We start from the raw sequence: 144,179 nt of genomic DNA, 5'->3' as shown, positions 1-144,179 counted from the left end.
GGGGAATGATAGTGAACCCCAATTTTCCCCAGCATGCTAGTCAGGTCCCAACAATGTAAGAGTAGGAATAGCTTGCTCCAAGCCTAGAAGTTAGGTGACAGCATGGGTGTGTGTGCCAGGCATACTGTAAGTGGATTGGAGCCCTGTGGCTCGGGTTTGCTCCTAGCTTAGCTCAGCTAAGCTAGGGGGTGTGTCTAAATCTGTCTAGCACTCTTTACAAAGTCTAAGCGGGTGTGCATGCAGGAAGAAAAAAGAAGTTAAACCAAGAAATAGCAGCACTGTGCACATTTGAGCACTTTGCGTGGTGCACACACGGGCTTAAACAGGAAGGCAATGGGAAGGGAAAACAGCAGTAGGAATGTAAGCAAGGAGAACTAGCTTAGCTGGCAGGTGAAATGTATCAGAATCAGCCAATTACACAGGCAGCAGACCAGCCCAGCTCAGAACACTACTATAAACTAAGCAAACACCTTCCCCTCTGTTTTTTCACACATTCTACACCACCAGTGTAAACAAGCGGGGAACTTTTAACACTCACAACTGCAAAATGTTAGGGGCTGCAATAGCTATCATACAACTTATGGAAGAGGCTGAGGGTGGTGAGGATGTGAATGCTGTCGAGCAACCCACAGTGAGGAGATGGTGAAGAGTGTACAGACCCAGGGTAGCCTACCAGGGGCTACATGAACTGGAGATAGTGGAGCGCTATAGGGTGGACAGGGACCTCCTACAGTAAATTGTTGAGCTGTGCTGGCCACGCCTGACACACAGAACTAACAGAGAGGAACCCATCTCAGTGGATACCAAGGTATGTGTAGGCCTATGAATACTAGCTACAGGTACCTTCCAAAGGCCAACTGGGGATATGATGGGGATTTCACAGGTATCAGCTTCCAGGGTACTCCACCAGTTCCTGGATGCCATGTCAGCAGATGTCAGTGAGCACGTATATTTCTCCAACACCCATGAGGCGTAGGTCAGCAATATGCAACTGTTCCACCAAATAGCAGAATACCCTGAGGTAGTGGGTGCTATAGACTGCACGCACATATGCATCAAAGCACCACCCGGTGAGTGGGGTAGGGTCTGCATCAACCGCAAGGGCTTAAACTCCATCAACTGCCAGGTCATGTGTGATGCCCAGGGCATAATAATGAATGTGTGTGCTAGCTGCTGTGGAAGCTATCACAATTCCCACATCTGGCATCTGATGCAGCTGTACCACAGATTTGCCAATGAGGAGATCCCTCATGATCACCTAGTGGGGGATGCTGGATACGCACTGGAGCCATGGCTGATGACACCCATCAGAAATGCACACACACCTGAACAAGAACTCCATAATGAGGCACACTCACAGACCAGAATTATAGTAGACCATGTGTTTGGGATGCTCAAGTCTCGGTTCTGGTGCCTGGACACATCCGGTGGAACCTTGCAGTACTCACCAGCTTCATGTACCCAAATTGTCCTTGTATGTGTCATGCTAAACAATATGATCCTGCAGAAACAGCTGCAGCAGGAGCAGCACGGGGCAGGGCCACACAGCCCCCCCATCATTGCCAAGGCCAGGAGGCATGCCCAGTATGCCCTGGCCTTGGCAAAGAGGCAATGCATAGCACATACACTGACACAAGAGGGACCCAGGGAATAACACCTCTCTCTGACTCTCACATACAGTAAAAGGGATGCCAAACATTACACTACCTGTGCCTAACCATGTGTAGGGAGTGTACTAATGCATCCAATATAGGTAGCCCTGCAGCACCACCCTCAATACGGGGACACCCACAAGGTAAGTGACTCGCACATTCCAGTCAGGGAGGGGGGGCACATACCCAACAACAGTCAAAGCCAGCAGGACAGGTGTAGACAAACACAAAGGCTGTGCTATGGCCTCTGAATGAGGCCTATGGGTAACCCCCCCAGGCCTACACAGACAGACTACAGCAGGTCAGGCAGTGGGATTTCAGCTTGGAAGGGTAGGAAGTCAGAAACTAATATGTAGGTAATTAAAAGCTAAGATCTGTAGTACACTGATACACCTCTAGCCAGCACGATAGGTAAGACTACAGACTGAAATGGAGTACCCAACATACCAGTAAAGTCCTAACAAATGTGTACAAGTGTCAGGTGTGCCCCCCCCATCCGACGTAGAAATGTAGTCACAGTCAGGTGTGCCCCGCACCCAATCCTGTGTAGAAACATAGAAATAGTCAGATGTGCCCCCATCCTATGTAGAAATGTAGTAACAGTCAGGTGTGCCCCCCCAATCCTGTGAAGAAATGTAGAAATAGTCAGGTGTGTCCCCCCATCCTATGTAGGAATATAGTAACAGTCAGGTGTGCCCCCCTCACAATCCTTTGTAGAAATGTAGAAATAGGGAGGTGCTCCCCCTCTTCCTACGTAGAAATATAGTAAAAGTCAGGTGTGCCTTCCCCAATCCTGTGTAGAAATGTAGAAATAGTCAGGTGTGCCCCCCCATCCTACGTAGAAATATAGTAACAGTCAGGTGTGCCCCCCCACAATCCTGTGTAGAAATGTAGAAATATCAGGTGTGCCCCCCATCCTATGTAGAAGCATTGTAACAGTCAGGTGTGCCCCCCACAACCCTGTGTAGAAATGTAGAAATAGTGGGGTGTGCACCCCCATCCTATGCAGAAATGTAGTAACAGTCCAGGCCAAATGATCGACGGATGCCCTGCAGAGACAGCATGCTACCTGTAGGTGTATAACACAAAGGTCAGCATTTTAGTACAAACTACCTAAACTCGATCCACACATTCAGTACAGACAGCCATACTGGGCATGCCCATACACAGAGTAATGAAAGCAATGTCAATCAACAACATACTGAAAGGTCATACTGGGCATGCTCACACACTTAAACCCATGAAGGCCATGCCTGCAAACACCAGTGGACCAGACATATCTGGCAGCCGCAGATGTTAGTGCAGACACTCCTCAGTATGCACCACACATGCTTTGCACACACAGTGGATAGGAATACAGGCATATATGTAAGAACAGCACACTATAATACGCCAAAGGTAGACATACATAGATGTGTGGAAGAGGGTGACTGTGACAAGGAGCCATCCAGGGCTCTCCCACCCAGCACACAGCCAAAGGGCCACAACCACATGAGGGTCTGATGTCACACACTGCAGATACAAGCCACTGGTATCTATCAGCATTACAGAGTATGTGGTGCATGTGCCAGCTGTGCATCGTGACTGTTCAAGGAAGTAGTCATCTAGCAGCTGTATATAAGTACCTGTGGAATATGACCCAGGTTGTGGCCGCTTGTGGCATGTCAGCCACTAGATGAATGGGTTATGGCCCATGCACACACACTGCCCTCCCCATAGCCCCACTATGACAACCCTGCTGAGGTCATCTACTGTGAAATACAACTTTGGGAGAGTTGCATCCCAGTAATCTCTGTGGTACGTCCCATAACTGTGTGTTACTATATGTGAGAAGCAAGTTAGGTAGGAGTTCTAACCCCAGCTGTGGCAACTGTGCATGTGTATGCGTGTATGTCTGTCTGTCTGTGGAGAGAGTAATGCTTTTTAGGGTTGTCACACTCCCTACAATTGAAATGCCCTACTGTGGTAAGGCTGCTGATATCATTCTCCTAGAAATACATCCCTGGAAAGGTTGCATCCCAGTAATATCCTATCCACGTCCCATAACTGAGTAGTGTAATAAAATAGTTGGGTAGGAGTTCAATTTTCAGACATGGCAACTGTGTGTGTTTGTGTGGGTGTCTGTGTAGTGAGCAATTCTTTTTAGGGTAGTCACACTCCCTACAATTCAAATGCTGATCTTTGGCAAGGCTGCTGATGTCATCCACCTAGAAATACACCTCTGGGAAGCTGCAGCTCAATAACCTCCATAGTGCATTCTGTAACTGCATACTGCTGTAGTGTGATAAATTAGGGAGATAGCTGTTCTACTCCCAGACATGGCAAGTGTGTGTGCCTGTCTGACCCTCTCTGTGTAGAGAGCAATGCCTTTTAGGGTAGTCACACTCCATACAATTTGTATGCTCTACTTTGGCAAGGCTGCTGATGTCATCCACCTAGAAATACACCTCTGGGAAGGGTCTAGTCCAGTAATCTCCATAGCACGTGTCATAGCTGTGCACTGCTATAGTGTGATGTAGACCTCTGTTAGGGTTCCATAACCCACACATGTCATTTGTGGAAGTTTTGTGTGTGTTTCAATGTCTGTGTAGGGAGCAATGCATTTTAGGCTAGTCACACACAGTACATTTTTGCCTACTTTGGCAGTCCTGCTGATGTCATCCAATGTAAAATACACGTTTTGGGAATAAGATCTCCATTAATCTCTGTGGTGTGTCCTATAACAGCTCTATGCTGTAGTGTGATATAGACCTCTGTTAGGGGTTCTATGCCCACACATATCGTTTGTAGATATTTTGTGTGTGTTTCAATGTCTGTGTAGAGAGCAATGCATTTTAGGCTAGTCACACTCAGTACATGTCCAATGGCCTACTTTGGTAGTCCTACTGATGTCATCCAATGTGAAGTACACCTTTGGGGAAGGAGTACTCCAGTAATTTCCATGGCATGTACTATAACTGTGTAGTGCTGTAGTGTAATAATCTAGTGTGTGTGTGTGTGTGTGTGTGTGTGTGTGTGTGTGTGTGTGTGTGTGTGTGTGAGACCCTATATCACAATGTCCACTATACAGGGATAACAGATGTGAAATAGCCGAGAGGCTGGGGTGCAAATCCATACCCATACATGTGACATCATGGTGAGGCAATCACAGTTAGCAACCCCAGTATTACCCAGAGCACACTTTCAACCCATGTCACGTACACACACACACACACACACACACACACACACACACACACACACACACACACACACACACATGCCAAGGCAACAGCCAATATGTGTATAGTACACTGCATATTGGCGACTGATAGTAACTATGGAGTGATTGCAGTGGCCAACGTCACCCTGTCCATCTGTCCAATAGGTGCAGACAATGCACCTTCCCCATGTTCCCCACTGGAAACCTGCAACACCTGTTGTGCCATCACATGTAACCCACAAAGGACATACCATGCCTGAACACATGCCCTGTATGGACAGATGCCGGGGAATGCTGTTAGCATGCTATCGATGAAGGTGCAGAGTTAACCTGCTGTCCATTACCAGTTCCTCACACAGGTGGCCAAGACTGGCACATCTGATGATAATCTGTGTACACAACATGGGCCCGACACCCCAAGTACAGTTCCACATGTCACTGTACATGCATGTGGGAGGTGTGCACGTCACTGTACATGCATGTCATGGACTAGGGAACACATACATGACAAGTGATGCACAGCATTGGCCACACACAATAGCCACCCAGGTGACTGGATAGTGGATACAATACCCACCTGTGTGGGCAAATGCAGAAACCACAGGCCTGAACCACAAATTGTCATGTAGCCTGATGCCATGGTATACCCATAACCTAGCATTGTATAGCCATCTGGCACAGTTGAGCCCCACATACCCGTGCAGAAATGCACCCATGCATGTCAGTACTGGCACCCTGTGTGTTTGTGTGTGTGTTGTATGATGTGTATGATCACATCCACACTCACTACAATCCCCAGTGGCATACTGAAGCATGGTCTCTGATGTCAGACACCTCCCCATACCCTTTGCCCATATAACCTCCGTATGACCCTTGTGGTGCAATAATTTGTTGTGGCAATCTCACTTTTGATGAGCTGTATCCCTGACCCTGCCAAGTTTGTCAATGTGTGTATGTCCCTGTGAGAGTGTGGCTGTGTTGACGCTGGCACCTATTCATGTGGACAGGCATGTGTGCATCACCTACCATATAACTACCATATCCCTGTTGCAGATGTCACTCACCATCAAATATATGTTCTGCGGACTCAACAATAGGTAGCCTATGTGGTGCATCCAACAACTGCATAGGACTGTGATAGCACTACATAGTCATCAGGGGTTTGATACCCTGTGCTGGTAGGTGTGTGATGCAAACATACTTAGGTTTTACTCTCCCACCACTCCCTGACTTGTCGATGCCTCTATCTGCCTCTCTCACTCCCTCACTGGTGGATGTGGAGACCTATACCTGCTTTACTTAGGCAGCAGCATGTGTATTTTAGGTAATGCTCATGATCAACTGATGGCCTCTGCATGAATTGCAGCCCTTCTCAGCTGATTGCATGTGGAACAGCTGTGGTAACATTCCCATAGCCAATTACATGGAAACACACGCCAATATCTAGGAACATTATGTTTGTGTTGGTCCTTTTCATTCACTGTGAGCAAAAACTTATTCTGTTGTTTGGCAAACAGCATCTCAGATGGAGTGAGGATTTACCTCTGACAACATACACTGTGGAAACAGGCCAACACACAGGAGGTGGATGTGCCTGACCTGACTACAGACTGTAAGTGCTGCTAAACTGCATTCGGAGTAATGTTTTTTTAACAGGGTGTGTGCAGATATGGCTGTCCTACATGTATTAATCCCTGCTATGTCAGTTGTATGTTTATGATGACTCCCCATCTGTAAAGTCATCTGCAGACTGGGCAGTGTGTGATGCCTTTGGTGTCATGTCTTACCCACAGAACATGTATCTGTGAACTGCAGAAGGTAGTGTGAGGATTGCAGTCTGTAGATGGTGAAAGCTATGACAGTTACTGACTTCCACTTCCACTTCCAGCTCCATCATAGACCGGATCCTTACCAATTCCCCCCACCAATACCACAATCCCACCACCTTACCTGACTCCCTCAGTGATCATCTCCCTACCACCATCTTAAGACACTACTCCCATATTCCTAAACCCCACCTTATCAAAGACTGTCGAAAACTATCGACTTTCAATTCATCCCAATTTAACTCCATTCTCCACAACATAGATTGGTCCATTCTAAAACACCTCCCCCTAAACTATGCTGTAAGCACTTTCAATAGCATCTTCATGAATACTCTAAACTCCTTAGCTCCCTCTAGGAAGATCAGAGTAAAATCAAACCATGCTCCCTGGCTCTCCAAAGAGACTAGGTCCATTATGAAACAAAGAGATCATGCTTGGATAACTTGGACTAAAACTAAACAACCACCTTTTCTTCAAAAATACAGGCAACTGAGGAACCTTGCAAAAAACCATACAACTAATGACAAAAAGTTACACTATAGCTCTGCTCAGCTTAACAACAAATCCAATCCTCGAAAATTTTGGTCAACTCTCAACAACATCCTCTATCCTGGAAAGCCCTCTAATCCCTCCCCATACCCTAACTCTTCCTCTCAGGAAACAGCTACCCTCCAGAATAAAGACTTTATCTCTTCCATCCAAAACCTGGTAACCTCTAAGCCAAATTCTACTTTGACACCCACCTCTCCAAGTCCCACTAACACAACTTTGTTTTCTTTTGAGCCAGTTCCCATTACTTACATCAAATCTCTACTACTCAAGCTAAAACCTTGCTCTCCTTCCACTGACAATCTATCTCCTACATTCCTCAAACTTGCTGCTGACTCAATTGCCTATCCTGTATCTATACTAATTAATCAATATATTCTGGAATCAACTGTCCCCACCCTTTGGAAATCTTTCTTCACTATCCCTCTTCATAAAGGTGGAAACTCCACTGACCCCTCAAACTACCGACCCATTGCCATTCTGTCCCCCCTCTCCAAGATATTAGAAAAATGTATTCACTCACAGCTTCACAATCACCTCCTCACACACCACTTACTTACCCCTACCCAACATGGATTTCGTCCTCACCACAGCACCACCACTGCCCTCCTCTCCTTCACTCATATCATTGCAGAGGCCCTAGACAACAATAAACTCATTTCCTGTCTCTTCCTAGATCTCTCCAAAGCCTTCGATACTGTCTCTCATCCTCTACTACTATCTAAACTCACAAATCTCCACCTATCCTCCTCCGCACTTGCCTGGTTTAATAGTTACCTATCTGGCAGGGAACAATCTGTCAAATGGCTCTCATCCTCCTCACCTTTCCTTCCCATCTCCACTGGTGTTCCCCAAGGCTCCATCTTGGGACCCCTTTGGTTTAACATCTTCACCAATGATCTTTACACCTCATGCAAAGAATCCTCCCTTATTCAGTATGCCGACAACTCCATACTTATATCCATCTCAAATAACATTCCTGAACTACAGTCCCTGACCCAACAGGCCCTACTATCCACTGAACAATGGCTCTCTCACAACCTATTGATCCTAAATCCTAAAAAGACCAAACTCCTACTTTTCCTTCCCCGTTCTCTTTCTCATCACAAAACCTCCTTTTTTATTACATCTTCTAACAATACAAATATCCAACCTGACACCCACACAAAACTCCTAGGGGTCATTATTGATGACGAGCTCAAGTTCAACATACACATACTCCAATGTTTAAAAAAAAAAAACAGAAACTAGGTCTGCTATATCGGAACAAAAAATTCCTAACCCCTGAATCTAGACTTACCCTGGGTCAGGCACTCCTCCTCCACTCCCTCTTATACGCCGCCCCAGTTCTTACCAGTATCCAGGCCTCCACTCTAAACAAACTGCAACAGACTTACCATAAAATTGCCAGATTCATTACTAGCTCCCCATACAACTCACACCACTGCATTTCTTTAAACTCTCTTCAATGGCTTGAACTTCCCCAGTTTCTGCTATCTTATCAATTTCATATGCTACACTCTATTCTTTATAAACCCTCCTTCTGTCCATCTCTATCTTCCTTAGTCTCCAGCTACATCCCATCCTGGACCCTCCATACTTTTAACCAACAATTACTTGATATCTACCACCCAAAAAGGTCAGTAGGCAAACTACTCTACAAACACTCCCTTGCCCATGCTTGGAACAAACTTCTCCTTGACTTACGTTCAATCTCTAACACCTCACACTTTAAAAATGAACTAAAAGTTTATTTTCTCAATTCCAGAACCTGCCCTTGCCATGACCCTACCTAGTCTTCCTTCCCTTTATGTACCCTCAAAAGGACCATACTTAGTACCTCATTACACCTCTCTCTCCAATTTGTCTACTATTCATTTGCACAATTTTATACAAACAAAAAATGTTCATTGTTGTCCTATTGAACTATATCAATGTAAAATTGTTACTTAGCTTCTTTTTAATGCAACTTTAACTTTATGCATGTATCCCAACATATGTGAATTGTTTTGCTATAACTGCTATTATATCAATATTGTTTAAAATTGTACTTGTTTTAAAATGTATTGCTGGAGCTTTTCTTCTCGGGTTTCCACTGAAAATGGGTCACAAGCCCAGTTGGACAAACCCGGTTAACAAATGTCAATAAATAAATAAATAAATAAATATCCCTCATAGGACATATGTTGCAACAAACCCTGTTACAACAGTAAATGTATGATGTTATCACAGCAACGTGTCAATATTGGCCCTGTGTATGTGCTTCCAGCCACAACTCTGTCAACCTTTGTACATATGTCATTAAAAGGTGCATATGTGCTGTACACCATAATTAGTATCATCATATATGATAACAAGCCAGTGATATATCAGACTGCTACACATGTTATGTACAGTAGGGGTTATATTTGATGACATAACCTGGACATCCTGTAGTTATTTGTACAGTACTGAGGTCTGTGTACTTATGGTGAATGTCGACAGTGTGTGTATTGTTAATATTTACCTTGACCTGTGTACAGACTATGGTAGTTGTCATCATCCTTGGCCCTGTCCTATCTGATGTTACATGCTGCTCCACTGTATTTTACCATATTGGCTTACATGTTTTTAGGGCCATAAACACGCATGTCCCATACCACAGTCAGCCATCAGACCAAACTGTGTAGTGGTCCAGTATGTGTAGGGTTAGTGTGTGAGTGGCACATATGAGGATGGTGTTGAACAGATAGTCCATATACTGTAATATTATGCTAGCTTGCCATATGTGACTGTGGCTGTGTTCTCATTGGTTGTGGTTATGCACTTTTATACAGGCGTATCTTACCCTGTGCTGTGACATGCCTGTACAGCCTGCTAGATATGCAGGTACATGTGCATTCCCCCATAGGAGATGTAGGCCAGTATTGCGCCAGTCTGTCTGTAGCCTGCACAGTGCATTGTCACATGCCTAGCAGCTTAGTGTACTTACCGAGTGAGATATCATGTGCAGATACATGCCAAATGTACTGCTGCAGGGCTTCCCTTAACAGTCATGTATGTCAGACAGAACAGTGGGATGCTATACAGATGTATGTCTATATCTAGTGGGTAGTATGTGGCCATGGCACCCTGTACCAGCAGTTATTACGTGTCAGGCCAGACAGGGGTGTGTGAATGCATAACCTATGGTGGCATATGTATACCAGTCGTTATGTGTTATACCCATCTACATGGCTGTTAACATCCATATTGTCAGGCATGATACACATGTTTTGCACTTAGGGGTTCTGTGTATCCCTCTGGACTGTACAGAGTGTGTCAGAATGTCCACACATATTGGCCAATATCTCTGCTGCAGTCAACAGGGGCAGTACGTGCTAGCAGCGGTACTTTACTATGATGTCCTTAGGATGTCTGTCAGTAGCCAATGGCACACGTGGAAAGCAGATGTGACCTCCTACATACACCATGTCTGTGATGACAATCCCAATTACAGTAGCAATAGTATATAGAACTGTAATAGTATGCAATTAAAGGTTTTCCATTCCTGCAAACCTGTGTGTGGTGTTTTTTCCTATGACCTCTCTGTGGGAATATGTTGCAGGCAATGATTTTCATTTGTATGGGTGGCCCATACAGTGTCCATTTGTTCAGGTGTGAACTGTAGGCATAGTGGTTGTTCCATACTTTGTGCACCATCTACATATGTATCTTACTGTACATATCTCTGTGTGTGTATGTGTAGTCACATGTATATCTATATATGTATGCAACTATATGTAACTCTATATATATATATATATATATATATATATATATATATATATATATATATATATATATATATATATATATATATATTTATATATATATATATATATATGTGTGTGTGTGTGTGTGTGTGTGTATATATCTGTATCTGCATATATGTGTCTGTGTATATGTACCCTGGGGATGTTGATAGCTTCCACATTTTACATTTTCTATGGGAGCCAGACTGTACTGCATGATATATTACCAATACCAGCCTGACATCATACAGGTGGGATGTAGTACTGTAACATCTTGTGCCCATGTCATGTCAGGTCCTGGTTATGGGATCTGCAACACTTGGTAGTGTATTGCAGGGCGGATGTGTTTGGCTGTGGGGGGGTCTGCCTATTTGTACAAGACGTATATTGTTTGGGGCCTCTCAATCCCCTTAATGGTGTATGTGGACATATTTGTTTTTTTTTAATCCACCATTGCCATCTACAGATGTATGGCCACATATACCAATATATATATATATATATATATATATATATATATCTGCTTACATATATATGACTATGTCTGTATATACCTACATAGATATATATCTGTGTACATATATGTACCTTGCTTTGTATATGTAGACATATAGGTGTAGACATATATATGTGTCGATGTAGGCATTTGCATGTATATATGTTCATATATATTTATATATATATGTATATATTTCTAAAAATATATATATATATATATATATATATATATATATATCTACATATATAGAAATGTTGTATCTGTTTAGATATTAATATATTTACACACCCACATACATCTAGATGTTGGTATATATTCTCTGTACTGTTGCATCACTGGGCTGGATAATATGTTTCTGAAAACATCAGACTTATGTATATCTGTTATGGCTTAGTGGCAAATTACTTTGTCTATGGTGTGTGGGATCCTAGGTTTGAGCCCTGCAGAGGCTATTTGTTTTGCTGCTGGGCAGAACACAGGCCACTGGATACAGAGTGATTAAAGCACTTTAAACCAGTTGTGCACAGAGGTAAGCACTACTAATGTTTGGTTACCATTTCTTATACTCAATTAGCTTCTACATTGCTTAATCTGTGTAGGCAGGGCTTACCCCCACACAAACACACTTAAACACACTTACTAGTGCTTACATATGTTTACTACTGCTTATTTGTGCTTAAACCTGCTTACTAGTGCCTTATTCATTATGACATTGACACTTCACATGTGCATTTCCTGCAGTACTCCAGTTCATAAATATATGTTATTTAGTGGGTTTTGCAACAAAAATATTAGTTATAACATGCTTTGCCATGTAAAATCGATTGTGCTGCCGTGGGACTCAAACTGGGAATGCCTGCTTATTAGGTGAATACTTTGCCCACCACTACACTATTGCTGTGCTGTTTCACTTACATATATCTTCATTGTTATCCTCTTCAGCCTTTTAAGCTGCTATAACTGTAGCTAAGCAATGGGCACACCCGTGCACCTACGGTTAGCTGTACTTGGATTTTTAAAAAATATAAAAGGGTTTCTTCATTTAATTTATATGTACTGTTGCTGTTGTACACCTAGGGTACTGTTGGTGGGGATATGCGGACATCTATTCTGTTCTGCATTGCAGGGGTGTTTAGCTCTCAGACATGCCCCCTGCACTCGTACATGGTCCATGTAAGCCTAGGAGCTCGGGCAGTACGCCTTATTAATATGCATGGTGCGCTGCCATCCTGCTCCTAAACGGGTGCTTCCATGCAGGACTAAGCTAGTCCTGCATGGAAGTTTAGTAAATCTGGGGGTCTGTGTACTCTAACTATAAATATTAAATATGAACAGCTTTGAACTGTCTGATTTGCCAGAAGCCCTGGCTAAGGAACTGGCAAATACCTAGCTTAAGACATTTTGGAAATGACATCCTCAACTGTCTTTGCTAAGACTGCTTTATTAAATTCTTGTAGATTTGTGCATATTCTAATTTCATCTGATTTGACAGCTATCATACTACTAACCTATAAATTTGACTCAGCTTGCTTTGCATTTATACCTATTTTCTCCATTGGTTGCAATCCTACAAGAACTGTTCTTTGTGTATAACTAGTTGGTAAAACTTCTGGATCTATTATACTTACCCAAAATATAGCCAGGCTCTGTGAATACTTCAGCATATTGCCCAAAAATATCAGATGAAACATCAGACTTTGTGTATGCTTGCATTTACATTTTTTGAATTTATGGCACACATAATTTTGCTTCTTTGGCTTAGTGCACTGCCCTACTTGAATATGATGCACTGGTACAGTGTTGGCATTTACTTCCTCCACCAGGCATCCTGGGTTAAGGTCTGATTGGTGGCTATTAAGTTTTTTCCCCATTGTACTAGTAATGGACAGATTTGACTCCTTAATAATTTATCTTGACCCATGGATCCTTTTCAAATATCTATTTTTTGATCTAGTAATTATCACTTGGGTAATATATAAATATAGAAAATCAATACTCAGAGGTGAACCAAGCGGTTTTTTTTTGGAGTAGCTTACATGTGAAATGATTTTGGTGGTTGTGGTGAAAAATTGTGTACATTATTTCTCTTTACTACCTTCTCACATCTTCTGTTAATTTTTATTATTAATTGCTGCTCCCTCAGAAGGCGTTTGCTCCTTAACTTCTTTTACCTTCCTTACAATATATAAATATAGATCTTGGAAAAGCTTAGGTGAAGTTAAATTATAATGGGATAGGTTAATTTTAAGTACCAAGTGGGACAATTGCTTAGGCTTAAAATGGCCCACAAGGGCAGTTAGTCTAATACTAGCCTATGGATTTATGAACCTAGGAGACTCATATATTTCATGATCTTTGAAATATTACCTTCATAAATGATTTCATGCATGAGTGTTTGAATTAAGTGCATCACAAATACATGAGAAGCTATCTATGGAATTTTTCAGATACTTTACTGCTTGAGTGTACAAGTACTTGTCTTAGTTGTGTTTATCCTGACCCCTACTGCACTGTAACACTGCGTATTCATTTAGTCATGCCCAGCTGTTCTCAAGCCATTCTATCCAAAATATTTGGTTGTTGCATTGGTATAATTTAAAACAAATTACTGTAGGGTGTGCTTTTATAAACAGAAAGTCTCTTTTGGCCCACTGGTGATAGTTTATAGATAAAAATAATAAAAATAGTCAGTAGCATACAATGGACTGCTTTATTTTGTCTTTTAAGTTCAAGTCTTTTGAATGCATATTGTGTTTGGGTGATACGTTCTGATACGGTATTCTCATATTTTTAATCCTAGCCATGCATCCCAAATATATCTGACAAGATTAGGAAATGTTAAAATTATTCTGAGAGATATACATAAGCTAGGGACTGGGTAGTCATGCATTTATATGCTGCTTCTGTCCATTAGGGATGCAGGAGCCTGACCAGGGCTGAGTTTCCATTTTCCCATCCACTGGTCCAATTTACACTTGAATTACTTTAGGAAGTAACTCTGCTTCTCATGGATGGAAAGCCTGTTCCAAAGAAGGGGTAGTCTCTGAGACATATATGTCCCTACAACATGTCTTATTTATATCACAAACAAGCCTTAAGTCATATCCTTGTGATACAGCTGGTGTGTATTCATTGCAAATAACTCACACTGAATTGTGTGATGTTTCGGTGTGGCAATTTTAAATGCATGTATTGTGGTGTTGTAATTGGCATGTAAAGTCAATGGTATTGTTTTCTGCAGTGACATATGCTATATGTATTATCTGATAAACATGTTGCTCTGTATTGCCATACAGAAGATTGCAATGGCACAAGAATGTGGTGTTTATGAGGTATAATACACATAATGAGTATCCTGTTCTGCGCTTTGTCACATATATGTCATATTATGCAGATATTGTACAATTTGTGGAAATCTCACAGCACTATATTTTACTGAGAATTAAAAACATGGTATGAGAGTGGGAGCGAAATTAAGCACAATGCAGTGATACATGCTTTTGCATGCACACCATTGTACTAAAACGCCCATATTAGATGTGGAAATGAGATACTTACCATGCATTCACATAGACAGGTATGTATGAATGAGACACATCACTTTCACATTATCATTTGCAAGTATAAAGTTGAAACTACAATATTTGTTCATAGATTATTTGTTCATAGATTAGTACTAAGCTAACTGCCCTTGCGAGCCATTTTAAGCCTAGCCAATTACCCTTGTGAGACTCAAACCCTGCACCTTGTGTTGTAAGGCAAACACCTTAACCATTAGGCCACCCTCCCAACCACAATATGTGTAGGACATTGACTGTTTAAAACGATAGTGCAATATTTTCTGTACTATACATTTATTTGGTGTGTAATATTATATATCTAATAATATCTTCATAATGTTTATGTGTCATGGTGATAAGTATCTTTCTTGAAAACTCAGAGCAAATTCCTGTGTGATACTTGCACAATGTTGCTTACTTTTGCAGTGTTCAGTACACATTAGTCTAGGTTTGCAGGTGGTTATAACTCATGCAGTCCTGATGATACTATGGAATGTAGGATCAACTTGCAACAGAGGAGTAAATGACTTGTTCATGATCACATGGTAGGAATATGAATTCAGATAGCTTCAAACTGTGTAACTTTGACACAAGCAGTACCCCATGCACATGCTGGATTTTTTTTCCTGAATGCTGACTGCAGTACAAACCTATACATGTTGTGATTGTGTCAGCTCTCCATATAACATGAGATTGTTATGGTCATATAATTAGTACACATACCCATATCAGTACAATTTTAATGTACATATGACACACTACCAATTAGGTGATTGGATGTATGAGTGACATTCTGTTGTATAACTGATAAAAGCCAGCTGTCATTCTGATGTAAAGTTGGCCTAGATGGTGTCATGCCTCTTGGGCTTATTGCTTTAACACATTACATATAAATATATAATGATCTTAAACATGTTGTACTCTACTGCTGTATGTGGGTGTTGACATATCACTGTAGGGGATGGCAAAAATTGTTGCATATTCTTTCATAGTACTGTTTTGCTAGACATACATTAATCATGTAGCATTTGTGCAATTGGCAGAAATGTATAACACAATTCAAGCATATAAGGTCAATTATCCATACTGCTGTGATAGGGAGGCTGTAGATGTGTGTCTTTTGTTGTTTAATTTACTGCTGCTACTGGTGTGTTGCTCATGTATTGTGTTTCTCTGTGTACTCAACAGTTCAGGATACTGTGCAATGAGGGGGATTTACATATTTGTATAATGACTGTATCACACCTAAAAATGGGAAATAGCTCAAAATAAGTGAACATTTGTCTTTTCCTTCACAACAGAATTAGCTGTCATGTTTGATGGCAAAGTGATAACATGTTGCAACATTATAGAACATTTGTCTTTTCCTTCACAATAGAATTAGCTGTCATGTTTGATGGCAAAGTGATAACATGTTGCAACATTATAGAACATTTGTCTTTTCCTTCACAATAGAATTAGCTGTCATGTTTGATGGCAAAGTGATAACATGTTGCAACATTATAGACCATATTTTTCATGCCATGATGCAGAGTCTAGAACTTGTGCCAGCCCACACATCAGCAGATGGAGAAGATGCCGTGCATACCTGCTACCAGTGGATTTGGATTCTGAGAATGGGAGAGAAGAGTGCAATGAGGACGATGATGATGACATGTATGGACCATCGGGAGTGGTTCTCCCAGCAGATCAACAATGGCGATATCCACTACCTTCACAGATGACCTAAGAGATCAGATTCTGGATGTCATCACCAATGTTTTCGGGACATAAAAGCAGGTGAAGACTGTGAACTTTTTTTCAGGCCATGGTGCAGGTCATGAATGACTCCTTTCAGGACATCACCTATGAGATCATTCATGACATTCGACCTGACTAAGGTGATGTCATATTGTCAGCATGGGTTTGTCATGCTTTGGGGTTGTTTCATTGTCCACGCACAGATTTGTGAACATTAATCCATACAGTGGTCATAGTTTCCCTATATTTTCTGTGAGGGACATTTGACAGTGTAGCTCCTATGTAGTCACAGCAGTTATCTGCTGAATGATACATTATCCTTCCCATTCATAACATATGACTTGTCCTTTCAAAGGCTCCAACACTGCTTTCATCATCACTGGGAGTGTTATACACATTCAGACCCTTTTCCATTGACACCTGCAGGAGGTTTGTATTATTGGCTTAGTATGATTCCATTTGTTCACATGTATGTGGTTACATGGTCATATCTGCAACTGTAGGTACAGTATCCATTAAATTCTTCCTCTGTCTACAATGCTGTCAGTTAGACAAGTGACAACATGGACTGCTGATGGAATGTGGTATGAGTGAGCTTTTCTTCACAGTGCTTGTTATTCCTCATGCATACATGCTCCTTTTATGCAGTCCTGCAGTAATGGTATATGCACCTGAGGTGCACGCATGACTCTGTTGTATAATTATATATTTTCACACTGCCATTGAGTCTCATTGTCGGCTATTATGCTAAATTTGGTGTTACACTAACGTTGTTGTATAGTGTATACCTCAGAGGCATATATTGTCTGTATAAGTTAATATTGTTCAGTATGCCTCTGTGTCCTATATGTTTAATATCACATGTGTGTGTGTGTGTGTGTGTGTGTGTGTGTGTGTGTGTGTGTGTGTGTGTGTGTGTGTGTGTGTGATACACACACCCTTAACCTTGCCTGCCTGTAGGGGCATTCAGTCACATTGACATGTCCCATTGTACAGGTGCATTTCTAATTCATCTATTTAGCTACCAGACTCTACAAAAGACTACAGTGCAGTGTCTTCCTAGATTACACCCTCTGCTTTGGCAGTATCGGTAAGATTATACCCCATATTTTACAAATGTACCTGTTAAAAACATAGTACAGTACTTTACTCCATCCATAATGGCATACTTTCTCTAACTCACTGCCATACACATTCTCGTCAACTGATGTTCTTTACGTAAATAGGACTACATCATGGTACAGCCTCTATTTTCTGATCACTGCTCAAATGCTATTTTCAAACTATTTAATTCTCTTTGCAAACTATCATGTTACTGTACATGCTTCTGACCTATGTCCAAATGCCATTATTCAGACAATATAAAAATGTTGCCTTAAAACACCTGAATGTTTTTGAACATGTTTTTTGAAAATATTACTCATTCTGCATAAAAATTGTTATATGTATGAACTGAATGTTTCCACATTCGTTATAAAAATAGTTTTATTAAGTACTACATGTATGTGTTGAATGTTTTCTTTAATGTAATCATTTTCTGCAACTTTTCTCCATAGGTCTTTTCTGAAAAGGGGTACCATATTCAACTGGGCTTTCCCAGTAAACTCAAACAAACAAATATGTTTTAGACTCACCAAATATTTTACTAATACTGTAGAAAGTTACTGCCCACTTAACAATAGCTCATGAAGTTGCCATTGAACTAAACAGTACAGACATATTGCACTCTTAGATTGGTAAAAAATAAAGTAAAACAGAACTAAATGTTCACTGCTGTTAAACTTGAAACAAGAGAAGTACAATAAATGTCAGTAAGCTTATGCTGCAGCAGTGAATCCATCGTGAAGAAGGAGACACAGGGTTTACAACTGTAGCTTTAAGTACAATATTGCTAGTAAAGCTCTCCTTTCATGAATGTAGTAAACAGAGGAAATCATTCAGAAGCAAGGGAAGCATGTTACATGCAGTTGTTATCAGGAATGCTTTATTTATATAGCTATCTGTCTATCTATCTATCTGTCTATCTATCTATCTATCTATCTATCTATCTATCTATCTATCTATCTATCTATCTATCTATCTGTCTGTCTATCTATCTATCTATCTATCTATCTATCTATCTATCTATCTATCTATCTATCTATCTATCTATCTAATCTGTCTATCTATCTATCTATCTATCTATCTATCTATCTATCTATCTATCTATCTATCTATCTATCTATCTATCTATCTATCTATCTGTCTATCTATCTATCTATCTATCTGTCTATCTATCTATCTATCTATCTATCTATCTATCTATCTATCTATCTATCTATCTATCTATCTATCTATCTATCTATCTATCTATATGTGGACTTTAGTAAACAGACCCATGACAATTGCAACCTCACCAAAAGTACTTTTTCTGTGAAATATTTCTTCAAGAGCTTCTTCCCCTGAAACATCTTTCCAACGCACTCACCAGTATCCATCACTTCTTCCTCTGAGGCTTCTACCTTATAGCTGTTTTTGACCAATGCCAGGAATATCAGTCTGATATTTCCAAGGAAGAGAAGTAGGATGTCTGATATCTGAATTTTGATATGGACGGCCATTTCAAGGAAAATGTCATTTGTCACCGGTGCAGACTTCCATATTAGGTGAACCTCTTGGATCTCTCCACAATTGCACTTTGTCTGCCTTCCATTCCTTGTAGTACTGCATTTGTCCTACCTCATTAACGTTAGCCATTATTTTACCCTGCAGAAACATTAATGCTGTTTGCAGTGTGCTAAAATATTGAGAAATATTCTGCCATTTCCCTGAGTTGCTGGAAACTTTAACAGAGCATGTTTTTTTCTATAACATGGTTGCCTGTTATTAACAAAAATTTTACTTCTGACTACTAATTTTGTTAAATAGTAAGGCCAACGGAATAACTGGTCTCACAGCAAAGCAGAAGATTTCCTTTCCATTGCTATTCACAATAGTTTTCTTTATTTATATAGTTCAGTACCTCTGAAATTATTTTCTTTAGTCAAGCAGGGCCTTTAGAAAGGGACTTTATAGTTATATGTGTTCTCTGCTTAATCAGTAGCTGAATAAAGTTGTCTTGGAGCATCTTTGGTAAGATCTTCTTTAGAAATGTGTTAATGTTTTGTCCATCCTGTACCTCAACCACTCAGCCAGTTGACGATTACTATTTTTTTGATGATTTTTGAGGTACATTACACTTTTCTGTAATTGCCATATTACAGTCTGTTGCTCCCACATTATGGCCTATGACTCCTTTTACTACATTACATGCATGGATAGAGCTGCTTTGCTTCAATCAGTATCGGATGCTCATTTTTATTTCCTCTTAATTTCAGGAGACTAGTGACATAAACTGCAAAGTACTTGTTAGCTCTGTAGCCAACAGAATTAGTAGTTTATACAGCTTCTTACTCACTGAACATCCTGATTTATCAGCAAGTTGTCTTTGAGCCCATGTTACTGTACACATATCTCTATCATACTCTCAGGCAAATGATGGCATCGTACTTCCAAGAAGCTATTTATTAATTGGTTAAGCTGGTCATGGTATGCATAACACATCACATACTTAGTTACACTGTACCTTATGTCATGATGCAAACATCTATAGTGTAGATATATCATTACACACAGACAGCTTTAGAAAATACATCCTGCCATAGTGCTTGCTTGGTCTGCTTGACACTAAATTATTTTTTGGTTTAGATGTCACATGGGGTTGAACTGTGCAGTATTTCTTTTGAAGTGAGAACTCCAAACCTGAGCACAGTTCAGCAAATCTAACGTCACTAAGTCCAATATAACAGATTTTTTCTTTATTCTTGTGCTATCACATCTTTTCTAATATGTACTTACATGTTGCATCTGCAATACCTAATGTACTAAACTGACTTGTGTGTTGAAAACTTATAATAATAATAATAATAATAATAATAATAATAATAATAATAATAATAATGGTGTCCTCATTGGAAGAAGTGGTAATAAGTGCAAAATAATAACAGTCAAACTAAAACTGAAGAAATGGATTCTCACACAAAAATAGTGCAAGTTAAAGTAACTCATAAATCTGAATGTCTCATACTACGAAAACAGACTTCTGAATTGTTAAATGCGCCAGCAACTTGTTTTTGCATGGAGTCATCACAGATGAAAATAAAACATGCAGATGTATTTAAAACAATTGAAATCTTTTCAGTAGCCTTGGAGCAAGACAAGACTTTGATAGATGTAGTAGTAGTAACAGAAGGAGGTCTTAATTCTAAGAAGATTGCAAAACATTTAATAAAAAAAAAAAACTGGCAATTGCAGATGATATTTGTCATGTAATAGCAGTATCTTGGTGAAGTATTATTCTGTAATACCCACTTCCTTTTTATGTTATTTATAGTAATTTTCATTTACACTGAACTTTAGTCACCACAAGTCATTGTGGTCTGCATCTAAAGGATAAAGCGACAGCAGTACACACATATGCAAAACTGTAAATAACAGGCATATGAATACGATTTCTAAAACCTCTAGTGTTTTGTTCTTAATGTAGCATTGCCAAAACTATTGAATCAAAACCAGATGTTTTAGTACCACAGTTACAAGTGATAAATAACACATCAGTACTTGGCAGAGGCATACTGTTTCTGTCATACTGCAAACTAAATCATAAAAGTTATCTTGAAGATATGAACATTACCTGGGACCATTGCACAGGAGTATGTGTACAGAGTCTACATGGTCGATTCATTTAAAACTCAGACTCTTTGCAGCTGTTATGGCCATAAATCATTGCTAATTTGAAATCACATTTCAAATGAGTAGTGCCTGGGTATTACACTTTTAAATAGCAAGGCATGTTGAGGAAAAATGCTGAGTTCTGCTATCAGTACAAGTGTCAGTTACAGTAGTAGCAGAATCATGCAACAAACATTTGTAGCAGACTTTTGCCTAGACTAGCAAAGGACAGAAAAGCAATAAACAATGACCATTGTACAATGACCTCTAAATTATGGCTAAAGGTGGACAGTAGTGTCAAAGCTCTTTATTTCTGATTTTCACCCACTAAAGTTGATGTTTTTTTTCTTTTTAACATAGTATAATACAGATTTTTGCTCTACCATAGATCTGTATACAGTTTGGTGCATCTTAAGATCAGCATTCTCTTATACCAGTTTTATAAAGATTGTATCATGCTTTGTCAGTGCTACATAACAGCAACTACTGAAGCATCCTGGTCATTGCAATCACTAAAAGAGCCTTCAGACCAGCTCACTTGTAAACAGCTTGATATAGAGTTTTCTTTGCATCTAGTGTGCAGCAAACTTTTTGTTAATACTTTACATATACATTTTGATTCAGCTGAAAAGCTTTCACATTACTCAGCCAGAGGTGAAAGAACAAAAGTATATCATAATCTTAGTTAAAGCCATTAAAGCCTTGTCTCATGTTCCTTGACCTATGGGATGAAACCTATTTTGCAATTATAGCTTTTCCACTTTCATCAGTCTTCACTACTCTAGTTCCTATATTTCATAAGACTAGCTAATGAAATGAAACTTCAGTCTCACAGGGAGTTAAGTAACAAGACCATTATTCTGTTTAGAAATACCATTGCATACTAATGTTTTTATTCTGAATTATATTTAAAATGTTTTCAGAACAATAACAAAGGTGAATAATGCAACCCTGTTAATCATGAACTGAGAACAGAAAATGATGAAGAGACATGAATTGCAAATGATTGCAGAATTAAAATAACGAGGTTTGTTGTAATAAAAAAGATGTAAACGTCAGTTTTTATACTTCTTGATGGCTATTTGAGTAAAAATTACAAAAATATAAATTATTGATTTGGACAAGAGCAAGATTCATAAAAAATGTAAAATGGTATAGCACAGCCCATGCTATGTAACTTAAATTCACTTTAGCCTTCATGGGTTCATAGGATCATAGGTGTATACTAGGCTATGGACTATTGAGGCCTTTATAAGCCTAGGCAAGCATCATAATTGTATCCCACAAGTTTATGTGCTTTAAAGTTCATTTTAAGGGGTATATGTAAGCTAGGGCAAGATTTACAGGCTGCTTCTGTCCATTAGAGGCATAGGTGCTAGACCCGGGCTGTATTTCTGATTTCCCATCCACTTGTCTAGGTTTCTATTCAATAGGGTTAGGGATGAGCTCTGCTTCACATAGATGGGATGCCTTTTCCAGAGAAGGGAATTTCTCTGAGACACATTCCTGTCTTTTCAACATGTCCTATTTATGTAGCAAGTAAAGTTTAAATACCTAGATTGAGTAAATCTGATTATTTATTGGATTATTTCCAGCTACAAGGTGCCTGGATTCCTGTTTTGGATTATTTGTTTGTGGTTTATCCTTCTGAGTTTGTTCTGGTGTGTTTAACATGGAACAGGAAGGAAATGGCAGTTTGCAGTCTCTATTTACCCCACCTGGAGGTACTGAATTGGAAAACAGCGCAATTGGAAAGTTAACAGCGCTGGTAGAACAACTTCTCAACAGGGTGAACGATCTTGCCCGAAGAATAAACACTGATGTTGACAGCAATGTAAACCCACGATCTGAACCGTCCCTTTTGGGCCCTGGTAGGTCCTTGCTTTCAAATTTACCTAATTTGTCATATTCAAATGTAACTACGGCTTCTACTTTAGTTGCTTTGCCTGGATTTGGTGAGAGCAACCGCCGTAGCAGCAATGGCAGCAATAACAATGTACATGGCGAATGAACCGAGTAAAATTGATGTAGGAGCTGTGAATACTATGCCTAATTTACAAGAATGGCTCAATGCTCCAGCGTTTTTTAACGGGTATAACACTCAGCCGAGTGGAACACTTCAAAATAGTGAGAATAACATTGTGAATAAGCTTAAAGAGTTTGATTATAGCCTTTTAAAATACAGAATTGGAAGTCGCCTTTTTCCAGGAATGTTTGCAAAGGAGGCACATGCCTAAGGGTTTAAGACAGTGGTGTTATCCTACGGGATTGCTGAAAGATTCTGTTGTCCATCGTGAATTACTGGGACTGTTTGATAAGCAGGGCCTGGAGTTTTTGGAAATTCTTATAAAGCCCTATTCATTACAAATGGAGCAGTTGAAAAATGACCTTAACATAATGGAGATGGACATTAAGTCAGACATTCATTTTAGCCACTACAAGTATGAGTTTAGTCGTATATTTTGCAGTATAGACACTGTTATTCAGAAATTGAGGGAATCTAAGCTCAAAAAACTTGAACGGGACCGAAAAGAATATTTCAATGGAACAGTATATCCACCCCCCTCCCCCTTCACAAGCCTGGTATAACATCGAACCTACAGGGGCTATTAGGGATAATAGCCCTATGGATGGGAACCATGAAGTTACACATGAACAAGGCAATACAACTGAAGTGGGGGAAGAAGGTTTGGCCAATTGGAATGGCAGACTGAGGGGTCGAGAAGCCTTATCTAACCCAAATCAACCATCCCAGGGTCAGGGTTTTCCCAATGGCCCAAGGTTGGCAAAAAACACAACAACCATTGAGTAAGAACCAACGATTGAGGAAACAAACTCGGATGAGGAGATAATATTCACAGAAGATATGACCAACAGCATGGATGGAAGTGGAGAGTTTACTATTTACACCAACAAAGAAGGTGACTTTAAAATTTACAATTTTACTATAAATATTGTGAAACCTGAATTAATAGAGGTGTTAGCCCACGGACTTTCTTTTGTACCGACAAAAAGAGCTGATATTTCCAGGACTCTTATTGACTTGAAAGTATATTTACGTAAATTGAATTTGCACCTTTGGTTGGGTAATCATTTTTTGACAAGAAGTGAACGCAGAATTTCTAGTTTGTTCAACCCCCCCATTGCATGTTACTTTAGGGATTTTTGAGAAATTATGTGAAATGGACTTTAGGGATGTTTTGACTAGAACAAGTTATAAACAACATGATTTCAACTTGCAACCCTCCCAAATACAAGATCTTGCTGAAATGAAACTGTTTAATATATGTGTGATGCGACCCGACAAGGGTGATGGTTTAATTTTTATGGAGGAATGTGATTACACCTTGAGGATGCTAACTATGTTAGATAGTGAAGCATATGAAAAAGTTATGGTAAACGAAGTAAATAGGGCCTTCTTAAAAATTAGGAACTCCATTAATGACATGTTTTTGAAGGCAAGATTAGCCTTGATATTAGTAACTATTTGACAATGACTGCCCCTTTGACACCTGTAATATTCGGAATCCTGAAAATCCATAAAAATGTAGAAGATCCCCCACTAAGACCCCTAGTGGATGGTAGAAACAGTATCACATATGCCTGCGCCAAACTGGTGGACGGAATGTTAAAGAAATACCTTGCCACCGAATCCCAAATTTGTAAGGATTCTTGTTTTTTTTATAGGCATTGAATGAAGTAGAATACAATTCAGAATTTGATTTCCAGACAATAGATGTCAAGGATCTATATACTGCAATACCACAAGCCCTGGGCATCAGTTGGGTGAGGGAATTCCTGATGGAGAAAGGTGCCGATGGGGATGAATTGAACCTAATAGATGACCTACTAGAACTAATCTTGGAAAACAATTTCTTTCTATTTAACAAGAACTATTATTTGAAGAAAAGCAGGGTTGCTATGGGTTCACCCTGTGGGGGCAGCTTTGCAAATAGCATTATGGCCTTCTGGGAAAAGAAATTTTTGTTTCCTAATGACACATTCAGGAATAATGTGAGATGATATACACGATTCTTGGATGATATGTTTCTATTGATAAAAGGGAATTTAGAAACAGTTAACCAATTGCTAGATGAGATGTCAAATATGACATCTTTTTACAATTTACATCCAATTTTGACAAACATGAGATGGCCTACTTAGATGTGAAATTGAACAAGGACAATGTCAGTAATAGGTATGTAGCCCACATATACAGAAAACCTACATATTCTAATGACTTTCTCCACTTCACCAGCAATCATCCTATATACCAAAAGTGGGCTGTGGTGAAAGGGCAGCTCATGAGAGCTGCCAGGATGAATTCTCTCAACCAGGATTTTGACAAAGAATGTCAAAACTTGAGAAATATGTTCCTTAAGCGGGACTATCCATCTAAATTCCTGGATGACATTATGGTTGAAGTGGAGAGGGAGTAGATGATAGGCTATTTTAAACCCATTTTGAACAGGAACATAGTTGAAGTTAATGGGGAGATGGAGAATACCATACTAGACACGAGTCCCAGGATAGAAAACAAATTTAAGGTTGGTTTTATAACAACTTTTTCCAGGGATGCAAGTGCCTTCAGGAACATCTTGATTAAAAATTGGGCTCTTATAAATGAAGATGCTAATCTTAGGTCCAAACTAATGGAAAAAAACTAAAATTATATGTAGAAGGGGGCCCAATAGTAAATCTATCCTGGAAAGGAATGTGAAACTCTATATACCTAATAAAGGCATGAAGAAATGTGACAGATACCCCTATTGTAAATGTATACAGACAGCATAATTTTTCACTGTCTTGGGTGAACAATACGAGTTGCAGGGTAGATCTGACTGCAACACAAAAGGGTTAGTCTACCTTGGACAGTGTTAGTCAGGGTCTATATTACAACGACGAATACTTAAATGTTCGAATCTGTAAAGGTCGACCTTAACAGATCAAACAGTTAAACATTTGAAGTTGTAAAAAAATAAATTAAAAAACAAAAAAAATAAAATGAAAGTGTTGTAGCAGGGAGGCAAGGCCCCCTGCATCCCCACACCCCCGCTACTTAAATATACCAACTCTGAGATCGCACTTCAGTGAACTACAGTGCAGAAATGGGAAATTTCCCATTCCCTACACTGTAGTGCAATCTTGGAGTTGGTATATTTAAGTAGTGGGGGTTGGGGGTGCAGGGAGGCTTGCCCCCCTGCTTAAACCCTTTAGGTTTTTTTTCTCTTCTAATTTTTTTTTTTAAATTTTTTAAGAAATTCGAACGCTTAACTGTTCAATCTCTAAAGGTCGACCTTTAGAGATTCGAACATTTAAGCGTTCGTGGATCTAATATAGACCTGTCAGTCATGTGTCTGTTTTTATGTGGGGAAAACTGAGAGACATTTTAAACAAAGAATTTACGAACACCAGTATAGCATAAACAAGCAAAACACTACGAATGCTTTAGCCAGGCATATAATGAATGAACCGAATCATCAGTTCAAATATTTGGTAATTGAGCAAGTAGTACCCAATTACAGGGGAGTCCGTGGACTTTGAGGCTAGAGGAACATGAGCTTTTGTGGTAATTAAGGCTCAATGCACACTCATATCCCGGACTAAATGATTACTGCTCTTTGAAATGTATTTTAAAATTAAAGTAACTTCTAAGATAAATAGGAAAAAGAACACAAAAACTTTAAAGTGTTTATTCCTGTTTATTCCTATTTATATGTTTATACATTAACATATTACACACACATATATGTATTTATTTTATGTCAAACATGAATAATAATGTGTTTATGAATGAACTATGGGAAATTTATAATCACATGACTTCCTAGGGTGGGTTTGTGATGTCATGAATCAGGAAATGTATTTAAGTGCTCATCTGAATGCCTTTTATTTGTCTGAAGTTCATTTTATTTATGTGAACGAACGCGCTCACATTAAAAGGTTTTTTACATTATAACTTGGATTATTGGATTATTTGGATTATTATTGGATTACTGGCCTCAAACAGTTGCCCTATGCAGCACGATTGAAAAAGCTAAGACTGTTCTCTGTTGCATACCGCTTTCTCAGAGGCGATCTCTGTCTAACGTACAGAGCCATGTCCAACCCAGAATTGTTGAACATGCTCCATCTTAGCAAAACCAAATCTACTTGAGCTACACACTCTAGGGATATAAACCTCAACACAACAATGAATAGAACATGCTGGAGGGATAGATTCCCTTTGCAGAGACTTCCCTTACTATGGAACAGGGTCCCGATCTACATAAGACAGAGCCCCTCACTATCACTCTTCAAGAGGAACCTTGATGAGTGGATGGGTAACAGAAAGTTCACACCGGGGATCACACCAACAGCACTACTAGATAGGGGCCAAGGGTACTAGCTGCTAGTACAAGGGTCTAGGGAACTACTAAAGGGGAGGTGAATACCGCACAACATGGCTGGGCTAATATATGCCTTCAGGCAGATAGCCCAGTACCAACCTATGAACCTATTTCCAGCTACGAGGTGCCTGGATTCCTGTTTTGGATTATTTGTTTATAAATCCGATGATTTAATAAACCGAACAGGAGGTCTGTGCCATTATGGCAGAGGATTATGATCAGGTCTCTGATCATAATCAGGATGCTATGTGTTAAAGACATGGGTTTTAAGAAATTCATCTCAGTAAATCTTGGCATACATGTTTATCTTGGGTTGTGATCAGTGGGACCAGATCAAAATTCTTTGTATTGCATGGAGCTTTAACTACTCCCATGTGCTACTAGTGGCAGCAGTCCTATCGCTTAGAAATCCGCAGCATGCTAACCACTGCCACCCAGAGAGAAAAAGTCTTCTTTAATGGTTTCCCACTGTTCTTCTTCTGTATCTGCTGAGCACTGTTAATGCTCTAGCATGTGACTAGTGCTTAACACTGTGGAGAGGGACAATTAAAAAAAAAAGCTTGCCAAGCACCTTTCTTAATAAGCATGTCTTTCACTGATTTCAGAGTTTAATAATGGAGCTCCAGGGGCGGCTCGTGCTATAGGACTGCAGGGCTGCAGCCCCCCCACCTGTAAAAGGAATAAAATAAATTCCCCCACTGTAGAAAATAAAAAATAAACAAAAAAAATGTTATGAATAGTCCCAGAACTTCACGCATGTGGGCTTAGTTCCTGACTGCTGTATTAGGCAGTGCAGAACTCCACACATGCATGCATGCATGCTTCATTCCTGCACTTAGGTCATCCAGATAGGGAAGGCAGGGAACTTCACCCTGCCAGCCCAGAGGTCTATGTGGTGACAACCACACAGACTGGAATAACACCAGACTGCATCACCAGCCTACTCATGTCTTGCAAGGAGACCCAGAAAGCCTGCACAGGCTGTTATGGAGGACAGGGGATCATTGGGCTGCTGCAGAGGACCACTACAGTACTTAGCTGCCATGGAGGCATCTACAGGACGTGTGTGTGTGTGTGTGTGTGTGTGTGTGTGTGTGTGTGTGTGTGTGTGTGTGTGTGTGTGTGTAATGCCCCAGTTGCTACATGGTGGTGGGTAGAGAATAAGGCTTGAACCCTGTACCTTGGGCCCAAGTGACAAGAGCCTGAATTCCATACCCACCACCATTTGTAAAACATTTGCAGATTTTTGCCTCATATTTGTTCTGTTCTGTTCCTCATAAAATCTATGGTCTCTATATTTTTGTTACTTAACACAGCCAGTAGTGCAGTGGTAGCATTCTTGCCTGACAGCTACAAGTTGTCTGATTTGATTCTTGGCTGGGTTGCCTTCTGTGTGGAGTCTGCATGTTCTCCTTATTTTTTGTGTGGGTTTGCTCTGGTGTCCTCAAAGGATATTTGTCCCTATTTTGTGGACTGTATTCCCACATTATTGGCTTTGTCCAGGTTTTTTGTGCCAAGTTTGAGAGCTATGGTGATAACTGAACTCACTGAATATGTTTGGGGGTTGTATTTCCCCATTATTGGCTTTGTTCAGGTGTTTTGTGCTAAGATATTGACAGCTATGGTGAGAACTGAATTCACTAAATGGTAGCCATTTAAGTTTCAGTCTTCCTTTCTTTCTTTCATTAAACAGATGATTTTTGCATAGTGGTATGTTGCTCTGACTGTTTTGCACAGGGTCCTCAGATCAATACTTGGCAGTGAAATGCCTGGTGGTAACACAGCATTTTATTCTAACAACTTTCCAACATTATACAAGCAATGTTTAAAATGTGCCCCTGTGTTTTGGTCTTTTGCCCCCCTCCCTAAATTTTGGATTTTTCCAGATTTCTTGAGCTTCAAAGTTCAGAGATGCAGCTGAGTGTCAAGCAGATTTTACAAGAAGCTGAGAGCTACAGGGGAACAAATGTTTAGTGCTGCTTATGTGGACTGTAGAAGTTTGAGTAGCCTTTTATGATAGAAATGTTCTGAATTAGGCAGTTTTGTCGTTATTGGTACATGCATTTTGTTTCATTGCTTACTGGAAAAATGTTCTGAACTGGGCAATTTTGTCATTATTGGTGCATGCATTTCATTTCATTGTTTACTGGAAAAATGTTCAAAACAAATTTAAAATGCCCTCTAACAACTGTACTATATTGTACAAGGAATATAATTTAATACAATCAGGAAGGTGCATCAAGGACCACGTGTATGTTTCATGTGCAAGGGGCTTATGATTTGAAAACAGCCCAAAGTTAATCTTTATCTGCCACTGGCAAAATGTATTTTCTTTGAATGTGGGTTTCAATGCTGTTTCAATGAATGTGAGTTTCAAGGGCAGAGAAGTTTTAATGCTAAGTCTGTTTTCATTGTGAGACTGCATTGCTTTGTTTAGCAGATGTCTTAGTGTTTGTGCTGTAAAATGCAAAATAAAACTTTCAAATGAAGTTCAAATCATTGTAGAAGTAAAGCAGTATGCACATTAGTGTTTATGGTAAATGGGATGAAATAGCCAAGTAATGGTTCATTGGAATGACTGCAGGTGGGAGGCTCCATTCGACCATTATTTATTGAGGGGGAAGGGTGGCAAACCCAAAGACAGCCCCAGCTGAACTATACTTCTCAACTGTCCAGATTTTCACAGAATGAATAGATTTTGGCTTCTTATTTTTGGTTTGTTCCTCATAAAATGTGTGGTTTTCTGACAAATAATTTAGGAATTAAGTCACTAAATAATGACAGACACTGAGTTTCAGACTTCATAACCTTCAGAAAAATGCATGCTAAAGCAAGACCTGTTATTTTATCAATTGTCTCAGTTTATACAACAATGTATAGTACTGTTTATATGTTCCCCCAGTATATTTGGTTGTGTCCAGATTTCCTGCATTAGCAGGTTGAAAAGTACGTGCAAATAAATTGCTTTATAGAATTAGGCATATCCAAACCTCTCAACTCTCCCCGATTTTGGCTCAAAATGTTGCTCTTCCCCTAATAATCCTGCCGCAAAATGGCAATTTTGGAAGAAAACGTGGAGGGCTTACAATTAAGAAATAACTGTAATAATCAGAGTTATAGATTACTTTTTTTCAGAAATGCATGTAGATTCTTTCATTTTGTCAGCTGCTCAAGTTAACAGTACTAATATTAAAAAACTGTCCCTTCTTTGACAGGTTCCAAGCTGTATTGCGTGGCTATTGTATATTTTTGCATCACATTTTTGGTCCATTTTTCATAAAATTGTGTTTTTTTGGCAAATTAGTGGCAAATCATTAAAGACTGAAGTTAGAAAATAATGACAGACATTTGTGTTTCAGATTTCGTACCTTTCAGAAAATTCATACTAATGCAAGACCTATTATCTTTATAAGTTTATAAGAGCAATATTTAAAAATTGTCCTTATTTTGGGCCTTTGTCCCACTTCTATGTATGGCTCTGTCCATATTTCTTGTTCTGAGGTTGAGAGGTATGACAAATGTGTCAGGCCATTACAGTCAACCAGAGACATTTCAAATTGTGACATACTTGTTGCACCCCACTCCCCCATGTAGTGACTCTGGATGTGTCCAAGCAAGGCAAGGAGCAGTTATGCAGTGTAAATGTGCAGACTATCCCCCCATCCAAGGTAGACACAAGTTCTACTTTTGTACTGTCCTTGATTTTGCAGAATGTTCTGGTTTCTGTCATATTTTTATACTGTTGATTGATGCTTATTATTACTCAGAAAGTGCCTGTTGCTCTGTGTTTAAGTAGCAATGCTTTAATGACCATCAGGTAAGCTTGTCTGAGATTGTAAGATGCAAGTAAGCTTTAATAAGTATATTGTTAAAGAACTGCCAACATTGAAAGCCTTTCTGTTGTTGCCATGCAGAGAATACTTACATAACTAGATAATGTATAAGCCTTGGATATTGAAATGCATATGACAGTATTTGTAATAAAGGACAGGATTACATTATTTTAAGAAGCTCATTACATTTGTTGGAGACTTGCAGTCATCTTTGCAGGCTTTACCTGTAAACCAAACAGAATGCCAATCTATCATGTGTGGTCCATTACCTGTACAGTAATCCTGTAAGCAATGTATCTTGAGCGTGTTTCTTGTTTGCTTTTCATTTTTTACTTTGATCATGTTTTCCCCATGAAACAAGTAGACAGTTGTCAGGCAGCAGGTCTTTTTTGGATAAGAAACATTTTACAAGTGGGGGTATCACAGAGATTACTACTTTCAGCATGTTACTTGTTACTTTAATAAAGCTGAATATAAATTATAATTAGAACTGCAGTGCAAGGAGAAGTGGTTTGAGTTGAGTGCTGCTTGTTTTTCTTATACTTGATTTTGACTGGCATTTAGGTAATGTATTTAAAAAGAATTTATTTTTTCATACCTCACAACCTTTTTGTTTCCATCTTGATATTAAGTAAGCTGTCATGCAGCCAATGCATTGAAATATTTTTTTCTTCTACACTTCATTTTGTCTTCCTTGGACTCTCTTAATGATGGTTTGGTACCCAGGGCAGTGTATTTAATTAAAGCTACAGTTTTTGTGGTTTTGAGCATAGCCCCTCCCCTTTCTAGTTGGCCACACCCCTTCCCATTGACCCCACCCATTCACCTGTCTCCTGCAGCCCCGCTTTGATTTGAAGTCACCAGCCACCACTGCGGAGCTCCATATACTACAAATCATTTTCACGACTGCTTTCATAGCAGTAGCAGCTGCTCTGTACTCAGCTGGCAGGAATAACATTACCTTGTGTAATGTACAGCAATGTTCTTGTCTGGGGTCCCTCTAGACTTCCTGCCATGTGGTGTGTGTGAATTTCCAAGTTTAGCAACACATATAGCTTTCTGGAAGTATGGTGAGTAGAAGGAGAAATTGCAAGCTAAAATGTAATCAGAAGCATACAAGTCAGATTTTCAGCATATCCTCCATTTGACTTGATTACAGTTTTGTTGTGATGATGTGAAATATGATTGCTGCTCAATATTGAATTTCTTACATTGATAGCATAATGTCATTAACCATTACTGTGTATTCACAGTAAAACCTGATGGCAAGAAAGTAATCTATGGGATGCTCTTTACTAGAATGTTTGTATTTTACAAAAGAGGAGCTCCCATGAGGCAACATTAGCAACTATGTGTGTATCAATGCAACAAAAATGCAAGGATATAACTGAACAAATGCATGCAGACAAAATACATGTTGTATTCCAAGCAATCCACTCTAGAAGTTATTTTGCTGTTTCCCTTTTATCTGCATTTTTCACAATATCATAGAAAAGTTGCAATAAAACAGTATCCTTAAATTATGTTGCTTAAGGAAATCTTACATATATTTGAAGTATAGCATTGTGAACACTTTTTATTTCTTTCTGAGCCTCACATCTTATCATCAAGCCTTCTCTATAGATGCCTAAGAGATGCAGTCATTTCCTTTAGAGTGAGAGATGAGTATTGGGAGTGATGCTGTCATCTGTGGTGGGTCAGGGATTGATTCTCAAGCTTTATTTCTCAGCCAAGCTCATAGATGGCATAGGATTCTTAATCAATTCCATAAGTGAAATAAGCTTGCAGACATTACTTACTCCCCTTGAAACAAATGTCACTGTAGGTTCTCTTGTTTCTACAATGGATCTCATGAATTATACACATTTCTGGATATGTGCACTGCACCCACTTTCATCTAGGACAGGTGAATAGGCACAGCCCCTTGGCACAGATCCTATATCATTCATCAACCCCATTTTTCCCATTTTATACTTGAGCTCAGGATGTTGTGTTAAATGTCACCATCTCTCTGGATTCAATATCACACTTCTGCCTTCTTTGACACTTGTGCCTGACTGTCACAGATCTTCTCTCACACGGTCCATCTACCTCTTTGCTGGATGTCCTTGTTTCCTCTTACCTTCTTCCTGTCTGTCCCAAATCTTCTTCCCCGGATTGTCTTCTGCTTTTCTGCACATATGCCTGAACACTGTAATCTGTTCTCTTTGATCTTTTCTACAATTGGAGCTACTTTGAATTCTGCTCTTATGTCCTCATTTCTTCATCTGTCTGATAGTGTGCATCCTACCATCCTTCTCAGGCACTTCATTTTCATCACCTCTAGATTTTTCATCGTCTCTGCCTTTTTTGCCCAGGTTTCTATACCATATAGTAGTACTGGTTGCACCACTTTTTTGTACACCTTACTTTTCAGCTTCTTTGGTATTCTTCTGTCATATACTACACCTGACATGCTAAGCAAGTTGGCTGCACCTCCTCTGATTCTAGCTTTGACCTTTTCATTCAGACTTCCCTTTTCCTCAACCACCCCTCCCAGATACTTGAAGCTATTAAGCTGTTCCACTATCTTCCCTTCTATCTCAATTCTCAGATTCTTCTGATTTCTCCAGTTTGCTGCCATTACTACTGTCTTACCTGCAGTCAGTTTCATTCCATGTGTCTTCAGTTTTACATTCCATTCCCTTATCCTTTGCAGTGTTTGCAAGTTCTTCATCAGATTCTGCCTGTAATCCCACATTGTCTGCATAAAGCAACTTCATTGATCTGTCCACTCTATTCCATTTGCTAATGTGGTCCATCACCAGTAGGAAGAGCACATGGGATGGATTAGAGCTGAATGCTGGCACACATCCACTCCCCCTGGGACTCCTTCTGTGAAACTGAACACTGTTCTTAGTTGAGTCATTGGATCCTTGTACAAAACCTGCACTAATTCTACCAGTGTTTCTGGGATTTTAAAACACCACAGTACTGCCCAAATCAGCTTTCTTGGGATCTTGTTATATACTTTCCCCCGTCTATAAATGCCCAGTTGGACTCTTTCCTTATCTCTAACTTCTTCAAAACTACTGTCCTTATCCATTTATTATTAACCATCTCTAGAACTTTCTTGCAATGGCACAGGAGTTTGATACCTCTGTACTACCCACAGTTGAGGATGTCAATTTGTTCTTGTACACTGGAATGAGTATGCTTATTCCCTAGTCATCTGGGATATGCCTTTCTCTCCACACTGCTATAAGCACCCTCAGAAGCCATTTCTCCTATATCTCACCCAGCATCTTTATTATATCTGCTGTGACCTCATCTGATCCTGCTGCTTTCCCTGACTTAATTTTCCTTAGAGGTATTCTTACTTCTTCTAGGGTGGCTCCTCTTCTTCTCTCATCGTAGATTGTGTCTGGGGCAGTACAGCTTCTGTGGGGTTTTCTTCATTTAGAAGCTGCTGGATGTAGGTTCAGAGGTTCATAGGTTGGTACTAGGCTATCGGCCCTAGGGCCTATACAAGCCTAGCCATAACAATTCCCTGGCTATTTCTTCCTACAATATTTACTTCCCTGGACCCCTGTCTAGCAGGGCAACTGATGTGATCCCCAGGGTGAATTTCCTTCCTACTTCCATATGCCTTTGTTATCCTGTGGACCGGTGAGCAGGTTGTTGCTGGCATCCCTTATGAATGGTGTCTGACCATCTTCTTTATCTTTTTGTCTTTGTCTTGCAACCTGATATAATTTATTTGCTCCATCTACTGAATCACTTTACAGAAGCTGGTAGAGTGCCTCCAATGCCTTGTTCTTTGCTATTGCAACTCCTTTCTTAGCTTCTTCATTAGCCAACCAGTATTCCTTCCTAGCCTGGTCCTTCTTTTCTATCTCCCACTTTTTCCTGCACTCCTTCTTTCTTTTGATGACTTCCTGGATTTTCTGCATTCCAGCACCAGATTCCTTCATGGACCATATTTTCATATCTGGCTCAGCCACATATCTGTTCTGTAGTCCTCACATATGCTGTTATGAGGAGCTGCCATTCTTCTTCAACTCCACCTATTTCCTCTTCTTCCTGGGGTGCACTTTCTCTCCAGTCAACTTCCAGGTCTTCAGCCTGGTATCTGTTGACCTTAGAGCCTTCTCTGACCATTGCTTACAGCTGATTGTGGCAACCAGTGGTTTATGCTGTGGGCTGTCTATTTCACTAGGGATAACTTTGCAATCACTGATTTTATACCAGTGTCCTTTCCTTACTAGAAGAAAGTCAACCTGAGTTGCATGTTGGCCACTCTTTTATGTGATCCTTTGACTGTCTCTTTTTCTGAACCATGTGTTGGCTACTATTGAACCATTTACTATACAGAAGCCTAGAATGGCCTCTCCTTCTTTATTCCTGTTGCCCCACTCATGTAGACCTAGGCAGTCCTCATATCCTGTTCTGTCTGTCCCGATATGTGCATTCAAGTCACCCATTGTCAACACCATTTCATGTTGCCTTGCTTTGTCTAGTAGGTCCTTTTCCACACTATCACAACCCTGCTGCAGAGCATAGGCTGAGATTATGAATAATGCCCTATCATTACACACTGGAATCTGATTACCATGATTCTATCACTAATTCTGGTGACATTCTTCACTGCCTTCTGAAGGCTGTCTCTCACCACAATTCCCACATCATTTCTAACCTGTCCTCCTCCTGAGTAGTAAATTGGAACCCAAGCCAAGTTACTTTGTTGCACTGCCCTTCTATATTGTCTCTTGAATACATTGGATGTCCAGCTTCCTCCGTACTGTCTTGTCATCCACTTCCAATCTTCATCCCATCAGTGAACGTACACCGAGTGTAGTGATTCTTAACTCATGTTTGGCAGGTTGATTGGTTTTACATCCAAGTTTCGATCAACAGACCTCTCACAGGTAACACAGTCTGGGCAACTGGACAACAGCTGGCCAATATCTTATTGACCCAGGGTTGCTGGGTTTTATAGGGGCAGATGCTGGCCAGTAGAGACATGGGTATCCTTTAGAATGGGCATCTAGCATAGGTCAGGTTCTCAACCAACTTATCCCCGGCAAATACCTATGTCCATTATGTCCATTTGGTGATATTATTCAACATGACCAAATCACCTAGACCCATATTTTACACTGTTGAGTGACTAGCCATGCCATAGTGTACAGTCTGTGATCTGTGTTCACCTACATTTACAATATTCTGCACCACAGTAGATGCCCAAAGCTATTGGTCAATACATCTCTATCCCCTGTAGGGCATCATGTACAGTCTGTGCTGCTGGCAACGGTTGCAATTCATTTGTGGGCTTGAGATGGAAACACTCAGCATATTTTTCAGAGGTGGAAATAACCCCACAGAGAACAGGGAGAAAATGTAAACACTAAACAGAGACTGACCAGAGGTCAGGATTGAAACTTGCACCTTGTGCATGGGGGGGGGGAAGAAATATGAATGCTCAGTCATAATCTACAAAATTCCTTAAACAATCCAAACCAATGTGGTATGCAAAACAGACTTTATTAAGCAGTAAATTCCACTTAAAATATATAGAAATTAAACACTTTCGTCTATAGTATAAAAGATTTCATCAGACAATTTTAAAAACAGTCATATGACCCATATAACTCTCTGGCTATCACATGATTCAAAGCTGCAAGTTTGAAAATTAAAAAAAAAAACAATGTATCCTGGTACAAAAATGCATGAAATACAGTTTAAAATCAAGTTTGTACCACAAGGTCTATATTAAATCATCGAACGCTTAGAAAAGCGAACAATGATTTATCGACCCCATGTAAGCGAAAACTTACAAAGTCGAATGCTTAGAAGAGTGATTTTTTTCTAAGGGAAAAAAAAAATCGCTGTTCCAAAAAAGCAAAAAACACTTAAAACATAACATAAAGTGGAGGGCTTCCCCCCCCCTACTTAAATATACTAACTCCGAGATCGCATTACAGTGATGAAAACAGCAAAGTAACAGACGCGGCCAAGCGATATGTTTCCAGGGAAAGAATTCGCTTATATGCTGCTTCGTCATTTTGCCTTTTCATCTTTTCAAGTTCGACCAAGATACATTCGAAAGAATACATCTTCGGTCATCTAATAGGAACCCGTACTACATTATCTATATGATAAAAAATTAGTTTTTATATCTACTAAAAAACTTTTGTCATCTCAGCTTATTGGACATATAATGTATTACTAAAAAGAATCTCTCTCTCTCTCTCTCTATATATATATATATATATATATATATATATATATATATATATATATATATATATGGGTCTACTTCAGATGATCAAAGTTTCAAAACTTCGAACATCATATGGCCAAGGTAAAAAAAAAAATTTTCTTTTAAATTTTTGCAGGGGTGCAAGCTGCACTGCACACCCCAGCAACTCTGAGATTGCACTACAGTGAAGAGAACAGTAAAATTCCCATTTTGCTCTCTACAGTGATCTCCAATCAAACCATCTGAAGTTTTAAAAGTTCCATTATATATATATATATATATATATATATATATATATATATATATATATATATATATATATATATATATATATATATATATATATATATATATATATATATATATATATATATATATATATATATATATATATGTATATATATATATATATATATATATATATATATACACACACACACACACACATATATAAATATACACACACACACACACACACACACACACACACACACACACACACACACACACACACATATATATATATATATATATATATATATATATATATATATACACACACACACACACACACACACACACACACACACACACACACACACACACACACATGTACACACATACAGGACACACACACACCCTCCAACATGTGTCTGCCATGTTGGCATCAAACAGTCACAAAAGAAGCACATAGAGAAAAAAGGTGACCTTCTGTGTGCATTTCTCATAACTAGGATTTGCGGTGCTGAAGATAGATGGTCTGAGCATGATTTTGGCAACTGTTGTCTCTCATGGGTATGGGATATTGGAATCTATCATCTAGAGATGTATGGTAGTATTGAACTGCAATGGTGTTTGTGGTTTATTAAGTGGTGGGTTCCAGTGGTCTTATTCAAATATCATAATCATTTATTTATTTGTTTGTTTGTTTGTTTACCAAGGAGGTGGACTGCTCCATAGACCCTTTTCAGCAATGACCATGTTGTAAGGCACAACATCTGTAATTTAAATTTGTAGTTCACAGATTGGAAGAATGTACAATATTTATTAAAGAATCTTCAGAAATTGTGGGTTACATATGATAAGCAATAACAATAATATAATCATAATTTAATAGAATACAGCCATCTAGACAGATAGAGAGACAGACATGAAAAAGATATATTGATATGTACACAAGGCTGGTGTAGTATTTAACATGATGATGGTCCTACTTCATTAGAGTGATTGTATTATCAGGGAGTAAGGTTAGCAGAATAAGTAACTGAAGCCATCTATTGTTGATGAGGCACGCACATTTTGTATCTCTCCTTAGGTGCAAAATAAGTGCTTTGTAGAATATTTTGTATTGAATAATATCTATGATTTTGTGGTGATATGTTTACAGATGGAGGTAAATATCTTATAGAAACTTTTTTAATAGGTAGATATACTAAATTTGGGCCTTTGGAGAGTAAGAATGTTATTTCCATGGATACAGAGAAAATATAGTGAGGTTTTAATTGTGAACTTATTTTTGAAACATGGAGACAATTGTTGATGTAGGATTTGGAATGCGGGTATAGATAGCAGAAGTATAATACTTGTGGTGATGGATTGGCAGCTAGTCAGTTGCAGGGTAAAGCAAAGGTGTCTTCAGTGTGGAGACAGATAGATGAAGCTATATATTCCCTTAAATGTGGTTTGTTAGTGCTGGGTATGAGCTGTGGAGTACAACAACAGAATTGGAAAGTCATATTTAATTCTGGATATTTATTTATTTATTTGCCATTTGTTAATGGACAAAGTACACTAGTCCAAGGACACTTTTCAGCCATGATCTGGACCATATGGCAAAGCAAATGTAACACAAATGACTAAAATTCAGAAATGAGTTGAATACAATGATGTACATCATCTGTTAAATATAGCAGAAGCAATACATGAATAAGAATGAAGAGAACACAAACTTGGAATGGTTATACTTACAGGTATAGTCAACTAAAAATAATTTAAACTAAACATTGTAAAATTGCTATTTATCAGCAAATACATTGTTAAATCGCTATGTATCAGTGCATTTACTTCTTGACTTTTCTAGCTTGTGATATGAGGTGGTTAGAGATTACATAGGCAGTTTTAGCAGAATGCTAACTTGTTATATCTTCTGTGTAACTTTTGAATATAAGAATAGATCAAGAAGGAGTTCTAGGTATTTGTACTCTAGGCAAGCTGTATAGGATGATTGTTTGGTGTGTGGGTGTATGACAATGTTGTGCTGACTCACGCCTCACAATATGGTTAGTGTTTTTATCCAAAGGACACCATTGTAACAATGTTTGCACTAATCTACTAGTGTAAGTGAAGGTTGCATGACTTTACCACTGATAACACAGGTTCTGAAGCACTGTCTAGTGTGCCAGTTTGTTTGTTACTATAATGGTTTCTCCATCATGAGAAGAAGGCGGCTGGATTTCCAGTTCAAGAATGTATCCTGTTGGGGGTCAACAGTGTGTTGCAAACAGAGGACATAGTAGTAAGGGATGCATATGGAATGAGGACACACAGACTATGTATATATATATATATATATATATATATATATATATATATATATATATATATGTGTGTGAAAGATCGCCCAGAACACCTGTGACTGGCCCAATTTGTACCATATGACTAGGGTGATGGTATCACTAGAGGCTTTTAACTGATACATGATAGGTTGTGCCATGATTCCCAGATCACAGTCCAAAATGTGGAGGTCATAGGGATCTAGATATCATACTGTGTGAATCTGAGGATCTTACAGGTGAAACTAACACATGGACTACATCAAGTGGCAGTAGATAAAGAGGTCATCAGAAATTCTGCAAACAGGGTGGCAGTGGGTAGATACGTACAGTAATATTTGACACTCTGTGTCAGGTTAACAAGCATTAGTAACCATTTCATTATTTTATTACACTGCACTCAACATTTGTGAGGTTTGAATATCCACAGAACATGAACTAACTGTGCCTTGCAGTGCTTTTTGAGATTATGAATATCTTATAAATATATGTATTTTTTAAAAAGTAGTGTATAATCAGAAATGTCATTCCAGATTAATATTGCTTGCTGGCATTTACAGTCATTATAGCTTTTCATACATGGATTGAATTTGTTTCACAGCTGAATGCTATAAGCCATGACCTGACGTGCAAAGGTGAGGGTTACTTAAATGAACAAAATTTGAACTAGCCAGCTTACCTGGTTTGTTTTTATGAAGTGCAATGAACATTCTACTGCATTTCAATCTCATCCTACCCCCCTGCCTTTCCCAACCTTTTTGCTCCATCCAAAACCTATTTTCTGGTTGTCGCTTCCATGTAGGACATAACCAGAATTTTTGGAATTGTATGCCAGCTCCCAGAATGTGGCCTCTCACATACACATGCATACACAGATGCGGTCTCTATCTCAACACCAGACAATGCATCTTTCTAGACAATACACCTTTTGATACTAAAAAATCCTGAAGTAGCATACTGAAGTACAAAATCTATTTAGCCGACCAGTTATTTAAAGAAAAAAAAAAAAAACAGTTTAGCAACCATATAACCATAAACCAGGAAAAAGTATGCCAGTTTTTTTCTTAAATTCTAGGACATATCCTCGAATAAAACAAATAAATTATTTTTTAAAATGTGTACTCTGTAGAATTCCACACCAGCTGTTTTAACCTGCCATGGCCCAAGAGCTTAATCACCTCCCAAGTCATCTTTATGCTGGAGTTTGGGATTTCCCAGTACGCTCCATGCAGACTCGAACTTCCCATAAGTATAACTTTCCTTCTTCTACCTCACTCCTTTATTCTTTTCACCATTCTTTCCTCCTCTTCCAGTGATGGGTCTGATGGGATAAATGAAGTATGTCTATCCATAAGCACCCCTTCTCTTCCTCACTATCCCTCACTGTTTTCAGGGTGTGGTGTTCTTCGTCTTTTCTGACCTCATATTTGAAACTCCCCCTTACACAGATTACCACTTCTTATTTACCTCTTCACTCTCTATCATTCCTAAACAAACAATATTCTGGAAACTCCATGTCCCATTCAGTTTTGTCACTGACCATTTTTTGTGATACCAGCACATCCTGCCTGCATCGTTGCTTGCAATTCCCATCTCCCTTCCCAAACTCATTGTACTTCACAGAACTACTATGCTGCCATTCTTCAGGTCATGTTTGTTTTAACCTTGATGTGTATCTTCAGGTACAACCTTCATTATATTAGTGATTAAATACCTGCATTTGCACTTGGGATTATTTAGGTAGGCCCTGTCTAAATAATTCAAATTGTAAATGGAGGTGTTTTGTTCTTAATATAATGAAGATAAAATATTAATCATATTATTCTGCAAATTCAGTCTTACAGCTGTAAGCTCAGTCAAAATATTCTGTCCCTTTGCAAAAACAATGAAACCTGACATTTTGTATTTACCCAGTTTGACCTACAAATGTTCATTACTACACTATCATCTATTAATTGGAATTTCTTAAAAATCCTCCCCTTAGACGATGCTGTAATTGAATTCAATACAACTTTTATAAAAATCCTAAAAAGCCTTACACCTTCTAGAAGAAAGAGACTAAACCACATAATGTAATTTGGCTATCCAAAAGCAGAAGAGTGATAATGTAGGATAGAGAAAAAGCATGGAAAAAATGGGAAAAATATAAAACACCTCAATATCTTGAAAACATTAGAATGTTTTGCAATCATACTAAAAGGCCAATAAATGAAGACAAAATCTATACTGTAACATCTTGCAGAATAATATTAAACACAACCATATCTCTCAACCTCTTAGAGCAAAAGTTTATTCTATTTATTTTATTTATTTAGTTTACATTTGTTAACCAGGTTAGTCTGACTGAGCTTTTGGTTCATTTTAAGCAGAGACCTGGGAAGAAAAGCTCCTCAGGAAAAAAACAATTTATTAAATTTAAATAACATAGTATTAACAATCAGCTTTAGGATCTTTCCAGCAGAGACCTGGAGAGAAAAAGCTCCTCAGACAATACAATTATACAGAGAATAAACAATCAGCAGACAAATATAAGAGTTGTTACAAACAAGGTTTTAACAATCAGCAGATGAATATGAGACTAGTTACAATATCATTTAAGCTGCTTAGAGCAAAATAAGTTAATAGTTAGGAAAGGATTATGAAACCAGTTACATATTTTAAATGGGTAGGACCTAGTTGTTTAGGAGTTTGGAACAAGAAAGGGAAGTAGGAATAGCTAGTAGGAGATGTAGGGGAAATAGAGTATAGGAGACAGACTAGGTCAAGTAGGTTATTTTGAGACTGAAAGAATCAAGATTGGTTAGAGATGGAGGAAGAGAAGTGGTAGAAGAGGCAAGGGAATAGGGTTCGAGATACATTAAGAGTGAGGTGGTGAAATAGGTGGAAGGATGGTGTTTTCAGGGTGGTTGGCTACAGTGGCAAGACCACTTTGTTTTTAAGTATTTTCTTGTGACTAATTTGAAACTCTTGCTATGCTGCAGGGACTTTATTTCTAAAGGGAGTTCGTTCCAGAATGTAACTGGGTTATAGTTATAGAGAAGGCAGCCTATTTTGGTTTTGGGTTTGTAGATGTCTAATAATTCTTGATCTGAGCTGTGTAGAGTCCTAGCAGGGGAATATTTGGATATGATAGTGGAGAGGCTGGGACAGAAGGAGGGTAGATAGAGGATAGAGTGGGTAATTTGTAGTTGGTATAGTTGGAGCAGATGAGGGAATTCTAGCCAGTCTAGTTGCTGCAGTGCTAAGCAGTAGTGTGACTTGTAGATTTGGTTAGCTGAAAATCTGGCGATTTGTTTGTAGGTAGTTTCAAGCTTGGAAATAAGTGTAGAATTTAGGTTTGTGAATATGTGACAGCTGTACAAGAGTGTTGGAAGTAGTAAAGCATGGGAGAGAGTTATTCGGGCAGTGTTAGTTAAGTATTTCTTGTTACGGAAAAGGTGTCCAAGTTTCTGATGAGTTCTTTTTACTGAGTTAGTAATACATAGATCAAACTTAAGCTGACCATCTATTGTTACACCTAGCAATTTAGTATTAGATTCAGCTGAGATGGTAGTGTTGTTGCCGGATAAAAAAATTTGGACAAAGCCTAAAAAGATGGGGGGACAAATAGGGACAGATTGTAAGTATTGCTCTTGCAAACTTAGAAAGTTGATAGAATAATAGGTTTTGCAATAGCATGAATTTTCCGAAGGCTGTGGAGTCTTAAACTCAAATGTATGTCATCATGTAATGACTGCACTCGTCAGTTATTTGCCAGAAAGGAAGACATTTTAGGAGGAATGCACCAAAAGTATGAGGCAGAAATCTGGACATTCTGTGAAAATCTGTACAGCTGAGAGGTATGAACACAACCCTAAAAAGTTTTGGGCAGCCATTAAAGAAATCTTACATCCCGGCCAAAACTTCAGCCGAAACCTCTCTCCCAATAACTCATCACTTGAAACTGCAATATAATTCAGCTCTTATTTTGTAAATAGCATAGAATCTCTAACCAAGGATTCCTCAGCATCGAATCCCAACCCTGCCCAACAGCCAGATGTCACCACATCCACTTTCACCTTCAAACCTGTGCTGTCATCCTATATAAAACTAGTCTTAAATAAATTTAAACCTTGCTCTCCTTCAGCTGATGACCTTCCAAGTGAGTACCTAAAAATAGCAGCCAATAGCATTGTCTATCCTTTCTCAATCCTTATAAATAGGTCAGTCCTGGAATTCCATGTACCTTCTCTCTGGAAAAAAAAACACACATTATCCTTCTGCACAAAGGAGGAAACTCAACAGACATTAATAACTTTAGACCTATAGCAAGCTTATCTCCCCTCACCAAAATACTTAACAAATCTATTCAAAAACAATTGCTAGTCTATCTCCTGCAGGAAGAACTCTTATCACCTACACAACATGACTTCTATTCTTCCGACAGTACTAGCACTGCCCTTCTAACCTATATAGATACTGTCAATAAAGCTAGGGATAATGGCAAATTAGTCTCTTCTTTATTTCTAGACTTGTCTAAATCTTTCAAAACAGATCATCACAGCAAACTTCTACTTCAAATGTCCTCAGTAGGTTTTTCTCAGCCCACCCTTATGTGGTTCAGAAACTACCTGTCCAATAGGTATCAGTCAGTAAAATGGCTCTTTGCACTCTCTCTTTACCTCCCAGTCACGACTGGTGTACCACAAGGCTTTGTTCTTAGTCCCCTTCTCTTCAACGTTTTCACCAAAACTCTCTATACTTCCACTCAACAGGCTACCCTAATACAGTACGGAGATGATTCCACTCTCATTTGCACATCTAACAACATGGTACACCTCCAAAAAATTTCTCGTAAAGCTTTAATAGCCACTGAAACATGGCTTCATAACTCACAACTCATGCTCAAACCATAAAAGGCCAAACTACTGCTTTTTTCCCCAAATCCCTTCCCCCTCTTGATAATGCAACCATTGAAGTAATTTCTCATAGCAAACTATTAGTGGTGATATTAGGGGTGACCTAAATATACAAATTGCTTAAGAAAAACTCATAAAAAAACTGTGAATGCTTTACAAAGCCAAAAGCTTTCTCACCGAAGAAGCTAAAACTACACTTGCCATTACTTATCTCCTCTCCATGCTTCTTTATGGTAGTCCCATCCTTACTAACCTCTAGGCTTCATAAAAATTAAAACTTGAACAATGCTATAACAAAGTTGCTAAATTTGCAGCACATACCACTTTGAGAACCCACCACTGTATAGCACTGAAAAGCCTGAATTGGTTAGAGCTGTCACATCAACTAACATATACACAATGTCTTACCACCTATAAAATTATCCAGCATCCATCTGCCTCTCCAGCAGTAAAAAACATTCTACACAGCTATGTTCCCAGTTGGTCACTGTGATCCAGTGACCAAAAACTCCTGTTTGTCTACAAACTTAGAAAATCTACTGGGCATTACTGGTACTCATACAAGGTTGCTAAGGCCTGGAATGCCTTATTTGTATTCATCAGGTCTATGCCCTCCTTGTCATCTTTCAAAAGACTTTCCAGCTAAAATCTGGCTTTGTTCTTACTCAAAACCAGGATAAACTATACCTAAATGTAATCAAGTACCTCTTCATCTAAAATTTCTCTAAATATTAAATGATTGTCATATACCTTGTATTGGCTCTTAATCAATGTTTTTATATTATGTCTAATTTGTTCTAATGATTTAAAGTGTTTTTTTGTTTAATTTTTGAAGATTGTAAAATTATTGTCCTGAAAATGTTTTGTAATAATTTGGAGGTTTTCTCCCTGGGCCTCCCCTGAAACCGGGTTTCTACCCAATTGGACTTTCCTGATAATCAAATGTCAATAAATAATAAAAACATATATGAGTTAAGATTTATCAAAGCACACTACCTTTTATTAACCTCTAAATATAGTTGTACTACTAGATTTCCCCTTTAGTTTTGAGAATAATACTTACCAAAAAGATTCACTCTAAGGACAATTATTCTAAACAGATAACTTGCAAGTTTTCAGTTAACTCATTTATTACTTGTCTGATGACTATCATAGACAGACACAGAGAGAGACAGGGAAGATTTTAGAATTCCCACTGCATCATCCACATATTGTAGCATTAATGCTGTTTTATTGAAAATTGCCTTACTGACAGTAATGATAGCTGTCACCTTGCCTTTCTGTTTTCATACTTTACATTATATTGTCATTATTGCATTAGGTAATTGACTGACAGTAATTACAAGCAGTGTTCAGCACAATAATAATAAATGCAAAAAGCAGTCCTGAAACTGGATGAGGGAACTGCTACAACTTTGCTGTGTCCTTTCAGCTGGTTAGGCTTTTGTTTCTTAGTGACAAAATTAGACACAGTTAAAAAGACACATTTTACTGATAAATGACAGAACACAGTAATAACTGTGACTGGAAAATGGTAGCGTTGCTTACCTTCATGAGATTTTGGAATGATATTAGCAAAACGGTTATGTAACATATTGTAGAAAAACTTCATTCTTACAGAACAGCTAGCATCATAATTGTACCTTTTATCATTGTTATATTGCATTGCTGTTTTTGGATTTTATAAGTTGTTATTGAAATTCTAAACATGCAAAAATAGTAGACTTTTCAAAGATTGTCTGATCCTTTAACCCTGCAATATATTGGCTAAATTGTAGAGTATATTTCATTATTAAATATATGGATAGACACCAAGCTAAAATACTAAATTGCTTTCTACTAATTTAATGTGTGGGGAAGAAAATAAAAAAAAAAAATAACACTGTAAAAACACACCAGTAAACACACTGAAATAATTTTCAATATCTAAGAGGCAGAATGTTACAAGACATACTGTCTGAGACACTGTCCCTTCATTATACTGTCCTCATAACTCCAAATGCACTAATATACCCGTCTGTCCTCAGTACACAACTAAACAGAATGAAAAGCTACAGACAACAACACAAGAAAACTATAGTCCAGACTGCGGGGATAAAATATCTTCCCCTACAAAGTAAGATATGAAGAAGACTTGTCAGAGATTTTTGGAGTGGGAGAGGTGACAAAATGGCAGTTGACACGGGATAAGGATATTGCTTCATTTTGTGTATTTATAAGAACACTACTGATGATATTTTACTTCTCATTAGGGATGGTTCCAGTGACATGATGGCTGACTTGGTACTCTAAATGACCTGCTTGTACTGCATTTGCCAATAAGACCATGGTCACGACCAAAAAGAAAATGTAAGGACCTATGGACTTACACAGATGAAAAAAAAAGATCACATCAATCATATAAAAATGTCAGAGTATTCAGATATTAAGATTTAAGTGTGCTGTACTATCACAAAGTAACTCTATTCTTGCAAGGCTGGAACAATACATAATGCACAGTACTGCTTCAGACAACTCACTCTGTTCCATGTTTTATTTATAACTTGCTATTTCATTACTGTTCCCTGTAGTCATATCTTTCTGATTTTGCAGAAGTAGGATGTTCTTCTTTGGGTGACGACTTTCAGTGTCTGGATATTTTATGATGAGGAACAAAGTGTGCAGACTGCTAGATGTTATGTGTGTGAGTGCACGCGCGCGCGTGTGTGTGTGTGTGTGTGTGTGTGTGTGTGTGTGTGTGTGTGTGTGTGTATGCGTGTAGGTGGGCTTGTATTAGACTAGGACTGGTTTTCACCACTATAAACACTCATTTAAAACTAAAAAGTATTTTCTAAAGATCATTTCAGTAATAAAGTACCACTATTCTATGTCAAACTTTTAATTCAGACTCATTTTTGATTGTGCTCATAAGAACAGTTCCATCATATTCAGTTTAAGCAAATGTTTAGTTTTGCAGGTTATTTTTCAGTATCCAAGAAGAATTACCATGATAATTTATTTTATTACATTCAGATCTATGACATATACATAAAATGGAAACATTCTATAGAGGAATACATAGTGGAATAAATAGGGCTTTCGACAGTTAAGTTCCCTTGCTGCTTTTGTTAACCAATTTGGTCCATTTAATATTCTTTCCAGAATCAAAGCCCTGTATCTCACATCTGTGACAGACACACACTGGTTGATGAAAAATTATTGCTGTCAGTGCCACACTGAACATTTCACTGAATGAGTCCCTCTGTAATGGATTAAATGCATCCCGTGCATTGGTAGCTTTTAAATTTGCTGGAATGCTTCTTGAAATTTTCTGCACGTTCTCTGTAACATTCGCTGAGGCCAGTGAGTACGGAGAAAAGGATAAGGAGAGCTACAGGATAAGGAAAAAACAGGAATAAAAAGACATTTTATACAGACAGTAGGAACAGCTGGTAATACTGACAACTATTTTCCTCCAGGATTACTTGAAACAAAGGCAATGAATGAGAGATGATATGGGCTAGATTCTTCAACACTTACACTGTATTCAAGAATAACCCTACCACATTCTTTGTGCTTTCTAGTCACTCAGAAATATTACACTCAGTATACATGTAATCTGCAGTTTGAGGTAACCTTTATGAATCCCCCTCGATATTTAAGGTTGCAAGAAACTCAGTAGGAAAACTAAAATTAGTAGAAAGAAGGTGTGACTTATGCTTGTGCTGTCTGTTCACTCAGAATGGTGTACCCTTAATGTACACTTAGTGTAGAAGTTAATGAATCCCAGGGTCTGTTTCTACAGTAGAGCTCATAGCTTATCTTGAAATCTAAGCATCAAAAAAACCCTGTAGTATCAGTAATGCTTGAGAAAAATTGAATAAAATTCAAAAACAATCCCCAAGCAAAAAATTGTTAAGGAGCAAACATAAAGTGGAACACAGGCTGGTGACCTTACATGACAGGGGGTTGTACAGTAAACATTAGAATACTTTAGTGTGATTGGCTGCACCTGCTTACTTTCCATTCATTAATAAACATTAGCAGCTGACCTCTCATAGGTGATTCTTATGTTATTGTGTTATGTTTTCAAACTGTAATTAATTGACACATATTGATTTAATTGATCCATTTGAATGTATTTACAATAGCTTCTTTTGGCATCCCTATACATCTTCAATTGCTCACTGGAGAAGAACTCAGCCCATTGATTTCAGCTTCCTGATGTTGAACTGCCCAGTTGCTGTATTCCATAGAAAATCTCTGAGAGCCCAGTTCCTCAGTATGTAGTACGCACCAGCAGAGATTCCTTTCTTTCAAGGATTTACCTTTTCTTCATCTTTGTGCAGATGTGGATTTGGTATATATAAGTCCAAGATGTGGGGGGATCTCCCCATGGGGGAGGAAACGGGTCTTGTGCTCTTACAAAAATAACATTTTTGTTGTTTTTAACTATTTTTGTTTCTAACAAGTTATGTTCAAAGAGCTGAGTAATCGTCTGGTCACTCTGGCTGGAGCTCAATGAATAATAGTAAAAACCTTTCCTTTATAATGGTAAATAATGAACAATTTAATGTTATGTCAGTGGGCTTTGTACAGCAAATGGCATGATGAAGCCAGTCCTAGAAGTCAAGAATACATCTAATCCACGTATTTACAGTAAAGACAGTAGTTTTGCTATATACTCATTTCTGTGCTTATTGTTATTTATTTGTTTATTTACTATTTGTTCAGCAGGTCAGTGGTCTACTAACTATTTTCTGCTATGACCTCAGCTTAAAAAGCAGAAAATACATCACTTTCTTTCTAGTCTAAAAAATAATATATAGAGAATGAGTAGCAACATTTCAGAAACTATGGGTAAGATTAAGCGCAGATATGGTAAGATTAAAAAAATCCAATCTGAGTGCATTGAGAAAAATGGAAGAAGCATACATATATATACAAAGTGCAAGCTAAGAAATGTATAAAATAAAGTGTAATCATACATAAAACACAATCATACATAAAACACATAAACACATATACACATGTGAAATATATGTAGTAAGATGCCACATAAAGGGGCTATGGAAATATTCTTAAATGTATTCCTACTCATGATAAGGGTTTTTAAGTTACCTAACCAGTCATGGTAGCAGTTATAGGAAGATTCAGTAAAGAGCTGTTCTTTAAGTTCATCTTTGAAGCTATTAATAGTTTCTAGATTTTTCCAGGTGACTGCAGGTTGCAGGTGTCAGTCTAGAGAAGGGTATTTTACCTACAGCAGTTTCAAATGGAGGGAGCACTAGAACAAAATTGTTGTCATGTGTACTTCTGATTACATAAGGGTTGTCTTGTACAGGCAGTTTCACTCTTAAAGGGAATCAGAGGCTGTGTTTTAGAACTGTGTAAATTAAAGTACTAAAAAGAAAAGTGTCCCCATGAGGCACCAAAAGCCAATTGGAATTTTTATAAAACTGCAGTGGTGCATCTGGGGGTCCAATAATGGAATGAATATACAGATTCTATTCTCAGAAGTCTGTGTGCCATGAGTATTGTGGGCTGATTGCATAAGGAGAAAAAGAAGACCATATTTCAGTTTGGGAAAATATTTTAAGCAATAGTTTTGTGAGTAGTGGGCGAAAGTAGGTGACTAGTATTAGATATTAGGCTTATGTACCTCTGTTCATTGACATTAATCCTTATGGCCTGATTAAGATCAGTGAAAAGGACTTTCTTGGTTGAGGCAAAGGCTGTGACATTGGTTTTCCTATGGTTAATTAGTAGTTATTTAGAAGGGGACCAATTATATAACTGGATCTTGAATGTCTTTGGAGTTAACAAGCTCATGTGTAACTGGATCCTCGAGCTCTTGACAAACAGGCCACAGAAAACATGTACTGGCAACAACACCTCAGGATTCATAATACTCAACACTGGTGTCCTCAGGGTTCTGTTTTAAGCCCTCTGTTGTTCACCATCCTCACACATGACTGTTCTGCAAAATACAACACCAATCACATCATTAAGTTTGCAGATGATACTGGGGTTGTGGGCCTCATCAAAGGGGAGGATGAAATAGCCTACAGAGATGAAGTCTACTCATTGATTGAATGTTATGCTAAGAACAACCTTGACCTGAATGTTAGTAAAACAAAAGAGATCATTATAGACTTCAAGAAAAGGTCAACAACACACTCACCACTCATGATAAATGGTGAAGAGGTGGAAAGGGACAAATCTGCAAAGTTTTTGGGGGTGCATATTTTGGAGGATCTCTTTTGGACTGTGAAAACTGAAAAATTGGTCAAAAAAAGCACACCAACATCTCCACTTTCTCAGAAGGCTTAAAAAAGCAAAACTCTCTCCTACTGTTCTCACCACATTCTACACATGAGCAGTAAAGAGCATTCTCACTAGTAGCTTCACAATTTGGTTTGAGGAACAGTACAATAGCAGAAAGAAAGAAGCTACAGAGAGTGGTGTGGGTTGCCAAAAAAAAATCATGGGCACAAACTTACCATCAATCCAGGATCTCTTTGCAGCAAGAAGCACTAATTGTACATCCAAAATAATTCATGACCCTTCTCACCCTGCACATGTCTGGTTTACACAACTGTCTTCAGGCAATAGATATTGGAGTATCCACTGCAGGACCACCAGATACTTAAACAGCTTCTACCCAACGGTATTGAGACTTATAAACTCTAATACCAGCCACCGACTATTAAGTCAGTAGTCATTCACAATACGTTGCTCAGCTGAAAAGTGTGCAATATCTTTTTTTTTATTCTTTGATGTAGCATTATATTTTCTTATTCATGTACAATTGCCTGCTGTTTGTCTGATGCAGATGAACAAAGGAGGACAATCTTAACATGTGCAATCCTACACTGTCATGCTGCTATTTACAGTATTCTTCTTATGACTGTCTGGGAGGGGCTTGTGGGTTTTTGATGTTATTATTGACTTATTTATCCTTCTGTGGGTCTTGTATTGAATATCTTTTTTGAATTGAAATGTTACACTGTTGTTCTTGTTATTCTTGCTTCCTTTGTATTCTCTGGTGAGCTGATGCTTGGAATTTAATTTAGGCTGTACTCGTGTAGTCCTAAATGACAATAAAGTTTACTTTCACTTTGACTTTTGGATAAAATTGTCCTGTAACTTGGTTTGCAGGTCAGTGTGACTAGTAATGGACTGTAAGAGCAGCATATCATCTGCCTACATTATTAATTTAACATTTGGTAATTCTAGGGGGAGATCATTAACAAAAAAACAGAAGAGAAGAGAAGAGAAGAGGAGAGGGCCTATCATAGACCCTTGTGTTATACCTGTATTGAGTTTACCAGAAGTAGAGGATGAGACATTGTTACGGACTTGGAAGGTTTAGTCTTTTAGATAGCTGCAATGCCAGTGAATAGTATTATCTCCAAAGTTTAGTCTTGTGAGTTATTTGAGAAAAAGGTTATGGTTGACAGTTTCAAAAGCCCTTACCATGTCAACAATGTCATTCAGGTTGCAATAAGTGGCCATTACCACAGCAGTAAAGGTACTGAAGGCATTGTGAAGGCCATTCTGTGCATCACATAGAAGGCCATAGCTGTTAATGTGCTTAAGTAGTTGCTTGTATAAAACTTTTTCAAAACTTTTTCTAATATGACACAGGGGATAAATAGATCTATAATTCTTCAGATCACTGGGAGAAATGACTTTTGGTTGATGGATTATAACTGCATGCTTGAATGCTGGTGGAACAGTGCTTGAAGTGACAGAGATGTCAAAGATATAAATAAGGGGTTTAGATATTTTTTCAGCAGCAAGGCTTAGGAAAGTAGAATTAAGTTTGCTGGATTTTGATCCTGAATTAAGTTTGAGAAGTAGTATGTTAGACTCTTTTTTTGAAATTTCAGCAACATAAAAGGTTGTTGCATAAGAGGCTAGATGGTATAGTTTCTGGATGAAAGTTTTTGTTCTTAATCAGTAGGGGGAGTACATTGTTGGAAAGATTTTAGTTATGTTGGTTATAAAGGACTGCAAAAAGTTAGCATAATCATTAGCAAAGGTGGAGTCATTCTATGTCATTGGTGCATTTTTACTTGCTGAATACTTATTTAATGCCCCTTTTAAACATTTTAGTTCTTTCCAAAACAGATTGAGACTAGATCAAGTTTGCTTCCTGTTTCTATCTATTGTGCAAAGCTTTTGCAGAATTTGTTGCAATTATAATTTCTTTCCATAAGCTCAGAAACAAAAATTGGTGCAGCTCTACATTTTCCAGGTTCCTTGTCCAATTCTTCCAGGCTCAATCTCTGGTTTTAATATTGTTTTTAATATCTACTGAAAACCATGGGTAACTCTGTGATTTTCCTTATGCAAGGGGCCACAGTGTATACTGAACTGGAATCAATTTTTGTTGAAAAATTCTAGGGTTAGAGGTAGGTTCAGATACTGCATATAATGGAGACCAATCTGTAGCACTGAGTAGGGTGTTGAGATTTGGTAGCTTATTATCAGGGAAATATCTTCAATCAAAAAATTTTTAGGAGTTTTTTTTTTAAATGTTTTGAATGACCAAATGGATTTGATGGGTGAGTGGTCACTCAGAGCATTCGGGAGTATTTCAATGTGATGCCACCTATTTTGTATGTTGGTTATTATTATGGCAAGCATGGAGCTAGAACCAGTTTATTGTAGTACCAGTTATTATATTGGTTTGAACAGAAACCTGTATTATTTGGGGCAACTAAATCGCTGCAATATTTTGTTCAGAGGCTGTGATTCTTTCCCAGTAGCATTGATATTGAAATCACCAAGAATAACTGAATTGTTATGTATGCCTTTAGGAACATATGTTGCAGAGTGTTATGCAAAAGACAGAGGGAGGTGAGGGGATGTAATCTGCAGCAATCCATGTGTGAGTATGCCCAACTAATGTGATGTGAAAGATCATTTGGGGATCTTGACATCTGTAGTATGTGAATTAGTGCAATCCACAGTGATAACTGAGGAATTCCTTTGGATTAGAATTAAAGCACTGTTTCCAAATGTAGGACTTCATCTCTTATCACTGTATCTCTCTAGATAGATGGATAAATAGATAAATAGATAGATAGATAGATAGATAGATAGATAGATAGATAGATAGATAGATAGATAGATAGATAGATAGATTAGTTGTCTTGGATAAAAGTAGAAGGGCAGCAATCATCCTTCAACCAGTTTCAGATATAGCAAGAATGTGATGATTTTCTGTTAACAGACATTATTCAAGATTGAGACATTTATTATTGGAACTGCATGCCTTACGTAATTTTAAAGTCTTTATTTCTGATATAATAGGTGGTTAGGTTCTGTAACTGAGGTGGTCCTGGGTTTGAGTGAATATTTCCAGAACATTTAAGTTTGAGTAAGATGGTGGAGTACTGAGAGAGGATACTTACTTTTTGGGATGCAGATTAGTGACTTCTGGAAGTATACGGATTGCTATAAAACTGGATCCTGGTAATAGAAGTGAGTTTCTTGCAGGTGTCAGTTAGTAGATTGTGCAGTCTTATTTGCCTGTAGTGAGCCTAAGTAGGGTTTCTGACATGGATGAGAAAGAGGCAACGTATCTGTAATGAATATACTGAAGGCTGAAGTGTCAGACAAAATAGTAGTTTTCAAACTAGTTTAACTGAAAAGAAAACAAAACAGAAAGTCTATTTCAATCACTGTATGTCTAAGGATAATAATTACACTATTTTTGACTAACATTCATAAGTGTTCCACTTCAAGTAATTCACTAAAGTTGTACACTAGTATGCATCCCAACTCTTAAAATGAATATTGTTGTGTCAAAATGTCAGAACATCAAACTTAAGCGGTAACAATGTTTAATATAATAAATTCTAATATTGGATGTTGTTCTCTGCTCTAATCCTTCTAAAATATTTGAAATTAAGATAATTCTAACTCTTGCCAATGGTGATCACAATAGTATTTTGTTCAAAGTAATACTCAGTTTACCCATAGGTTCCTACAGACCATTTACAAGAAGACAATACTATGCTGGAAACTAATAATAAACTATAATTTTGGAACTGGCAGTATAATATGTACAATTTAGACTTTAAAATGGGAGGATTTCTACTTGAAACTGAAAGAGTTATAAAACATGTATATTCCATTCCAAAATAAGGTTGCACCACAATTTAGGAGACAAATTCTTTAGTTGAACAGAAATTTAGTAAAATTATCAAAGAAAAAGAAACAACATAAAAATAATAGATGTTCCATTACTCCACAGCAGAAATATGTAGAACAACTTTGTAAAAAATAATTAGAAAACTATTACAAGTGCTAATCTGACGTATAAATTTAAACAAACAAAATTTACTGTGTATAGAAAAAAAAGACATTTTTCAAAAGTTTATTTTTAAATCAAATGCATGTATAGTTCTTCAAAACAAAGCTAGATGTGTAATTAGCCAATATTCCCTGTGAACATAGTGAAAAACAGTGTTCTGAGATAATTTATAACTATAGACTTCAAGCATTAAATAAATTTAAGAAAGATGCTGCCAGGCCCTGATGGTATCAATGGTTATTTCCTATGGAATATAAAAGATCACATTAAACCAAAACGTATTCCTATTTCATGATACTCTCATGAAAGGTTGTATTCCTGAGACAAGGAAAATAAGCTTTTTTATCCCTATATTTAAAGGTGGCTGTAGAAATTCATTTGAAAACTATAGGCTGATCAGTATTACATGTCTCTTAGAGTAAACCATTGAAACACTGCCACTACAGTTAGTTAAAGAAAAATGTCTAATCTTTTTTATGCTATACACCAACATGGACTTATGAAAGGTAGATCCTGTCTGGTGAACTTGATTTATAATTTATTTATTTATTTATTTATTTTTTAACATTTGTTTACTGGAGTAGTCCAATGGGGTCAGCAAAAGCCAGCCTCTTTTCATTGAAGGCACCGGGAGAAGAGCTCTATACATAAATATGAAAAAGATGAAGTACACAAAAGTGAAGAAAGTTACAGTAACTTTTCTAGTAGGATGAGATAGTAATGAATAAGCTTATTAACTAATAGTGGCAAAGGCTGTAGATTATCCTACATATTTTCAATTGATTTGATTATTTTCACAATGAAGTGTATAAAGTACATTCATGGTACATTTTTTTAAAAAATACAGTTGTATAACAATATCAGAATGCACCAGGGACAATAGTTGCAATGTAGTACCAAGCATAAGTAGGAGAAGAAAGGAATTCTCATTTAATAGCCATATAGTTTGTGTAAAGTGTAGGAAAGGCAAGAAGGGTCTGGGTCTAAAGGAGTTACCATAAGAGGATTTGGGAAAAAGAAAGGAGGAAAATTAGAGTGGGAAAGAACAGACAGCAAAATAGCAGAGATGAAAGGAGAAAAAAGGAACAGTAGAATAAAGTAGGGAGAAAGCATCGATAAGAGTCAAAAATGGAAAGAAAAAACAGAATTTAGGAAAAACTGCCATAAGTTTGTTTTATAAAATATCATACGAGGAGAGAAAAGCAAGGGAAATCAGTCCAGGAAGATAAAGATAATAGGGGTTTACATGGATGTTACTTTGGGTCTAAGTAATGGAATGTCAGTTGATGTAATTTACATTGACATATCTACAGCCATTGAATCAGTATCTCATTATTCTATTGTTTCTCCACTAAATATACTGCACTTCAAATACTACTTATTACTTGTGTTAAAGACTAACTGATTTGTATAAAATCCAAGGAAAAGATAAAAAATGTTGTCTCAAATGAAGATGACATATTGAATGATGTCCCCAAGTGTCACTTTGGACCCATATTTCACCTCCTCTAACTCCACAACCTCACTCCCACTATGTCTCATTACCCACAGTCTCATCTCCACTATATCTTCTTGGGATTAACCTCCCTGTTCATCTGTCTCTCCATAGCCACCAACACCTCTTATCTCCTCACAATCACTCACTGTATCCACCACAAATACACCACCCTAACCAACAACATTAATATCACCCACACTCATGCAAGCATATACCCTACCATATACACCCAACCCCCCATATACCATGCCTCTCCCATGTACCACTTCTATCCATCTAAAAAGAAACCAAGTCTACAATTTCACTTCCTAATCATCCAATACCTAAAAATTATCACCTGTATAAATACCCCACTACTACTAGGAGGAGACATTCACCCCAACCCTAGGCCGGCAACCCCTGCTAATAAGCCATGCACCCATCACTATCCAGCTAATCACAAACCCACTGACTTACTGATACTAAACATGAATACCCACAGTATCATGAATAAAATAGAAGACCTTCACGCTGCCATCTCCTTGTATAACCCTGATATTATTCTAATCACAGAGACATGGCTTAAACCACATATTAAAGATAATTCCATCACTCCACCTAGCTATAACATTCTCAGGGCAGACCGGCTACATAAAAGAGGCAGAGGCTTAGCCCTAATTCACAGAACCAACCTACAACTCCAACTCTTCCACAAGGATTCCCCCAACATCAGCAATGCAGAGACTCTATTTGTAAACTCTCCTTTAACCAACATAAGCACCTAAACCTACTGGGTATCTATATACCCTGGAGGGGCAACCTAACTACCCTAGAATCCAAACTTCACTATGCCTCGTATTCCCTCCCTCAAGAAACTATCGTGCTAGGTGATATAAACATTAACTGGAACTCCATCCATCTCCCACCCCCACCCCCAGCCACCACATTAACCTATATAACTTCACCCAACTTATAAATACTCCCACAAGCATTGATAAGGCCACAGAAAGAGAATCTATACTTGATTGGATCCTCACAAATCAACCAAATAATGCCCATCAGTGTGGCACCCTACCAAACTCTCTGAGCGACCACAGCCCCACCTGTATCCTCAGGCACAAACTTAAAACAATTAACTCTCCTTCCCTTCTACAAACCCTCTCTAACAAAAATTTTCCTAGAGAACATTTCATAAGAGCCTTGCAATATTGTAACTGGTCTCCCATCAAAACCCTTTCATTAGACAAAGCAATTGATTAATTCAACTCCACATTCTTAAATATCCTCAACCAACTAGCCTCCTTAAAAACTATCAGGATATGCAGCAACCCTACCCCTTGGCTCCAGAAAACTACAAAAGTCCTACTTTGAGCCAGGGATAAAGCCTGGAAACCCTGGCACCATACCAGATCACCCACAGATAGGCAAACCTTTCACGAGCTCCAGAACAAAGCAAAAAAGTAGGTTAAGCTTGATGAACAAAATTACTATATCACTCAGCAAAACAAATACAGTGCCAAATCGCAAAAATTCTGGGCAACAATAAATAACATCCTACAGCCAGGAAGAACCACCACTCCCGCCCCCTATATAACAGGTACAGACCTGGACATAACCTCCAGCTTTAATAACTATTTCACCTCCTCAGTAGTCAAACTCTTAAACAACATCACTTCCTCCAACACTCCACAACCACATCAGGTCCAAATCAATACCATACCTCTCACACTTAATTCTGTTCCTACCTCTACTATCCAAACACTCCTAACGAAACTCAAACTAACCACCCTTGCAGCCAATAACTTTCCTGATGAATACCTCCAAATTGCATTCACAGCTATAGCCTATCCCATTTCACTTCTAATAAATAGATCCATCACTGAACTCACCGTTCCATCCCTGTGGAAAACCTCATGTATCATACCACTACACAAAGGTGGCCCCTCCCTAGATCTTTCCAACTATCGACCAGTTGCAATTCTCTCACCCCTCTCTAAGATTCTAGAAAAATGTATTCATCACCAGTTCCTCTCCTGTCTCCTCACCAACAACCTTCTCTCCTCAACCCAACATGGATTTCGCCCATCCCACAGCACCACCACTGCCCTACTCAAATTCACCAATACAATAAACTGCCACAGGAATCTAGGTAAATTTGTCTCAGCTACCTTCCTAGATTTATCCAAGGCATTCGACACAGTCTAACACAATAAACTACTGTCTTGTCTCTCTGACTTCAGCCTTAACAACCCCACCCCACTCTGGTTTAAAAGCTGTTTAGATAACAGCCAACAATCCATCAAATGGCATAACTCTCTATCCCCCCCCTCCCAACCTCCTTAGGCGTGCTCCAAGGATCATTCCTAGGACCTCTTCTTTTTGATATCTTCACAGACCAACTCCACTCAGCTACCACTAAAGCCAACATAGTCCAATACGCTGACAACACAACTCTCATATGCTCTGCACCCAACATCCAGCTTCTCCAACAAAAATCCCAAGAAGCCTTCTCTGAAATAGAGAACTGGTTAACAACTCACAACTAATACTAAATCCCAAGAAAACACAACTAATGCTATTCCACTCTACTAAAACGAGCAGCCTTACCTTCTCTTTACTCTCCACCAGCAAAACCCAAATCACCCGTCACTGAGGCTAAACTTCTAGGAGTTACCATTGACCAGCAACTCAAATTCCCAAAGCACATATCAACAACCATCAATAAAATCACAAAAAGCTAGGTTCCATCTATCGCTGCAAAAGGTATTTAACCACCGAATCTCGAATTGCAATAGCCAGGACCCACCACCTATCTACTCTACATTATGCATCCCCAATTCTAACTAATCTTTACAAAACTGACTTTAATAAACTTTCCATCTGTTACAACAAAATTGCTAGATTCACTACCAATGCCAAATCACGATCCCACCACTGCCTTTCCCTACAAACCTTGCACTGGCTTGAATTTCCGAACCTATTAAGGTACATTCAACTCACCCTAGCTCATCTAATTCTGTACTATCCCGAGAAAACCCCATGACCTGATTGGCATGCTGAACTTTTACAATTCAAATACACAACTTCAGTCATCCAACAAAGCCTTAATCGAAACCATCACATGGGGAATCACTATTTGTCCATGAAAAAGCAATTATGGAACAACCTTCCCCCTGACCTCAGACTACAAAACTCCACACCCTCCTTAAAAAGCCTACTTAAAACATATCTCGTCACCAACCATCCATGCAACTGTAGTTGACTCCCTGAAGCCTCATCCACTCACTATTTCTACAGCCCATCTGTCCTGGGCAACACAAACACCACCATCTGACTATATATATATATATATATATATATATATATATATATATATATATATATATATATATATATATATATATATATATATGTGTGTGTGTGTGTGTGTGTGTGAGCAATAACCTATATATGAATGTACCATGTTCAGTCATAGCCTCACTTCAGGCTTTGTGCTTGCTGAATGGCGCACAGCGACAGTTATCCCACTCCACAAGGGGGGAGCCACCATGGATCCCAGGAACTACCGCCCCATTAGCCTGATGAGCCTGGTCTGCAAGGCCATGGAACATATCATCAAGGAACTTATAAACAAAGACATTGGTAATCTCCAAACTCTGGACCCCACCCAGTTCGGGTTTGTAAAAGGCAGATCATGTCTCCTAAACCTGATAGACTTCTTTGAAGCAGTCACCAAAGCTGTAGACAAGGGTAAGGTGGTTCACACAGCCTATCTAGATCTTGGCAAGGCTTTTGACACCATCCCCAACTCTGGAATTATAGATAAACTCACTGAACTAGGTATAAATCCCTATGTCACAAGATGGGTTGCCAACTGGCTCACTGACAAAACCCACACTGTGAAAGTAGCAGACTCCAAATCCGACTTCAGACCAGTGACAAGTGGAGTACCACAGGGTTCAGTCCTGGGTCCTCTCCTGTTTGGTATCTACTTCTCTGAAGTACAGGCTAACACAGAAGGTCTTTGGCTAATGAAGTTTGCAGATGACTGCAAACTAGGAGCCATAACTGAAACTCCTAACGATGTGGACATCCTACAAAAGGGCCTCACTGAGATAGATGCCTGGTGTCAAAGCCATGGCCTCAAGCTCAGTGCCAAAAATGTGCATTGTCATCCCCTTTGGTAAAAACTCTGTACCCATGAACTACAACATAGGCGGTAGTATACTTAACACTGAAAGTGTGATAAGACACCTTGGGACACAGGTGGACAGTAGTCTCTTCCTTTGATAATCACATCGCCACAGTAGTCAGGAAATCTTTCTATGTGGCACACCTCATCACAAAAGGTTTCTCATCCAGAAAAAAAGAGGTCATTGTTCCCCTCTACTCATCACTCATTAGACTCATTATAGAGTACAACACCCAATTTGGTATGTACCTCACAAGACATCTACAACAACTGGAAAGGCCGCAGAAATACCTCACAAAGAGGATTACCAACCTCAAACAGATGCCCTACACAGACCGTCTCAAGCAACTCTAGCTTTACTCCGTCACATATTGCCTACTCAGAAGTGATCTCTGCCTAACATACAAAGCTATGTCAAACCCAGAGCTGTTGGACATGCTCCACTTAAAGAAATCCCAATCCCTCCGAGCTACAGTGTGTGTGTGTGTGTGTGTGTGTGTGTGTGTGTGTGTGTGTGTGTGTGTATATATATATATATATATATATATATATATATATATATACATATATATGTGTGTGTGTGTGTGTGTGTGTGTGTGTGTGTGTGTGTGTGTGTGTGTGTGTGTGTGCGTATATGCTCTAACAGGTACATTTGCTTGAATGTATATATGGAAACATAAACATTTATATACCCTTATTCAATTGTGAATTATCTTGCAATGCGCTACCAGGTTCTTATCTACTCTCATTGTATATTTTGTACACTTGTATTTTCAACCAAAAGGGGGAATATCCTCTTATTGTATACTAACGGCTGTAAAGTCTACAGTCTGTATGCTACTACTCTGTAATGTCTCTTTTGTAATTTTTCTTCTCTCTGTAAACTTATGGAGTTTTTCTCCCCAGGATTCTGCTGAAAACAGACACTTGTTGTCCAGTCGGACTATCCTGGCAAACAAATGTTAAATAAATAATAAGTAAATAAACTGACTACATAAACTGATCAGCATACTCTACAGTAAATTTTACAGATGACATCAAGGTTTTTGTCACATCAATTTATGTTCACATCAAGTGTTATATAAAAATATTTAGATTCTTTACATGAGTAAAACCTTGTTAACAATATCTCTTTTAATTGCAAAAACTCAAATATCTTGCACTTGGGTCTATATGTGTCAGGTAATGAGTTTTTAAACAAAATGTTGGGTCCAAATCCCAAAGGATTATACCTGTTATCACATGTTAGTAAACAAATCAGAAAATGTTATAAGAAAAGAAAGACTATAGTCAAACCATTTTATCCAGAAGTTAATCAGTACTTATATTATTGTTTAAAATTTTGCTATGACCCACAGTTGGCTTTTGTTTTGTACTTATTTAACCAGTGATATCAGCATGCTAGAACATGCTCAGAAATATTTTACAATCTGTCTCTCTCTCTCTCTCTCTATATATATATATATATCTATATATATATATATATATATATATATATATATATTTATAGATATATATATATATATATATATATATATTTTTTTTTTTTTCAGAACAGCTAATTTATGATATGAAGTAAGGCAGAAGAAGAAGAAATGTAACATCTCATTTTTATTAAACACATTGGATATTACCATTATTTCTCATTTAATGGGAACTAGATATAACAAGTTCATTTTGAATGCAAGAATAACTACTATAGAAGGTAACCATTTCATAGGTTCATAGGTTCTTATTGGGCTTTTGACTAGAAGGTCTTTATAATCCCAGCTTTGTGTGCCCAATATAATACTAGTGAAAACCAATATAAAGGATCTTGCTAAATTTGCGATCTTAGCAGAAACTGCCCATCTCTAGAAGGGTCATAGGTGAAATCCCCGGCAGGAATTTATGGTTTCCCATCCGGGCTTCAGTTAAACAGGGACATAGATAAAGACTTACCCCGGGATTTATGAAGCTTGCGCCAGGCGCAGGCGTAGCATAGGCATTCTAATGCCAAATATGGCTGCCGAGCGATTCAGGTATGAGCTGATTCCACATGCACTACCAGCGTACGCCCCCATGCGCAGTAGTGCAGCATACAAATGAAGGTACATAGCAATTCATGAAGTGGTGCAGGCGTAGCGTGAGCATACAGAAATGTAAACCAAAAAAAAAACGTTTACATTTTTTCAAATAGAACATCGGAGCCATGAAAGCAGACCAAACTTACATATTACAAAGTTAACATATGCCAATGGCTAAATATACAGCCAATGGCTTAAAAAACACGCACAACACATAAAAAATAACATTTAATGTCATGGCCACACTAATGCAAAGTACAACCACAGTGTAAGTGTGCGCAAATGGGAACACAAAGAAAATATATATAGATGTCATAAAACTGCAATGTAACACAAATCATGATTTCACCATAATAGTCAATGGTATGCATGCTACACCACAACCAAGGCACAAGGGTTGCTAAGGGTCTGTGACAATGTTCGGCGTGGTAACTAGGAATTAGTAGTCAATGCCATGTAAATGAGGCAAGTAATACTGAATCGCAAATGCCTTGCTGGCATAAGGCTGTACCACATTGTGTAGCAGTATAACACCGAAGAGTGGCCTGGAGGTATACATGACATCAGGAGAGGGGTGTGCCACCGTAGCTGTAAGCACATTAGAGCATTGTTAATCTGGGTTGCCCATTGCAAAGCAAAGCCGCAGGATAGGGGTGTGGATGTAGCCATAGCTTTGCTTAGCTGAGAGCACACAAGGTGACCGAAAGTGCATGTGTACGTGGATGACAACGTGCTCGAAACCTGGTAAACGGCTGCATGCAGCATGCACCACAGCTGAAACAGGAAGGTTATGGGAAGACAATAAGGAAATGCTGCAGCAGGGTAATTGGAGTACAACTGAGTAATTAACACCTATTAACTCACAGTGGGTCATTGAAGGTAGCTAACAAGGCTGCTAGCAGCAACCTGCAGAACAGGAAATGGGATGGATGCATGCCTGACAATGGGAGGGGAATCGATTTAAAAAATGAAGGCAAGGGCAAGAGGTGATCCACGGCAGCCAAGTGTAATTCAACACCAAAGGCCCCACAATAGCAGTATCTGCGGTAAAACCCATAAGTAAGATACCCTGCAGCTCGGATTATACATACACACCCTATGACATCATCAGCTTCCAAAGCACAATAGTATAAAGTGTGAAGGCACCTCACACACACTTGTGTATTCCCAAACACTGCAACATCGGTGTAAATAGATGGGGAACTTTTAAAATGTACATGTTAGGAGCTGCCATAGCTTTGATTCATCAGCATGTGTTGGAGACTGAAGGTGGTGTGGAGGATGATGCTGACAACCACCTCAGGCACCGGAGGAGGAGAAGAGTGTTCAGACCAAGGGTAACCTACTAGGGGCTAGATGATCTGGAGATAGTAGAGCATTACAGGGTGGACAGGGACATCATACAGCAAATTGTTGAGCTGTGCCGGCCATGCCTCAGAGCCGGAAACAACAGAGGGGAACCCATCCCAGTGGACACGAAGGTATGTGTAAGCTTGAGAATACTAACCACTACCTTTCAAAGGCCAACTGGAGATATCATGGTGATCCCACAGGCATCAGCATCCAGGGTACTCCACCAGTTCCTGGATGCCATGTTACCACATGCCAATGAGCATATATACTTCCCCCAAAACTCAGGAGGAGTTGGCCAGCAATATGTGCCTCTTCCACCATGTGTCAGACTACCTGGAGGTACTGGGTGCAATAGACTGCACGGACATACACATCAAGTCACCACCTGGTGAGCATGGTAGGTGCTACATAAATCACAAGGGATACCACTCCATCAACAGCCAGGTTGTGTGCAATTCCCAGGGCATTATCATGGATGTGTGTGCTGGCAGCCCTGGAAGCTACCACGACTCCCTCATCTGGCATACCTCACAGCTGTACCAGGTATTTGTCAGTGGGGGCATCCCATATGGCCACCTTGTGGGGGATGCTGGCTATGCACTGGAGCCATGGATGATGACTCCCATCAGAAATGCACACACACCCATGCAAGAACGCCATAATGAGGCACACGCACAAACCAGAATCATCACAGAGCATGTGTTTGGGATGCTGAAATCACGGTTCCATTGCTTGGACATATCTGGTGGAGCAATACAGTACTCTCTAGGCAATTGTGCCCACATCTTCATAGTATGTGCCATGCTACATAATATGATCCTGCGGAAACAGCTGTAGCAGGGACATAATGGTGAAGGCCCTCACAGCTCACCGCAATTGCCAAGGGCACCACAGGCACAGAGGGATTCAGACCACAAACACCCTGTGCCAGTCCCAGCAGGCAGATGAAGGTGTGCCCAGTATGCCCATGCCTTGGCAAAGAGGGAAAGTTTAGCACATACACTGACAGTGTAGGCCCCTACGGACTGACACACTTCTCCACCTGCACACACACAGTAAGCATGGATGGCACACACACATGACCACCTGTAAATCATCATGTATAGGTGGTCTACTGTGTGCATCCTACATAGGCAGCCCTCAACTATTACACACACAACTGCTATTGGTACAAGGTAAGTCAATACCTGAACAGTAGATTAAGTTAACAGCATGTGTTGATACTGTATATATAGGTTCCTAGGTACATCGGTAGGTACATGCCTAACTGTCAGAGGCCATTCATAAGCCTAGCCAAAATGTGTCTGCTGTCACCACCCCATTGATTAACTAACTGTCCCCCTGTGGAGCAGAGCCAGTTGTGGGATCCCTGGGGTGTAACCACTGTTCCCCACCCACTCTGCAAGGATTCCCTGGTGTGTTAATGAGGGGCTCCATATAATGTAATCAGAGATGTTGTTCCAAAGCATGGGGAGTACCCATGACAGGTATCTGTCACCCCAGCATTCTCCAGTTATGGTTTTGGCAAGGTGTAGCTCATTACAGTGTGTGGCTCACTGTGACATGGATTCCTATAGCTGGAACATATCCATTAAGCCTCACTTGGACATACCATTAACAGGTATCATCCATATGTACACCAACTGAGTTGCACATTTGTTTGCAGTATGGAGGAACAGCCATAGTGCACTCTACATACTAAACACCATAACACTTGTACATATCCCAGATGCCTCACTAACACAGATGCCTTCTAAATTGCATTGTTCATTTTATTTATCTCTCAGCAGATTTGTGGCTGTTTACATTAGTTTAGTGATTGCTTTCTCTGTCTCTTGACAAATTTTCAACCCACTTTGTTCAGGTTCACTCCAGTCCCCTATCCTGCTCCCTCAAATCATACCCACCCCTCTTATCTACATTTATACTTCCATCAAACCATTCACATATTCATCTAACCAATGCAATCAGATCCCTCCAGTAGGAAAACAATCAGTACAATTACTCCCAATAGTAACACCCACTCTAATTTACTACACAAAACTCTCTCACAAATGTTCTTAATCCTTGCCTCCTATAACTATCAAATTGCATCTCTACAACCAACCCACTACCTTCCTAACATTTGTTATCCTAATTTACAACAAAGACAAAACCTAAGTTAAATACGATGTCCCTAAGTCAGATTATTTTACTAATTCTCCTCACTCTACTAGCCTTTTTCACCAATTATTAAATCCACCTCCTTCAAATACTTAGGACTTCAACCATTCCTCACAAAGAATATTAACATCTACCCAGCTTGTCTTTCCTCATAACACTCTATCTGCAGCCAAACCACATCTGATGTATTTTTTATAAATATCTTAAAACTAAGCATCCAAATGTATGACCAAATATAAAACCAAGACCGAAATATAACCGGCCACATTCTTTTTTCTGTAAAATATCAATTAGTGCAGATATTTACCCCAGCCCTGGTCCCACTGTTTATAAAACCATCACTTCCAACCCCAAAATAAACCAGTCACCTAAAACATCTCAGAAAAAAACAGAATCCAAACTCACCTTGCTAAATATGAATCTAAGAAGTATGTGTAATAAAATCCATGACATACATACTTATCTTGCCACATACACTCCTGATGTAGTCATAGCTACTGAAACCTGGTTAGAAAAAGAAATAAAGGATAACAAGATCATCACTTCCTCCAGGAAACATTATACTCAGCCATGACAGACAGAACAAGCATGCAGGTGGTGTAGCAATCATCTATAAAAATTCCCTAACCATTACATTACTTCCACAGGAAATACTCAAATTTAACAATGCTGAACTACTAATAATGCTCCTAAGAATCAACCATAGGAAAACTATTGCTGGTATTCAATAAAGTCTACATGGTGGTTTTGCACCATGTGTGCATCGTGCCACAATGTGTACACAGGAGAAGAAACTTTTAAATTCAGTAAGCACCGTGTAGCGGCATGCACTCCCATGCAAACAAGGTAAACATTGTAGCATGCTAATTACCTCATAAGCAGCTGAACTGCATGCTAATTAACCAAGTCAACACATTGGAGGTATTCAACAAGCTATAAAGCAACCATGTAGACTCCATGCTGGTGCTCCCCATGAATTGCAAAACCTTTGGACTACAGACAGAGAAAGGAGTTTACAAGGACAGAATAAAAAGTAAAATATGTGAGATTTGTACAGGAATAGCCTTAACACGTGACACTAGGTTGGATGCAACAAAAGCAGAGTAACAATACAACATAAATACTTTTTTTCTAAACATGTTTATTGAATTATCACTTGTGACATAGGCAAATTTACATTCATTTAAAGGTAAGCATACTATAATTAACATAAGAAACATTATACTTCACAGATATTGCTATATATCATATAAACTGAGCAACATTACATAAACTATTCAATTCCTGCCTTTTTTTTTCTCTTAAAAGAGAAACATCTTTATTAAACCATCACTTACTACATAGGCAATCACAGATTTACATAAATGAAAATAAACCACACTGACAAGTTACAAGCATTTTATATCACAAACCATACTGACACACTCCCAGCAGCAAACATTATACATCACTTATAATCTTCCCAATCTTTTTTAGTCAAACATTACGTAGCTCATTTAAGTCCTATCGAATTTTAAACCTCATTCCTCCCTTGTGTGTATTGTTCCCATAATTCCAGATTTTTCCTATGTATTTTACTTCTACCCTTTTCTAAAGATCTCAATTCCAGTTGCTTTATCTCTGTTAGTATATTCACTACTTATAGAATAGTTGGTTTAGATTTTGATTTCCATTTTCTAGTAATTTTTTTTTTGGCAGCCACCATTATTAGACATAGCAAGGATCTGCCCACCCAACATCTCCAACAGTGCATCCCACAGTGAATCTTTAAAGTCTACTAATCCATCACACTCACAGAAAGTATGTTCCCAATTATCTCTTTCTTCCCCATCACACCTCCAACATTTGCTGTCTGCCTGAGGAAAAATTCTCTGGAGTCTACTTGGGGTATAGAGATATGTATGCAAACATTTCCAGGCAAAAATCCTAACTCTTCCAGGTTTTATTGTGTATTTGGGAGACATACATCTATCCTTCCATTGTTTTTTTTGTGAATTGCTTATCCAGTTTTTCTTCCCATTCCTTTCCAACCTCCTCTGATTGATTCTTATAATTATCATGCAATATTTTATACGCTCTGCTAATTATTCCTTTTTTAATGTCAGTTTCTGTTCTAGATTCTACTAAACACTTGCTGGTCTTTCATTTAGGACCCCCCTATTTCTTTCTTTTTGCCTTTACTCTGATATCAGTACCTGACAGGGAAGACAATCTCTAACCTGCAGTCCAAATAAATTCTTGGCATCTTCCCATTCTATTATCTTTCCCTCTCTAGTTATTTGCACCCAGTACCTTGGTTCCTTTGCCATTTTTTTCAATAAATTCCAGTCCCTTCTTTCCTGTTGTATATTTCCCTAATTGCAGTCATCCCTTTCAGCAGAATCTCCTTTCTCCAATCCCATGGTGGGTTAGTTCTTAGAATATTTTCTACTATTTTATGGATATGATATTCTGTATGATTATTGTTTTTCTCCTTAAAGGCCTGCATCCAAAATCCCAGTCTCTCCTTGTTTCTTGACCTTCCCCGCTGTTTCATCATCATCCCTTTCCACTTTGAAGTACAGTTTTCTGCTTGTGCTATGTATAGGTGTCTTAACTGGGTAACTCTGAAATACCCTTTCAAATTGTGTAAACCCAATCTACCCTGTTCTACTGGAAGAATCAGCTTATCCCACTTGACTCTTGCTGCCTTCCTCTCACAGATAAAGTCCTTCAGCTGTTTATTAATTGCTATCCACTACGTCTCCTCTGGTAGATAAAAATATGACTGACCTGTGCATAAGACTAAAGGGACTAAACACATTTTAACTGTGTGTATCTTGTTATCCATATCCATATCCATATAACAAAGCTTCTATTTTCTCAGTTTTTGTATTGTCTTTTGTTTAGCCTCTTGCCACATATCCTTAGCTGCCACACTAGACTCATATTTAATCCATATTCCTAAATACTTCATTTTATCATGTCCCCATAAATATGGATATTCCTGAACCAATTTGTGTGTGGGTACATAATTTACCACTATTGTCTGTTTTAGCTTCATTAATTTTGTATCCTGAAAAAATCTGAAACTGTCTCAAAATGTTCCATAACACTGTTATGTCTCCTTCTGTTTTTTTCAGGTATAACATAATATCATCTGCAAATAAAGCCAGTCTACCACACCAATTATATCATTGAATTTCTGAGTCCTTTATTTTCTTTGCCAACGGTTCTAAATATAATCTACATAATAAATGGGAAAGAGGACACTCCTGCCTCATTCCACTGCTCAAGCAGAAATTATCAGAGAGGACCCCACCCACTTTAATTTTCACATCCGATCCCTCATATATCCTCCTAATCAACCTTATAATTTTTGAGGAAATGCAAATGCTTCCATTGCCCTGCTCATAAAGTCCCAGATTACTCTGTCAAATGCTTTCTCTGCATCAAGACCCACCAACAACAATGGTATTTTCTTATATTCCGCTTCTGTCTGGATCATCAATGTTCTGTTAATGTTGTCAAATGTTTGCCTCCCCTCTACAAAACCACATTCATCCATATCTATCAGCTGTGGCATTACTTTTTGACATGTTTTAGCCATTATATATATGAACACTTTATAATCATGGTTTAGTATTGAAATGGGCCTGTATGAAGCTGGATCTGATGGATCTTTACCCTATTTAGGTACTACAGCTACCACTGCTTTCTTCTAGGATGTTGGTACTTCTCCTCTTAAAATACTGTTAAACAAAACCTTCCAGATATTTATCAATCTTTTCCCTCCTAGCTTCCAAACTTCCATAGGAATACCATCTATTCCTGGGGACTTTCCTGCAGACTGGTTGTACATCATAATTTTTATCTCATCTCCTTCTACCCTAACCATTAGTAATTGAACCTCATCTACCTCTAACCTTAGCATATTTAATTTTTCCACAAACATTTCCATTTGTATCTTTTCTTGATATTTGTATTTTTCTGCTTTATAGAGACTCTCATAGAATTTCCAAAATATTTTTAATACCTCTACAGGATCTCTTATTACCTTCCATGTTTTAGGCTTCCTAAGTTTGGCAACAGCCCTTTCTACTTTCTGTTGCCTGAGTCATTGTGCTAAAATCTTTTGTACCCTTCACTGTTTGAGATGTATTTCTCAACAGTTCATGCTAAAGTATATGGCCTTTGCCTTACCAAGTTTGCTGATTCTTGCATATTGTGTACAAACATTGAGTTCTCCAGTGGTAATAATATAGTACAAGATGAGCTAGCATACCTAAAACTGAATGGTGACATAGGCACATGATTGATAAATAAATGCAGACATGTGTTTGTAATGTTGTCCATCTGAAAAGATGAGTTCCATGTTAATCACAGCAATGACAACAGTCCTGCTATGCAGAAACCCAGTGATGCAAGCTCTGGGAACACATTTGGAGAACAATCTAAACTTTTACCATCAACTGTCCACACTGCTATTGAATGCCTCTGTTGTGCACATCCTAAATCATGCCATCATATTGATATCTTAGGACTGTATAACAGCACTGTAGTCAAATCTCATTACAGCAATAATAGAGTATAATGCTCTTTTTTACATGTTCCTCACTAGACACAAATAGCAGCTGGAGAGACCACAGGGCTTTCTCAGCAAGAAACACAGGGTCTACACACCATGCCATGATGTATGTGGATCATCTGAAAGCAATGTTACTGTAAACTTTATTGTATAGGATGAAGTGACTTCTGCCTGACCCTGCCCTGGCAGGAATATTGCATATCCAAAAATGTGATATAGCTGATAACATCAGCAGTGTCTGTTGAGGAGATTATGACAGTGCCCACATGCTGGTGTAAAATGCTCTGTGTAATGTCAGGCAACAGCTCACACACAGACACACAGTTGACTGCAGTGAGTATAGAATCCCTACCTATCCAAGTACACAGGCTACAGAACACAGTACATTAAGCAAACGTCAAAATACTGTCAATCCATGTAATTGCAGAAATAACTGTAGGACGCACACATCTACTCTGCTGTCTAGACATACACACACACACACACACACACACACACACACACACACACACACACACACACACACACACACACACACACACACAGTGGACTGCAGTGAGAAGAAAACTCCTTCCTAAGTACACAGACTACAGAACACAGTACTTAATGCAAGTGTCATAGCTCAAATCTGATTTATACAGGAGTGCAGGTAAACTTATTGTACATGACATCAGCAGGTCATGTGGGAGATAAGAGGTGGGAAGGCCTGTATGAAAGGATGTGTAGGCATGAGCAAGTATCAAAATACTGGCAATCCATGTAATTAGAGAAGTAACTGTAGGATACACACGTCTGCTCTGGGGTCTCTATTAGATGAACGAATGCTTAAAATGTTTAGTATGACATGCTCAACAGCTTTTAAGTGAATGTTCATCTAAGCAAAACCTCAGAATTTTGAAATAAGGAGTTTCAAAAATTTATAGTTGGTCAGCTGTCAGGAAGCCAAAGGCTGACGTCAGAACATTCACCATGTCTAGCCGTTCTTACAGTCCTCCACTGTGGTGTGGTCTTGATGTTCACCCTGTTTAATGTTATGACAGTCCTCCACTGTAGTGCAATCTCGGAGTTGGTATATTTAAGTAGGAGTGGTGTGGGGGCACAGCCCCCCCACATAGGGGTATATGGGGCAAAGCCCCCTACTTTATTTTGTTTATCGATTTCTTTTTTGTTTTTTTATTCATTTTTGGGGTGAGGTTGTAATAGTGTACAGTACATTTTAGCCGTCAGCCATTGGTTTCCTGACAGCTGGCCAACTATAAATTTTTTAAACTCCTTGTTTCGCATTCTGAGGTTTTGCTTAGATGAACATACACTTAAAAGCTGTTGAGCATGTCATACTCGACATTTTAAGTGTTTGTTCATCTAATATAGACCCCCACGTGCTCTGCTGAATAGACACATACATACACACACTCGACTGTAGTGAGAACAGAACCTCTATCTAAGTACATAGACTACAGAGCACAGTATGTTATGCAAGTGCCACAGCACAAGGCTATTTTCCACAAGAGTTCAGTTGAACTTATAGTAGATGGCATCAGTAAGCCATGTGGTTGACAAAAGGTTGTGAGGCCTGCATAGGCACACAGCTTCATAGGTTCATATGAGGCTACTAGCCTAATAGTACTAGTGTCTTTAGAAGACTAGCTGGGTAAAAACACAAGTACCATTATTGAGCATAGTTGGATGGTCATTTTTACCAGAGCATTTTTCTGAGCAGCACTAACTGACCCTGCCCATGAGGGACATAGGTTCCAGCCCAGAGGTGTCTTTGCAATCACCCAACCAGTAGTCAAGGTTGTGCTTGAACAGGGTCATTGAGAAGCACTGCTTCACGTGCAGTTGGAACCTATTACAGAGTAGTGTGAATTGTTGTGGGATGTATCTGTCTCCCCAGCATGTTCTGTTTATGTCACAGGCTAGATGGAGAACTCTTGGTCAAATTATAGTTCTCCCATTTGAAGTACAGATTTTCATCATTTACAGAAAGCCATAGTGTGAGACCACTCTGCTGGGCAGCCATAGATCACCTCTCAGCAGCTTGCATGATATCAAGTACAGTGACAGGTATGCCAGCCTTTCCATGTATGTCATGTTTGGAGGCCTGGGACTCTCCCAGGCACAACCCTGTTTTCCCTGCAATTGCTGCAGGAGTCTGGTGAGGTAGAGAGAGAGAGATGTGAGCATTGCACTCCATTATTGGTTTGATAAGGGTAAAGCACAGCAGAGGTATGACTACCCTGGTCTTGGATGTGATGTCCATATGTGTGATGTGAGCTGTGCAGACTGTGTGCATCACCACTATGGGCACATAGTGAGGAAAGTGTAGATTGCTATCAACATGTGTTCCCAAGTCTCACAATACTGTGTTTGAGCTTAGGAGGGTGCTATGTATATCACAAAGGTGACAAAGTGTCATTGCATGCTTAATGTTTAGTCCATGAGTTTGTCACCAATCATCAGCCTGTGTTAGCCCCTACAGTAATATGCTACCATCATTGGGGGACTATATGTGCGTCCAGTTAACAATCATCTGCAAATGTGGTAAACCACATGCCATCTACTGTTGCCTGTGTATCAAGGAAGTATTTCCCAAACAGATGAGGGCCAAGCACAGATCCCTGTGGTTTTCCAATGGTGAGTGGGCTATAGGCAGAGATGCATTCCCCAATATTGAGAGTGTGTGTTCTGTTGTTGAGCCAGCTGGCTCTCCATCTAGACCTGTATGGCCTAATTCCCAGATGGGAAATCTTCACTATGAGACATGAATGGTGGATAGTGTCAAAAGCATTGGATAACTGAACATAAGTGATATGTCCTTTAAATCCCTCATCCAGGTCTTTACAGGTCAGTATCCAAGAAGTCCATAAAGGTCACTAAGCAAGACTTTCCCTTGCCAAACTCCAAATGGGTAGGGTTAAGTGTGTTGAAGGTTACCTCTGTCCTTGTGGATATGTCCAAGATGATTCCTGCAGTAGCCATGCAGATAAGGCTTTTTAGGTATATTGGTCAGTAGTTGTAGTTCTGCATGTTACCAGATTAATGTGCATTGCATAGCACACAACATTTGATATTACATTTTGTAGTGTGGTTAATATATGTGTGGAAAAAGTACTAAGACCCCAGAGTTGCACTGCTTGGGTGGGGGGGGGAGCTCTCAACACATTGATGCATTTTAAATATATGATATAAAGTTAAATAGGGGCCTCAGCTTGTAATGCATCTCCATGTACTTTCATGTCATAGAAAGGAAGTGGACAGTAAACAGCAGAAACACAGGCTAATATATACAATTCCATAATATGAGGAGCAGAAGTTTGCACAAGGAGCAAGCATGGGGAAGAACAAATGGAAAGCATTTCAAGAATGTGTAGGATTGAGGTAGAAAATAACCATAGCTATCCATTTGTTCAACAGTAAAAACTGATAATATATGCATAATATTAGCTGAATTTAGACGGCCACCTCCAGAGAGAGGGGTGACCACAACACAATCATGTTGTATAGCCAATTGGACTGAGTCAATTGGGCCATAAAGATGTGTGCAAAATGGAGAGCTATGTATGAGATGAATTTTTTTTGTGGGATGGGAAACAAAGTGTAATTTAGGATTATTTTTTTATTGGTGATCTTGAAGTCATGCGATCTTGGAGAGGGGTATTTAATTTTTTTGTCATTTTAATTCATTATTCTGAAGAACTCTTTTTGGTTACAAGCCAATGAAAACACTTAATACATTGTTTTTTGTTATTTTAGTTCACACTGTAATACAATTCTTTTAAGCACTATGTGTTTTTATTGCAATTGGTTTTTACTTTGGTTCTGAATTTTTGTGGTATTATTATTTAGACAGTCAGGAAATACAGTGTGATTAGTTAGGTATTATTTTTCTGCATCTGGTTGAATCTGTGCGTTATTTTTATTTTTCCTGTGATTGAAATGCTGGTGTTTATTGTACTTAGATATTTAGTATTCTCAAGTTTTCTATTTTATTATTTATTATTAAATATTTTATACCTTTCGTTGTGGCTGGTCTTTTTAGAGAATACTTATAACATCCTGAGAGTACTTGTCCTTATTTTAGTGGCTCTGTGGCCACTCCAGAAAGGCTTGCTGCTTTGGTTACACTCTACCATTTTTATTACTATTGATTTTACTCAGTATAATTGGATACCCTTGTAAAAGCCTGAGAGTAGTTGACTGGTGGCAATGTGGTTACCTTATAGTCGGGGTAGAAGGGATACAGCTAGTAAATCTGTACCAGCATTTCCCAGGAGTGTGTGTGTAAAAATCAAATACCCAGGTGTGGGTGTGTCAGCTACTTAGAACTGGGACACAGTGCTCCAAAGTGAGTTTTGTTTGGTGTCTGGACAGACAGACAATCCAGTCCCAGGTCTGGAGCATGTTCCCTGTGTGCTCTCGGGGGACATGTTGCTCAATGCAGACAGCTACATTTGAAAATACTGTGTAAATTAATTTGTGTTTTTAGTGACTGTCTCTCACTGATGTCAGAGGTGAGGATTGAGGCTCCTTGATTACTGGCCTAGGGTAGAGAGGCCATCACAGGGTGATTGTAAATTCACCTCGGGGCTAGCACCTATGCCCCTCAGAGACAGGTCCAGTTGTTGCTGCTCAAACAAATGACTCTGCTAACATTGATCATCTAAATATGTTTAATGAGGGTACTTGTGTTTTTAGAAAGCTAGACTTTTATTGCCTCATGTATTTTTATGTATTTATTTATTTATTTATTTTTATTTTGACATTTGTTAACTGGGTATGTCCAACTGAGCAAAAGCCCATTTTTAGCAGAGGCCTGGGGGGGTGAAGTCCTGTACAGAAAAATAATTACAAATACTAGATAATAGCACTAACAAAAGGTACTAAAATACATGAAAGTCTCACTTATAGTTAGATTAAGTAACTGACAAAGACATAAGATATATGTAGTGCAATCTGTGGTCATATACTGGCAATCATGTACTCATAAAAATTACAAGTCCAATATGTGAGACATACAACTATACAATGAATCTAGAATAATCACGCTCTATCTCAGGTATCAACAAACTAGATATCAATCAGGTTGTCAACACGCACACTTCACCTCCTCAACAGACCAAGTGTACAAGACATAACCCCACATATGCAGAGGTAGTCATTAGAAGCTTACCAAAAGAACAGAGACCTTGCAAATGCAAACATTCTGCACACGTTACAGTCCCAAAAGAACCCACTGCACATAAAATCAAAAGTATCAGTGTATCAGCCATTAAGTTCTTAAGGCAAAACACCAGAAAACAAATGTTTTGGTCATGGGTGAATACATAGTGAGACACATAGATGTCCCACTCCCCAGATTTTACAAGAAGAACATCATGTCCAACTGCAAGGATCCTCAAAGTCATGCATGCACATAATTCTCTCAACATCAAGCACAATTGCACCTCTGTTACATTCCATGTTGAAGTTAATCACTTGAAATGTACCTCACTGGACTATATGAAAAGAGACATGACTAAGCTCTCAGATTAGTATGTCCATAGCCCTAAGCAGCATTCTACTGTCACCCAGGATGATGTCTCAATACAAACAAAATAATTATCAACTTCAACAATTGGCTTAGTTGCTAATATCAATCCAGGGGATCCAGTATTTGTCAGCCTGGGATGATATGATCAATAGACCACGCTGCTTTGCCAGGGATGGTCTTCATCTGTCACCTCTTTATTTCATGTACTGGCCAATGTACTTGCCTCCCCAATAGTGGATTTTTAGGCAATGTCATAAGAACAAAATTCCTGACGTAAAAATATCCTCAAAAGCCAAACTAAGAATTATGCTGCTTAATGCTAGGAGTGTAAATCAGAAACTACACTGAATGGAGGCAGGCAGTACTTATTTGGGATGATGTCGATGTTCAGTCACAGAGACATGGTTTAGGACCACAGAAAGTACTCCAGTCATGGAAGGCTATAATGCCTTCCACACATTCAGGCCACAAAATGAATGTGAAAGAAATGAAGGAGGAAGTGTATCTGTCTTCATGAAAGACAAATACACCTCAAGACTGGTTAAGCAGTACAACTCCCTAGAGTTACTCCAGATACAACTAACTGTAGGAATGCCCATCCTCCACATTATTGTTAGCTACAGGACCACCAACATGAACCATGAAAACCACACCGTGCCTTCCTGGACCTACTTGAGTCACTCATAATACAACCAAACACCTTAGGTATGGGTGACTTTAACTATCCTTCCATTGACTGGAATACATATATGAGGTCAAACACACTCACCCTAAGGTTCCTGCACTTTGTAAACACAAATGCTCTGGAACAGTTAGTCTGCAACCCCCACAAGGGGATGGAATGCCCTCTACCCAGTACTCACCAACATGGGAGATCGCTGCACCACCCCATGTGTTAGACCCTCCCTGGTAAGATCTGACTATAAATCAGTCACCTCAATGTAATCATCATACCTGATTCCCCACCAGGATCTAAAAGGCTGAAAAGTTTCTGCAAAGCAAACTATAGCCTCCTAAGCAATGGCATAGTTTCAAATTTCCTGCCACCACTGACAGTAAAGACTTCTGTATGAAGGTGCACACAAATGCCTTGCATAAAGAGCTTTGCAAGTGTATAGACTTAGTTGTATCAGAATGGATCAAAAATTGCTCACAAAAAAACAAGCCACCCTGGTGGACAGCTAGCATAAATAGATTATACAACATGAGAAAGAAATTGATGTCCAGGAATTAGAAAGAACAGTCTCAGCAGAAGAACACCCTCCATAGCCTGAACAAGCAAACGAGGAATCTTGTAAAGTCCTCTAAACCTAATTATGAAACTAAATTAGCATCCATAGTTAAGGATGATCACAACACATTCTATAGCTATGTCTGTAATGTAAATAAGAAGGCCCAGCTTTGCACCAAATCCATAGTGGATGGTATCAGTCATACTGAAGTTGAGGACTTCACCAACCTGTTACCAGACAGGTTTGGCAAAAAATTCACATCCCTATCCAAAAATCATACCTCATAGCATATCTATCACCAGTTCTCTATCTATTATCTCAAACGTTGTAACCGCACTCTCCAAGGTCAAAACCACAGCCTATATGGAACCTGATAACATCCCAGCTGCTCACTAAATGGTGTAAAGCAAGAGTTAGTAGAACCACTAGGTACTATCTTCAACCACAATCCAAATACTGGCTTTGTCCCAGCAGAATAGAAAACAGCAACTGCACTCCCCTTGCAGAGAAGGGGTCCCTCAACCGACCCGAGGAACTATGGAACCATAAGCCTGACCAGCCTTGTCTGTAAGGCCATGGAGATAATCATCTTGAACCTTATCAACAAGGACATTGGTAACCTTCAAAGTCTTGACCCAAACCAGTTTGGCTTTGTTAAAGGCAGATCATGCATGTTAAACCTAGTAAAATTCTTCAAGAGTGTCACCAAAGTCCTGGATGAAGGCAAATCAGTACATACTACCTATCTCGACTTGGCCAAGGACTTTGACATAATCCACCACTCAGGCATCCATGAGAAACTCACACAACTGGGGATTAAACCATACATCATTAGACAGGTAACCAACTGTCTCACAAACTGAATGCATAGAGTCATACGTGGGAATTCCATCTCTACCAGCAGAGCTGTTACCAGTGGTGTTCCACAAGAGTCTGTGTTTGGTCTCTTACTGTTTGGAATCTCTATCTTAGAAATTCAGGTGATAACAGATGGCCTGTGGCTCATCAGGTTCATGGCAGCTGCAAACTGTGTTCAGTCATTGAATCCCCAAATTATGTCAACATATTGCAAAATGGGCTTACATACATAAATGATTCTTGCAAAAGACACAAATTTAAACTTAATAAAAAAACATGCATTATTATCACTTTTGGCAAAGGAGAGGTACCTGCAAATTGCACTATTAATTATACCCCCCAGGTTCCAGCACAGTGGTGAGATATTTGGGAATGCAGGTTGATAGCACGATGAACTTTGATCATCATGTGTTCACAGTGGTAAGGAAGGCCTTTTACATTGTACACATCATAAGTAAGGGCAAATCATTCAGGACTAAGGATGTTATCAATCCACTGCACTCATCCCTCCTCAGACCAGTAACAGAGTACAATGCTCTCTTTTGCATGTACCTTACCAGACACATGCAGCAGCTGGAGAGACCTAAGAGGTTTCTCACCAAGAAAATCAGGACAGACTGAAGGCCCAGTCACTGTACTCTGTATTGTACAGACTGCTGAAAGGCAACTTGTGTCTGGCCTACAGAGCACTCTTGAACCACTGCCTTAATGGAAATGTTCACCTCTGCAAATCAAATAGGACAAGACTCACTCACTGTAGGGACCTTAACCTAGCCTTTGACATCAACAGGACATGGTGGAGAGACAGATATCTCTCCTAGAGATTGCCACTGCTATGGAACAAACTCCCAATTCACGTGAAACTAAGCTCATCAAGAACCCTATTTAAGCATAACTTGGACAAATGGATGGGAAATTGTAAAATTACCCTGGGGGTTTCACCCATGTCACTCACTGACAGGGGCAACCAGTGCTGATCATGGCTTCACAAATATGGACTATGTATCTTAGTCTATAAGGGAGCAATTGTACAACTTGGCTAGGCTTGAAAAGGCCTTAGGCCATTAGCCTAATAACCTCCTCTGTACCTAGAGCCATTATGGTAGTAGCCTCATATGAACCTATGAAGCTATGAACCTATGCAGGCCTGCCAACATCTTGTCTCACAGATGTCCTGTTGATGTCATATACTATAAGTTCAGCTGCAGTCTTGCAAAAGTCAGACTTGTGCTGTGATGCTAGAGTTAAGTACTGTGTTCTGTAGTCTGTGAACTTAGATAGGTAGGGGTTCTATTCTCATTGCAGTCAACTGTGTGTATGCTCTTGTTTGACATTACACAGAACTTTTTACTGCAGCATGTGGGTCACTGTTATTACCATATTCTCAACAAACACTGCTGATGTCATCAGCTATATTGGATATTTGGATATACAGTCATCACATCAGGGCATGGTCAAACACTGGCCTGGAGGCCAGGCAGACATCATCTCATCCTATACAAGACAGATTACAGTGACATGGTTTTTAATCTATCCACATACATCATGGCATGGTTTGTAGGCCCTATGTTACCTTGCTGAGACAGCCCATGTGGTCTCTCCAGCTGCTGCATATGTCTGTTGACGTACATGCAAAAGAGAGCATTATACTGTATTACTGTACTGATGAGATTTGACTACAGTGCATTCATACAATCCTAATATCTGAATATGATGGCGAGGAAGTAGTGACACGCATTGCAGTTTCTGACTTCACAACCCTTACAAGAACATTCACTATACAGTTGTGAAATATTGATGCTATCAGCTGTCTAACTTTCCAAGGTCAACATAACTCAAAGTTACAATGAGCAGTTCAACAAAAAAATGCATATATACTAAGCACTAAGTTAGGTACACACCCTGAGCATCAGACACAGCTTTTGTATCCCTGAATCCAAAAGTTATCATCATTTGCACAGGCTGTTGTATGGAGGTCATTACAGAAAAAAGTTAGGAAGTAGTGATACACATTGCAGTTTCTGACTTCACAACCCTTACAAGAGCATTCACTATACAGTTGTGAAATATTGATGCTATCACTGTCTAACTTTCCATAGCCAATATAAGTCAAAGATGCAATGAGTTGTGTGCATCAGACACAGCTTTTGTATCTGATGCAATGAGTTGTGAGCATCAGACACAGCTTTTGTATCCCTGAATCCAAAAGATAAAAAACACGGATATAACACAATTATCCTCACTTGCACAGGGTGTTGTGTGTGTGTGTGTGTGGGGGGGGCAGAAAGCCTAGGCTGACAGAAAAGGTCAGTGAGTGTGTGTGAGTGAGTAAGGAGAAGAAGGCAGATATTGGGATAAAACATCAAATAGCTAGTGAGACAAAATGAGTAACTGTTGTGTGTGTGTGTGTGTTGGTAAAGGTCCTCCAGGTGAAATTGGGCTGTCAGACAGGTGTGAGCCATGCATGGTAGATGTAGATCAGAATGTGTGGTGTAACTTTAAGAAGCATTCAAGTCAGTGGGCAAGTGCATATAAGTACTGAGCATGTGCAAGCAAGAGTGTCATTTTGAGTGAGCAGCCAGAGTGAAAGCATGTATGAGTGTCGCAGCCAGTCAGTTAGTTCATTTAAGTTTAATGTTCCTGTCATCCATCCTGATGTGTTTGTTTGTAATAAATTACTTAAATGAACACCTATGTCTCATCGTCTTATTCAGATATACAAGATGAGTGACATGGTGTTAGAATAGGATCCAGAGTCGATGCAGTTAGAAGTAGAGTAATATACATAAGTGGATCACCTGAAGCTCAAACAACTCACAAACAGGTCAGAAATGTATTCCAGGCACTAAAATTCACTTAAAATATTTTTTTTACAATGAATATAAAACAAAGCACTCAGAATACTCAAAATGAATTTCTAATTAAATGAAATGTTTGAAATGTGACATATTGATAAAAATATTCAAAATAATTACAAAAATGTTTGAAACAATAACTAAATCACATAAAATGTATAAAAAGGTGGGAACAACTATATTTTTTACAATGTACTACTTTTATAGCATTAACTAAAGCTATATGACGTATTTGAAGTGTGCAAAGTGTTGGAAAGTGTGTGGAGTATTACAGTGCAGTTATTTTGCAAAGTACAGTCATTTCAGAGACTTTCTCAAAGTACAGTCTTAAAAAGAGATCATTGTGCATTTGAATATCATTACATGTACCTGGTGTGTGTGCATGTTCATACATAATTACAAGGACGAAGATTGATTTGTGTTTAAACATAATCTATTGGCATGGCAGAAGGATTTTGCAGACCAAATCCTCTTGTGTTTGATAACAATATTGCAGAAAATTGGAACGTGTTTGAGCAAGAGTATGATATTTTCATGCAAAGCTGCTTTTTCTGACAAACAAACACATGCAAAGACATTTATTCTGCTTAATTTAGCTAATACAGAAGCCATTGAAAGAGAGTGTTCATTTGTGTATGCACCGTGCTGTGTTTGCAGGGGAGGGAGTATATCGCCATATTGTGGTAATGGCTGAAATATGGGAAGACTATGAGTGCTTACAATGTAACTTTAAAGAAATGTGTAATTCCCAGACAAATAGCACAATGGAAAGTCATTTATTTTATACTAGAGATCAAAAGCCTGGTGAAATTTTTGCAGCATATATAACCAACTTGAGAAATAAGGCTAAACATGCAGATTTGATGATCTGAGAGATGAGTTCATAAATGACAGGCTTGTGTGTGATGTTAATAATGATACAGTGAGAAAGATTTTGTCTTGAGACAGTGATTTAAAGTTGAATAAGGCTATTGATACTTGTCAGATATATGAGCTTGCAGAAAAGCACACAAATATGCTTACAAATGAGAAAGGCATTCACGTGGCTTTTTCCAGTGACAATGTGCATAATATGCAGCACAAGGTAGAAAGATACAGGCCAAAGGGAGCGGCTGCCACAGCCTGAGTTCCAGAAAATCCAGAGCAGCTTTAGTAAAACCCAGGGCACACTCAGTAACAGGGATCATGGCTACCTCCAACTCTAATGCCAATTATAGACTAAAAAATTTAGCTGCAGTACCAAATCTTATTGCCAATTGTTGCAACTGTGGTAGAAATCATTAACCCAAATGAGAAAAGTGCTTAGCTTTTGGTCAAAAATGCCATTCTTGTAAAAAGTGAAATTATTGTAAAATGTTTTGTAAGTCAAATAAGACACATTCCTTTATTAAAAGAGAACATTCAAAGAAACAAGTTGATCAATTAGAAACCTGCGACCCTATTTTTTATGTTGACGGTGTGCCTGTGCCATTATCCTCACGTGCATAGGGTGTTGTGTGGGGGGGCAGAAAGCCTAGGCTGACACAAAAGGTCAGTGAGTGTGTGTAAGTGAGTAAGTAGAAGAAGGCAGACATTGGGATAAAACAACAAATGGCTAGTGAGACAAAAATGAGTAACTGTTGTGTGTGTCTGTAGAGGTCCTCCAGGTGAAATTGGTGTGGGAGTGTCTGCAAGACAGTGTCTATGTCTTGGTCTGTCAGACAGGTGCAAGCCATGCATGGTAGATGTAGAACAGAGTGTGTGTTGTACCTTTAAGAAGCATTCCAGTCAGTGGGCACTGAATATAAGTGCTGAACACGTGCAAGCAAGAGTGACATTTTGAGTGAGTAGCCAGAGCGAAAGCATGTATGAGTGTAGCAGTCAGTCAGTTAGTTGGTTCATTTAAGTTTAATGTTCCTGTCATACATCCTAATGTGTTTGTGTGTAATAAACTATTAAATGAGCATCCAAGCCTCATCATCTTATTCAGATACACAAGATGAGCAACAGTAGAGGTGGCAGTTCATTGTTGTCGTCCTCAACCAGGAGAACTGGCTCTGCCAAGAGTTGCACTGGCACCTCCATGCCCAAGGTCAGATGCAGTGTTACTACCTGAACATGACTGATGTCTGCTGGACAAGCTCCCTTGATGGGGATGCCCAGGACCATGACTTTATGGCCTGCCATGTCTGTGTGTGGACAGCACACTCATTGACAGAGCAGTGAAAGTACTGCCACTATGGGAGTGTTATTGGGCACAGCCACATTGGCTGACAGCAGATGATGCGGCTGACCTACACCCACAATGATGCCATTCCCATCCCAGCAGATGTTCCATTAAAGACACTGCTCATTCCATGACAGATACCCCTCAGTTAGTCACAGACACCCCTTGTTTCAATACCCCTCAGTTAGTCACAGACACCCCTTGTTTCAATGTGTCAGTCATCCAATCCAGTGAATCAGCAACATGGTGGAGGCATTCACGCATGTCAGATTGTGCCACATCCACAACCTTGAGCATTTGTTTGGAGCACCTATGGGAATATGCCTGTGCCTTCATGACGGCCCTAAACATATGCTGAGTGGCACTGGAAGTGATACCTGCATCATGTGGCGGAGGGACAGCAGTCCACCTCCGAGCACCTCTATCAGTCCTCCTGTGTGGCACCTTGCCACACTTTGGCTATGGCCATACTCAGTGGGTACTGAAACCACAGTAGCCACACTTTTCTGATCAATGTCCTTACCCTCCACCTGTCTAATATCTGTGGGCTCACTGGACTGGGTAGGCATAGGTCTACTGGCTGTGTCTGATAGAAATGCATAGGATGACTGTATGTCAACCTCTGTGTCAGATTCAACCTCTGCACCCACCAAGTGTACCTCACTTTGGCCGCCAACATCATCAGAGTCTGCTGGAACACTGACATCAGGTGGCACAGGGCCCACACTCCCACTGTCATGATCACCTGTGATAAAAAGCAAGAAACACAGGAATAAATTAATACCTGCACTACTATATTGCAATATATGCTAACAAACTAACAGTGCTGTCAGTACTACAGACAGTACAGCAACACACACAACAGGCCTGAGATCAACGTTACACACTACAATATTTCTTTAAATTGCTCATCAGTACTGACATAAAAATGTTTGCCTTGCCATTTGCAGATGAGATACTCCTATGTAGTCCAGATGGTCCTGGAAGAAGTTAGACAAAAGGTAAGGGCAACATCATCACAATTAACAGTAAAACAGGGGGTGATGCATTTACCCCTTTATATATGCATTAAGTTTAATATCAACAAATACGTGACTGACAACTGCAACCTAAGCTTATAACTGTAGCAGTCTACAATCCCCCCAAAAAAGACATGTGACACAGAATTAACTTATTAATTTCAATTGTTTTACTATAAAACAGTATTCAACTGTTCAGAACAAAGCCTACCTGAAAGCTACTCCTGGGACATACTTGCTGCCTTGGAAGGTGTTGCATCCACATTAAATGCATGTTGTCCTGCACTCTCCTGAGAGTTATCTGGATCTCTTATATTGGCCAGGAACTGTTCACTGAGGGTTAGTGGGGGTTCCTTAGCAGGCACTCCACTGGTAGCCATTTGGTTACGGCCCACTGCAGCTGCTTGTCTGTGTGCAGTAGTGATCATGTCAGTGGCCCTGTGGCACACCTGTTCATATTTCTGCCATGGCCGCCCAAGGCATGCGCATTTTGGACAATTTGCTGCCATATTTGCATCCAGCATGCATATCTCCCTGTCCTCTTTCCAGGAGAAAAGCACCATGTTGATGAACCCCATCCACAATTACTTGATTTTCCCCATTGGTGAAGGGGGGGTCTACTTGGGTTGACACACCTGAGTGGTATACCTGTGCATGTCCTAAAAGACAACAGAAGTATAATACACATAAGTATAACTACAAAACAACTGTTTCCAGATAAAACAGAAATGGTAGCCAGTCAGTATTACTCACTGGAGAAACATAAAACAGTCTACAGATGTGAAATACTAACAACAGGCAGGATGCAAAACAAGGAGCGTAACAAGAACAAAATATCCTTGTTTGTGTCATAGCAGTAATTCACCTTTGCTCCCTCCCACAAAAGAACAGGCAAATGACACACTTTGCTAACAAAACATCTTTGAAATGCTAAAAGTACTATCAAAGGACCTTTCCCTGAAACATTTGTACATATTTTTCACACAGCCCCCCACAAAAGAACAAGCAAGTGACCTATTTTGCTAACAAAACCTCTTTGAAATACTAAAAGTGCTATCAAAAGACATGTCCTTGAAACATGTGTACATATTTATCATTCAGCATTCCATGTTCATGTATTGTCAATCATGCGTACCTCTGAAATGGCTTGACAAACATGTCTATGCCACTAGTACACTTCTAAGTAATCCATACAGATAAAAGTGTAAAAGCCTTTGCTTTACATTATTTTTAAATACATTCCAGCATAGGCAGTATGTAGGTGACAAAATGGGTGCATACCTGCTGAAGTTCAGCACTTCTCTGTACAGAAAAATCCTGAAGAAAAAGCATTATTGCAGTATTCCAAAAATATACAACTCTCCTCAACATCAGTTTGACTAGCTACATGTTTGCTTTTTTATAGTGGTGTAGATTATTAGTGGATTGCATCTGTCTTTGTCTGTGTTTCATAGATGCTAATTACAGCATAAGCAGCTGAATTTCATGCTAATTAATCAATCCAACACAGTGGAGCTATTCAACAAGCCAGAAAACATCCATGTATACTCCATGCTGATTTTTCCTTCCAGATGTCAAAACTTTTGGAGTACATACTCGGAAAGTCTACACAGACAGAATGTTAGGGGCTGCTGCTGCTTTAATCCATTTGTATGTGCTAAAGACTGAAGCCAGTGCTACTGCCTGCTGCTGCCAATAGGTCTAGGCTGAGAAAAAGATGAGTTTTCAGGCCATGTTTAACTTATCACAACCTAACATGGAAAATGGACAGTGCTACAGGGTAGACAGAGGTACACTACAGGAACTCTGAGATCTCTGCTGCTTGGGTCGTCAATTTAAATTATATGGATTATTTGGATGTTCACCTTTTTAAAGATTAAACCAACGGGAGGTAAGCCACTACAATTTATAGAAAAAAAACCTACTCTAACTCTTTTCTTCATTATAGCAGCTCACACCTCGAGCACCAAAAGAGATCAGTAATTAAAGGTCAGTTGGTAAGAGCTGGTCAGATGGTGTCGAGGGATGAGGATTTCGAGTTAGTATTAATTTAAAAAATATGTTTTTGAAAAGGGCATACCTGGTGGAGTTAATTAATAAAATAACAAAAGAGGTCACAGAAAAGAGGGAACTTGGCCATTTTAGACCCGTAGTTTACAGCATCACTTTGGACAGTGATCACTCGAATTATGATGTTATTGTGTTGGATACGACACAAAACTCCTGGTTAGATAAAAGTTCCTACAGGGCAGACATTGATTCTTTGAATTTTGAAGTCATGGTACCCAACCATGTACAAAATATCCTTCTAGACCAGAGCACCAGTAGAAGGGACAGTAATACCTTCCTGAAATAATTAACTATTACTTACAGTGTAGATTATTCTAGTCTGAGGTGGATTTTTTCAGACAAAATTGGGACATCCTCATGGGAGATGTGGATATCAGAACCCATTTAGGTGATAAACCAATAATAATATATAGGAAGGGTAAGAATCTAAAGGATCTTCTTAGGAGTGGACATTGTATGCATGTACATAACCGTTTGGGCACTCCAAAATGTGGAACATGTAACTGGTGTTATAAAATCAAAGTAGGTGATTAATTTACTATTAATAATTTTGAATATAGTATCAAAGGTAGATACAATTGTTCTTCCAAGGCAGTAGTATATATGGCTATATGTGACCTATGTCCAGTATTTTACATAGGTAAAACAGAAAGGAAATTTAGCCACAGAATCTACGAACATGTATATGCTATCAAAAAGAATAACTTGAATAATGCCCTGGCAAGACACATCCATGCTAATGTTGACCATAATTTTAGGTTCTTGGCTATAGACCATGTGGACATCCAAGACAAGAGACCACCGGGTGTGTATTTAGAATTAAAAGAACTTAAATTGCAGATTTTATTGCATGCTGAAAAGTGGCCAGGCATTAATGAAATAACTTCAATTACATCAGTATTAAAACTTAAAGCCCTTGAAAGTAATAAAATAGTTGAAGAGGTAGCATGACAAACAACAAGAATAAAAAACATAGAAACCTTTCTGATTGTAGGGACATATTTTAACAAGATTTATCATAGGACATTTTTTTATGTATGCATTTAAAAGCATTATTCATTTACTATTTATTTATTTATTATTTATTATAATTTTTTGGCATTATTCATTTATTACTTACATCATGCATTTATTTACATGTTTGAATATTTCAGGGTATTAAGGAAATTGAGGGGTTAATTCTTTTTGTGATGTTATCCGTGACTTCACCCAATCAGAATGTGTTGTGGATTATTTAAATGCTGGTTTGATTTTAATTATTTGCCTGATGAAGTTTACACTTGTTAAATGAAAGCACTCACGTATATGTTTCTTGTTATTTGGGTCTATATTACGCGATTGAAGACACTGTTCTTCGAACACATAATAGTTGAACTAAAAACATCGAAAACACATAACCGTGAACAGCTAAGTCTGCAAATTTTTTCCTAGGGAAAAAATAATTTGTGAGGCCATAAACAAACGAAATACACTTCCCAATCCTAATCAAGTGGAGGGCTTCACCCCCAGCACCCCCTAATGTGGGAGGCTGTTCCCACCACACCAGCCCTAACTAAATATACCAACGCCGGGATTGCTCAAAGTTGGGGAACAGGGCAAACCACGAGAACAGCCAACTGAATTTTTGTCCTTAGGAAAAAATTTGCGTACATGGCCATTCGCGGTTTAATGTTTGTGATGTTTTCGGTTCGACTATTACACGTTCGAAGAACAGTGTCTTTGATCGCGTAATAGGGAACCTGTTATTTTTATAATAAATCAAAAAGTTTCTATATCTGTTTTATTTCTGTGTTTCCTGGCTTGGTGAGGCCTTTGAACTGCCGGTTAGTTCATTCATTCTTTGTTTTTTCTCCCCCCCTTCCACCTCATTTAGAATGTTTTGTTAGAGTATGTGAACATGATCTCTATAGTTATTTTTATGGCAGCAAAAAGAAATGCACATACTATAATATGAGTAAAAGTGAAAGTCTGGCATTGAAATCTTTAACAGAGAATGATTCAATAACCATTAGACCGGCTGACAAGGGAGGGGGGTTTGTATTGTTTGATACTGAAGAATATGTTTCCTATATGTTAGATATGCTTGCTGATGATAAAACATACAGACTGATCTCTCTTGACATTTTGCATGAGTTCCATAAAGCGATAGATGATTGCGTATATGACATGCTTATGTGTCGACAACTTGATATAGATTTATTTAACTTTTTTCATAAAGAGAGTGTACAAATACCTATAATAAAGGGCCTCCCCAAGATGCACAAAAATATATATCCTCCACCGTTGTGACCCATTGTTTCTGGGGATGGTTGGGCCACAGACAACATCTCCTTTTATTTGGAGAAGACCCTTCGACCTTTGATAAATCAAATCCCAACTATTTTGAAGGACACATACCAGCTTTTAGAGGCTCTAGAAAGCATGGACACAGCCCTTGTGATAGGCAAGCATCTTTTGATTACGCTTGATGTGAAAAATCTTTTTACTTGTATTCCTAATGACGCAGGAACACAAGCCATAAGAGAACTCTTGATTACCAACACTGCTTTTAGTAATGATAGACATATTTTGATATGTCAATTGTTAGAACTAGTCCTATCATACAACGTTTTTTTCATTCGGAAACAACATTTACTATCAAAAATGGGGAGTGGCAATGGGCACCTCGTGTGCCAACACGTATGCCAACCTGGTGATGTATCACTGGGAGAAACAATTCATGTTCAGTCATGAGTTGTTCCAAAAGGTTGTCATCTACAGGAGGTTTGTAGATGACATACTCTTAGTATGGGATGGATCAAGACATGAATTTGAAACATTTCTTGTTTATTTAGAAAGTACAAGTGATTTTCTCAGATTCACCTCAGAGATATCCCCCACTGAAATTAATTTTTTGGACGTAACCTTGTCCATACAGGAAGGTAGGCTGGTTTCAACTTTATATAGGAAAGCATGTTGGAAAAACACTCTTCTATCCTTTAACAGCATGCACCCCAGACATACGTTCCCTGGTATAGTCAGGAGTCAATTTACTAGGATAGCTAGGTTATGTAAGAATGAAACATCAAGGTACTTGGAAGCTAATTTAATGCAAGATTTATTTTTACAAAGAGGATATGATTCCAACATGGTAAAGAGAATTAGGTCTGAAGTTTTGAATGAGGCAAGACCTGTTATGTCTAATAAAATTTTTAGTCAAGCATCAAAGATGAACTTGAAAGATAATATAGATGTTATTAGGATCACCATTACTTATACAAATGACAATAAGTCACTGAAGAACATTATATGCAGCAATTGGAAATTGCTGACTGTAGATGACCAAACCAGGAGGTTAGTAGGTGATCAACCTAACTTTGCGTATAGGAATCACAAAAATCTTAAAAGATTGTTATGTAATAATCCAAGAATAGATACTAATGTAGGAACATTAATGAAAATTGTAGATAAGGCTGGTACCTACACATGTGGGAAATGTAATATGTGTAGGTATGTAACAACAGATCAGGTCTTTGTGCATCCCTATTTGAACTTTACGTTCATTCCCATATTTTATGCCTGCTGTGATACTGAGAGCGTCATATACTTGGCAAATTGCAATACATGCCCGGCATTCTATGTAGGACTCACTAAGAGAAAATTGAAACAAAGAATTTACAACCATGTCTATGACATCAGACAACATAAAGAACAGAATGCGTTAGCGAAACATGTCATGGAATACACTACACACATGTTTAACTTCAGAGTCCTACAAATAGTTAAACACAGCAATAGAGGGGGTGACCATATGAATTTATTAGAGAGCATTGAACTACAGTGGATTTTTAAGTTAAGGGCCGATCTACCACCGGGCATTAATCAATATGTATCCCTTAGATCAGTCCTTAAGAGCAGGTAGTACCTGCTCTATTCATCCTCCACATTTTAGACCCTTAGTGGATTAGAAGGTTCTTATTTGTTTTTGTAGCCATGATTTTTATGCCTATACAGTTCATTATGTGTATGATAGTTTTGTATTAAGTATTTGTTGATTTCATCATGGTTTTTATATAAATTATGCATTTTATCATTCATCTCTTAAATATATATGTTATGTCCGTTGTTTGTAGGTCATATATGTTATAGGTCTGTACAGTATATTTATATCTATAGGCTGTGTGGCTGTGCTACCAATATTTAGCATTTCATTAATAACATCAAAGTATGTATGGTGTCTTTAAAGCTAGAGCTCTCATTCAGCATTTAATTGCTTAATTGCTTAATTAACTTGCATTCAAATACTGATTGAGCTTTCTTAGGGTATTTAAACTCACTGTTTCATTGTTAAAATAGATCTGAAGAAGCGTGTGTTACTACACGCGAAAGCGCTTATCTCCTTCTGTGCTGTACTTTCAATAAAAGACTCTGAATTTTACAAGTTGGATTTTCGAATCTTTATAGGATTGTTACAGGATTTTGTGCTGTGGTGAGCCTTCCAGTGTTTGGTTTTTTCACGTTTCATTGTTTCTCTGGAGACTCGGAGTGTGGTTTGGTTTCTTTTTGCTGATTCTTTGTTTTTTATTATTCATCAAACTTACTTTAGCAAAAGCTCAATCCAACAAATTTTCTCAAAGAGAAAGGAAGTAGTTGGCCATTATTGGGAATTTGCCCTTTTTCCCACTGTAATGCAGTCTTGGAGTAGGTACATTTAGTTAGGGTGGTGTGGGGTACAGTTGCTAGCTGACCCACTAGTTTCTTTCACTGTGAGAAAATTCACTGAAACGATTGTTCGTTGAAGTGAGCTTTCACTAAAGTGAGTTTGATAAATAGGGATTTGACAAATAGACTGTTTAATGAAGTGATATAGACCTGAAAAAACATGTCTGTGATTCAGAAACAAAGGCAGCCTACTGAATGGGTCAACAGCAGCCAGAGAAAATGTTTACATTTGTGCAGATCAGTAAGATGTGAATTAAGGTATAAATTAATTTCTGTAAATCTACTAATTAGGGCTCTGAATACATTCTACCTGTTATTTCAAAATCTATCCTCAAGGACCTCTTAATTTTCACTACTTCTTACATACATGGAGGGAATGGGGTCCAAATAGAGAGATGAAAAGTCAGCAAGCAAAGGACAGTAGTAGTGATGAAATTGAATTCATCCTCAAGTCTTAGTGAGTACCTTCATGAGGTGGACCCCATTTTCACAAAACCTCTCCAAGATGACACTGATATATAGACTGTATTTATATAGCATATATCATGAATAGAAGTAAGTAAAAAAAAAAAGACAGCTGGGTACACAAGACCCAGATAAAAAAGTGCTCAATCCTGGTAGGCGTACTGGTGCCAGGATTGAAAACGATGACAGTGTAGAATCCTCAAAACATGAAAACAGCACTACAACGGGGTTAGGCCAGGCCCAGGGGGAGGATGGCCCCCTTGTTATAGAAGGAAATAGTAGTCCAGAAAAATCACAAAAACTGATAGGCCAAAGAAGGGCCATAAAGATGATAAAGTGGACTATTGAGGATAAGAAAGAAATTATGTATTATTATTATTACTACTATGTAAAAAGCCCAGAATTTACAGACATAAGATATACAAAATGATTAAGAGAGAAATTAGAGGAAAGAAAAATTTTCAGACGTTTCAAATGATAATTTGTGTTCATTAATCCAACAGATTTGTGAAAAACAGTATATAGATCAAGAAACCTTGATCTGTTTGGAAAAAGAAGCATCTGAAAAAGTCTGAAAATATAAACAACAAAACCAAGCAATATTTGAAAAATATAAAAAAGAAATATGGACATGGGAATGAAAGAGAGATTTGATATGGTACAGTATTTATGCAAAGGAGAAAGCCAAATTAATCAATGTAAAGAAAGTAGCCCCAAAGATATTTGAAGAGAAATACAGGCAAAGCATCCAGATTTGGAAAATTTCACAATAAAAAAAAATAATATCAAAAAGATGGAATGTACAAAAGAAGATCAGTAAAGTAGAAGTTAAAAAAAGAAGTTGAAGTTATGGAGTGTCTGCAAAGTAAAGGATGTCATGTAGAAGGTCTAACACAGGTTACATCACAGCAAGATGAGTGAGTCCCCAAAGCAGGGATAAACAGGAAGATCAGGAAACATATGAAAAAGAAATATTGACATGGGAAAGAAAAAGAGATTTAATATGGTGTAACATTTATTCAAAGGAGAAAGCAAAACTGACTAATACAAAAAGAGTAGCACCAAAGATATTTGAAGAGAAATACAGACAAAGGAATCCGGACATGAAAAACTTTACAATACAAAAAATAAGAAGACAAAGAGGAAAAGTAGAAAAAGAGATTAGTAATGGAGAAGTTAAAGAAATAGAAACTGAGGTTATGGAGTACCTGCAAAGTGAAGGATTCAGTGTAGAAAATCTAATTCAGAATGCACCACAACAGGATAGAGTAATGGATATCCAAATTAAGGGGAAACCAGTGGAACAGGAAGCAATTGAGCAGGTTCCATATGAAGATAATTTGGAGCCTTCCAGAGGAAACCTGTATAAATGTTCACTTGAAGCTAGACAACAAGGGAAGGAACAGGAAACTGTGGAAACTCTGATGCAGTCAATGTTGAGGTGTGATAGGCCAGTAAGTTCCCATATGATAGAGCAACGGACTGCACAGGATGAAACTGATGAGAATGTGTCACAGGAAGATGCTATAGAACCTTCTATAGAATGCCTGCAGGAATTGGAAAACAAAGGATATGCCCTCAGTTTGGAAGAAAATAAGCTAAGAAAAGAATTGCTTGATTTAATAGACATGGACAGATATATCAAGATCTATGAAAGAAATAGATTGCAGAAGGTTAATAAAATCCAAAAAGTCAAAAGTCTGATAAAACAAATGAACACAGTAATTAGGACTGTTCATAGAGATCCATGCGATACAACAGAAGTAAACAGGATATATTACTGTGCAACTAAATTAATAACTGATAAAGTTCTACCACAAAAAACACAGGGAAAGGAAGGGGAGAAATTGAATACCATCATGAAAATATTTAATAGAAACAATTATAAAGCAATTAAGACAAGTGTCACTGTTAGAAGACTATAGAAGAGGGAATACATCAACAAAAATACTAAGAAAGATAGATATGATAAAAGCAATGCTCAATATTAGAACAGATCAGGATCTATCATGTACTATCGCAAATAACAAACTAAAAATTTCAGCACAGGTGGAAAAACTTAGAAGATACGAAGATAAATATAAAGGAAAAGTGTAAAATAAGCAATTTATTGATGACCCCAAAAGGTTTTATAGAGAACTGGGAAATAAGGTCAAAGGAATTGAAAGACCACCAAAAAAAGAAGAAATGGATACATTTTTGGAAAAGTATCTGAAGATCCTGTGGAACATAACAAAGATGCAAACTAGATAGAAAAAGTAAAAGAAAGAATAAAAAGTTTAAAGGGACATGATATGAAATGGGATGAAGTAACAACTAGAGAGATTGAAACAAAGTTAAGAAAAGCCTCTAATTGGAAAACCCCAGGCCCAGATGCAGTACCTAACTTCTGGTTAAAAGTATTAACATCTTTGCACGAAGATTTAGCCATGAGTAAGACTTATTTATATGTGCACCCAGAACAGACACCAACAAGGCTAACAGCAGGAAAAACAATGTTCCTACTTAAGAGTGAACCTGCAAGCTACCCTAAAAATTATAAACCAATAACTTGCCTGCCAACGACGTATAAACTATATACAGAAACTGATGCAGACAGAGTTTATATAATTTAGAAGAAAACTCATTTATGGCAGTAAAACAAAATGGCAGTAAAAGAAAGTCATATGGAACAAAGGATCATTTGTTGTTAAGTAAAGTCATAGGGGAGAACTGTAAAAAGGGGAAGAATCTAAGTATGGCATGGATTGACTACAAAAAAGCATTTGATAGTATCCCTCATTCATGGATAAAAGAATGCTTAAAAATGTATACACCCCCACACTGATTTACTGCATTTCAGTGACCATCAAACAGTGGCAGACTACTTTGCAATTAAGCCATGATAAAGGATTAATTGTTATCCCAGGGATAAAAATTCAAAGGGGTATATTGCAGGGTGACTCTCTGTCACTGTTACTATTCTGCCTTGCCCTTAATTCATTAAGCTGTTTACTCAACAGCTTAGGCCATGGCTATAATCTGGCTCCTACAAAGCAACAAAGTGTAAAGACTTCTCACCTTCTCTTTGTCGATGATTTAAAACTGTATTGCTCATTAGATAAGGAACTGAAAACACAACTGCAAGTTGTCAAAACTTTTTCAGATGATATCAGAATGTCATTTGGTCTTGATAAATGTGCAAAAGCAAACTTTAAAGCAGGAAAAATGCAACACCAGGGAAATATCAGTTTAGGACAAGAATGTGATATAAAAGAACCTGAGCAAGAAAGAGTGTATAAATATTTGGGAATTGATGAAGGATCAACAATAAAACATGAACAAATGTGAATAAAACTTAGTAAGGAATACTTCAGAAGACTTAAATTACTCCTGAAAACAGCACTGACATCTAGGAACAAAATCCAAGCTATAAACCAATTTGTTCTTCCTGTCCTAACTTACAGTTTTAGAGTGATTGACTGGCCCCAAAAACATGTTGCATAGATTTAAAAGGAAAACAAGAAGGATGCTTCATGCTCACCAAATGATTTATAAAAATCATTGCATACCTAGATTATATATTCCCTGTTCCGAAGGAGGGATGGGCCTCCTTGAAATTGATTATATGTACAGATCTGCAATTGTGGGACTCCACACATATCTGCTGACCTCAAAAGACCCAAATGTAGTGAAAGTTTTGAAACACGAGGAGAATAAATCTAAGATGACTTTTCTGCTTAATCTAGCAGAAGCTTATCGGCATCAAGCAGGAATGAAAATCAAACCAGAAGTAGATAAAAATCAAGCATCAACTAATGTGCCAAAAAACTAAAGAAAGAAGATAAGGTGACAGATGAGAAGGCAAGAAATGTGGAAAAAGCATAAATATAGTTACAAGTATAGAAAACTTCTGGAAGAACCTCATGTTAATCAGAAATGAACACAGGAATGGTTAAGGAGAGGCAAATTCAAACCAAGAGATGAAAGGTTAATATTGGTGGCCCAAGATAGTAGGTTGCGTACATGTTGGTTTATAAAGTCCATTGAACATGTGGGAGAAACAGACAAATGTAGGTTTTGTTAAACTGAATTGGAAACAGTTGCACACCTCATTACTGGTTGCAACATACTAATGGCAGAAGGACTGAAAGACATAATAATGTGGCAAGACTGTTGCACTGGGGATTGTGCAAACATTATGATATTGATGTAGCCGAAAAACACTGGAAACATGAGTCACAAAGCATCATAGAAAATGAGGAAGTCTACATCACTTGGGGTCATCCATTACCAACAGTTCAAAAGATAGATGTTAGAAAACCAGATATAGTGGTCCAAGAAAAGAAGGCAAGAGTAGCATTGATCATTGAAATCACCACACCCAGTGACTACAGTGTCTTGCATACAGAGAGACACAAAGTCAAAAAATATCAGGATCTGCAGGCAGAAACTCGGGCAATGTGGAAGAAAGATATCTAAACAGTCCCAATAGTAGTAGGAGCAACGGGTCTTATAAAAAAGAATTTACAGTCATATTTAGATATGTTTCCAATACATGTAACTCCATATGAACTGCAGCAGGAGTCATTACTGGGCACATTGCAGGTGCTGCAAAGAGCACTACTGGCTGATATAAAAGATTGAAACACTACTAATTTCATGAACTTTAATCATACTTTGACTTAGGAATGGCGTCCATTCCCGTCATGGTATTAGAAACCCAAAAGACAGAGAAATTAAAAAAGAAGAGAAAATATCATACTTGTAATTTTAATGCTGATTTTATAGCAGCCTAAGATGACCTTCTCACCCATTAATTAACTTCTTCTGCTTTACACAACATATACATCTAACTACAAGGATTGACAAGGCAGCAGGGAAGGAATGCATACTTGACTGTTTTCATACTCTGATAATATAACTCATGCAATGATCATGCTTGATTCTGTCAGCACCAATAACCTTGTGTTTGCCATACAGAGCCATACAAAGAAAAACAAGACTTGACCTACAGTATAGATAGACATTAATAAAGATACCGTCATCTTAACATTAAAGAGAACTAGCTGGAGTCTCTTTCCCAAAACTACTTCAATTAAACAATGCTCTAGATTGCTGTATTAGTTACTGATGCTTGAGTAATAAAAAATTAGAAGTGGTCTTGGATAGAATGAGTGACAACAGTAGCTCAAAAAGTCACAGGAGAGAAGATCACATGTCATTGAAGAGATAATTTCAAAATGGGCTTGAGGGCTTCCAGACCATGGCCATTACAATGACAGTTATCCTGCAGCTGCTGAGAACATAAGCTATTCCTTACAGACATCAGTCATTGCTTATCAATAAAAATGACAACAAAATGTACAACTGAGCTAAATCTCATTTTAGAGATAAACGATTTTAAAACTTTTACATCAGAGCATAAAGATGTTCTTTTTACTGAAGCTGGAGGTCAATCTCTCAAAGAAGTTGCTTAGAATGTTTTACTCCTTAAATCAAAGACTGAAAAAACTAGATAAAGAATGTACATTAATTTATGTCGATTGCTTGCATTACCCATGTCACCGAACTTATTGATTGTCATTATTTATTTATTTATTTATTTCACATTTGTTACCAGGGAGAACTGACTAGACTGGTAGCACATTTTCAGCAGAGGCCCAAGGAGAAAAGCTCCACATATAAACAATATGAAGTTTTTCAAAAAAGTTGAAAACAATGCAGCTTTTAGACAAACAATCAGAGACAAGTACAATCATTACAATAGTTACAGGATCAATACTTAAAACCAACTGTTTGTTTTCACAAAATTAAATAACACAGACATACTAGTATTTATAAAGTTAGTGTACAGAAGTCAATGATCATTATGTATTTTTCTTATGTGGTGGGTTGTGGTTTAAAAGGGATCATTAATCCAGCCCACCTGTAACTAAATAAACAAGTAAATAATAACAGTTTAATCTCAACTAGAAAGCTAGATAAAGACCAAGAAAACAGAATTTCCTGCTGAAAGAATACATGTAGCATGTACCCCTGATACTCCTATAAAATTGCACTGCAGCAGTGCAATGTATTTTTCTGCTTGGCATATAAAATGTTACAGAGTAAGGGGCATGCAGAAAACATATGACTGAAGTAATGTACATTGTCAACATATGCCATTACTAGGAAGGGGTCTAGTTATATGGGAATGTCCAGATCTGCATCTTTTTACACACATCAGACAGCTGCATGTTTATTAACCATGCTCATGTGTGGTTGTAAAAATCTGATAAGAGCACAACATACTTCACCAGCTGGGTTTGTCTGTGTCGGACAAACAGATGGTATAGATAGCTGGCATGCTGTGCGCATCAGTATGGCCATGGCACTATATTGTCATTATAGCAGAGTGGCATTCTGTTCATTTATAATGTCAGTGGCATGCACAGTAACTGCGGCACCACTATCCATGGACACACACAGGGCAGTACTGGTACAGCAGTTATAGAGATTTAGTTAGTATGCAGTGTATAACTGGTACTGCTGCTTCTCTGAGACACCTCAGGCAAACTACATTATGACTGCATGCATGACAGCTAATTAGAGTTGCACTAGCCAACTAATCTCACTTTTTGTTTTCAGAATGATAACTTTTTAGTTTAACAAACTTTTTCTGTTGCATATTTGTTTTTACTAAGAAGCTAAATCCACTCCTCATTACTTTAATATTTTCCTGCATATCCAGTAACCACAGTAAATACGCTGTGTGTCATTGATTGATTGTCTCTGTATGGTACAGGTTTACACTACAGTTCATATTGCTTTATTGTTACATTTTGAGTCGGTATTTTTTCATCATTTGTTTTTGAATAGTGCAGCTACAGAATTTTTTCCCAGTTTCATTTCTTTCTTTTCATTGATTTCTACTGTGTTCAGCAATATTTATCTCTGGATTACTCATCTGACACATGTTCACCAAGTACAGAGATTTCTTAATGTACATTTCCTTACTTCTTTTACTGGAAATGACATTATTATTTTATTATTTAATTTCTTCTTTCCTATATACTTCAAATACACTTGATATGAGTCTTCTGAGTTTTCATTTAATTTGTTAAGCAATGGACTAGGAGGAATACTTTTTTTTAAAGTACAGTACGAATGAAAAACCTTGACATAATAATTATGTATGATTCTCTTATGTTTTCGTTATTCTTGCTGAGTGTTGTAAACTATTATAAAGCCTTGTTACAGATCTAGATATGGAATGTGTTAATGAAGGGGTCAAAAACATCCTGTAGTCTTTAGCATTTGTTTTTTAATGCATTTTTCAAATACTTTGGAGAGGGAGGATACGATTGCCATAGGTCTAAAGTTAGCGGCGTCTATTGAATTTCTTCCTTTATATAGAGGGATAATGTGTCAGTTGTTTTAGAGAGAAAGCAGTTGAGATTCCTGGACTGACCTATTTTTAAGGACTGAGACAAGATAGGCAATGCTATTGGCTGCTATTTTAAAGTACACACTTGGAAGGCCAGCAGCTGAAGTAGTGCATGATTGTGCCAAAAAAAAAAGTCTGCTGTTTTAGTGTGGCTACCCTAGCTAGGATCTGTTCCCCATCTCTGCCACACAGCTCTTCAGGTAAAGGCATTTACAGCCATAAGAGGTACTCTAACAGTTTTGGGAAAGTGACTTGGTAAATGGTACAAAGAAAATCAAATTGCAGGGCAAAGACAAAAAGATGAAGACGTCATCAAACACCATTCATAATGGATGCCAGAAGCAACCTGATGACTGGTTCACAGAACTGGAGGAATATTCCAGCAGCTTCTGACCGAAGAAAATCCCACAGAAGTTGTACTGCTCCATACGCAGTCTATGATGAAAGATGAAGATCCCACTCCAGAAGAAGTAAGAACAACAAAGAAAAGTAGTCAGGGAAAGCAGTTGGCTCAGATGAGGTCAAGACATGTATGTTGGGTGAACTCCAACTGCCAAAAGTTCAAAAACTGTGTAACAAAGGCAAACTACAGCAAAGAAGAACCAACAAACTTTGGTTAACAACTGTTTAATCCACGTTGAGTGCTTTCTTCCCCCAACACAAGGGACTTCATCAGAACAATTCCATATAATTCAACCCAGCCTTATATAGTTACATAATTAATTAAAATCCCTATTAGTCACTAATTATTTAATTAATTACATTAAAATGATTTTACCATTAAAATTCATACATAGGACAATATTCATAGTTAAACACAACCCTAATAAATAATTTATTAAACACATAAATACTCTTTAACCTCTAAATGTATATAAAACTTATTCTAAAAATATTTTATTATTATTACTGCTAATAATGTAGTGCCTATTGTTAAATTGACACCAAAGTATTTTTTTTTAATTATCCTAAAATGTTTTTTAATTTTAAAATACAGGAAATGCTGATGGCTTCATTAATTCCTGGATATTCTGTTGCATTACATTGCAACTGCCATCTCAGTTCACAAATATCTAAGTATATATCCAAACATTTCCCTTGTGGGTCTTTTTCTAAATGCTGTACAATCAAAAACTTAAAAGCATGGTCCTTGCTCTCATTAATATGTCTAGTAAGTGCATTAGTCACCCTACCATGCTTAATATGTAGCAGGTGTTCCCCTATTCTATTCTTAAAACATTTACTAGTTTTTCCTATGTGGAATATAGGGCAATTTTGGCACTTTGCTATATAAACTACATTTTGGGTGTTGCAATTGTAATGACCAATCAATCACTATAGATTTGCCATTCAGAGAAATATTTTCACCCATTTCTAATATATATGAACAAAATATATACCTCTTGAATTTAAAGTTCCCCTTCATCCTATTAGTACCACTTCCACTATAATGTTTATATTTATTTATTGCAGTTGGTTTACCAGGATAGTTATTTTCCAATATATTTTTAAATGAGCTATCCTTTTTAAAAATTATTTTTGGTAACTTTCCTACCTTTTGTCCCACATTATAATCAAAATGTAATATGTCCCAATTATTTCGGATTATTTCACTAACCTCATCTGTTCGAGCTGTACATAAGTTACTATATTTTACCAGCTAGCCTTTTTCCTTCTACAGTTGGTTTCTGGTGTTGGTTGGTTCAGTTGTTTTGTGTTGTTGGCTGGTATGGAGGAGATCACAGAACATTCACAAGCTTCATTGAACAGAGAAGAATTTACCAAACTACAGATGGAGGTATATTCCCTTAAGTCAGAAGTCACCAGACTTATTGAGTTAGTGGGCAGGTCGCTGATGTCCCCCAAGGCAACAGAAGGAGCTGGATGTGAGCGTACATCTACTGTCAAGCGTACACTTATTACTACAGGTGTTGACACCAGTACTCAGATGGATATTCCTAATGTTCAAGTGGTCAACACAGAAGAGAGGGGTTCTATGCAGGACCTGCCGTCTACAAATTACAGGAATACGAACATCAGTCCCACCTTGGAGAATGAATTTACTTTTGACTTTAGTTTATTTCACACTAGAGAATAAGCTGAATGAAAAGGGGTGAGACCTAAATGCCATAATGGCATGAAAACTTATTCTGCTGTCACCAGAACTCGCATTGAAAAATTAAAAGGTACTGTTGATAATAGATTTGTATCCAGTTTCTTAGGAAACAATTATCATAAACATAATAAAAAAACAAATGGACATGTTTCAGGTGGCATGAACAGGACAGTGGGCCAACATAATTATGACTGTCTTGATTTATTTTTAAGGGATGAATATGATTTTGGTACTAATGTTGAACATGGTAGTGGTCAAGATGAAGCAAGACAACATGCCCCTTTCAAGGGCTTGATAAGTGACTCAATTAATATGCTTGGAAAGAAATTATTAAATATAAAGAATGTTAAAATAGATAATGCATATTTAGCCAAGTGTATTTCTTTGCAAATAGTACCTAAAGGCCTTAGATTTTTTAAATTACCCATGGGCCTGGAATACAACATATGTACTATTAATGTATTTAATAAAATGTTTGATAATTTTGGCATAGAATATATGAATATGCTTATCAAATTCAATGATGAGAAATTGTCTACCCTGATTTGAGAGGTTGAGAAATTGAATCAAGATATAGTAAATGATATATCGTTTACACAGTGGAAAGATTTATATGACAAACAGTTCTACTATGCTGAACAAAAGGCCAAAGGAATATTCAACAGGAAGAATAAGAAAATACAGAGAGATGCAGAGTTATATTTCCAAAATAAAGCTTACATATGGCCACAGGATAGAACTTCCATTGACAACACAGTATATAATAGAAACAGAGGTAAATATTTCAATAAGGAAACTAATTTTCAGGGGGGCAGATTTTACCCCGCGGCAAAAAATCAAATAAAATAGTTGAAGCAGACAAGTTTCTTAAACAATTTTCAGTATGTGACATATCCTATAGTATGCACACGGTTGAGATTGACAGTCAAGATAGTAAACAGTGTCCAGAACATAATGATAGGAATAAAACCCAAGTGGAAAACATTATTCATACTTACAATGGGTTTAAGGTGTTTAATTATACTGATATGAACATTACACCAGAATTTTTTACATTATTTAGTAAAGGTATGAAATTTATTCCATCTACGGGTTTCCAACTTGTGGATATTATTAAAGAAGTCAAATTATTTTGTCGAAGACTCAATTTAGCTATGCAGTTTAGAGAACATAACACGCAACAAGGACCGACTGAACATTTTGGATTAAAAAAGAAAAGTACGTATATACCCATATCAAATAATCAAGTGGTTAATTATGAGAAGATGGTGTGTCATGATATTTATAAATTTAAGAAAAGTTTTAAGACCAACAGTAGTTATAAGCTAGATATTGAGGACAATTTGAATGAAGTAGAATGACAATGCTTAAATCAATTTATTAGTAATAAGGATATTAGATTAATGAAACCCGACAAAGGGGGCGGAATTGTGATATATAATACATTTGATTATGTTAATGAAATACATAATATTTTGTATTCATCAAATAATTATGAAGTGGTATCGTTAAATGAGATTAATATTGATTACAAAAGAATTGATCTAACATTAGAAGAATATTTTATTGATCATAGAATTACCAGTGAGGTCTACCAATATTTAAAAGTTGAATATCCGACTCTGGCTACTATTATAGGAATTCCCAAAGTACACAAGTGTATCACCCAGCCTCCTTTTAGGCCTATAGTTACTGGTTCAAGATCCAAAACATATCCTTTAGGAGTCGCCATTGATAGATGGGTAAAGCCTATTTATGAAAAAATCTCTCACTTAATAAAGGATTCTTGGGCGTTTCTTAGTCAGCTTACATCAGACATATGGAATAAGGATCTCATTTTCATTACCATAGACGTAGTGGATCTTTTTTCATGTATCCCTAAGGATATAGGTTTAGAGTATTTCAGTAATAGTCTGAGAAAGTTTTCAAACATGGACTGGGACCGCATATGCCTTATGGTAGATATTATGGGACTAGTTTTGGACCATAATTATATACATTTTCAAGGTGAATATTTTAGGCAATGCAAAGGTGTGGCCATGGGGGCCTCTTGTTCCCCTGTTTTTGCCAATCTAGTCATGTTGGAATGGGAAACAGTATATGTGTTCAAGAGCCAATTTTATTCCAATATAGCATATTATACACAATATTTGGATGATTTATTCATCTTATGGAAGGGCTCAAAAGATGAGATTCATTCTTTTATGGAATTTATTAATAGTACAACAAATTTTTTTAAATTCACTCATAACATCAGTGAGAGTGACATAGCATATTTGGACACATATATTAGCCATTCTGATAAGGGATTTATTTCACAAATTCATAGGAAGGAAACCTTTTCAAATGACTATATTGAATTTAATAGTTATCACCCTCCCCATATATTCAAAAATGTTTACAAAGGACAATGTATTAGGGCAGCTCGTATGTCATCTACTAGAGAAATCATGAATAGGGAAGTCGACCGAATAAGTAATATGTTTAGTAATCGAGGATACCCCTCTGCCCTATTATCACAAGTTTCCAACTATGTAAAGAATGAATGGGGTAAAAAATGTCCACCTTTATTGGGCAAGTCATTAGATTTTATGAAGATTCATAATAGAAACAAGGGATATGACGATGTAGGTATATGTTGTAATCGAGTTTGCGTCTCGATGTATACTCCTTACACAAAGAATATTAGAGATATTTTAAGACAGCATTGGAACTTAATAACTGTAAATGATGATACAGCTTCCGTTTTGGGAAATTATCTGAGCTTTGTATATAAAACAGCACCCAACATTAAAAAAATATTGGAAAAAGCTTCTAAACAAAAAACTGTACATAATACAAAGCTCTCGATGGGAACTAGAAAATGTGGTACTTGCAAACAATGTCATGCCATAAATGAGGTTGGCAATATTAAGTTAGGAGATATCAACAAGACTAACATTAAATGCAAAGCAGGAAACTGTAGCACCAAACAAGTTGTATATATTGCTATATGTTATGCCTGCAGCGCATTCTATATAGGCAAAACAGAGAGAGCCCTTAGGAAACAAGTATATGAACATATTTGTAAGATAAAGATCAAAGACAATAACAATGCACTTTATAAACACATATCCATATATGGTGAATCACATGGTTTTAAATTTGCCATTATAGATCACATAGAAGTATTTACTTATGGGGGAAATTGGAAAGCACTTTTAGCCATGAAAGAAAGCAAGTGGCAAATTTTGACAGATGCCATTAGGTTACCTGGCATAAATGAAAATATAAGTATTAAACCATTTTTAATTATGGCATAGATATATCATGGATGTTGCCATTGCATTTTGATTCTTGTTGACTTGTTACAATTTATGAGCACTAGTCATGCAAGTTTTACCATTTCACTATTATATATATTTGGAGTATGTTTCAAGATGAAGTTAGTATGTATAGAGTAGATTTTATTTTATTTATCATAATTATTTTTATTTATTTATATCGTCATTATATTTATAACGTCATTTTTATATCATCACACTGGATCTGTTGAAATGCTTAGCTGTTTTTAGCATAGTAGTATGTATATATGGAGTTATTATGACTATGTCTCTTTAAGAGCTCCATTTCCTTTTGAATTTATGGCGCCAAAAAGATTATTTAAATGTGAACTGGAAGTACTCCATTTTGGTTCTGAGGAAGTCTGATTTTTAACAGATGAAAGCGCTAAACCTTATTTTCAATAAAAGATTCGTTTTTATCATTACGAGTGGATTAAGCCTGAATTTTGGTGGAACACTAGTGTTGGCTATACGGGTGTTATACTCTGTTCGAGCTGTGGAGAAGTTACTATATTTTGCCAGCTAGCCTTTTTCCTTCTACAGTCGGTTTCTCATTGGCATCCTGATTAAAGGTGGTTATAAACCCAGCACTATAATTTTCTTTCTTCTTCTCCGGGCCCAAAATAGGTAATACACCATTACCACCATTAATGTTCCTAAGAATGGGCTTATATATCCCTTAATTATATTTATGTATGACCTAGTTGCTAATTTTATCCAGAAATTCTTGTGGGTACCCTCTGGTCTTGAACATGTGTAGAATAAATTGTATCTCTTCCAAAAATTTAACATCTGAGCTCACCATTCTGGTGGCCTGTACCAACTGTCCCTTTACAATTGACTTTTTTTGAAAATGTGGATGTCTACTAGAAAATTCTAAATATGAATTATAAAATGTCGGTTTTCTATAAATTCTTGACTTTAATTCATTGCTGTCACTATTTATTGTTAAATCCACGTCTAAATTTGAAATATTTGTTGCGCTATATACATAAGTAAACTGCAAAAAATCAACTGTATAGTTAATGTATTCATAAAATTGATACAACTCATGTTCAGTACCTTTCCAAATTATAAAAAGGTCATCCAAAAATCTAGTGTAATATGCTATTTTAGAATAAAAGGCCCCTTCCAATATATACTGTTGTTCCCAATAAGACATGACATAATTTGCAAACACAGGGGCACAAGATGCCCCCATTGCTACCCCTGTGCTTTGCTTATACTATTGTCCTTCAAAATAAATATAAATATTTTGTAATACTATTTCCATTAATGTCATGTATACATTTATCTGGTCTGGATCATATATGCCAGTTTTTTTAAACTGGGCCTCCAACCACTCTAAACCTTCACCATATGGCATAACTGTGAAAAGACTACACACATCTACAGTGACTAATAACATGTCTTTTTCTATCTGAACTCTCCCTACCTTTTGCAGGACTTGCCATGAAAGGCTGTCAGACCAACTTGTAATTTAACATCCGGATATTTACTAATAAAGCATGTTTTTGTCCATTTCCCATCAACAATAGGTCGAAATTTTGGGTCTCTTAGTCCTTTATGGACCTTGGGTATCCGAAATATATTAGGTATCATGGGGTGTTTATTTAACATATAACTATGTTCATCTTCACTAATTTGTCCTTGGTATAGAAAAAGACCCACAAGGGAAATGTTTGGATATACACTTAGATATTTGTGAACTGAGATGGCAGATGTGATGTAATGGAACAGAATATCCAGGAATTAATGAAGTCATCAACATTTCCTGTATTCTTAAATTAAAAAAACATTTTAGGATAATTAAAAAGCACTTTGGTGTCAATTTAACAATCGGCACTACATTATTAGCAATAATAATAAAATATGTTAGAATAAAACAAAATGTTTTATATAAATGTAGAGGTTAGAGAGTATTTATGTGTTTAATAAATTATTTATTAGGGTTCTGTTTAACTATGAATATTGTCCTATGTATGAATTTTAATGGTAAAATCATTTTAATGTAATTAATTAAATAATTAGTGACTAACAGGGATTTTAATTAATTATGTAACTATATAAGGCTGGGTTGAATTATATGAAATTGTTCTGAAGAAGTCCCTTGTATTGGGGGAATAAAGCGCTCAACATGGATTAAACAGTTGTTAACTAAAACAAACTCAGAAAGGTTAGAAACACAAACCAAAATCTTGTTTCAAGAGTCCAAAACACCTTGTAGCATAAAATGAATCCAGTGAATTGTAAATGTTGAATAAAAACCTTTTAATGTGATCGCCTTCATTCACATAAATTGAATGAACTTCATCAGACAAGTAAAAGCTGTACAAGTAAGCACTTAAACGCATTTCTCAGTAAATGACATCACAAACCCACCCTAAAAAATACCATGTGATTTTTACTTCCTTACTAAAATCAATTATAGTAACTATATGTGATATTATTCACATTAATACAATATATATATATATATATATATATATATATATATATATATATATATATGTAAATATATATGTATATAAATAAGCAATAATGAAAAATAGCATACATATATTTTCAGATTTGTTCCATGTTCATCTCAATAGTGACTTAAATTTTAAAATACATTTCAGAGAGCAGTAGTCATTTAGTCTGGGATATGAATGTGCATTGAGTCTTAGCTGCCATAAGAGCTCATGTTCTTCTAATTTCAAAGTCCACGCCCCCCCCCCCCCTAATGCTGGGTACTACCTGCTCAATGATCAAATATTTAAACTGATCATTAGGTTCATCCATAATATGCCTAGCCAAGGCATTTGTACTATTTTGTTTGTTTATGCTATATTGATGTTCATAAAGTCTCTGTTTAAAGTGTCTTTCTGTTTTCCCTACATAAAAACAGATACATGATTGACACTGCACTAGGTAAACTACCCATTTAGTGTTACAATCAAATCTACCCTCTAAAGTATACTGTTACTCCAAGACAGTAAAAGTTGTTGTCTGGATGAACTTGCTTTAGGGGCATCTACCACATTTTTTCATGCCTTTATATATATAGGGTATATAGGGTATATATATGTATATAAGGATTTATTGTATATAGGGTTTTAAATTGCTTTCTAGGATAGATTTAATATTGGGTCCTCTTCGATATGCTATTTTAGGCTTAGCCATTAGTTGAGACCTAAGGGTTACATCTTCATTTATAAGGGCCCAATTTGTGTTTAAAATGCTTCTTAGAGCACTTGCATCCTTAGAAAAGGTTGTTATAAAGCTAACATTATATTCATTTTCCACCCTAGGGTTTAAAATTTTTTATAATACAGTCCATGTCTATATTAACTTCAAATATATTCCTATTTAAAATCGGTTTGAAGTGGCCTGTCATTCGCTTCCTCTCTACTTCCACTAGGATATCATCCAAGAAGTGAGGTGGATAGCCCCGCTTAATAAACATATTCCTCAACATTTGACATTCACTGTCAAAATCATGATTAAGGGAACTCATTCTGGCAGCTCTTAAGAGCTGTCCCTTCACCACAGCCCTTTTTTTGATATGTAGGGTGGTTGCTGGTAAAATGAAGAGAATCTTTGGAATATGTAGGTTTTCTGTATATACAGGCTATGTACCTACTATTAATGCTGTCTTTATTCAATTTCACATCTAAATAGGCCATTTCATGCTTGTCAAATTGGAAAGTGAATTGCAAAAAGGATGTCATATTCAACATTTCCTCTAACAATTTATTAACTGTCTCTAAATTCCATTTTATTAACAAAAAAAAAGTCATCTAAAAATCGTGTATACCATCTCACATTGTTCCTAAAAGTGGTATTGGGAAACAGAAATTTCTTTTCCCAAAAAGCCATAGCACAATTTGTGAAGCTGTCCCTGCAAGGTGACCCCATGGCAATTCCACTTTTCTGCAAATAATAATTCTTGTTAAATAGGAAGAAATTATTTTCCAAAATCAGTCCTAGCAGATCTTCAATTACATTCAGTTCATTACCATCAACACCTTTCTTGGTCAGGAATTCCCTTACCCAACTAATACTCAAAGCCTGAGGTATAGCGGTATATATAGGTCTTTGACGTCTATTGTCAATAAGTCATATTCTGGATTGTATTCTACCTCATTTAATGTCTGTAAAAAACCCCAGGAATCCTTACAAATCTGGGATTCGGTAACCAGATGTTTCTTTAGCATCCCTTCTACCATTTTGGCACAGGCATATGTGATACTATTTCTTCCATCCACAATGGGTCTTAGTGGGGGGGGTTTCCAAATTTTTATGGATTTTGGGGATTTCAAATATTACAGGTGTTAAAGGGGCAGCCATTAATAAATAGTTACTTGTGTCAAGGCTAATCCTACCTTCCAAAAACAAGTAATTGACGATATTCTTAATTTTCAAAAATGCCCTATTTACTTCATTGATAATAACTTTTTCATATGCTTCACTATCTAGCATAGTTGACATCCTAAAATTGTAATCATTTTCTTAACTTTTTTATATGCTTCACTATCTAGCATAGCTGATAGCATAAAATTGTAATAATTTTCTTCCATGAAATCAACCCCCACCCTTATCAGGTTGCATGACATGTATGTTAAACAATTTTAATTCAAGTAAGATCCTGTATTTGGGAATATTGCAAATTGGCATCATGTTGTTTATAAATTGCCCTGGATAAAACATTTCTGAAATCCATTTCACAAAGTTTCTCAAAAATACCCAGAGTTACATGCAGTGGGGGGGTTAAACAGACTTGAAATTCTATGTTCACTTGTTGTTAAAGAGTTGCTACCCAATAGAAGATGCAAATTCAGTATACATAAATATATTTTTAATGAATTACAGTTCTAGAAATGTCTGCTCTTTTTGTAGGTACAAAAGAGAGCCCATGCGCTAAAACCTCTATTAATTCTGGTCCCACAGGTTTCGCAGTAAAATTATAAATTTTAAAGTCACCTTCTTTATTCGTATGGATGGTAACCCCTCCACCTTCATCTATATTAGCTGATGTCCCTTCTGAAGCTGTTATCTCTGTCTCCGAGTTTGTTTTCTCAATCATTGGTTCTTTGTTCCCTGTTGTCGGGTTTGTTGCCAGCCCTGGCCATTGTGAAAACCCTGATTCTGTGGTGATTGATTTGAATTGGGAAATACTTCCCATTCCCTCAGTCTACCATTCCAATTGGCTGACCCTCCATTGCCATCATCGGCCTCATTATTCTGCAGTTGTACACCTTCAGGGTTCTCACTTATAGGATTATTATGCCCAATGGCACCTGCAGGTTCAACATAATGCCAGATTTGTGAAGGTGGGGGAGGTGGATATACTGTACCATTTAGATATTCTTTTCGCTCTCTCTCAAGTTTCTTAATTTTTGCTTCCCTCAGTTTCTAAATAGTGTTGTCAATACTGCAAAATATGCGACTAAATTCAAACTTATAATGAGGGAAGTGGATATTAGACTTAATGTCAGTCTCCATTTTATTCAAGTCATTTCTCAAATTCTCCATTTGTACAGAATAATGTTTAATAAAAGTTTCCAAAAACTCTAGGCCCTGTTTTTTAAAAAGTCCCAATAAGTCACAATGAAAGACTGAATCTTTCACTAGTCCCGGGGGGTAGCACCACAGTCTCAAGCCCTTAGGGATATGGCACCTTTGCAGGCATTCCTGAAAGTAAGCAACTTCAAGTTGTAATTTCCTGTATTTCAAAAGACTGAAGTCAAACTTCTTTAACTTATTTACAATGCCATTGTCATTATTTAGCAGTATTCTGCTCAGCTGATTGTTGCTGCTGCTGAAAAAATCCAGGGTATTGAGCCATTCCTGTAGATTTGGTATAACATTCATGCCCCCCCCCCAGTATTAACTAGTTCATTTTCAATATTATTACTGCCATTACTACTATGGGGGCTGCTTTCACCATTACAGAACAAAGCAGCTGTATTACAAGCTGTAGTAAAGTTGAAATAACTCAAATTAGAAAGCAAGGACCTACCAGAACTCAGAAGGGGAGGTCCGGATGGTGGATTTGCATTGCTAGCGACATCAGTGCTGATTCTCCTGGCAAGATCATTCACCTAGTTAGAAAGTTGTTCAACCAACGCTGTTAATTTCCCGATAGCGCTGGTTTCTGACTCAGTAACTCCAGATTGAGTAAATAAAGGCTGTGAGCTGCCATTTCCCTCTTGCTCCATGACAAAAACACCAAGACCAACTCAGAAAGGTTAGAAACACAAACAAAATCTTGTTTCAGGAGTCCAAAACACCTTGTAGCATAAAATGAATCCAGTGAATTGTAAGTGTTGAATAAAAACCTTTTAATGTGAGCGCTTTCGTTCACATAAATTGAATGAACTTCATCAGGCAAGTAAAAGGTGTACAAGTAAGCACGTAAATGCATTTCTCAGTAAATTACATCACAATCCCACCCTAAAAAATACCATGTGATATTTACTTCCTTACTAAAATCAGTTATACTAACCATATATGATATTATTTACATTAATACAAAATAAATATATATATAAATATATATATAAATAAGCAATAATGAAAAATAGCATACATATATTTTCATTTTTGTTCCATGTTCATCTCAATAGTGACTTCAATTTTAAAATACATTTCAGAGAGCAGTAGACATTTAGTCCGGCATATGAATGTGCATTGATTGCAAGTGCTGGAGGGGATGATTGATAAGTGAATATGAAGAGCAGTAGAAAATAAGATAGGAGTATGGATTCAGATCAGGTTACAGCACAACTGATCTAATATTTGCAGTGAGACAGATAGTGGAGAAGAATCAGAATCACAATCACAGTTATTGTCCAAGTATGCATGCATACAAGGAATTTGACTCCAGTTTCAGTGACTCTCCTAGTATGAATTACATAAACAACATACATACAATTATTAAGAACAAGACAAATGACATACATGTAACTATTAAGAACAAGACAAAAAAGTAAATATACATATACATACACATATACATATACATACAAGGTGCAAACTGCAACTCAGTGCAAGAAATACTGAAATAAATTCTGAAAGAAACAAGTAGTAACAATATGTAAACAATACTGCAGAATCCTTGGAGGCTTGGGAAAAAGAATAACCCAACCTAATAAGCTAAGCTAACTGTTTATGAACTTGAGAATATTTTTGATAAGAAGAGTTCATGAACTTAAGAAGCTCGAGATAAACAAAGATTCCAATTGAGCATTCCTAGAGTTGGAGAAATCTTATGACAATATCTAAAGAAAGCTGATTTGCCCTGCCCTGCAATGGTTCAATGTCCCTAAAATGCTGTTAGAATTAGTGCAAACTATGTACAAGGAACCAATGACACAATTACTAACAATATTTGGAATCACAGAAGGGTTCCTAGTAGAAATGGGGTGCATCAGGGCTCAGCCCTCAGCCCACTGCTGTTCTTACTGGTGTGAATTACATTAACAAACAGGTTGGAGGGGCCAGATCAACAAAGCTGCTGTATGCAGATGATGTGGCATTACAGGCACAGTCTGAACAGGAACTTCAACAAACAACAAGGGACTGGAATACAAAACTGAGGGCACATTGCATGAAACTAAGTTACTGAGTACAGACAATATAGTTGTCATGGCAGTAAGTGTGGGGATCAAAGACGTTGAGAGTTTTCCATGTAATTTAATATTTGTTATTTGTTCTTCACATATAGTGCCAGAGATTTAACATGAAACAATGACAAGTTTTTATATTCTAACAATATTATCTTGGTTAAATAAAAACAGACAATAGGGACAGTGATAGCTTTAGATATCAGCTAAGCAAAATATTACAAATGCGAATGCTATAAATTCCAGTAAGCTAACATAATACTAGACTGCAATGTGTTTTTTCTCAGCACTTATTAAATAGCAACAAGCAGTGTAAGGCTGAGCAACCAAGTGCTCCGGATTGTGCAGAATGATCTGCTTTTTAGATGGATTTAACCCACTGTTCCGCACCAAACAGAAATTGTTCTGCTTTTTAATTTTTGATTGGCTCATATACCACAATTACAGCCAATCTGCATTGTGGTATACGAGCCAATCAAGTAACTGCTCCTGAGGCAAAGGGAGCTAATGAGAAGGCACAGAATGTAGCCAGTTACATGTTGCTAGTGGTTTTCTTCCCACTCAATACCTTCTAAAAGGGTATTGCAGTTGCTTCAGAGTTACAGACAAAGAGTTTTTCATCTGTGTGGTATTCTGGACAGTGTTGGTTTCTTGAGCTGAAGAGGACTTGCTTGAAGGTTCACTCCAATTATGGATAAGAGGGACAGGACAGATTGTATGAGGAGGCACTGGGTTGAATTGGAGTGGCTTTGCTTGGGCTGGGAAGGTGGTGGTGGTGGTGGTGGTGCTATTGGTGGACTGCTGTTGCTGCCCTTGGCTTGGATTATTATTTTCTTTTTCTTTATTTGTTCCTGGCTGCATTTGGTGGACTACTGGACTTGTGGAGTTGCAGCTGCTTTGTTTCCTTACTGGAGAGAGGTAAGTGGCTGAATGTGTAGTGTGTGGGAGTGATTAAACAAACACACACACAGGAGTAGGGCTCCAGATTTGTGCAGAATGCTTAGATGTTTTCTTCATATTTTTGGTCTGTTCCTCATAAAATGTGTGGTTTTCTGACAAATCTCTGAGGATTCAAGTCAGTAAAAAGTGACATACATTTGAGTTTCCGACTTCATATCCTTCAGAAAATGTATACCAACACAAATCCTATCAGCCAAGCAACTTTCTAAGTTTATAAGATGAATATTTAAAATGTGCCCCTATTTTTGGACGTTTGTCCCTCCATTATTTTAGGCTTTGTTCAGATTTCTTGCTCCAAGGTCCACCACTGATAGTGAACTGCAGTTCTCACACCTAAGCGGTATCTATGTCATTGCTTAAAGTATAACTTACTTAATTTTGGATTCTGTTTATGCTCTTCTCTTAGATCGTGTTTTTTATTTCTCTTCTCTCTAATTGCCCCAATTCCTTTGAATTTTACTTCTGTTTTTTATTCATCTAATTTTGCTTATTTTACTTATGTATTGACCAGTCCTTGATTTTGACTCCATTGTTAGCTCTGACACTTTTAATCCCTACTAAAACTGGTGACTTTTGGAGAAAAGATGGTATATTACACTTAACAAATGACAAGAATTAGAATTATAAACTTGTTTCAAAAAAATGTGTATTGATGTAATAGTGGCTAAATTAGTGTCCCTAATTAATTCTGGATTTGTTCTTGATTCTGCTATGATTTGTCCTTGACTGGTTGAGTCAACAGATTTAGTTGGAAAAAATGTGGAACATCTGGAAAAGCTGGTGCTGATGACTTTTTTTTATTTTAATAGTTACACCTGATTACAGTTATGGATCTATTTTCTACTGAGTATATTGTATTCTCTCAATGGTTTCTGCCAATTTTATTTACTTAACTTATTGACATTTGATTACTGAGGTAGTCTGAGTATGAATTGTCTGCTTAAATAAATGTTATTGGCTGTGTTTTTTAACTTTTGAGCAAGATGCAGCTTCCTTTTTAAGATGTATATTGATCAGTAATGCCATTTTCAGTGATATGCTTATTATGTAGCAAATGTAGGTCAATTGTAATGTTCCAGTAACTTTTTAAGGGAATTACTGTGCATTTTGTAATTGCACTGCAGTCTCAGTTTTGGACAAGTAGAGTGGTTCATTCTTGACTTTGTACATGAACTATGGGCTTTTCAATAAGGTGAGATGAGAATACTTTCATGCAAAATTGTGAAGAAAATATAGACTGAAGCAAACCTCAAATAAATTACATTCTTGTCACAAATGTACATGACTCCCTAACTTAATACATCTGGCAGAAAGCCCACTTCAGACAGACCCCTTGTGTGTAGTGCATTTACATGCAGTGTGAAAATAGGGTGTTCCACTTTTTGACCATTTGTCACACATTGCTAGGGTCTGTGGTCCACACTGGCCTCTTAAGAGGTTGAGACTATCCTGTAAGATAAAATAGTACGGTTACCATCTATTCCCTCTTTATGCAGGACTGTCCCTATCTGGACAGTTTTAGCCTGTAAGAAAACATGATAAATTGAAAAATGTCTTTGAAATGTTAGGACAAAACATTTCTTAAGGTTTCTTTAATAGTTGCATAAAGCAATTATTTTCATTTTGAAACATTTAAATATTATATGAAACAACATAAACAAATCAAGTTTATCAGGACTGAACTTTTATCTTGACAAAAAAATGAAATCCAGTCCTTTGTGCTGGTATGGGTATACAAAATCTTACATTTCCATAAAAATGCCAATCAATGAGTATTTGAAATGGTGGCAAATCTGTAGCATATTTTGAGTAAATGGGTTAGGAGTTTTTACCAATTATTTTTTTAGAAACTGAGTAGCTGAGTGACATTTCTTTGTAACAATGTAAAATGAACACAGAAAATTTATGACAACCTGGTTTTGATGGGGGAATTGTTAATGGATGCCCCTAAGAATGATTAAGAAAGGTCAGGCAATTCAGAATGCTAATTCATACAACCTCTGCCTTCCCTATTAATTAAATAGTCTGTCTGTCAGCAGTGATTATTGCATCAACAGAAACTCTGAGTGAACAAAAAATTACTTGACTGACATGTAAGTGAAACAGAAACTAAGCCTCGGAAATACAAAAACAAGTATTTGTCATAGTTGTGCTACAACAGAACTTTTGCACTGCATTTTGTACAATGATTTACCAACATCTATCTATAGGCATATAAAATTAAAATGTATTCAGCCAAATGGTTATTTGGTCAAGAAAGTAAAGTGGACAGTAATGATTTTTGTGTGACCAGCAGACTGTGTGACTGTATGACTGAATGATTGACAGTTTGGTCGACAAAGGTAGTTGCTTTTTGGTGTGGCTGGAAGTTTGTCTGTGTGTGTGTGTGTGTGTGTGTGTGTGTGTGTGTGTGTGTGTGTGTGTGTGTGTGTGTGTGTTAGGATTAGAGTAGTAGTTAGATAAACAGTGCATGCGTGTGTGTGTGTGTGTGTGTGTGTGTGTGTGTGTGTGTGTGTGTGTGCGTGTGTGTGTGTGTGTGTGTGTTTGTGTGTGTGTGTGTATGTGTGTTAGGATTAGAGTTAGGTCAGGTAAGGGGTTACATTTATGCAGCTGCAAGTATTTGTGGCTTGGAGTTACAGTAAGGATCAAGTGAGGAGGAGATTTAGAGTAGGTTAGGGTTTTGAATAAGGGTTAGGTAAGGGGATTGATTGATTTAGTGTGTGTGTGTGTGTTTGTGTGTGTGTGTGTGTGTGTGTGTGGGTGTGTAGGGGGGGGGGTAAATGTCCAAGCTATCTTTTGTGGTAGCAGTGTTAGTGAAAGCTTTTTTATGGTATGGTGCATGCTCGGGGTTAGGGCCAATGATAGGGAGAGGGTTAGCATGCATTGCTGAGGTGGGCTAAATTAATGGCTAGTACAGATGTAGTGGTGTGTGAGTATTTGAGGGTTAGGTTGAGGAAAAAGTGAAGGATTAGATTTAGTGTATTTTGTGTGAGTGTGTGTGTGTGTGTGTGTGTGTGTGTGTGTGTGTGTGTGTGTGTGTGTGTGTGTGTGTGTGTGTGTGTGTGTGTGTGTGTGTATGCGCGCGTGTGTATATCCACACAATATATACAGGTTAACAACACATTAATATCAACATTCTGTAACAACAAAACCATCTATTTACATGGGTGTCTAGATTAAGCAGTGTGATTTATATTTCCAATCAAGATTCATTTCAAAAGATATTGCAGTCATTTTTCTCTAGTATTTCAATCACTTTCTGCCATGAGTTGTAATAAAATGTTATCCGTTCTGTTCTTCTGATGGTGGTTAATTCCATTTGTGATACATTTAAAACAATATTTCTGTATTCTTTAAATGTAATAAAAGTTTTGCTTTTCCGCTTTGTTGTAATGGTCTTGTGTGCTATGGCTAATAAAGTCCACAAGCATGAAAACTTAGATTTTGGAACACGTGGTATAGGTGCATTGAATAAAATTAATGATTTGGACAGTTGAAATTTGTCATGAAAAACTGCTTGCAAGAAATAATTTACTTTATCCCAAAATGCTTTTTAACAGTTGACAATCATAAAACATATGTTTTCAATCTGCTTTCAGTTTTATTTTGCACCTCCAACATCCAATATCTTGTTAAAACATTAACTCCATTTTATATGGTGTTTTATAGGATCTGTGAATAATTTCCATGTAAATATCTTCCATTGTAGTGATAAAGTTGTTTGCTTTGAGGACACAAGTATTAATTTTTTTATCATTATCATTAAGGACTTGATTATTAATTGTTTTATCTCAATCCCAAAATGTTTCCTTTTGAGATAGTTTTTTTTATTATTTTATAAATATTTGATAAGTGGTCTTTTCCTTGAACAGATTGAGATTTTAAGATAATAATTTGCTCTATAAATTTTGGAACATTTTGTTTAATTGTTAACTGCATTATTTTTAATTTGTTTATAATATAATGTCTTAGGTCCTGTATTGCCAGTCACAAATTACTAAGCTTAATTTACTTTTTATTTGTTCCATTGTTAGAATGTTCACACATTCTAACAGTTGATTCCAATAGATTAGTTCATTCCTTCTGAGAATCTTAATTGCGTTGATATCAAATGTGTTAATATTGTTCTGCATATAAGCAATAGGGTATAACAAAAATATCCTAGCTTTTATGACAGGATTTTTATTCAAGAGTTTCTTATATGTATTTAATATGTATGTTATGAATTTGGAATTTATATGTTTGTGTTTATTTTCTGCTATGTGTTCTCTCATCATCCAAAGAAAATTATTTGATACTATTTCTATATAATGCAATGGCAATTTAAAACCAGATTTTAACCATATTCTTTCTTGTAATTCCTTCCACCTGACTGAAAAAGCAGTATTTACCCATAATGATATTCCCTGGGATTCAGCAAGCTCTTCACAGTGTGCAGGAATAGTGCAGGAGCTGCTGGAGGCAATATGGCCACCGAGAGATCCAGGAACAAGCTCCCGGGATGTGCACGAGTGCTCCTGCACTATTTCTGCATGGACACAGCTTCTGTATACAAATTACCCCATTTGCAGATGAAAACCATGCAAATGAGGTGAATTTGCAATCCAGGAAGCTGGCAGCCGGCCGTGCAGGACTAGTGTAATCTGCAGAAATGTACTTGGTTAGTAACCGAGTACATTTCTGCAAACTACAAAACGGAGCCATGACAGCTTCAAATAAAGAGTGTATATAACGTGTAAAGCATGCCAAAGGCCAAATATATGGCCATTGGCATGTAAAAACAGTTGCAAAATAACTTTTTTTTTTTTTGGCTGATTTTGGCCATTTAAACTTAGGGCAGTGATGCGCAAACAGGATCGGCCCAAAAATAAAAAAAAGCTAGAAAATAGCATTCTATTCAAAATCACAATTTTGCCATTATACTCAATGACAGGCAGAAGACAACATGGCCAGTGAATAGTGATTGCTAATGGGGAAGGCTCAGTGTCAGACTTGTAACTAGGCATTAGCAGGCAATCCTATGCAAATGAGGGGAATGATACTGAATCCCAGATTCCCCCTCATAGCTAGCCTGCACCCAACTGTGTAGGTGCAGGAAGACCATGATGCAAGCCTGAGAGCTAGCTGACATCATAGAGGGGTGAGTCAGGCATACTGTAAGCTTACTGGAGCCTTGTGACTTGGGTTTGCCCTTAGCTTAGCAGAGCTAAGCAAGGTGTGTGTCTGAAGCTGCCAAGCACTCTTTACATTGCCTAAGTGGGTGTGCATACCGTGCTCTGTGTTTTAAAGGGAAAAAAAAAAAGGTAAACCAGGAAATAGCAGCTCCGTGCACATATGAGCACTGTGTTTGTGTGGCACACCCCTGGGCTTAAACAGGAAGGCAATGGGAAAGGAAAACAGCAGTAGGAAGGTAATCAAGGAGAACTAGCATAGCTGGCAGGTGAAATGTATCAGAATCAGCCAATTACACAGGCAGCAGCCCAGCCCCGCACACTACTATAAACTATGCAAACACCTTTCCCTCTGGTTTTTCCCACAAACTCTACACCACCAGTGTACACAAGTGGGGAAATTTTACCAAACCAAAGCAACAAAATGATAGGGGCTGCATTTTTTCTCATAAATCAACATGTGGAAGAGGCTGAGGATGGTGAGGATGTGAATGCTGATGACCAACCCAGAGTAAGGAGAAGGAGAAGAATGTACAGACCCTGGGTAACCTACCAGGGGGCTATATGAGCTGGAGATAGCATAGTGCTATAGGGTGGACAGGGACCTCCTATAGCAAATTGTTGAGCTGGGCCGGCCATGCCTCACACACAGAACAAACAGAGGGTATCTGATCCCAGTGGATACCAAGGTATGTGTAGGCCTAAAAATACTAGCCACAGGTACCTTCCAAAGGTCAACTGGGGATATCATGGGGCTCTCACAGGCTTCAGCATCCAGGATACTCCACCAGTTCCTGGATGCCATATCAGCATATGCTGGTGAGCACGTATATTTCCACAACAGCCGTGAGGCGTTGACCAGCAATATACATCTCTTCCACCAAATAGCAGAATATCCTGAGGTAGTGGGTGGTATAGACTGCATGCACATACACATCAAAGCACCACCCAGTGAGTGGGGTAGGATCTACATCAACTGTGAGAGCTTCCCATCCATCAACTGCCATGTCGTGTGTGATGCCCAGGGCATTATAATGAAAGTGTGTGCTGACTGCCATGGAAGCTATCACAACTCCCACATCTGGCATATGATGCAGCTGTATGAGAGATTTGCCAATGGGGACATCTCCAAGTGGGGGATGCTGGTTACGCACTGGAGTCATGGCTGATGACACCCATCAGAAATGCACACACACCCAAACAAGAACTCCATAATGAGGTACACGCACAGACCAGAATCATAATAGAGCATGTGTTTGGGATGCTCAAGTTACACTTCCAGTGCCTGTATGTATCTGGTGGAACCTTCTAGTACTCACCAGCTACATGTACCCAAATTGTCATCGTATGTGCCATGATACACAATATGATCCTGTGGAAACAGCTGCAGCAGGAACATGGGGCAGGACCAAACAGCCCCCCACCATTGTCAATGCCCGCACAGGCACAGAGTGACTCAGAGGAGGAACAACCTGAGCCTGCCCCAGTAGGCAGAAGGAGGTGTGCCCTGTATGCCCAGGCCTTGGCAAAGAGGCAATGCATAGCACATACAATGACACGGTAGGAACCAGTACATTCATAGCGAAAATATTCCGTTGTCAGGTGTGCCCCCCCACAATCCTATGTAGAAATGTAGTAACATGTATGTGTAGGTATAATAACAGTGGAGCACAGATTACCTGAGCCGGCCAAAGGAGCAGGATAGATTGTAGCATGTGTACAGATTACTTGAGCCAGCCAAAATAGCAGGATAGATTGTAGCATTTGTACAATATACAGGGCTGCATTTGTTAGGTTAGTGTGTGTGATATATTGTGTGAGAGTGGTTAGCATGTAGGCATGGTGAGGTTTGTCCTGGTGGCCATTGGCCAGTGCTGCCGATGACAGAGCCAAGTTCTCACAACAGCAGTGCCAAGCACAATGCATCCCAGCAAAACACATTCCAGCAGTAAACCATAGTAAATGTTTGGATGCAATATCTGTTACCATCTGAAAGACGGTCATGGCATAAATGTGGGCCCAGACATATGAACACTACACAGGTGGAAGTACCCCAGACAGACAGTGTATAATATGTTACTGTCAAATGGACACACCTTTGGAATTGTATATACAGGTTAGCAGCACATTAGTTGGGTTTGTAGTATGGAATACTGATGTTGTCTGGCCAAACACTGTCAGATCGCAAAGGTCACAGGTATGAAGTATTGAGAAACTGCTGATGTCCCTGCACAAGCCAGCATAAGTGGAATGCCCCATGTATATCTGTGAGTCAGATGCAAGTAGTGTCCATAGCACACATGCACCAAGCTCACCCCACCATCACCCACAGGTACCTCACAGGTCTTATCCCTGCTGTTGGGAAAGAGTACAATATGACCCCCACCTCTGTATGGCAATAGCCAAAGAATGCATCATGCAGAAGAGGTGTCCCATGAAGGTGTGTCCCTAGCTGTAAGCAGCACCCTACCAGCATCCACACCACTGGATCAACAATGACAGAAAGTATTGGCATTAACACCTTGCACACCTACCCTGTCACCACAGGGGAATATAGTGTCTTGCAGTCTGGGACTGTAGGAGTGACACAATGCAACAGCCTGCTACAGCTGGCCTGCATCACTACAAAATGCCATACATTCCTCTGCCAAAGGCCTGTGTCTCACCCGTACTGCCAATATATGTTATGTATATAACTCCCAAATAACAGCATAACACAGTCCACAAAACCCAAATGCAAGGCCATATTGACAAATCCCAGTAACATGTCCACCATATCCTACTGCATGAACTGTGGACCAACACCAAATTACTTCTGTGATGAGGTGATAACTATAGGGAACTTATCAGATAATGTTTTCACAATGTTTGGAAGAGGATATAATAAAAGAGAGGGGGGTAGGAGCATGGACGGCATGGAGTGTGTGAAGTCTGAAACTCAGCCATGTGCACATACTATCCCTGCCTGCAAACACAGGAATGGGTGGCTAAAAACCTGCTGGTAAACGACAATGTGAAGGGGTAATGTCCAGAGATATGACCCCTGCCTCTGGGTAACCTGTGTGAATCTGTACAGCTGTGAGATATGGCCACAGCAGGATATGTCCATACTGTCATGTCGATGGATGTACAAGCATGGGATCCTCAGCCACCACTGTACCAAGGTGCTGAACCATTTACACAGACCCATCAGCAAGTGTCTTCAGCTTCCCCTCCAGAATGGCATGATTGTGCAAAAATATGTAGACTGCAGACCACAATACTGGACACAGCTGCATTCACCCAGTGTTCCCCAGGAAATTACTGCAAGCAAATATGTATACCTGACAGTACTTGATGACATAAAACGTCAGAGTGTAAAACAGTACATATGTCTGAATATCTCTGCTAACACCAATATCATGTAGCAGAAGCAGTACAGACACGATTATCTACAGTAACTCACTATCCTTTGCCCATTTTGACCCCACATTGTCAACCAATCTACAGATATCCCACAGAAACAGGTTGCTAGCTGTAGGTGTAGAACACAAAAGCCTGCACTGGAGAGCAACCTACCTGGAATGGATTCACACATTCAAGACAGAAGGTCATACTGGGCATGGTCCCACACATAGAGAAATGAAGCCCATGGCTTACAACAAAATACTGAAAGGTCATACTGGGCATGCTCCCACACTTACAGAAATGAACCCCATGTCTGGCAACAACAGTGGAGTATACATATCTGTCAGTCACAGATGTTTGTGCACACACTCCTCATTGCATACCAGTCATACTTTGCAGACACATTGGATAGGAATGCACACATATATCCAAGGACAACACACTATAATAGGCCAAAATTACACATACATAGATGTGTAGAAGAGAGTGACAGACAGTGACAAAGAGCCTCCCATCATGAAGACCTGTCCCACCCAGCACACATCCAATTGGTTAAAACCACATGATGTGCAAATGTCAATCACTATAGGCATTTGCCTCTGGTATCCCTCAGCACTATAGTGTCTGTGGTGCTTGTGATAACTGTATAACATGACTGTACAAGTCAGTATTCATCTAGCAGTTGTATACATGCACCTGTGAAATAGAAACCTGTGTGTGCCTGAGTGTTGTGTGTCTGCTTCCAGATGAATGGGTTATGGCCCATGTACACACACCACACTCCCCATTGCCCTACTATGGCAAGCCTGCTGATGTTTTCACCTTGAAATACATCTTTGGGAAAAGAGTAGCCCTATAAGCTGTGTGGTGCATACTATAACTGTGTAATGCTATAGTATGCTGTACCAGTTAGGTAAGAGTTCTAATCCCAGACATGGCAAGTGTGTGTGGGATCAATGCTTTTGAGGCCATTCACACTCACTACAATTTCCAGTGCCCTACTTTGGCAGGGCTGCTGATGTCATTCACTATGGAATACACCTTTGGGGAAGGAGTAGCTCAGTAAGCTCTGTAGTGCGTCCTATAACTGCGTAATGCTGTTGTGTGGTGTACTAGTTTGGGAAAAGTTCTATTATTTCCAGACATGGCAACTGTAGAACTTTGTGTGTGTGTGTGTGTGTGTGTGTGTGTGTGTGTGTGTGTGTGTGTGTGTGTGTGTGTGTGTGTGTGTGTGTGTGTGTGTGTCTGTGTAGGGATCAATGCCTTTTGAGAACATTCACTACAAATACACTTATTATATAACAGTCACAGAAATGCCTTTGTATCCTTTAGTATAGTCTCACATGATTTTAGGACTATTTGTAAATGTTGTTCAATATAAATTGAGATGGATTCTGTGGCCCATCCTTTACTGGATACAATAGGTCTCATAGGGGGCTGTGTGATGTCTTTGTGAATTTTAGGTAGACCATAAATAATGGGTATAGTTGGATGTTCTATCTGAAAGTAGTCAAACAATTCCTCTGATACATAATTAGTAATCAATAAGTCAAAAATATATACAGATATCCTGTCAATTATACCTTGTACTTGTCTCTCATTTAGTTCAACATAAGTATCTGTATCATTCAAAAGTTCCATCATTTTCTTGTAATAAAAAAACTTATCCATTACTACTACACTGCCCCTTTGTCAACGGGCCTAATTTTAATGCTGTGAGAATCCTTTAGTTCTGACAGTGCTTCAGTTTCTGATTTACTCAAGTTATAAAATCTAGGTGGAAGATTTTTAGCATGCATCTCTAATTTCATGCTCACACACATTAGTGAAAGTTTCAACTGTGGGATGTATCTTGGGTACAAAGGCACTAGGTTGTTTAAACATATTATCAAATACATTTCTTTTAAACATGGTTTTAAGTGTTAGGTTATGAGAAAATAACTTCAGCTATTTTAATAAATCAGTTAATACTGTTTTCTGTGCTGGAATAAAGTTCAGGCCTCTATTTAACAATGAGGCTTGTGCATCAGTTAAAGAAAAGCTAGATATATTAATTACCAAGTTTTTTTTGGCTCTTGCTCCTGGTGTTCATATATGCAGGAGTCACTCATTCTCTCTGCTGTAATCACGTTCTCCCTCTTTGATTCCTGCTGCTCGACCTGTCCCTTATTTGCAGCGCCTTCTTTAACACAAATGGAAGGATTGAATGTCATGACACTCATGCAGACAGGAACTGAAAGGACAACTGCTGAATCTTACATGAAGGCACTGTATGAGCACATCCACTCATGCATGAATTGTGCCATCCAATATAGAAGCAAGATGCTCCCCGCCAAGAAAAGGAAGCCAATGTGGTGGCCCCCTTTCATAAACATACTGTACAATAAAAGGAAGAAACTGTTGCAAAAATGAGAGAATTTCTGGGATGCAAAATACTCCCTTACCAGCCACAGTAAGAAGCTGAGATCCCTTATAACATCCTCCAAAGCTAGTTACGAATATAATATAGCCAAAGAAAGACAACTGCAAGCTGTTCCTTAGCTATGTCAGGAATCTAAATGGCAATGCTCAGATCTGCTCTGTGCTACAACAGGATGGTATAAAATATACTGCTCCCAAGGATATTGCCAATATCCTGGCAGATTGATTCAGTGCCAACTGCACCCACCTCCCACCCCTGAAACGGCCCATCTCAACACTGAATGATTGCCAGATTCTGGTAATAATGGCCACACAGGTAAAAACCACACTCTCCAGAGCTAAGACAACAGCATTCATGGGACCAGTCAACATCCCAGACTGTGTACTACATGAACTACAAAATGAACTGGCACCTCACCTACGTGCCATGTCTAATCATAGCCACGCCTTAGGCTTCATGCCCACTGTGTGGTGCACAGCTACAGTTATCAAAGTCCACAAAGGGGGTTCCACCTTGGATGCTGGGAACTACAGCCCCAGCAGTATGACATGCCTGATCTGCAAGGCCATGGAATGTATTATCATGGAACTTAAAACAAAGACATTGGCAACCTGCAACCACTGGACCCGACCCAGGTTGGGTTTGTGAAAGGCCGAGCATGTCTCCTGAACCTGATTGACATCTTTGAATCAGTCTCCAGAGCTGTGGATGAGGGTAAGGTGGCTCACACAGCCTATCTTGACCTTGCCAAGGCCTTCAACACCATCGCCCAGTCTGGAATCATAGATAAATGTACCAAGCTGACCATTAATCCCTACATCACCTGATGGGCTGCCAACTGCTGTACTGACAGAACTCACACTGTAAAAGTAGGTGATACCAACTCTAGCCCCAGACAAGTCACAGTTGGAGTACCTCAGGGTTCAGTCTTGGGACTGGTCTTCTTTGGCATCTACTGCTCTGAAGTACAGGCCAACACTAAGAGACTCTGGCTAACAAAAGTTGCAGATGACTGCACGCTGGAAGCCAATACTGAATCCCCACATGATGTGGATATTCTATAGAAGGGCCCTAGAAAAAGAGATGCTTGGTGCCTGAGCCATGGCCTCAAGATCAATGCCAAGACATGTATGGTTATCCCCTCTGGGAAGGGACATGTACCTGTGAAGTACCACATAGGTGGCAGTACACTAAACACCTAAAGTGTGATAAGACTTAGGGACACAGGTGGACAGTGGTCTCACCTTTGTAACCACTTTGCCACAACAGTCAGGAAATCCACCTATGTGGCACACCTCGTCACTAAGGGTTTTACATCCAGGAAAAAGGAGGCCATTGTCCCACTGTAGTCATCTCTCAGTAGACCCAGTAAAGACTACAATGGCCCATTAGGTATGTACCTCACAAGACATCTGCAACAACTAGAAAGGCTGCAGACATACCTCACTAAAAGAATCACAGGCCTAAATCAGATACCCTATGCTGACCATCTGAAAATCATCCAGCTATACTCTGTCACATATCATGTACTCAGAGGTGACCTCTGTTTAACATACAATGCCATGTCAAACCCAGAGCTGTTGGACATGCTACACTTAAAGAAATCCAAATTCCTCACAGCCACATGCTCCAGGGATCCAAACCTTATCATTACAATGAACAATACATGCTGGAGGGATGTGTTTCTGACCCAGAGACTCCACAAACTATGGAATAGACTGCCCATACATGTCAAGCAAAGTGCCTCTTTGGTCCTCTTCAAAAGGAGCCTGGATGATTAGATGGGAGATAGGAAATTGTCCCCAGGGATCATGTCAGTTGCCCTGCTAGACAAGGGTCCAGGGAATTAAATATTGTGGGAAGACATAGCCAGGGGATTGTCATGGTTAGGCATGTATAGGCTGTAGGGCCAACAGCCTAGTACCAACCTATGAACATATGAACCTATGACCTACACTTTCCATTGCCCAACCTTGGCAAGCCTGCTGATGTCATTCACTTTGAAATACACCTTTGGAGAAAGAGTAGCCCAATAATCTCTGTGGCATGTGCTATAACTGCGTAATGCTGTAGTGTGATGTACTAGATAGGTAGGAGTTCTAATCCCTGACCTAGCAACTGTAAAACTTTGTGTGTGTTTGTTTGTCTGTGTGGGGGTCAATGCTTTTGAGGCCATTCACGGTCACTACAACTTCCATTGCCCTACTTTGGCAAGCCTGCTGATGTCATTCACTTTGATATACACCTTTGGGGAAGGAGTAACCCAGTAAGTTCTTTGGCACATGCTATAACTGCATAATGCTGTAGTGTGATGTACTAGTTAGTAAAGGAATCCTAATCCCAGACATGGCAACTGTAAAACTGTGTGTGTGTGTGTGTGTGTGTGTGTGTGTGTGTGTTTGTTTGTCTGTGTAGGGGATCAATGCTTTTGAGGCCATTCACGGTCACTACAACTTCCATTGCCCTACTTTGGCAAGTCTGCTGATGTCATTCACTTTGATATATACCTTTGGGAAAGGAGTAGCCACATAAGCTCTGTGGCGCATGCTATAACTGCTTAGTGCTGTAGTGTGATGTACTAGTTAGGTAAAAGTTCGAATCCCAGACATGGCAACTGTAAAACATTGTGTGTGTGTTTGTTTGTCTGTGTAGGGGTCAATGCTTTTGAGCCCATTCACAGTAACTATAACTTCCATTGCCCTACATTGGCAAGCCTGCTGATGTCATTCACTTTGAAATACACGTTGGGGGAAGGAGTAGCCCAGTAATGTCTGTAGCATGTGCTATTAACTGCGTAATACTGTAGTGTGATGTACTAGTTAGGTAGGAGTTCTAATTCCAGACACAGCAACTGTGAGACTTGGTGTGTGTGTGTGTGTGTGTGTGTGTGTGTGTGTGTGTGTGTGTGTGTGTGTGTGTGTGCATCATATGTATCCTGTGTGGAGGTAGCTGTGAGCATGTAATAATAGGACTCATTATAGAGTGGATTTTGAAAATGTCTTATATGGTGGGCTTATTATATGTCACAATGTCCACCTTACAAGGATAACAGATGTCAAACAGCAGAGAGGCTGGGGTAGACAATCCATACCCCTACATGTGACATCATGGCTTGGGGAACAATATAGGCAACCCTTGTATTACCCAGATAACACTCTCCACCCATGTCTCATACACAAACACACATGGTTAGGCAACAACCATTATGTTGGTAGTTCCCTGCATATTGCCCACAGTTAGTAACCATGGTGTGATTGCAGTGGACTACAGAGGACATGCCATCCTGTCCCATCTCTACAATAGGCAAATCATTGCATACAGTGCTCCTTCACTATGTTTCCCACTGGACACCTGCAACAACTGTAGAGCCAGCAAATGTAACCCACAAAGGACATACCATGCCTTATACACATGCCCTGTATGGACAGATGCCATTGACACCAGTGAATACCTGTATCATGCTGTCAATGTAGGTGCAGGGTCAACCTGGTGTCCATTGCCAGTTCTCACGACATGAGGTCAGGAATGGCACATCTGATGATAACAATCTGTCTACACAACATGCCCCAGATACCCCAGGTACATTTCCATATATCACAAAACATGCATGTGGGATGTGTGAACTTCCCAAACACCATCCATGTTATGGACTATAGAACACATACATGGAAAACATTGCACAGCACTGACCACCCACAATAGTAACCCACATGACTGGATGGTGAATACAATACTCACCTGTGTGGGCCTATCCAGACACTACACCCCTGAGCCACACTGCAGACAATTGTCATGTGGCCTGATGCCAATGTATACCTTTTACTTAGCCTTGTACAGCCTTCTGGCACAGTCAACCACTGCACACATGTAAAGCAATGCACCATTACATGTCAGTACTGGCAATCCTGTGTGTGTGTGTGTGTGTGTGTGTGTGTGTGTGTGTGTGTGTGTGTGTGTGTGTGTGTGTGTGTGTGTGTGTGGAGTATAATGATTTGGATGCCATTCACACTCACTACACCTCCCATTGGCCTACTGAAGCATGCCTTCTGATGTCAGAGAGCTTGACATATCCTTTGCCCATATATCAGCCTGATAACCTCTGTGGTGCATGTGATACCTGCGTATTACTGTATTGTGGCAAACTAGCTAGTTAGGAAGTCTAATCCTAACCCTGCCAACTGTGATAATGTGTGTGAGTCACTGAGAGAGTGTGACTGTGTCAACCTTGGCACCTGCTCTTGTGGACAGGCATGTGTACTACACCTATCTTATCTCACCTTTATCACTGTTAATGACGTCATTCACCATCAAATATACCTTTGGACAGCTCCCCAACATGTAAGCTCTGTGGCACATGTAATAACTGCATAGACATGTAATAGCAATACATAGTCAGGCAGGGGTTTTAAATCCTGTACTGGTAAGTGTGTGACACAAACATGCTTAGCTTTTACTCTCCCACCCTCTCCCTGTCTTACTTTGTCTCTGTCTGTCTGTCTCTCTCACTCCCTCTCTGGTGGATGTGGAGAAGTACACCTGCTTTGCTTAGGCAGCAGCTTGTGTTTTGTAAGTGATGCTCGTGATCAGCTGATGGCCTGTGCATGAATTGCAGTCCCCCAATAGCTGATTGCATGTGGAACAGCTGTGGTAACATTCTCATAGCCAATTGCATGGAAACACACTCCTATAACTAGGAACATCATATGGGTGTTGGCCCTTTTCATTCACTATGAGCAGTACTTCATGTCGATGTTTGGCAAACGGTATTACAGATGGTAGTGGGATATACCTCTAACAACATACACTATGGAGACAGGCCAACAAACAGGAGGGGGATGTTCCAGACATGACTACACAATGTAAGTGTTGCTCTTCTACATTTGGAGTAATGCTGGTTTAACAGGGTTCATGTGGATATGGCTGGTCTACATGATTTAATACCTGTCATGACAGTATTATGTGTTTGAGGAAACTCCCACCTGTAGGGTTATCTGCAGACTGGCCAGTGTTTAGAGTCTTGTATGTCTTGTGTTACTCACAGATTACCTATCTTAGAACTGGAGAGGCATAGTCTGTGGATTACAGCCAGTGCATGGTGACAGCCATGAGAGTTACTGACTTCATATCCCTCATAGGACATATGTCACAACTAACCCTGTTACAACAGTAAATGTAGGAGTTTATCACAGCAACATGTCAATACTGGCCCTGTGTTTGTGCCATCTGCCACAACTCTGTCAACCTTTGTACATATGTCATGCAGTAAGAGGTGCATATGTTCTGTACACCATTATTTATTGACATCATATCTGATAAGCAAGTGAGATATCAGACTACTAGACATGTTATGTATAGTAGGGGTAATATTTGAGGACATAACCTGTGCATTCTGTGGTTGTGTGTACAGTAGTGAGGTCTGTGTACTTATGGTGATTGTCAACAGTGTGTGTATTGCAAATATGTACCTTGGCCTGTATACATACTGTGGTAGATGTCATTGTTCTTGGTCCTGTGCTATCTGATGTTACATGCTGATCCAGTGTGTGGTACCCTATCAGCTTACATGTTTGTAGGGCCAAACACAAACATGTCCCATACCACAGACAGGCATCAGACCAAATTGTGTAGTGGCCCAGTATATGTAGGGTTAGTGTGTGAGTGCCACATATGAGGATGGTGTTGACCAGACAGTCCATATACTGTAATATTAAGCTTGCTTACCATATGTAGCTGTGGCTGTGTTCACATTGGTTGTGGTTATGCACTTTCACACAGTTTTCTTACTCTGTGCTGTGACATGCCTGAAGAGCCTGCTATATTTGCAGGTACATGTGTATTCCCTCATAAGAAAAGTAGGCCAGTGTTGTGGCAGTCTGCCTGAAGTTTGCACAATGCTTTGTTACATCCCTAGCAACTTAGTGTAATTACCCAGTGTGATGCTATGTCCAGATATTTGCCAGATGTACTGCTGCTGGGCCACCATGACTTTCATGTATTTTTGACAAAGTAGTGGGATGCTGTACAGATGTATGTCACTAACTAGTGGGTAGTATATGGCCAAGTGACCTCTGCACCACCAGTTATTATGTGTCAGGACAGACAGATGTGTGTTAATGCATAAACTGTGTGGGCATATGTAGTCCAGTATTTACATGATATACCTATTTACATGGCTGTTAACATCCACATTGTCAGGCTTGGTCCATATGTCTTGCACTAAGGGGTTCTTTGTATACCTCTGGACTGACCAGAGTATGTCAGACTGTCCACATTTATTGGTCATATCTCTGTTGTATTCCAAGGGACCATTACTATGATATCAGTGGTACTGTACTATGATGACCTTAGGATGTTTGTCAGTAACTGATAGCATACATGTCAATAGCAGATGTGACCTCCCACACACAACATTTCTGTTAAGACAACCCCTGTTACAGTAGCAACAGTCTACATATATACCTGCAATACATATATGACATCCCCTTGCACTAAGAGGTTGAGACTATTAGTGCTGAGGTATGATTCCACTCCATGTTCTGGACATATGTTAAGCACATATGTATATAGACATATACACATATACATCTCTACATACATACATATATGGATATATTTATATATATATATATATATATATATATATATATATATATATATATGGATATATTTATATACATACACATGTTGCATACATGTCAACTGGAGCACCTCACCTGCCCTCTGCAAGAGGTACCCAGATGATTGGCTGATGCATGTCACTCTCACATTGAGGGTCACCCCAGTGGTGTCTGTTCATAGATGACCTGCTGGCACATGGCAGGTGGCATGATACCACTGTACACACATCCCCTACACTTCCCATCTCTCCATGTACAATAGTCTGGTACACACCTATGAACACCTGCACCGATGCACCCCAGTACAGACAAATGTGTATGTGTGCATTACTGAAAATATCAGTGTCTGTGTGTTTGCAGATCTGTAGTTGGGAATACCCTAAGGCCCTTCACACCCACTGCACCACACATTGCCATAGTTAGATGTGGCTGCTGCTCTACCGGGCATTACATGTACCTTGTTATGCTCATCTCCCTAAGTGCTACCTGGGCATTTCAGTACCAGCACAACACTGTTGTACAAATGGGTTGATAGGCATGGGATACCCACTGAGTTCTGGCAAGTGTGTGTATGTCTGCATGTATATATATATATATATATATATATATATATATATATATATATATATATATGTAGGGTACAGCATTCCGAGGCCACATACTCCTATTACAATACACATTGCCACACAGTATTAGGGATAGTGATGTTGCTGCCCATAGGGGAGGCATGACAATGCATGACCCTACTATGCCTGTGGCATGTGCATTAGATGCATATCCCTGTAGTAGCACTCTTGGGATGGACAAGGTGTTGTATTGCAGTCCTGGTCAATGTGTGATGGTGGGTATGTCTGAGTCTCATCATGGGTTCTAGTGCATACAATATCCAGAGTGGGGTGTGGGTGCTCGGTATAGTGTCATTACACCATGGTATCCCTGGTACATGTCCCATGAACCACTGTATGGTGACCACTGTCACCATCAACCATACAGGTAACTGATAACACTATCCAGCCCGGTTATGCATGTGCTGTGTGCAACCTGCATGTAACACAATGGACACACTAGCAAGATAGCACTGATAGGCCCAGATCTCTCAGATATGTGTCTGACTGTTATGTGTTTGTCAATGTGTATATGATGGTATGTCACATTATGTATTGTCCACAAACAACTATTACATCCCCTATTAACATACTGTACATACCTAGCGATGCTCTGCATGTAACATGTAACCAGGAACACACCTCATCCTGAAAGCTATGTGGTGTGTGCAATTAAAGCCACACACATCAGTAGCACTACATACCTAGGTAGGGGTCTAGTCCCAGTGTTGCCAAGTAAGAGTGTGCATTTATGTGGAGGGATCTACTTCAGGTTGCAGAATATACATGTACCAGGGGGTCATCTGTCCAAAAACTGAGTGGCATATGCTAACATTTCACAGGTATCATCCTGTGGACATGCATTCCATCACAACTAGTGATAGATGTAAATGGCCACTTCCCCACTGTATAGCTGTGCAGTGATCCTGGGGTTGGTATATATAGCTGGATGTGGCTGCTGTGGACACAGCCATCATCATTGCAGTTACTGTTGAGTGTATCCCCCCGTGTAACTAGCTGTCATACTGTACAGTCCATATTAACAGGTTAGGTAGTTGTCTATCACACTATCTGTGGTTCTACAGCACCTCTCGCCCTCCAAAGGGTAGGGGTGTGCCACCCACACCAGCACACAAATGTTTACTGAGTTGAGGATTGGACTACATTGGGGAAGGGGACATATACCCTGCCAGTACCATTGTCATTGACATTAAACTAGTTCATAGGTTCATAGGTAAGTACTAGTCTATCTGCCCGAGAGCATTTATAATCCTAGCTAGAGTGTGTCAGCTTTCGCCACCCCATTGATTAAGAAACTGATCCTCTGTCAAGCAGAGCCAATTAAGTGATCCCAAGGGTGTATTTTCTGTTACCCATCCAGTCATCAAGGTTTCTCTTGAAGAGTGTTAGTGAGGGTCTCTGCCTGATGTAATTTGGAATTTTGTTCCAAAGCATGGGGAGTCTCTGTGACAGGAATCTATCCATCCAGCATGTTCTAATTATTGTTGTGGTGATGTTTAGCTCACTAGAGCACGTGGCTCGCAGTGACTTGGATTTCTTTAGGTGGAGCATGTCCTTCAATTCTGAGTTGGACATGGCTTTGTAAGTCAGGCAGAGATCACCTCTGAGTAAGCGATATGCCACTGAGTACAGCCAGAGTTTTTTCAGTCGGGCTGCATAGGACATATGTTTGAGATGAGTAATCCTCTTGGTGAGGTACTTTTGTGGTCTTTCCAGCTGTTGGAAGTGTCTTGTGAGGTACATCCCAAATGGGGCATTGTACTCTATGATGGGTCTAATAAGTGATGAGTAGAGGGGCACTATAACTCCTTTATTTCTATATCCGATCCCTTTAGTAATTAGATGGGCCACATAGAAGGATTTCCTAACTACTTTGGCAATATGATTGTCAAAGGAGAGATTACTATCTACCTGGGTCTCCAGATCTCTTATTACCTGTGGACTACTTATTCCACAAGGTGTTGTTCTGCATAATCTGGCTTGGTGGAATTACATAGGCTACAATGGGTTCCTTGCTCAGGTACATACATCCATGTGTACAGTATTCTCTGTGTTGTGCATCAACACCAATGCCTCTGTGTGTGTTATACACAAACATGTGGTATGTACCACCCAGTACAACTACCATTGTCCACTGTAGAAGGGCTGCTAACAGCAGCCACCATGCACTCACCTGTATACACCATCCCCAGACCTATTGGCCATATGGCACAGGCAGTAACTGTTATACAGACCTGTGACATGTGTTCAACTGTACCCAGGATATGGCACAGCCAAGGTGTCACCACAGTGCCATATCCCTTGTGAAATATAACAGCAGACCATCTTCCTGCTGACACATGGACACCTACAACAAAAACGGATAACATTATGGAGATTACAATCACTCAGTGTTAATAACAACTTTAATGCATCATGGCTGGAGAACTACACTTCCTGACATGTAAGAATTAAACGTTACTGCTGACAACATGTTACACAGCAGTACATTAGTACACTGTAGTACAGTCACTGTGTGCATCAGAACCATATTAGCCAGTCCCTGCATTGATGTTATGGATGACAGGGATATGGCACAGGTATCATCATATGTACAGGGTTTGTTGTTGGTTTGCCAGAGACCTAGGTTGGGCCATAAGTTTGACACCATGTGTGTGAGTAAGGGGTTTTAATTACTGATATGGTCATGGTGATGTGGTGTGTGTAGGTATGGGGTTGCCCTAGGTGTGTTTGTATTGTGTGTGAGTATGTATGCACACAGTTCTGCCATATGGCTTCCCTATACAGGTGTTTGTTGGACAGCTGCAGACCATACCTGGTAGGGTGTGCAGTTCACCACCTCCGGCCATGGACATGAGAACTGTGCCTGCCAGGGTTTCCATGGGCATGTCCAGATACAAGCCTCTATATGATACTCTCCCCTAATGATGACATATGTCTGCTGGAACCATATCCCTACTGGGACTGGCCAGGATAACGTGCATGCGGCCTGCTGTGATGTGGTATGGATAGCACCCCCTGCAGTGCTGGGGTTGGTACTGCCACTACGGGAGTGACTTGGTGTCCTTGCATGTCCATGTCAACCTCCAGCTGTGGGTGTTGCTGGCCTACGTCCACATGGCCATCACACCACTCCCACCACATGCTCTAGCATGGACAATCCACAGTCGATGAGTCGCAACATCTCACCCCAACATCTATTCATGACCTCTGTAAAATAATGGAGGGCACCTGCAAAATCACGGATGTTGTCAGTTACAGCTGAAAGAGTAGCCCTCTGCAGCCTCAGATCCTGTCTGGTGTACCATTCCATATGTGTCTGCACCTCCATGACAGCCTGAAACATGCGTCTAGTAGTACCAGATGTGGCACTTCTGCCAGGAGCACAATGACCAGCAGCCCTCCAATGAGCACCACTGTACATCTGCCTATGTGGTACCCTGCCAGACATCCAGCTATGGCTCCTGTGTCCAGACACAGCAACCATAGATACCACACTGTCCTGTGCACTGCCACCAATCACCAACTGTCCCTCTGCTAAGGCCACTGGTGATGGGGTATCTATAGGTACTGTGCCTGTGTGTGGAGAAAGGGTGGATAACAGGAGGATGTCAAACGATGGTGCAGTTTTGGCCTCTGATAACCCTGCCTGTGCCTCAACACACCTATCATCATTTTCAGTGTCTGCACCAACATCAGATTGCCTGTAGGAGGGACCCTGACCCACCGCGCCACCTGTGAGGGGAGAACAAGAAATGCACTTTAAGACCTGTACGTCATTGCTTAACAGTACACACATACACACACACACGCACACACACACACACACACACACACACACACACACACACACACACACACACACACTCTGACATTCCACCATAATACTTACCTGTCCCTGAGTTTAAAGACTGTCCCAAGTTTATTCTCTTAAGTTCCCCATCCTGCATCGCACTTGGAAACTTACACTCATTAATGTATCATTCTTCTAATTGATCACAAAACATGACCTGCTACTCCATTACCTCTTTGATTTGATTGGAGTTGGTTTTACAAAGACTCATTGCTGTCATCCAGTGTTTACCCTGGCTTTGTCCAGACATCATGATCATGGCCCCCATATGCTAGGGCCTACTACAGTCACTCAGTAATGTTATGCACTGGAGTGTCATACGTAACTTTTGCTCAATAGATGCAAGATCTGTCACTCTATTAACTTATTATGTGGACAATAGTAATATTTGGAAACACTCACTGGTGTTGTATAGTAATTCCCCAATGATCTGTAGTGCTGCATATGTGGGTATTCTTTCACCTTTCTGCTGATTGCAATTATAACAATAAACCTGGTGTCTAGTCCCCCCCCCAATGTATATTCTTTACTACAAACTGTATTATACTATCAACTGTACTGAGATTACATCAGACAAGTATTCCTGGTGTCTCATGTGTCAGTCCATGTCCATGTACTGCACAATTTCATAGGGAAGTCAAGAGGTATGAACAACCTCACAATCACACATGCGCATACATGGACACACACACAAACACACACATACACACACACATATCCTACATACATCAACCACCTCCACTCCACCAGCTTGCAATTACAGACAAAATAACCCCTCTACCCCCAACATACACACACTTACAGGTGAGGTTGCATGAAGATATTATACACAGACGTCCCATTACCCATCTGTCAACATGCATGACATATGGTACTCAACAGCATACAGTGCAGCTATAGTCAAGCCATGCTAGCAAAAGTATACATGTGTGTGATGCATGGACTGTGTTAGTAGGTGATGCCCCTTCCCCTGGAAAACACTGCACCCATGTACACAGTATTGCTGTGCACCTGTTTGGCACCCTGCCATGTACTGTGCATCATACCTCATAGGTGTACGCACCATTGCTGAATGTGTATTACTGTGTCAGTTATATCTGCTCTGCTGCTCACAGCCCCTATGTGTTTGTCTGACACATACCTGGGATGATATGTGGACAGATGTCATTTGTGACTGCCTAATGCCTGATGTACAGATGTCATCATCAGTGGTGCATGTATGGCCAATATGATACAATTACACTAACAACCATCAAATCTTACCATGGCTATGGGGAGTATACATACCCTTATTGATATGACACCCTCTGGGACCACATTACTGCATATGTTAACATTACATGAACCTGATATGTGACATATGACCTGTACAATCAAATGCAGTGTCAAACAAATGTGTTAGTTGTGCTGATGCTGATTGAGATGCATACACTTTTGTGGGTGTGTATGTGTGCAAGCCCTTATCATGATGGTTTGTTGCACCTACTGTTATGTGTACTACACTAATCCTGGCAGGGGTATACTAGCATGGGCCATCTGCATTTGCCAGTATTTGATCAGTCTTCCCTACACATGTCCCCCAACTCTGTATGATTGCAAGGTCAACTCTTGTGCACATCCCTTGGAGTTCACACACTGCTGTCACTATTGCTGTGGCATCAGGATTATATTTTCCACAGTTCCTGACCCTGACTGTGTGCAGATACAGCCAGTCATAGCATCATTTGGATCCCTGCTGCAGTGCACTGTTGTGTCATGATGACATCCCCTCCCCACCTTCAGCCTTTTTGCAGATGCTTAACAACTATGGCCTACACATGTGTGTCAGTTTGTTGCATCCCAAACACTGAACACCATGTGTAGCAGCCTAGTCCCAGCTAATGAATGGCAAACATACAGTTGTACACTGGCATCAGCAAGGCACAGATGGGGATGGTGGGCCTGAGGTGGGGTGAGGTGTTGGTTGTGCAGCACATGTATCTTACTTGATACTGTCTGTAGGTTTCCAATGTGGTCTTAGTACACCAGTACACATTGCAATGCATGCCTTTTGGGGACCTTTTCTGTTATGCATACGCTACCTGTAGTGAGGCCTGGCTGATGTTTCCTGTGGTACAACTGTCCCATCTGATTAGCCTAACCCATGGGCCATACATATGCAGAGCTCTGGCAATTGCTGACATGGGTACCGCACAGCTAGTACTTGCTAGACATTCCTGCAACTCCCTCAGTGTTGTGGAATGTTACTAGGCAGCCTGCATGACCGGTTTGCTAATGTAACATCATTTGTCTTGGATGGCCATCTGTTTATTTCCTGCATTATTCCTGTTCCATACATCCTAGCCACATACATCACTGTCTACACTGTTTGCCATGGTATATGCAATGGTGAGGTATGGCTACATGTCCAACTTCTGGGTGCTACCTGTTGGGTATGGGGTCCACGTCATGGCATGTAAGATGTGTGCAAGCCGCAGCTGCATCTGTTGCAGGTAAGTGGGCACATTTGATGGCCAAATGTCTTGGACAGCAGACCATTTCTTGGTGTGACAATGGGGACATGTACTTGCTGGAAGGTGCATTCTCATGAAGAATGCATGCTGTCAGTACCTCAACAGCTGCTTCCACTATATTTTATCTGGAGTGTGTGCACAAATATGCTTCCAGTGTTTGTAAAGGTATGTATTCCACATATTTGCTGTCCTAACATACAATTCCATATTACACACTCATTGCTCATGTTAGGACAACATTGCAGGTTGTAAGGGTTGTGGACTGCAGTATTGTGATATGCTGTAGTGTAGATCTGTAACAGCTAACATTGTAATATGGGTATATACACTGTCGTAGCACTGTATAAGGGTGATGTTTCACACATGTCCTTACTGTAGGCCATTTGTCCCACCATTATATTTACCTCTGTGCACACATTTGACAATGACAGGATGTTAGTTATATTGCAGGAGTCTGACATACCCTTCAGATACACCATCATGGTGACCACTGTGATGCAGTGCAGTTGACAGCAACAATACATGAACATGTACGGTATGCATTATGGGTAGGTGTGTTAAAAGTGTGCATGGAATATACCATGGCCATAACATGACCAGTGTATTGGCAAACCTGAACAAACACCATACTCACCAGCTACAGGCTGCTGCCCTGGAAGTATACCAGAGGGACCTACATATGTGTGTGAGAGATGTGATGTCAGTAGCCACAGCTGTGCCATTGGTACAGGGTGGGTGCGGCATTACAGTACATCAACAGTACAAGCCCACAATTTTACAGATTATGCACATCTGTTTATTACTACTACACAGCAACAGATTATATATATGTCATCTCACATATGCATGATCTAACTGTACAGATGCGGAAAGATACGCAACAGTGGTCTACTGATGTGGCCTGTGCCCTTACCTGTCACAAAGATCTTGTTCACATTCTACATGAGATTTAGTAGAGGAACAAATACGTTTCATACGTATGAATTGTGACTTGGGAATGTTGTTGATGATGTGGCGAGGATGATTACTAGAGGCATGTAAAAGAGAATTATACTGTGGAAACTTTCTGTGTACACACTCGTCACCAGAGTGTGATCATGTTGTCTGGTAACCTTGACATCCAAAAAAACAATTTCATGATATTGAGTCTCCAAAGTGAACTTAATACCCCATGCATTATTTTTCAAATATTGAACAAACTCTTTAGCCAGAAGTATATCTCCCCGCCACACCATCCAACAATCATCCAGGTATCTCCTCCAAATGTCTAGTTCTGCCATAAATTGGTTATTGCCAGTGTCGTAGATATACATTTTTTCAAAATAACCCATAAATAACTCAGCATATATCGGGGCAAACGAAGCCCCCATGGCTGTTTCCCTGGTTTGCCAATATATCTGACCATCAAAGAAAAAGACATTTTTAGTTAGTACATATTCGGTCATATTGATAAGAAAATTATTAAATCCAGTAGACTAGAGCTTGGATTCCTCTAACCAAAATGCTATTGCTGATAAACCAGCCTGGTGTGGGATACTAGTATATAAAGAGGTGATATCTAGTGTGCAGAGCCACCAATCCGATTCCAACTGGCTATCATGAAGAATGTTCAAAAATTCAGTTGTGTCCTTGAGCCTGGACCTGACCATAGACAATAATGGTTTGAGATAATATGTAAGAAAAACAGACAGAGGCTCGGTTAGAGAGCCTCTGCCAGAAACAATAGGTCAGCCCGGAGGACACGTGGGATGTTTATGTATTTTGGGCAACAAATACAAATATTGGGGAATAGGATTGGTGACCTTGAGCTGTTTATATGTGCGTTGATCTATGATCCCTTCTTCAGTGGCCATATCCAGGAAGGAGTCAATTAGTGATTTGAAATTAGGTGTTGGGTCTATAACCATATGCATATAAAACCTAGCATCAGATAACTATTTATAGGCTTCATCAATATACATAACCCGATCCATAACCACAATACCACTCCCTTTGTCTGCTGGCAAAATGATGATGTCATGATTGGAACTAAGTTCTTGTAACCCCTTACGCTCCAAAGGGGTCAAATTATATTTAGTAGGCTGATATCCGGGTGAGAAGTATAGATCTTTGAGCACACACTCCCTGAATATGGCCACATGCTTATCCATGGGTGGTTGAAATGTCGATTTCCCAAAATGAAAACCAGATGAACTTTGAGAGAGATCACAATCTGCAAAAAATATTTTCAGATTAATCAATCGACAAAATTCATTTAATTCATTAACAAAAATCTGTTCCGAAACAAAAGAGGAAGGCACAAAATTCAAACCCTTGTTAAGAACTTTATTTTGGTCAGAGGATAATTCAAAGGAAGACATATAGTGTGCACATTATCAGTTATTTGACTATCTTCTGTAGTAGCTGTTGCAAACTGTAAGCCCCGTCCCCTATGTTTCCTGCCCCCCTCCTCCGTTTCCTATGTCTAGAGGGTCTGCTGAGGGTTTGTGTTTAGCTACTGGGGACCCCTGATTGGAAGGGCATTCAGGATCGGTGGCTGAGGATGTATCCTCATCTGTAACACTACTAGTGGAAAAAGTATTTTTCTTAAATATTGATCTCGGCCTCTTTTTGTGGTTTATTCTGCTGGATGTATCAAAAAATCTTACATTTCTCTGAACCATGAATGGTTTGCCCTTTCCATAATCGGTCAGATCACGCTGAAATTTCTGCGTTTTCTTTTTAAGTAACTGTGTCTCCAAATTAGCAAGTTCTTTAGCTAATTCCCTGACATGATTAGGATAAAAATCCTGATGTTCAAAAGCTTGAGCTTCCATGCAATTATCGTATACCTCAGTTGTCTGTTGCTCAACCATACGTTCATAGTATAATACTAATGTATCTACAAATAACATGGATGCATCATGTTGGGTCTTGGCCCAATCTTTAGTTAGTTGTTCATCAACCACACTGACTAATGGTTGAGTTCAAATTCTGAGTCCCCGAGGGGTTATATTTTTAAGATTGTAAGCTTTAAAGAGCTTCAAGTGCCAAATATTGGCTCTTAGGGCCCTCCTGTTTTTAGTTATTTTGTGGAACAAATTGCCACAAAATTTAAGCCAAAGGCTTCCAAATTGTCCTTGTCCGCTGCTAGCCCCTGCAATATACCTCAGAGGTCCATGTTATTGTTCATAAAGCAAAAAGTAACAAATCTAAAGAGACAGAAACAGAGGATATGTCTTAAATGTCAGAACAAGTAACCACATGCAAATTGGATAAACACAAAGAAACACAAATAAATCTATATGGGCAACACTATATGCCTACTGGGACAGACAATATTGTCCATAGCAGTTCTTCAGCTGGACATCTTTGCAACAACACATGATGGCATATATAAATCATTCCACATCATCTATCCCATTATTATGGACCAAGTACTACATTCAATTACATGCATATATACTTCACATAGCTGTTGTGGGAATGATGTCTCTTCTGGTTAGTTTGCTGTGTGGATGGTTGGATGGGTGTATATATTTTTTTGTTTGTTGCATTTGTTTTTTTTTATTTCTCTCTCTGTCTCTCTCTCTCTCTCTCTACTAAATGGATTGAGCTGCTTTGATTAGATTGTAGCATGGATTTTGTAGGTGATGCACATGATCAGGTGATGGCCTCTGCACCAATCAATGGCCACCACTTGCTACCTGCATGCAGCATGCTGTGTAGTACTTCCAATTACCACTGTCATGGCAACCCACTACTATAAATTCATACATCATGTGGACATGGTCCTTTTACCTTTCCTGTATTGGGGACATCCTTCCTGTTTGTGGACAGCAGTGTTGCAGACAGCAGGTAGCAATACCTCTTACAATATGACTTGCTGACTCAGGCAAGCTACATATTTGTATAAGATTCCAGACCTGCAAATAGTGTGAGTAGTGTTGTTATATGCATTCTATAGCACCAGTGTTACAGGGTTTGTATGTACATACTAATTTAGCATGGAATGTCGTCTGTCTGCATAGCTCTCAACTGTGGGCCTATCTACATGATGGCCAGAGGATTGGCTGTTATGTTTTGTCTGTCCACCACACAGGTCTTGGTTTAGATATATCACTGGCATTGTCTCTGTTGAGTGCTATCAGTACATGGCTACATCCATTTGTGTTTCTGACTTCATATTCCTGACTAAGGTTATGTTGTAAACTATCCTGTAACACCAGCAACATTCTCAGTGTATAACAACACTATCTCACATATGACCCTATGTTCCGGCCTCTGTCCTCCTCCTATATACCAGGCTTTATCCATATGACATGCAGTAAGAGGTTGTTATGTAGTGGCTTGTGATTATGTTGTGCTGTCATTCTTCCCATCATTCCAGTGCTGTTGTGGTCCCCACACGTATAGTGGGGTAGGGTCCATATATATGTGGGCTACAGCTGCACAAAACATGTGTGCCTTTCTGCAGTCCAGAGGTCAGTGTATGTAACAGTGTTATATGCCCCTGTAAATCAGTCTATGGGGGAGTGGTATTCACCATCTATAACCTAGGCTGTTACAACATGTGAGGGATATTGGTAGTAAGCCGCCTTAAGGTATATGGCAATACATTTTCATACATTTCACCTTGAGAACATTGGTGGTCTAGTGATTACTGTCATACAGACTGTTCTGTTTGTCAGTGTGATAGTGATGTTTTCAGTTAAGCATTGTTATGTAACAAATACAACCTCATTGTGGCAACTTAATTCTTTTCCCCCTAGGGGTTGAGTACAGAGTGGAATTGGAGGCTGCTAAACTATACATCTGCATTACTTACTGTTGACTGCTTGATATCCTCTGGCCCAGTCTTTCATTACTGTTGTACTACTTGAAGGCCTTTGCCTGGACAGCAACATATGTTATGCTTTCAGATTACTGTATAACATTATCTGCATTGAGTTGCATTACTCAGTTAGTATGTATTTCAAAGACCTAACAGCTATATGACATGGCATATACAACTGTACTAGTACACAAATAAACATTTCTTATGTATGCAATCCTGTGTGTGGTGTCATATCCTTTGACTTCTCTGCAGGTATATGTTTCATGCAACAGTTGTCTTTTGTATGAGTGAATCATACACTGTCCATTTGAAAAGGTGGCAACTGTAGGAATACTGGCTGTTCAATATGCTGTGCACACTCTAAATATGTATCTTCCTATACATATCTATGTGTGTGTATGTGTATGTGTATATATATATATATATATATATATATATATATATATATATATATATATATCTTTGGAATGTTTATTGCTTCCACATTGTACATTCCCTATGGTAGCCAGACTGTACTGCATGATATGTTATTGATACCATCCTGACATCATACAGGTGGGATGGAATACTGTTAACATCATGTGGCTATGTTGTGTAGGGTCCTGGGTATGTGACTTGCAAGTGTTGGTATTGTGTTGCAGGGCAGATCTGTTTGGCTGTGGGGAAGTACCAACCTATGAATCTATGAATCTATATATGTGTATATATATATATATATATATATATATATATATATATATATATATATATATATATATATATATATATATATATATATATATATATATATATATATATATATATATATACATATATATATATATATAT

This window comes from Protopterus annectens, chromosome 4.part0, assembly GCF_019279795.1.
Source record: "Protopterus annectens isolate FY-2018-M chromosome 4.part0, PAN1.0, whole genome shotgun sequence".
NCBI lineage: Eukaryota > Metazoa > Chordata > Ceratodontiformes > Protopteridae > Protopterus > Protopterus annectens.
This window is presented reverse-complemented; position numbering follows the sequence as displayed.